The 144,179-nt window shown below is 33.9% G+C and overlaps 1 protein-coding gene across 1 annotated transcript; it reads right to left on the bottom strand.

Moving 5' to 3' along the window:
• Positions 1 to 39,573: 39,573 nt before the first annotated feature.
• On the bottom strand, positions 39,574 to 122,112 carry LOC124368114 (ATP-binding cassette sub-family C member Sur-like). Its single transcript, XM_046825388.1, has 29 exons — positions 121,961 to 122,112; positions 119,892 to 120,270; positions 96,862 to 97,086; positions 95,080 to 95,229; positions 89,903 to 90,058; positions 89,182 to 89,346; positions 87,330 to 87,467; positions 86,692 to 86,854; positions 85,732 to 85,910; positions 81,740 to 81,865; positions 81,077 to 81,299; positions 79,030 to 79,135; positions 76,293 to 76,554; positions 71,814 to 71,951; positions 70,371 to 70,583; positions 63,606 to 63,859; positions 63,404 to 63,514; positions 62,592 to 62,669; positions 61,559 to 61,650; positions 59,499 to 59,710; positions 53,611 to 53,832; positions 51,664 to 51,821; positions 50,935 to 51,130; positions 50,235 to 50,472; positions 49,930 to 50,054; positions 47,893 to 48,080; positions 46,517 to 46,620; positions 45,290 to 45,486; positions 39,574 to 41,306 (listed from the first exon to the last, which is right to left on the bottom strand). The coding sequence occupies exons 1-29, from the start codon at positions 122,110 to 122,112 to the stop codon at positions 41,160 to 41,162; spliced, it is 5,097 nt and encodes a 1,698-aa protein (XP_046681344.1). The 3' UTR covers positions 39,574 to 41,159.
• Between the last annotated feature and the right edge of the window lie 22,067 nt (positions 122,113 to 144,179).

The raw sequence follows: 144,179 nt of genomic DNA, 5'->3' as shown, positions 1-144,179 counted from the left end.
TATGAACGCATGTCTAAAGTTTATTTAATTTAGACGATAGGTCTTCTGACGGTCGACCTCCCCGCATGTTTTATATTAAAATATAGCTTCCAGAGCATCTGTGTGCAAGTTTTCATTGTAGGCGTTTGTTTAGATTGATCTCAGTGATTTTTAAACGTGGCACGTCAACGTGCATTTAATTTAGACGATAGGTCCTCTACGGTCGACATCTTACTATATGGGATTTTGTTTTATTGTACAATAGGTCACCTTTATGCAAATATTCAGTAAGAAAAACTGTGTAGATTTGGAGAACGAGTGCTTTTTAATAATTCGTTTTATACGTTTTAGTATAGTTTTTTAATTATGGGATGCGCCTTTAAACTGAGAACTGCAACAGTTACGCAAATAATACAAAGGGGTGATAATTTCACGGTCTGGGCGACAAAGTGACGCGGTGGTAAACAAACAGGCAGGTACATAAAACGGTGCACATTGTCTACCAAAGGATCTTTATAATATGTCGTTTTCAAATGTTTCACACTTTTCGATTGACTCCAGTAAAAAAATATTGCATTATTAAAACCACACGAAAAATGAGAAATGAAAACCCTTCTTTAACGAAGCAAAGACCTTGAACAAATTAATGTTACATTTAAGAAGAGAATTATTCCAAAAAGAGATTATGAATCAATAATCGCTTCTAAATTACAAAAATATTGACAAATAAAATCAAAATCAAATTAATTTCAGAACTTACAAACATAGTACACTTTATTTACAAGAAATTAGTCCCACATGGGTCACAGAGGCTTGTGCGTGGTGACGAGTCGACTTCTTGTTGCTGTATACAGCTGTATTGTAATAATTAATATAATATAATAATAATTGTGTATATTATTAAAACCATTACTGTATCTCAAATCTCAAATAAAAATAAACAACTTTTATTTGTTGGGCACAGACCTCATAAATTATACCCCAATACTGAATAATGTAATTATTTTAATATCAAATCATTAATAAATTAGGTATGTTATTAGCTACAAAATAAATCATTGAATTGAACAAAATTAATTACTAACGTTAGTTAAAGTTAAATTTAGGTTTTGAGGTTATAAAACATCACCTACATACAAATAGAGCATACTAATGTATCAGTAATGAATTGACAATTCGTATAAAAATACATTTTGCATGGGTCGTTTTTTGGCTGATAGAGTTAGTCAAATGTGTGTTATGTTTTAATGGATATTAATTACATCCTTTTCTCCTTCGGCCTAGACGGATTATGTCTTCTGCGATTCTATCTCCTGGCACGCCGAATTCCGCCTTGTAATTGTACAGTTAGCGCTCCGGCTCGGCTATCGGGTTGGACAACAGACTGTTCTGTAGCCAACGGTTGTCAACGCCTTGCCAGCACTCCAGAGCGGAATCGCGTCGGCCCAGAATAGTCTTTTCCTTTTAAATTTAGCCCACTCTGCCTGTTATGATAAATTACATCGATAAGTTTCGTATTTAACTGTAATTAAAGTCCTGTCTCTACAGCATATTCGATCACAAAATCTTTCCGACATTCCATCAATAAAATTCTATTGAGGAAGTTTCGGTTAATGCATTGTGTAGATACTTGGAACCAGAAACAGATTTTCTTTTTCGAAGAATCAGTTACCAGAAAAGGCTTACAGTAAGCACGATGACCAGCTTCGGACACAATGCGAACAATTCTCTTAGGGGTCTAAAAACTTAAATTTTAGTAAACGTCCCCAAAATTCAATAGCATGAATAGCTAGGAAATAAATAATCCATTAATAATCCAGCCAAGTAAGCACATGAATTAAACAATCCTAGTTCTTGTATTTGTTTTCCTATTATGATATGCATTTAAATAACTCCAAATTTGAGCTCTAAGGATCCAAAATCCAAACAACAAAACAATATCAGTGACTATTACTCTTCCACTTCCAGTTGTCTGTCGGTATTTACAAGTATCACCAATGGTTAACTCCACCACCGACTTGAAAGAGACTCTGATCAGTCGCCCCCTTGCAGCCTTCCTCACTACAAAATACAGACGGGGCACTGGCACTCGGACATCTGTATAAACAAATGAGGAGGAGGCATCATGATGGTCACATTACTCGGCAATGCTTCCAACTGAAACCTCACTGTTAATACCGAACAACATAGTACTATATATATGGTGTAGAGTGATATGATATAAATAGTGGCTAACTCATATGTCATAAAAATTTTATAAATTTAAGTTTATTTTTGTAGTTTTAGATATGTTAACAGAAACAAGATGTTTTGAATCAGCAGCTATAAGTTTAAGTTAGGTAATACATATTAGACTTGGAATTTTGAAACTGTTTTTCAATGAACCACATATTTTTTGAAAAGCCCTTGATGTATATCTCTTGGCCAACCTAGCCTCTGGAAACGTTTGGCCAGGATCAGCCAGCTGTTGATCCGCCAAGACTTTAAAAACCTGAGTAGTTTAAGATAATTTGTATGAGTTCATTAGGTCTCCGAGAGCTATTGATCTCAACTTCTGTCCAGAAACACATGTATCTGGTTCCTTAATTCCAACTTCTAGAAGATATCATCCAGTTTGTGCCAGCTCCTTTCTGCCCACTGAGAACTCCTAGCCTTAGGAAGTTCCCGTCTTCTATGAGGTCTTCATCTCTGCCATCATATTTTGATTTCGGTAAATTTTTCAAAGCACTCAACCTCTGGCAGCTTTCAGTTTCTACAAGTTTTTAGAGTATGAGAACTCTTTAACTTTGGGGCTTGATTTCTGAAAAATCCTAACATTTAAAATATTCCAACCTGTAGAAGTTCCTTCAACCTGGCATAATCAGTTGCCATTAAAAAGTGTAAAGCAATCGTATAGGAGGTACTATTAAATTAATGCATCTTCGATTTAGAATTGCTATTTCTAGAATAGTATAATGTTTTTCCACATGTCTTCCAATTCTTACAGGACTGAACTGTAATAATTTTAAGTACCTGAACCACGCTTTACTTTTCTAGTATCCTATGATAGTCCGGTAAAATAAGGATGCAACCTCGGAATGAAAGATAATAAGCTAAAAATTTGCATACGTCTTTATTTTGATGGTATAAAACTTACCGCAAAAGTCTCATATAATCACGTGTACGCGACTTAAGATATTTAAGGTCAAACTTCACGAAAATCAGTTTTTTGCAAATATATCGTTTCCCTTACGCTAAATGACTTTGAAGGTGGTTAGAGAAATTGTAGAACGAAACATTCTCTTCAACTTTTGTCTGTAGTAATTTTATGTACGTTCAACCCTTTTTGAGATACAGCGCAAAGAGTAGGGGACCGCTTAACTGTATATACGATAATGCGAGGTCAGCCAGTAGAATACAATAAATAAATTGAAATACATTGTTAATTATTCACTTAATATTATTATTATTACTTAATACTATTATTATTGTTATTATTATTATTGAATTATTATTATTTATTATTTAATATACCATATTATTATAGATATTAATTATAACTTATATTATATTCTCTAAATAATACTTATTTTATTTTTACCAAACATACAATATTAAAAGAAATATTTCAAATAAATTTTAATTATATATTTATTTATTAATAATAATCAATAATCAATTATTTGGAGGTGGATAAGACTTTGTTTCAACTACAGATGATCGAATATCTTCTCTAATAATTAATCGCCGCCGCAGCAGTTTCTACTATTCGTAATCGTTCTTCTTCGGGTGAGCTTTTTTTTACTCTCGTACCAAGCTTTAGATAAAATATTTGACTCTGTGTCACGAAAAGATATAATAGTGAATGACCCTACCTTAGTTGCAATTATTATATCAGTCAAATACTTTTCCCTCAATTTAGAAATGATAGTCTTATCAACCGGTACGTACTCGGTAGGAATATCTTTTAACTCTTTTAATGTAATTTGTAAATCATTATTATTTTCTATATAAAAAAAATCTCTTTCATGGCCTGTGTGATGTTATCATCTTTGTGATGCTTTTTATCAGTAGGTATTCGATTTAAAAAATTAGAGTAGCAAATAGCATGATATTTAGCATCGGCTACCAAGTCATGTTCAAAAAGTATACGATTTTTGACTAATTTTCCTAACAAGTCGCCTCTTTCTTCAGCTTTCGTCAAAACGTTATTTTTAAAATCAACAGTACTTACTTTACTGATGGTTCGTTTATACTTTTCTTTTTTTTCTGCGACTTCATCAGCTACTTGACCACAAAACAAGCAAGATGTTTTAAAATCAAATACCTCTTCTCGTTTTTTACGAGCTGGACTTTTTGCAGTTGGAGTTTCATCGTCTTCTGCACGTCGCTTCGATGCAGCAATTGAATTTTTACTTATATACCATATTAGACAATCAACATGCACCTTCACAGAAGTCAAAGTATTTAAATAATTTATATGACCGTCATTTCTGTCAATACTTGCAGTTTTTAATGTTTGTAAGCCAAGCACAACACTCACAGAAGCACTTTCTGATAATAATGTATTACAAATAAAACAACAATCAGCCATTTCAATTAAAATATACACTCAAAATCGTACGTCTGTTAATGCTAAGATGTCGTTTTCAACTAACGGATAAAATATATTTTTATCGGTATAGAAATACTTACACAGAGAAATACCCTACCATTCCCATCATCAAGTAAACTATCTCACCACCACTACTGTACTTATACATAGAAATTCCAAACTCATTCGTTACGGTGTGTATAAAGTAAAAAAACCGCTCATATATAACAATGGAGCATCTGCTACAGCTCGCAGAAACAGCAAATGTCGAACAAGAGGTTTGTATTTCGAGATATGATATTCATAGTAATATAGTAATATGGACGAAACTTATTTCTTTTAACATTGTATGTTTGGTAAAAATAAAATAAGTATTATTTAGAGAATATATAATTTATAATTAATATCTATAAATATGGTATATTAAATAATAAATAATAATAAAAATTGAATAATAATAAGAATAATATTATTAGGTAATAATAATAATATTAAGTGAATAATTAACAATATAACTCATTTATTTATTGTATTCTACTTGGCTGACCTCGCATTATCGTATATACAGGTAAGCGGTCCCCTACTCTTTGCGCTGTATCTCAAAAAGGATTGAACGTACATAAAATTACTTCAGACAAAAGTTGAAGAGAATTTTTCGTTCTACAATTTCTCTAACCACCTTCAAAGTCATTTAGCGTAAGGGAAACGATATATTTGCAAAAAACTGATTTTCGTGAAGTTTGACCTTAAATATCATAAGTCGCGTACACGTGATTATATGAGACTTTTGAGGTAAGTTTTATACCATCAAAATAAAGACGTATGCAAATTTTTACCTTATCTTTCATTCCGAGGTTGCATCCTTATTTTGCCTTATTTTACTGAGTTATAAAAACAATTTTATTTGTACAGTCATTTACTAAAAGTAATAGTAATATCCATATACATACAATTTTATGTGCATAGTCATGGGTGAGAGAAAGCCGCGGGGATCATGGATTTGAGTGGACACAATGATTTTTGCGTATGAGTTGAGTGTTGATATAAAGAGATTTGGTGACCAGTACTGTTCTAAGATGTAAGGTCTAAAAGAAGACCTGCTAAAAACTTGGTGTCTCGAAATAATTTTGCAGTAGCCAACTGGAATTGGAATACCACTATTATAGTGTAGTTTCCATGACCCAGGAGGAGGTGTAAGGGGAAGGATGGAAAGTAGTTGATTCTTAAGCTATTAGAGGCCTCTTCTTCGTTATCTACGCCTGTGATAAAACCAGTGAAATTCATGTCCTTCGTCTCCCGCGAGTTGAGGAAGCGTTATTATAGGAGCAGCTGTCCTTGGGCCCAGATACATATAGAGAAGCTAATTTCAACGCAGAATGAATGAGAAAGACCCGGTTGTTTGGGTAAAATAGTGACTGCTTAATTAGACTTATTTCGGGTAGTTAAAGAACAAAACTTGCAATTTTATTAGAACTAGTCCTTACCCGCGGTTTCACGGCCAATTCCTCTAAATTGCTCTGCATCGCATTTAACATTACATGTGTTTTATTGAATAGTTCCAATAATTTCAGTAACACTAGAACTATTTTATGGACATTGGTAAAAAAACACCAATGTTGATGTTCTTAGCTTTTGTAGTGAAAGCATTAATGATAAGATACGATGGAGTTAAATATGGACGCAGTGTTCTTCATAAATTTAATGTAAATTCAAAAATTGCATTTAGTGTCTTTATATTGCTTTTATATTCTATTCACAGTTACGCACGCAATTTAGTAGGCGTTTTTCATGTAAGATCACTGCTGGTTCGAGTTAATTATACATCCGCTGCCAATATTGTTTTTTTTCCTTTTTGCCACGATCAATAAATTACATCAAAAAGTGCATATTTATGGAAATTTTAATTTACTTTGTTCTTAATATTTTTTGTTCCGTAGTTGATTTTGCCTTGTTTGCCATCAAGGAAATATATACCATAGAAGCCAACTTTTCTCAAAACACAAGGAAGACGGGTTTTATAACAATGTTTTAATTTATAAGAAAAGTTTAAGAGTAAATTTGTTTTTAAATATAATGTTTAAAATTTTCTAAAAGTAAATTTTTTTACAGTTCAAAGTACACTAACAACTACACCATTGACATGTTTGTTTTATATAGCATAGTTCTTCCGGCTGCTTGAAAAGGTTTCGTAACGCTGTTTTTCTCAAATTAGTTTTACTACCTTAACACTGTTATGAGGCAAATCACATCTCAAATGTGTTATAATGGATAAAAACTCATACTTTGTATTTGTTGGTAATTGTCAATTAGAACTCAAATGTGCTTAGTGTTACAACATGAACTGACGACCTTGTTATCACTTGCACTTAGCCAATGTGCTTAGTGATACAACATGAACTGACGACCTTGTTATCACCTGCACTTAGCCTTTATCATTGACCATAACAATGATGGTTCAACATTAATATGACCATAACATATGATAAACATTATGTCCCCAAGATTATTGGTCCAATTGTAATTATTTGTGAAAGTTTGGTTATGAAAATTTAATTTAATTGACTTACTGTTTCAAAAGTATTTTATATCTTTATTTGCAATTTTCATTGTTACTAGAAGAAGGCGATCACGGGGCAAAGTACTTCACATACGTTATTTCCCTATGCGTCCTCTCAGCCAATGCAATATATATTATTACCTTAAGGTTTGCACAAAAGGGAAACAAATATAAACCGTCTCAGTAACTTACGATGGTAATATTAATGTTTCTAACTAAGTTTAATTTTTACATATGTTGAAATGTGATGAAATGGGGATAAATAAATCGGCATTTCTTAATATTATATTCTACTAGCAGAAAAGCCCATTTATTGTAGGCTATATTGATTCTTATGAATTTATTAATAACAATAAGAATATTTATTAATATAGTAGTTATTAATACTCATAGCATCGCATGCATTTATGTAAATAAATATATATTCCGATTAATTATTGTTTTCCAACAGTGAACCCAAGCAAACTTTACATTAGGTTTATTTTTCGTTGGATGAACTCATCTAAACATTACTTTTTCCATACCAAATCTTAAAAATGGTATAGTTCTATAAATTGCATGACACTTATAAACGCTCTAACAGTGCTGCGATAAAGTCGTTGGTGGAGTGCGAAATACGCAAAAGCCCACGTAAATGTTGCTAAACAGTTATAGATGTGTTACGTTAAGTTATGAAATATGGAGTTATGTTTTGTACCTCGCCTTTCATCTCTCGATTTTTTCATTGAAGTGTTACTAAACATGTTGTTAACTACTTGCATTACTGAGTATATTTATTATAAATTTACAATATTACCTAAAAATTCGTAAGTTTTTAAAAATGAAATGAAAAGCAAATTTCGAAAAATAAATATTAATTCAACAAATAAGAAATTTTAATATTTTAAAATTACTTTTGAAATAATGTTTCTTTGCGAGTCACTAAAAATGGTACTCTAAATTAGTCATGTGGTGCAACAGATTTAGATTTGGGGTAACGTTATATTTTATACTTCCACAAGCAATTTTAAGCAAATATATGTTTTAGGTATAAATGCTGCTAAGAGCGTATTTGGTAGTAATAGTAGCATTTATTCCCGATTAAAAACCTCAGGAAATCTTTTTACAAGGCACAAGAAAAGAATCTTCAGGACCTTATATAAGAGAGAATTCAATTTTTATATTTGATTTTAGGTCAACACTCAATCGCTATTTGCAGGATAAAACATGACTTCCTAGTATTTAAGAAGTTACGAGCTTCCTTAAAAGAATTTAATCCAAATTCCTTTTTTGTTTAAAAACATTTGCTTATTAAAAATTATTATAATAAGTGGAAATCCTTTCTGTTTAAGTTTTCATGAGTTATTATATAGTTGAGGACCATAAAATTAAATGAAAAGTTTGTCTTGTGAAATTATTATTTTACTAGCACATATACCTGGCTTTGCCCACAATTTCTATATATAATTTCGTGTATTTGATTGAAAAGCTCCCACGATCTCAGAAGCAATTAAAATATCTGGGAAACAATGTTTATAGTCATATATGTGTATATTGTTAATTATAGACTTAGAAATGTAATTAAACTGAGATTTACCTGAGAAAGAAAACCACAATAGCGTAATAGTGTAATAGTGATGAAACACCCACAAACTGCTTTGGATCACTGTGAAATACTGGTTCACTGACACACATTGGATATATACCCTATACATATATACACAGTGGACATCACTCTGGCGCACTGAACAACACTGAACACTGAACACTGCGTATCGTGGGACTGCAGTTAAATGGATTGTTACATTAATTGTAACATTGTTATTTTCTCTGATAATTTATTGTTACTCGTTAGCTATTTATTTATTTAAATTCCAACGGTCAAAAGACCAATTTACAACGTGTTACAGTTTTACAAGGTTTCTCAAGATGACTAATACTTATACACACACAAAGGGCCAAGCCAAACATGCAACGGAATTTCAAATTTAAAAAAAAAAAACTTAAGGTATGAGAAGGGACAAGCCAAACATGCAACTGGACTTTGAAACTAATTGGTGCTTAAGCCCTAGCTTAAGCACCAAGCCAAACATGCAGGGAACAATACAGCTAACACTATGCAACAATAACAATAAATAAAGCTATATGATTTACAATAAATATAACTATACTAGTAAAGGTAAATAAAATCTACATAATTGTAATAAATATTAACAGTATTAGAGTAACAAAATAGAATCTATAGATTCGTAATAAATTTTAACAACTATAACAAATAAATAACAATAATAAATAACAATAATTTATAATAAATATTGAGGATCATGATAAGTAAATAGAATTAGGAAAAAACTAATGAACATGCACCATATGTTATACTAATAACTACAGTTTTGATTGCCGAATACAGGTTCAATGCAGTGCCTTCCAGTCCAACAACTTCTTTTTGAAGGCCTCCTCACTTGTACAAAACAGATCAATGTCGTCCGGCATGCTGTTGGCCAGCAGCTGGAGGCGAAGAAAAGTGCTGTGGAACAAGTACTGGGTCGAATACTGACGTCTAGCGAAAAGATGGGTGTGGCGCAGGTGTCGAGAAGTGCGGAAGTCCAGCTTGACAAGTAGATCAGGGGCATCAATGTTCGAGTTAATCAGCTTCCTCAGGAACAGTAGGTCATTGATTATTCGTCTTGTGTGAAGTGGCATCAAGTTCAACTGAAGTTGCAGATCATGAAGTGGGGCAGTGCGGTAGTCGAAGCCTAGCAATTTATAGATTGTATTGTTGGCTATTTGAATTATATCATAATGTTAATCACTGATATTTAAAGCTTTGATGGCACAGTTTTAGAAGTAAATAAGTTATTCGGACATTGTAATTTATATGTTAAATATTGATTGTAAATCGTTAATTGGTGGTTTATCTGTATTTTATGCTTGGTGTTACACTATACTATATTATTGTTGTACCGTTGATACTCTAGCTTTAAAGATAATTGAATTACATGTTAGTTTTCATATTGTTATTAGTTTTTTAAGAATGTTATTTGTGGTTTCTGTTTCTCTCTCCGTTATTAGTGGCGATGAATGGCTATAAGCCTCGCGGGGAGTATCACAACACGGTGTTGCGCACACACATATTTAACCTAATTGGATAATTTAAACACACAAGCACTGACATACACTATAACTAACGCACACAAACACCGACACCGTGAACACTGCAAGGGGAGCACACACACAGTACCGCGCGCCGGAGTTCCCGTACCTCCTCAGTCATGTTAAAGCGAGTAGCGCTCAATAGAGTACCGCACTGTCCACTCTAGAAACGTATTGGAATTTGACTGAGGGCACGTTTTATTTGCTTATTTGTTTAGAGATAAGGAGATTTGGGAATTCCGGTAGCCGGCGTTGTCAGATTTCCTGATGACAGGGTTGCCATTCGTCGTTGCTGAGGGAAAAATGAATTGGGATTTATAGGACTCAAATATGCTTTTAATTTTAACTATTACTATTAAGTTTTATTTTTTTAACCCTCCAACTGGCGGTCATTTTTTCCTGTAGTGGCGGCATGTTTTCGAGCCTCGTGCAAGGGTTTTTAAAAAAATTTATTAAAAATATAAATTAAAAGTAATATATATAGAAGTATATATTTTTGTGTTCAGAATTGAACATATAATAATATTAGTATTTAAATTTGGCCTTAAAAAATGTTTACTAAACATTTTTTTCCATGAAATTCAAAATTTACATTTCTTTTTTTTTAATTTGGGGGGACCATACCTAGCAAACCAAGTTATAGTAAGAAAACTATAAAAGTGAGATAGCCATTTTGTGTCAAATTTATTCTAGTTTCAGAAACACATAAGCATTATACAAATTTATGAAACTATAATAACACTATATAACAAAAAGCAGCGATGCGCATAAATTGTGAAAATAGGGTGTATATGTAAGAGTTTGCTAATAAAAGTTGTACTAATACAGTTTTACTTCAATACATGTTATATTGCATATTTTATTACTCAGAATGAAGTAAACTATACAGCAGTAGTAAAATAAATTCCATAACTTTTTTTTGAAGAGTCGAAAAAAGTTTCATTTTGTCGTTACACAAAACTTGCGAAAAATTTTCGAGAAATTTATTTATTCTAAAATATATTTATTTGCACTACTGCAATATTTAACAATTCACCAAACACTAAACACAACACTAAAACACAAATAAACCTACTAAAACTTACTAATAAACACGACTCGTCACATCAACAACTCAGACGGCATCGACAACATGGCGGTCACAATGAATTGCATCATCTTCTTTTACGTTCCAAACTACTACGAACTTGGTACGTTGCAACTACAATACAAAGAGGAATAAAACTATAGTATTCCTTAGGCTTTTTTTCCCGAATCCAATGGTGCATGAATCGAATCGATACGTTGCCATAATATACTGTAAAGAGTGATTATGCAAGGGAATGTTTGTTCATCAAAATTTTGACGAACACAATCCACAATGGGTTGTGTCCAACAAAATTTTGATGAACAACAGTTGGAGGGTTAAATGTACTGTTTTGATCAATGAATTTGCCACACATACCAAGATATCTAAGCTAGTGCCTGCCCTAAACCGCCGAATTTGAGTTTATAGTTTAGTAAATTAAAAGAAAGTTAAAATTTGAATATTTGTATCAATGTATTCTATATACTTTTTCAAGTGGACCTCACCGACAAGTTTTGTTGAACTTGGTGAGGCCAAGACTATGTAAAACAACTGTTTATAAATAAAATAAAAAAATAAAATACAATAAATATCTAATTTTTATATAGTTAACTAAGTTTATAAGTTTTATGCATATTTATGTAGTTATTGAAAATTAAAAATAAAAGACACATTAGTATCAGTAATTTAAACAAATCTCAATACTTGCATTATGACAGTTGTAATATAGCTAATAGGCCTACTATGATGGAATCCTATGATATTTTTGTAATAAAGTATTTCAGTGTTTGAGGTTAAGAGAAATAATATAAATAACAAATGGATATCATAAACATTAAATTTTTCACCCGCTGTTTTGTAGTATATGTTTAAGTCTCAACAAATATTATTTATAAAAGAGGATAATCTTTTACTCAAACCATCTGTTGTCTACGTTTTAAAAATAAATTATGTACCATAATAACATTCTGTAAATGAATTATATTTCGATTAAGTTATATATGAATAGTTCATATTTTGATGAGGAAATTTCGAAGTTATTTTGGTTTATTAAACTGCATATGCAGATAATAGTCTCTCAGAATTTATGTTAAAGGTATCAAATCAAAGATTAGTTATTCTTACTCTTAAAGAAGTTTTTTCAACAAAATCCTTTAGCCAAATTTATGGGTATATGTACATACGAACTTACGTATAGGACTACATACGAACTTTGGACTACAGTTAAAAAGTGACATCTGCGCTTGTATTCCATTTCGGTTAAAAGGGTTAAAATGAAATATCCAATTTCCCGCTCTGCCTTACTCTTCAATACGCATACATTGGTGCTAAAATCACTTCAATGTATATCTAACTACTTTTGAAATAATGTATATTAAGTTTGCCTAGTTGCCACGATTAAGAAAATAGGTCAAAAAAGTGTATATTTTCTGGTCATTTTAATGTATTTTGATCTAGGAATTATTTGTTTCATAGTTGATTTTGTCTCGTTTCCTGATCAAGAAAATATGTATACATAAACGTTCCACATGTATACAAATATATACAATATATATATATATATATACGGTGTATATTATGTCTGGAAACACCCAAATATATCCTTTAATAATTTAAATATAAATTTGAAACCTCTTACAATCGTGATAGAGATTGGGCATCTACTTTTTGGAACAATGTTTTGTTATGTCACACCAACGGGGGGACGTCCTGCCGAGGGTATCGTGAATATTCTTAATGGAAGCCTATACCTTGTGATACATAATTTTAAAGGTAATAGCTTACTGAATTGAATGCCACAAACCGCATCTCAAAGGAATTATTCTATCAGAAAATAGAGCATTTTTAGTATTGAAAATTTACTGATGTTCAACAATGTAATTTTAACATGGTTCTTGCCACAAAATGTGTTACACTAATTTTTTTAGCATTTTTTTAAATGTTAAATTAAATAAAACAAAAATTTCATTTTAAGCTGGTTCTATTAGCACAAATTTGCCAGTTTTTATTACAGTACAATTATGGAAATACTTATGTTATTGATTTCTTATTACAAATAAAAAATAATGTATGCTGTTAGAAAAGTCTTACAACAAACGTTTTACCTGCATTTGGTGTCAAAGCAATTGTTCGAACTGTGTTCCTTCTACGGTTTGACAATGAGCCAATCTTGTGTAAAATGATTCGACAGAGTTGCCTAACATTTCTTCAGTTATCAAAGCAATCTCCTCTATAATCCTGTTTCTTAGGTCTTCCAAATTATGAGGCTTTCTTCTATAAACATTGGATTTTAAATGACCCCATAGGAAATAATCGATTGGTGACAAATCCGGAGATCTTGGAGGCCATTCGATTTCTCCTCTTCGGCCAATCCATTTATGAGGAAACCTTAAATCCAAATACTCTCTTACCTGTCTCCCATAATGGGGTGGAGCACCATCCTGCTGAAACCATACATTATCAAAGTATTCTCCTGATGCAATTTGAATAGCTGGGGATTATTTCATTTTGGAGCATATTGTAGTAAAGTTCGGCATTTAAATTTTCATTGATGAAAAAGGGTCCAACAATTTTGTTACCTAAAATTCCACACCATACGTTCAGTTTTTGTGGTTGCTGTGAATGGGACTCAGTAATCCAATGTGGGTTTTCACTAGCCCAGTAACGGCAATTGTGCCTGTTAACATTGCCATTTGCCGACAGGAATGATATGACCTTTGTCCATTTGTAATTCCCAAGCTTAGACCTGTCTAGTGAAAGCTCCATACTCAACAAACTGAAACCTGTAGACCAGATGATTAATAACACAATAATGTTTCTCATAGGCTAGTGACCTTTGTCTCTTTAAACCTTCCTGCTGACTGGAAAACACCAAGTACAGATTCATAAGTAATCAGAGAAAGTGACTCATAAGTTTTTATTCATTGTAATAAAAACTGGTAAATTTGTACTAATGAAACCAGCTTAAAAATAAATTGTTTATTTTATTTTAATTGACCATTTAAAAAATGCTAAAAAATTAGTGTAACACATTTTGTGGCAAGAACCATGTTAAAATTACATTGTTGAACATCAGTAAATTTTCAATACTAAAAATGCTCTATTTTCTGATAGAATAATTCCTTTGAGATGCGGTTTGTGGCATTCAATTCAGTAAGCTATTACCTTTAAAATTATGTATCACAAGGTATAGGCTTCCATTAAGAATATTCACGATACCCTCGGCAGGACGTCCCCCGTTGGTGTGACATAACAAAACATTGTTCCAAAAAGTAGATGCCCAATCTCTATCACGATTGTAAGAGGTTTCAAATTTATATTTAAATTATTAAAGGATATATTTGGGTGTTTCCAGACATAATATACACCCTGTATATATACATGTATATATATATATGTATATATATATACATGTAACAGTATAGAAATTTAAGTAATATTCATGTAATATTTTTGTCTTTCATATATAATACGGTACATAATATTATCTAAAAACTCAAACTTTTCATTTTCTAACCTCTATATTTTAATACCTTCACTGCAGTTACAGAAGAGAATGAATTAAGAAGTGCTGTTACTACCAAGCATTACTCTATGCTTTCACATTATAAATGTAAACAAATTTCATATAGCGGTTACGTTCCTCCAATCAATCTATATATATATATATATATATATATATATATATATATATATATATATATATATAGATAGATAGATAGATATATTATATATATAGATAGATATATATATATATATATATATATATATATATATCATAGATGTATAAATGTATATATCTATATATATAAAATATACATTTAAAAAAATCATACATAAACACATTTCTGTATGTATATATATATATATAATCTGTATAAGAGGCAATAGCCTAATTTAATTTCAATAAACATTGAATCACAAAAAGTACTTGCTCCGCCGGGACTCGAACCCGAATCTCTCACTTGCCGGGTGAATGTGGTACCATTACACCACAGAGCCCTTACTTTTTACGATTCATTTATTTTTTATTTGGCTGTTTCTTTCACATGTGTTTAAATAACCAAACTAACATACGATTGGGAAACCAAATACCTGTCAAATGACTGGTTTACATTCATTAAATCTGTATAAGAGGCAATAGCCTAATTTAATTTCAATAAACATTGAATCACAAAAAGTACTTGGTCCGCCGGGACTCGAACCCGGATCTCTCACTTGCCGGGTGAATCTGCTACCATTACACCACAGAGCCCTTACTTTTTACGATTCAATCTTATATATATAAAAATGAAACTGTTCGTGTGTAACAGCATCACTCACAAACGGCTGGACGGATTCGCCTAATTTTTTTTTAATTTGTTCGTCTTGATCTGTAGAAGGTTATAGGATACTTTTTATCCCTTTCCCGATTCAGGATTCCGCCCCACTGGTTACAGAAATACCCGTAAGAAATGCATTGCAGCAAACATATGTTATTAAGTGAAAGAGTCTTTTCAAATTTTTAATCAGCTGTTCTTTGTAAACATATATAATGCGACAAAAAATTGTTGTTATTTTTGACAGTAACTAAGTAAACATAAATATTTTTGACGTTTCTATGTAAACAAACATTTTTTGACATTTACAACGTGTCACAAATGTCAAATTTTTGATAAACGTGATTTGATATCTTTTTTACAATTTCCAAGAACAGTGTTATTTTCCATCAGTAAAAGGTTTAAAAAATAGGCAAGTATTTTTGTTTTCTCATGTAAATATTCTTTGAAGAATGTTTTTCTCAACATTTTTTTTTACAGAATTCCTTTGAGCAGTTTTTTTGACGAATTTTATTGGAAAATAACATAATGCCGCCAAGAAAAAAAAAGTGCTTTAAGCCGTCACAAAATTGATTATATTACATTATAATTGCTTTTACTAAGTAATATAAGGACTTTGGTTCTAAGATTGCGTGCAAAGCCGCGGGTAACAGCTAGTTATTTTGTATTTGGCTGTTTCTTTCACATATGTGTTTAAATAACCAAACTAACATATGATCGGAAAAGAAAATACCTGTCAAATGACTTCTTTACATTCATTAAATCTGTATGGTTGGTGTTTTTACGGCAAGTTGGTTAATCAGTGTAAGATACTTCTCGAATGTGTTGTGGAGGTTATGCTTTTGGCTTTCAAAACTTTTATTTGTAATAGGATTTGATATCATATTATTGGATATTACAACCGTCAAGATGTCAATGAAACTTACGAACTGATATACAGCAGGACATTTTGCAACATTGAGTTTTTCAGAACGATAACTTTCATTTGCGTAGTGTAAAACTATTTGACATTCTTACTTCGGCAGTGATCAGCAGTTGAAGTGTTCTATAGTGTTTTAAGATCATCATAGTTAAAATTTCGTCCTGATTAACTGGTTTGGGTGGCTATAATATGTTAATTGTTATTGCTAATCCTTGGTTACTATATTTGATATCGTAGTTAATTTTGTTTGTGTCCTAAACTGTTAAATAACCTTTTGTACTCTGATAATTTAACTATTAACACTAACTTGCTGTGGCTGGTCTGACATTTCGTCGGGTCTGGCCGACAACGTGCTCGCAATGATCACGAATTATGAAATACAAAAAGCAGTGGAATCAATCTTGCCCCTAACTAATGACATGGAAATGGAAACCCAAACGAATGGTAAACGTAAATTTGAACAATTACATTCTGAAATAGAAATATCAAACAGTAGTGACCTAACTTCACAAAACACAGAATTCCTCCCACCTAATCCTAAAAAACCGAATCAACTAAGACTATATAAACAGGAAAATAAAGGGCCTTTTGAAGTAATTGTCCAGGACAAGAACAAAAGTAAATTAAATCCTTTCCAAGTAGGGAAGATAATAAAAACCCACCACAAAGACATTGACTACATAAAAAAATCTGGGCGTAACATTTCAATTTTTTGCAAAACATTTCAATCCGCTAATAACTTGATACAATCACAACAACTCACTCAATTTAATGTATTTGTCCCTTCCATTAGGGTATATACCTATGGTGTAGTTAACATTGAACCGGATATCAGTGAAACTGAGATCCTTACTGAATCTGAATGTATTACTACAATTCTTGAAGTTATGCGCATAAAACGACGCGTCAATCAAGAGCTTCAGACTACTCACTTTGTCAAGATCACCTTTGATTCTGATATCCTGCCAGAGTATATTACACTTAACTACGTTAGAGTAAAATTAGAACCTTACATAATTCCTGTCAAGCAATGCTACCGGTGTTTTGCCTATGATCATGTAGCTAATTCCCCTTGTCGCAATAACAGACTCTGTAGAGACTGTGGTGAACAATACCACTCCACAAGCTGTGAACTTCTGCGCAAGTGTGTCCATTGTTTTGGCACACACAGTAGTAATTCAAAGGTATGCCCTGAATACACAAGACAAAAACATATCAAGGAAAGAATGAGCCTAATGAAAGAGGACTACTTTACAGCTAGCCTCTTTTACCCTATAACATATAAGAGAATTAAGGGCACACTAAGAAGACCCCAAACATTTGCTGAAGCAGCTAGATCTTTCGACTCGACTAATCTCACAGAGTACCCAGATTTACCTGAAACCACACTACGTAGTAACCTGACTTCCATATCTAATAGATTTTCTCCACTTAGCTCAGTCACTGAACCATATTCCATAACTAGCCCACAAACTTCCTCAACTTACAGAAAACCCAGCTCACATAGTTACACCAAACATATTAAAACAGTTCAACCTACCCAAACTGGTACAAGGCCTAATCTATCGACTATACACCAGTCAGAAACTAGGACAATTCACCCAGAGCATAAAAATAACCCACCAGTAGTAACACAAGCTGACAGGGAACATTATAAAACACTCTTAAATGCTAAAGTAAATTAAATAAGAAACAAACTTAAAAATATCAATGTCACGTCCAAAAAACAAATGGATGACTTTCTTGCAACATTCATATGCGCTGATTCTAACAGTAAAAACATTAGCATCCAAAATAAGGGTAATATGATTTCCGATACAAACAGTAATAATATAATACCTAATAAAAAACAAAATGTCACCTAAGCTAAATATTTTCCAGTGGAATTGTAGATCTTTAAGGCCCAATTGGTCAGAGATAACTCATTATTTTAGTAAAAATAATATAAGTATAGGTATAATCCAAGAAACATGGCTTCATGATAATATCAAACTAACAGATAATAACTATGATATTATTAAGGTGGATAGATATGATGGCTATGGTGGAGTGGCCATCATAATACACAAAACATTATCCTTTGAATATATAGCAGATTTTAACAATAATTATATGCAATACATGGCTATTAAAATTAAAAGTTGCAATAAATCAATTTATATACATAACATTTACTGCACAGATGGTAAAGTTAACTCCAATTTCTGGAACAGCAAACTATTTTGTAATGATGAGGGATATGCATTAATATGTGGTGATATGAATGCAAACCACCCATACTGGTTTTGCCAAGAGGCAAACTCTCGCGGAAATGATATTTTTAAAGCGTATTCACACTCCAAATATATTTTGTTGAATAATAATTCATATACAACTACTCCAAATATATATCGCAGACAATCTGTGATTGATTTAACATGTTCCACACCAAACCTTTATGCGCACCTTTTAAACTGGAATATTTCAAATGATCCAATGGGCAGTGACCACTACCCAATTCTTATGCAGTTCGAATTCCTTGATACAGCTCACATGATAAATATTAATCCAGGTCTTAATATGAAAAAAGCAAATTGGGAGATTTATACCAAAACTGTTGAACATAATTTTGAAAAAATTAGATAACATACTTATAGAAATGCAATATGATTTCTTGGTAAAAATAATACGTCAATCAACAGAAACAGCCATCTCAAAAACCAAACTTCAGTCAGGCAGGGCTGGGTTCCAGCCAAAACCCTGGTGGACGGAACAATGTTCTAAAGCAATAGCTCATAGACGTTTAGCTTTTAAAGCTTTTAAATTAAATATGACCCCTACTAACTATCACATATATCAACAAGCGTCATATAGAGCCAAAGAAGTTATTAGTTCTGCAAAAAAAGAAGGTTGGGAGAACTTATTTCAAAAAAATAGGGGGCAAGGCCTCAACATCTTATGCATGGAACATTATTAAAAAGCTAAAAACCCCTTATAACACTGAAGATTAATATGTCCGATAACTATGACCTTACAAATAAATTCATGTAGCATATAATTCCTGATTATGTACCCCATTATACGGAATTGAAAGCACCAACAATATTGAATTATGGTAAGCATGCTTTAGAAACTAATTTTAACATGACAGAACTTTATAAAGCCATAAAATCAAGAAAATCAGATACATCCCCAGGCCTAGATGGCATAACATATTCAATGATTAAAAAATTGCCACCTAAAGCACTAAATTTTTTACTAAATATTTACAATGGCATTTGGAACAATGAGATTATAATGCCGGAAAGCTGGAAACAAATTAGAGTAGTAGCAATTTTAAAACCGGGGAAGGATAAGGAAAAAGAGGACTCATACAGACCTATATCTTTGATATCATGTTTTATTAAGATAATGAACATAATGGTTAAAAATAGACTGACATGGCTTCTTGATAGTCTTAAAATCAACCCTGAAACCCAATATGCATTTAGGAATAAATTGGGTTGTGCCGATTACATGATTAAACTAATACCTAATTTACAAACTGCTCTGACATACAATGAAACTACTATTTTAACATCTTTAGACATTACTAGTGCATATGATAATGTTTATCTGCCTACATTATGGACTAAAATGTATATCAAAGGCATACCAGCTAAGTTTATTATGCATTGTCACAAATGGCTCATTGATAGGCAACTTACTATAGTATTTCCTCACCACCAAATAATTAGAAGCTCATGTAAAGGAATACCGCAAGGCAGTGTAATGAGTCCTTTACTTTTTGCCATATATATATATATATATATATATATATATATATATATATATATATATAGCTGATATTAATCAATGTCTGCCCAGACAAGTACAATCATTGCAATATGCGGACGATGTTGCACTTTATATATCCAGCAAGGACTGTGTCGAAATACAACCTACCATGCAAGATTCACTGGATAATTTAAGTAAGGAACTTCAAAAGTTAAATCTGGAAGTTAATCCCAGTAAAAGTATAGTTACAATATTTACACGGAAAAGATCTTTAAACTTCGGAATCAATTTTTACGTAAACAGACAAATGATCACAGTAGCCGATAAGGTAAAAATTCTAGGTGTTACCTTAGATAATAAACTATCATTTAAACCGCACATTGAACAATTGCATACACAATGTCTGAAAGATATTAATATTTTAAAGATGTTAGCATGTAACAGAAATGGAGCAAATCCCCACTTCATACTTGCGATATACAAAGGCCTAATTAGAGCTAAGCTTGACTATTGTTCTTTTTTATATGGCCATGCCCCAAGGAACATACTCAATAAACTAGAAGTAGTACAAAACCAAGCTCTAAGAATAGCCACAGGAGCTTTTAGGACCTCTCCAGTTATAGGACTCCAAGCGGAATGTGCGGTAATTCCCTTAAACATAAGAAGAATAACACTTGCAGAGAGAATTGTTTACAAAATTATGACTCACCCCAACCATCCAGGATATGAAAACTTATCTCCATATGATAATAGATAATCACCCTTACTGGAGAAAAAAGAAAAAACCATTGTACATTTCAACAATTAACACAGAACAGCACATCAACCCAGTTGAAAACCATTATGTCAAATTTACAGCTGCACATGAATTAATACTACCCTTAGAGCTAATTAACTTTAATGTAAACTGCAATATTCTAGTAAATACTAGAAAAGTAGATAAAAACGTTAATAATGTCTTATTACAAAATGAATGGCAAGAAATGGTAAACATAACCTACAAAGAAAAATTTATTATTTATACCGATGGGTCTAAAACAGATAATGGCACAGGAGCTGCGATTTATATTCCATGTACTGACACCAGACTAAATTTTAAACTTAACAATATTACTTCAAGCTACACAGCTGAAGTATACGCTATCTATAAAGCTGTACAGCACACCCAATCACTGAAGAACACTGAGGTAGTTATATGCTCTGACTGCCAATCCGTTATCAAAGCTATTGAAAATACAAAGTTTGGCATGGTAAAAGATAATGACATAATATTAAACATAATTAAAGAAATACTAGACAATACGACGAATACGTACATTATACAATGGGTCCCAGGACATATGGGAATAAGAGGTAATGAAATTGTTGATAAATTAGCCAAGTCCTCAACCCACAATGTAAATAATGTTAGAGAATTTTACACAACCATGGCAGATTTCAAATCGTATCAGAATACAAGGAATATAAGGACAATGACAAATAGTCTTATACAAGTAACAAAGCACAATGGTACATAAGTGTCAAAAAAGCCTTTTCAAGGGAACCATGGTTTAAGGCAACAAACTATACCAGAAATGAAATTGTGAATATAGTTAGAATTAGGTTAGGCCATGCGAATGTAAACACCTGCTTACATAGAATTAAATGTTATTTCACTCCACTATGCCTAAATTGTACATTAGGTTCAGATGAGACGCTAGAACACATTTTAATGAAATGTCCGAAATATTATTGTGAAAGAGAGAAATGGTTAAAAAAGACCAAAACACTCAGTCAAAATTTTTCTACAGGCTTAAGAGAGATTATGAGCATGGAGGATCACCAAATTTATATAGAAATAAATAAATTTTTATTTTCCATCAATAAAAGACTATAAAAAATATAAACAATACTAACACTTTTGTGTAAAACATATATGTGAAACCAATCCCAGAGTTCTTCTATCCGTGGCCCACTCTTTCGGGTTAGGAGGATACTGCTTGATTGGCCCCTGGCAGAGAAGACAAAATCCATTTTTTACCTTTGTGCTGTTACATTTTTTTTTTTTTTTTTTTTTTGTAAATAATATCTGTGATGTGTGTATATATGTGAATAGATGCTGATTAGGTGTATGTATTATAACAATCAAAACTATGATGAACAAATGGACAATAGTGTACATCGAGGTCTCATGGTTATTTAAACCAGACCGCCTTTTAGGCAAAGAAAAAAAAATCTGTATAAGAGGCAATAGCCTAATTTAATTTCAATAAACATTGAATCACAATAAGTACTTGCTCCACCGGGACTCGAATCCGGATCTTTCACTTGCCGGGTGAATGTATATATACAGGGTGATTCAAAACTAAACGGCAATCTCTCGAGAGCTTATTCTATAGCTAAAAACAAGTAAAAAAGTTCATATAACCATATGCCCGGAAACGCTTCGTTAGCGAGTTACGCCTAGCGAAAGATTTCGTCCGGATTTCAGAACCCTTGGTGAAGTCAGGCCGTATAAAAATGGTAAAGGTAGTTACAAAGATACAAATACGATTGTTTTTTATGTTTTTATATCTGACAAATTTATTAAAATTTGTCCCAGAGCTGTAAATGCAATACTTTCAGAGATATCTTACGTAAAACACAAGAATTGGTGCAAAGAAATAACACATTTTTGTGTTTAACGTAAGATTACTTCCATAAATGTTAAATAAAGGTCATTTTTTTCTTAAACAGATTTGTAGAACATTTAATTCTGAAAAGATTCATGTGAATTACTTAGGAAAAAAATTAATAATAGGTATTGAAATTTAGCTTTATTTAAAAATAAAACAGACGCACAAAAATGCATATTCTTATCTGCATAAAATATTAACTAATGTTTACGTTGTGAGTAACAGCTGATCATTTATTCTAGACTGAACATTAACATAAAATGTATTTACCTTTATAAAACTGTAATAATCACCTATAATAGTTGCTCAAAGTGTCCTCCGTTGTTATATAACAATAGCTTTAATAAGAATATTTTTAGTATTTAGTTATTTTATACATATTGACCATTCTCGATACATGTTAATGTCAATGAGAAATAAATGATTTTTATTTGATTTGATTTGATTTGGCTTTAGATACCCCTACCACTTGTAGGGCTGGAAACATTTTATTTCTGTCTGTCTGAAAAAAAAACATACTAACCTATAGACTTCAAATTGTGCATGGAGGAATACTGAGTTCAATGATGATGCATGCCACTCGTTAACAAATATTTTATAGATAACCATTGCTCTTATGGGTAACCATGAGGGCAATGAAAAAATAGAGGAAAAATGGACAAATTTATTGAAAACCAATTAAGAAGATAACAAAATCATTGCAGTAAAAAAGGTCGAGAAGAGGTTCAATGTTGTAATATTATATAGAGAAATAAGCCAGAGATAGCATTAAATATTGAAGGTTCATTTAGATAATATAGCGAGAATATTTTACTCTCTGTTATATTTATATATGAATGATGTTGTTTGGTTTCAATATTTTGATTTACTTTTTATTGCCATATGAGCTGGTGTGACTGGGAGGAATTTATGCCATGAATATACTGTATATCTATTTTATGAATAAAAATCAATACTTGTATACAAATGATAAAATGTGATCAACAATTAAACTATTTAAACAATTAACATTCTTTCTCTAAAACATAAGTACATTCTTATAGGTATTAAAACTTGTTGCAATGCAAATGTGGTAACTTAAAAATGCAGTTCAGGCACAGATGTGGTGTAATACACGTAAACAGTAGAATGATCAAAGCCGTGTTTCCTGAAATTTCGCAAGAGAACCACTAAAGGCCGTTTTAACTTCTTGTTATTATAATAATTGTCTGAAATATTTTTCTGCAAAACAATTAAATGTGTTAAAATATTCACCAGTTGTAGGTTTGTGTATGATTCATATAAACACATAAAGATTTTTGTTTACACTGAATTAGTTTATATTGATAGTAAAAACTTATTCTTGTAATTTAGTATGAAAAGAAAAATATACAGCTATATAATTTCAAGTAGTGTTATGTGTATTTAAAAAAGTATTTATTATGTTAGGTTTTTAGAAATGTGCACTCACAAACAAGTTTAAAAACTGAAAGTTGCATTTCTTAGAACAGTGTAACAAAGACATATACATAGTTTTTTCCACACATTCCTCAAACACTCTGTAATAAGTTTTAAAATCTTTTAAATCAAAAGATCTTATGCAATTATAAATTTTAAAATATTTTGTAAAAATAATAAAATTATATAGCCTAGAAGAACAAAAGTGCATGGAGTTTTCCTTAAAGGAACCTAAGCAGTTTCTGCCTCAGATACCCTGTATTTGGTTTAAACTCTTTATTTTTGTAGCATTTAAATTAACACAGTTTGTTTGCAATAATAAATAATACCTATTTGAAATTTTAATACACAGTAAAATATGGAGGACCTATTCAGGATAAATCTGTACTATGTTATTCAGCAGTTATCATGAATAGAAACCAATTAAGTTTTTCAATCAACTGGAGGAGATTCGTTTACTCTCAACTGAATAAAAGAAGAGAGTTTTGAAAGGATTATAGGAATCGGTTGTGAAACCTTCATGGGTTTCACTATTCATTTGACGTCATTTCAAATTAATCACAAATTTCAAAATGGAAGCTAAAATTGTTAAAATGTTTAGTAGTTAATTGGTGTAAAATGTTAAGTATTTAATCAGAGTGATAAGTTTATCTCCCATTTAGAGGAACTTAAAAAATATTTTTATTTGAGAGGGAAGAGACAACGATCCTGTACTTAGTCCTAAAAGAATCTTTGTGCCCCTCCCCTAAAAATTCATCCTAACCTTTAACAAACAGAAAGATAAAAAAAAATTTATTGCTTGAATTCTGTGACCTTTATCCATGATTATTTTTATACCAAAAGAACCTTTTCTGTCTATGAACTTTATTACCGACTTAAAAGAAATTATTTTTAAATAAATAATCAAAATAAAGAGGTAGAAATTTTATTTCAAATGAAGTATCACTGATCTCTTTATCAAAAATATTTTTCAAGTAAACTCAATGCCTTACACTGCCACTTGCTTAAAATAAGTATGTGTAAAAGAAATATACAAGTTTTTAAATGTAATATTGGTTTTCACCTAAAGAATAAGAAATAAATTATAATGTCCAAATACATTCCTACAAATGTTTTTAAATAGAATAATAATAATAAAAAAAATCAAATTATATTACTTCTATAATAAAACAAACAAAGATTTCTCACGAAAACAAACAAACTAAAACAGGAACATCAACTGAAATAAACTATTAAAAACACAAGATAAAGTTCAAATAAAAATTTGCTGTAAATCAAAATAATACATGTAACTTGGAAATAAAATAAAAGTTAGTAAATGAAACTTAAAATAAATGTTCTGAGATCAAAATTTCATGATTCAACAATATTGTATTATAGGCCTACTACGAAGTTTGAAATTTGGAAACATTTAGCAAAACAATAAATATTACAAGTTTTTGATAAATACTGAAAATTATTAGAATTATGAATAATACAAAATTAAAATGTTTACAAAAAGTTGAGAAAAGAAATTCGTACGAGTTCTTAATATATCACAAGGAAAGACTTCTCTTCAACTCGACTCAATCCTCCCTCAAACAATTCTCCCCAAGGAGAGGCCTGGTAAGGAGAAGAAGCTCTTCCCCTTTTAATCTCTATATTCGAGGATTACAATCCCTCTTCTTTAGGTGTAACACATTGATGAAGGTGAAGCAATGCTTGTTCAGGTGTACCATGTTGTTTGTGCTCTTGGCATCTATACAGTGACATTACTTGGTTCATTCTGAACTTCATGTTGGGCCTGTTAGGTATCCCTTTATAATTTTTATATTTTTGGGCAGCAGTCCTTTGCCAAAGTTTTTAGTATTTTAATGTCTTAATGCATTTTTACCCCTGTTGGGGCATTTTTAACATACTGTTATACGTACATTTTTTGTAACATATAACAATGGCCAATGTCCGAAATCCTACTATTCTTTTAAATTATCTGTCGTCAATAATAAATTTTAAACAAAGAATGACAATTAAGTTCTACAAGTATCTAGTGGCCATATGTTCCACTGTTCTAGCATTGATTTCCCCTATAACCAGATTCAGCTGTTCTGCTGTTTATTACTGCTTATCAATCTTAGAGCTACACATGGATTCACTTTTACTGCTAAGTTAAAACTATTATTATTTTTTATGTTATTTCACAAATATATTCTTTTTATTTTATATACACATATCACATTTATTTAAAAATTCACAATTGGTACGCGTACTTAATTTTTGTTTTGTTTTACTCTTTTGATCTTGCCTATTCAGATGAAAGATATGACACAGTCGTTGAAGTTTTGTGGCCACTGCTATGCTGCTGTACGAGGAAACCAATCCTTCCAAATCTACCTTGCCCAACACTGCATATTTTCACAAACATTTGTTCAAATGTTGTGCGTTAGGATTTTAATACTCAGTAAAGGAAGTTTGAATTAATAAAGACCATACACGTGGTCGGATTGTTAAAATTGTAGAGCTATTTTTTACGAATTGCACAATTTTAATTCATTTAATTGGGATAACTATAAGGAAGTACAATGTGGCCCTAAATTTCAAGGAGAAATAAAGAACTATACACTTTATTTTATTAAATGTAACTTCAAATTTTAGAATACCTCTAAAGTGTTATTATTTAACACTAGCTGTTTCCCGCGGCTTCGCACGCGTCTCTTAAGCTTTGCCCGTATATTTCTTTGCCTTCAAATAGTGTTTGGCTATTTAATAAACGTAACTGTGTCGTAATTGCAGTTCATAATGTGCAGGCGCTTTGATAACTGTTATATCTTGCAGTACAGCCTGGTGGTGAGTTACATCAATGGGCATTGCATATAAACCTTCTACATAGAAAAATACAAATTTTCATAGTGATCGGTCCAATAGTTTCTGAGTATATAAAGGACAAACACACAAACATTCATTTTTTATATATTACTATAAGTGTAAAGAAATTTAAAATAGTAATTAAATTATATATAAATATATTTTTTTGTCGCATTATATATGTTTACAAAGAACAGCTGATTAAAAATTTGAAAAGACTCTTTCACTTAATAACATATGTTTGCTGCAATGCATTTCTTACGGGTATTTCTGTAACCAGTGGGGCGGAATCCTGAATCGGGAAAGGGATAAAAAGTATCCTATAACCTTCTACAGATCAAGACGAACAAATTAAAAAAAAAAATTAGGCGAATCCGTCCAGCCGTTTGTGAGTGATGCTGTTACACACGAACAGTTTCATTTTTATATATATAGATTTAAAACTGTTGAATTTTATTTTCCAATAAATTGTTTCCTTAACATTTTTTTTCTATTGATTCTTAAAGGCTTTAATGATTTTGCATAAATTTTTACCAATTGGATTGAATTAACTCTCTAATACTGTAAATATCTAAATAGTGATGTCAATATATAACACTAGTCTGTATTTTGATTAGTGATAATAACCAAGATGTCAATATTAGAGCTTGTAGAAGCTGGGTCTGCTCTACTGCTCAAGACTGTTGTCTTTGTTATCTTTAAAAATTTTAATTTATATTTTCCAGAAAATATGTAATTAAAACCTTAGAGAATCAAACAAGGTTTCGATGTAAACTATCTAATACTCTCTGGTGGTATGAAAATGGTGAAATATAGTGCCTAGTATAATATAAAAGAGGGTTTGAGCCATATTTTGACCAATTTATTACCTAATTTAATCAAGCCCCATTACAAGGCACATTGTCCCCGGGGACACCACGCCCAAACAATCCTTCACTGTTGCTGATATTATTAGATATGTAAACAAAGGCTTAATGTATCACCTTGTCACACATTATATTAGAAGTCTTGTTAATTTATTACATGTCAACTGTGACTTCTGTGAAAAATCTTCAATTGTGTTTAACATATTATTTTGTCTAAAAATATTCTTATTAAATAAAGAATTTTGCTGGAATTGCTTTTACTGGTAAAAGTATTAATATTGTTTTCTTGTTTGGATTTTAGATCTTTTAAGCTCAAATTTGGAGTTACTGAAATGTATATCTAACTCAGTAAAATAAGGCAAAATAAGGATGCAACCTCGGAATGAAAGATAATAAGCTAAAAATTTGCATACATCTTTATTTTGATGGTATAAAACTTACCTCAAAAGTCTCATATAATCACGTGTACGCGACTTAAGATATTTAAGGTCAAACTTCACGAAAATCGGTTTTTTGCAAATATATCGTTTCCCTCACGCTAACTGACTTTGAAGGTGGTTAGAGAAATTGTAGAACAAAAAAGTCTCTTCAACTTTTGTCTTAAGTAATTTTATGTACGTTCAACCCTTTTTGAGATACAGCGCAAAGAGTAGGGGACCGCTTACCTGTATATACGATAATGCGAGGTCAGCCAGTAGAATACAATAAATAAATGAGTTATATTGTTAATTATTCACTTAATATTATTATTATTACTTAATACTATTATTATTATTATTCAATTTTTATTATTATTTATTATTTAATATACCATATTTATAGATATTAATTATAAATGATATATTCTCTAAATAATACTCATTTTATTTTTACCAAACATACAATATTAAAAGAAATACTTTTCGTCCATATTACTATATTACTATGAATATTATATCTCGACTTACAAATCTCTTGTTCGAAGTTTGCTGTTTCTGCGAGCTGTAGCAGATGCTCCATTGTTATATATGCGTACACGTGATTATATGAGACTTTTGAGGTAAGTTTTATACCATAAAAATAAAGACGTACGGTATGCAAATTTTTAGCTTATTATCTTTCAATCCGAGATTGCATCCTTATTTTACCGGACTATTAACAATTGGCATTATATTTTGGTAAAAACCGTCTTTAGATGCATACATTGTATAAAATATAAAAGAACATAATACAAACAAAAGTAATTTACAGTGATAAATAATAATAAATATAGATGACATGAACTAAATAAATAATTCTTCCATATGTTGATTTCAAAGTTAGACGTTTCTGGCTAAGTTAGCTGATGTTGAGTCCATGTGGAATTTTACTCTTTAAAACCAATTGGTGTGCTTGTTCTAATGTTCTGAGGAAAATTGGGTTTGAATTTTGATGCACTTACCGAATAGATTTGATACAATCCTTTGTTATTTCGACGAATGCCGTTCTCAAAAAAGGATAGAAATATTATGTATACAAACAAAGAATAGAAGTTAGCATATATTGAATTGTTAGTATCAGCTGAAATGTTCTAATCTAAATTTATAGTGTAATTCAGCTGACACTAAAAACTCATTATATGTTTACTTTTATTATTTGCTTGCATACGTAATACCTTTATCCTTTTTGAGAACGAAATTCGTCGATATATTAAAAGATTGTTTGAAGTCTTTTTCTTTTATTATTGTATGAAGCCCCTGCGCATTTATTTTCTGCATACAGTACATCGAGCCCTTTGGTAAGTTAGACTTCAATCACAAGATCTTTACTGTCTAAAACAAACGGATAACCTAGACGAAAATTCACATTCAGCGATGAAATAATTTCAATATCACTCTCTAAAAATTGTTCTACGAAACTACAAAATTATATTTATAACCTTGTTCACAACTCGAATTGGTTCCCAACGGCTAACAGCCCAAATATCTAATATTTAGTTTTCCACCACAACTTTGAAACCAGGTTGTTGGTATAGTTCGTACTTCAGTCATCATGTTAATGTTGTAATCGTAAATTATATCAATTGTAACTAAGTTTTAACATCGCATTTCACGAATGACTTGGAGTCAGATAATGCGCTGGATCTACTTATATCAATTTAAACAAATCCATAGTTTTATATATTTATGAAGAAATCCATAATAAAATATACAATTTTCGGTACTTTGGGATTATACCGACCACACCCAGACATGAATCGTTATTTCACATTTCGTTTCTACTGATTACTAGATTAGCGTAGAACAATATTTCGTCAATATAAAACAGGAATTGTCTTATCGCAAACCCCTCCCCATCCTCAGACAGAGGTCAAAGTCGAGCGTCTAGTAGATAACGTGATTGCAGAGTCTCGCCGCCCGTTCAGCTGGTGCATCGCTTTGTTGTACTTCCGTGTTTTACCTCTACATTTCTCCAAACACAAAAATTCAACAAAAACAAACATTTACCAAACTAAACTCTTTATTTAAAAAACACTCAAAACTTGTTTTTATTCTTGATCACATTCCGCCACCCAAAATGCGAGTGCCTCCGGCCATCAGCGCGGGCTTCGGCAGCACCTTCGGTGCTGCCCCGCGCTGATGTCGACGAAAGAAAAACATCCCTCGAGATAGTACCTATCAGTAAAATATCAAATTCTAGAGGGGCTAATCAGAAATATAAATTGAATTGTAATGGAAAGGTAATTATGTACCGTGCAAATCACGTGATGCCGCGCGGCCTGCCGTAATCAGGATTCTCGAGAAAGATAAGATAACAGCGACAACAATACCGATCACAATACCTGGAAATGCTTGTAAGTTTTGTAATTTTGTAATTGAAGAGTTGTTTTTTCGTTCTATCATGTTTGTTTCTATAAATTTCTATTTTTGTGTTCTTCATACTGGTGTGGTCGGTATAATCCCAAAGTACCCAATTTTTCAAATAAAATCTTAAAAATCTCATTTGCAGTATTAGGGTGTTTTTGTAGTATTTCATTTAACATTTTATATTTTTTTATAAAATTCATGATATGTTTAAAATCTTTGTTCTTCAAATTTTTTCACTAATTTATCAATATCTATCTATTCACATATCTGTCTATACATTTACAAATCTGAATATTCATTACAAATGAAAGTTTAATAAATTTCCTAGGTTTATTACATTCGAACTAGTATCCATAACTATAACTTATGGAATAATTTATGTATTTCTCATCTGTTAAATCAACCTGTCTATATTGACTGGTCATTTATTTGATGTAAACATGAGTATCGTATTTACAACAGTACAACAGACAGTGGAATATGTTTCTGTTGTACAACAGTACAACAGACAGTGGAATATTTTTAGGACATTTTTCATTTAAATTACGATGTATGGAAGCTGCATCTATAAATTTTCCAGTTAAACGGCTATGATCTCTAACTTATAATCTGTTTTCACTATCGAATCGTTTAGTATCGTAAATATTGAAAATGTTTAATTATTTATATAATTTTCCTATTTTTCAGTAAATATTATAGACTTTTTGTTTTTAAAAATATATTTTTCTCTATGTATTTCTATAATTTATTAAGCTTTCGGAATAATTTTGCTGGAGCATTAGGCAAATTTTCTTAAAATTTTTCTGAAAACATAATATTATTTTAAATTCTTTGTTACATTTGAAACTATATAGAGTAAAACCATCTGAATCTTAGTTATCGTAGATTTTTGAGGGTTGGTTTTACAAGTCAAAATTATTTCTTAAATGCTTTAAAATCCATGTAAATTACATGCAGACCAGGAAATTTCTTTTGATGATTGGTAAACTTTGTGGCCTGACCTGGATGGATAACACATTATTGGCCTACAAACATCGTGTTGTTTACATATATGTAAATATTCTTCTAAATCTCCAGACATAAATATGACTTAAACCTTCGACATAAGTATGTTTTATATTAATTTTCAGATAATTCAGATTTTTCTTCTTTCTTATGGAGATAAAAAAGTCAGTTTTGTTACAAAATATTGGCTGAATATTGTTAGTTGTTTAATCTTTTATATATATCTTAATATCTTATATCTTAATCTTAATATACAGGGTGATTCAAAACTAAACGGCAATCTTTCGGGAGCTTATTCTATAGCTAAAAACAAGTAAAAAAGTTCATATAACCATATGCCCGGAAACGCTTCGTTAGCGAGTTACGCCTAGTAAAAGATTTCGTCCGGATTCCTTTCCTTTAGTCACATCGGAGCGTAAAAAACGCCAAAGGCCTGGTTGGTTGACAAGAGAAGTTCTCTTGGCCAGAGAACGTCTTAAGGACCTGTACATTCTGCAAACGTGACTTTCCTTCTGAATAGCATAGGATATTGTATAAGGTCAATAAGAGAAACTACATGTTACTAATTTCATCTCTGAAAACATCTCAGATCGAAAGCCGCCTGAATAAGAATAAGAATGTTGCCAAAACTGTATGGAACATAGTGTCTGAGAACTCTGAAAAGCAAACAGCTAGAAAAAGACATATTCAGGAGCTACAAGATAATGGAGCTACAGTCTCTGACCCACGTCAAATCGCTGAAATATTTAACAATTTTTTTATGAGTGCCCCACTGGCTAGAACCATAAACGGAAAAAATAGTTTCACCAACAGCTCTTCTAAAATAAACAACTGTCCATCAAGTTTCTTCATAGCCCAAACAACGCTCCTTGAAATGTACAATACTATTTCATCTTTGAAAACCAGTTCAACACCTGTTGAACCACCAAGAACCTGTAATAAAGGAGGGCTGAGACTGAGAGTAAAGAAACCTAATATCAAGGCACTCAGCTGGAGACAACACTAGTACCTCGTCAGAGTTCAGGTCCCTGATACCATCCCAAACCTCCTCATCACTCAGCCAAGTGGTTTAACTCATAAGAGTTCCCAGTCTTTGGCAAGTTTTTATTCCTCAAACTCATGCTTTGGACACCGTCCAAGGGTGAGCCGGAGGAAGGTGGCGGGACAAGACACCGCAGCCCGACAGGCGCCACAGACGGTGGATGGAAAGGTAACTCAGTCTGCGTCGCTGTTGAACTTAGAGTCACTGGCAGGGGATGCTGATGCTGGCAACCATCATCATGAACCACGCTGGATTGCGGATAGAAAGGTAACTCAGTCTGCGTCCCTGCAGAACTTAGAGTCACTGGCAGGGGATGCTGATGCTGGCAACCATCATCATAAACCACGCTGGATTGTGGATGGAAAGGTAACTCAGTCTGCGTCGCAATAGAATTCAGAGTCACTGGCAGGGGATGCTGATGCTGGCAACCATCATCATGAACCACGCTGGATTGCGGATGGAAAAGTAATTCAGTCTGCGTCGCAATAGAATTCAGAGTCACTGGCAGGGGATTCAGGCAACCATCGTCATGACCTACGCTGGATTGTGATGCCGTAAGAACAGCGATCATCCCCTGAGCCTTCTCCAACTCAAGAGTCATACGCTGAATCTCGTCTACAAGGGAAGACTGTGCAGACCTCAAGACCTGCAGTTTATGTACCAGGTCGTCCTTAGATTCCAAAAACAAAGAATCTATCTCCGTGAATGCATTTCTGGTGTCCTTCTTAATGACCAGCTGGGAGATTAGAGGCGAGAGGGGCAGATCAGAATCTCTCACAGAAGTCCGACAAGGAGACGGTGTAAGAGTGACTGTGCGGTTATGAGTGACGGTTAAGAGTGACTAAAGCTCAGTTAATAATTTCTAATTAATATTTTAACAGAAAATTTCAAAGACGTAAGTACAACAAATAAATTTAGATTTAAAAATACAGAGAAATGCATGTTTTTTTACTTGCCTGGATAAGAGGAGTAGGAAGTATTCTGATGGTAGTAAGGACTGAGCATTCAAACCCAATAGCTGTCATACATACATTGAGGTTTAAAGCAAATCACCTCTCACTTTTGTGCACAGTCCACAAGCGCTGCAGATTCATATCTGTCAAATTGGCATTTGCTTGTTTATTTGTAGGTTTTAGGTTACAGTTCCAACATGTCTGCCACAACCATTAAGGACCTAACAGGCACTTCTTAAAATCTTGTTGATGTCCATCGACTATCTTGTTGTCTGTCTGTGGACTAAACAGATGGAAGTGCATCCAAATCAAAATGGGATTTAATCTTACATTTGTAGAAAGCTGCATTAAGAATAAGTTATTTTTAAACTTGACACGAGAGATTTTTGTAAAACTCATTTCACTGAGTTAGGTGTTCCACCATGTATTCATTATGTGTATTATACATCAAATCATTGTAATTAAAAACCAATTTAATTTTTTTCAATAAACCAAAAGATATTTATTGTTTATAATATCATAAGGAAAATATTATAGCAGTACAAACACATGAAATAGTACATTTCATTACTAGTCTTGAAAGTGACATATTTGCAGACAAGATTGCATTATGAAAGGCAAAGCCAAGTTAGTAATTAATTTTCCTGTTAAATCAGCTTTTTCAACATAGGACTGTCAAAAAAATAACAATTTTAGTTCTTTACTCAGAAAAAGAGGTGTTTAGGAAGGGAAAGAATTGTTTACATAGGAAAAGTAATGTTTGGGACAGAAAAAAACAGCTGACAGCTGCCAGGGAAATTATTATTTTCACAGATTTCAAGTGTGTTGTACTTAATGGACAGAGACCATTAACATACAAAGTGATGAAACAAATTTTTATAAAAAAATCAAACTAGGTATTGGTTTTGAATTTTATAAGCATTTACTTTTCAATTTAAAACAAGAACATATCTGAATAAATGTCATATTTATGTAAAACAATATCCACTTGGAAAGGCATTATACAGTGTTAAGAAGTAGTTATTCTTGACTTAAATCTTTAGCCATCATTAGAATATTGCTACTAATGCTACTGTTATATATAAATCATAATAATAATAAATGGCTGTAAGTAATAATTTATGTACTGTAAAATAACTACTTTAGGACTTTTGACGTTATTTGGTGTTTATTTAATCTTATTTTAAATTGTATATTTTCAATATAATTCAACTCTTGATAAATTAGTCCTAGACATTTCAAATACTATACATGATCTCTCTTGGAAAACCCCTATTTATTTTGAGGTCAAAAGGTTAAAGGGTCTGTTGGTCTCTCCGTTTTTCTGTGCGATAGAAAATTCCTAGGGACTTGAAACTTGATGGGGACGGTACACAGATTCCTCTTGGTCCAAGGACGAACCTTATTTCTTGGGTGTTAAAAGAATTACGTTACCCTCTTATAACGTTATGTTGGGTCCATCAATATGCAACTGTATTTTTGTTTTGTAGTTGTATCTGTTTTAAACAATTTTTCACACATTTGGCAGTGGTTTAATGATTCTTATTATAAAAAATCCTATAAAATTTAGTTATGTATCTCTTAAAATAAGACCTACTATATTTAGTACAGATTAAATTGCATTACAGTCTTTTATTTATCAAAGTTACTTTTATCTAATATAGTTAAGAGTACAAACAATAATACAAACAGTAAATTAACCCGTAACAGACTGGACTAGCCATATAGACATAGAGATATGTTCAGACCTCACACAGAATGTACATTTTTAATTTTATTACCTGGGCTGATACAAGTTAATTAAAATCAAAATGTATAAAACTGTAAGGAATTTCATTTTATTTCGAAGATAAACAAGAAAAATACCTCATCAAGATACATTTTTCAGTAGCTCAGATACAAGTTGTACTAGAAATAGAACTAGAAGAAAATAAGTCCCTTGTCAAAGCAATCGCTTCAAACTATACAGAAATCTTAACCAAGATATCTGAGCAAGAATCAACTGCAAGAAAACACCTCAAACATCTTGAAAATATACTTAAGGCAGCAAACGCCCAACTACTTTCTAATCTCCCTCATGAAACCACCCACCATCTGAATACTCAAAAAAACAAGCCCATTTTATAGCACCTCACTTAAGGTTGCAAAGAACAAAATACTACAGCTACAATGCCCTACACTTGAAGAAGAGTTAGCTCAAGAAAACCTTACACCTGAAAAAATACAAGTAAATACAACCGAAAGAGTCAACAGCACTCTGACTAACAGAGCTGATGAAAGAGATACTAGCAAATGCAGGCAAACTTTCATTAAAAATCCTCCACAGAACTCTTTCATAAGGTCACATGGGGAAAGTTATGAAGACTTCCTTTCAAATCATATAAACTCCTACAAAGACCTCATAAACATGAAGACCAGGTGCTACAATATAGAACACAATACTTCACCTTCGTTGGAAAATAACGAAGATAAAAACCAGGATAATGTTTTAGTCAAAGCCAAACAACCCAAAGAAAAACACAAAAGTTACATAAATTACAAAACGGTAACATTTTGGAATCAGGACTACAAGAAAATACTTGTGAACAGAAACACAAACAAGTTGGGTCAAAAATGAAATACACAACAAATACTGGGAAAAACATAAAACTACTACACCAAAACATAAATTGGCTTTCAAGTAAAATAGACAGATTATCCCATTTTCTAAATGATAATGATCCTGACATATTAATATTAACAGAACATGGCCTTACACAAGAAAACCTAAAACAAACACACATTGAAGGCTTTTCACTCATTGGTGGCTTCACTAGGAAAAGGCACTCCAAAGGAGGTGTGGCAGGATATGTAAAGCAGGGCCTTGAAAAACATGTAAAGCTCCTAGGCACAAGTGAAGATAAATTTTGTGAACTAATTTGTGAAACTGCCACTTTTGAGATAAAATTCAGGAAGGACAATATAAAAGTACTTGCTGTGTATAGACCACCAAGTGCAAACCTGGATCATGCCATTAACATACTAACACATGAGTTAGACAAAGTGCTCCAAACAAATGCTCCCATAGTAGTTATGGGAGATATAAATGTTGACAATTTACAACAAAACAACACAAATGACAACCTGAGAAAAGAAAATACAACATCCTACATAGATAGAGCAGACAACAAATCCCGAGCATTCTGGCATGTAATAAACACAGAACGAAAAGCTAGCAATAGTGCAGATAAACAGATACACCTTCATACAAATGGTAAAGTAACGGAATTCGTCAGCCACTGGAAGTAGCAAACTGTTTCAACAACTTCTTCTCTACAATCGCACAAAGAACACTCCAAGATAGCCATAATAATACAAACCACATCACACAGCAGGACTTGCCATCACCAACAATAAATCGTTTTAAATTTCAGCCTGTAAATCAGAAAGATATAGAAAAAATCATAGACTCCCTAAAACCAAAGACATCAGCTGGTATAGACGAGATTTCATCAAAATTAGCTAAGACTTGCAAAGCTGAACTATGTGGCCCCCTAGCAGATATCATTAATAAATTATTCAAACAAGGAATTTTCCCCAACAATTTAGAAATAGCCAAAATCTATCCCAAGTACAAGAATGGACCTCAAACAGACACTGGCAGTTATCGGCCAATTTTCTTGATCTTTACTTTTACTAAAATTATAGAAAAAGCAGCACTTGAAAGACTACTAAAGCACCTTGAAAACAACGATCTGCTAACACATCAGCAACATGGGTTTGTAAAGGGAAGATCCACAGCCAGTGCTCTAATGCAACTGATAGAATATATCATCGACCAGCTAAATGAGGGCCGCAATGTAACCAGCCTTTTTTTGGACTTCAGTAAGGCCTTTGATTGCAAAAATCACGGCCATCTGCTTAAAAAATTAAAAAGCTTGGGCATTGAAGGAACTGCAGCTCTCGGGTTCGAGAGCTACCTGAATGACAGGAAGCAGCTAGTTGAAATACATTACTCCAAAAATAACATAGCTCAAAAAGCCCAGTCAAGTCTTGCTCAGGTCCAGAGAGGAGTGCCGCAAGGATTGGTTCTGGGTCCAATACTGTTTCTCCTACTTACTAACGATCTTCCCAGCCAACTAGAGTAAACTTGCCATACAGTGATGTATGCAGATGATACAGTCATCACTTTAGCAAACAGAATACCAGAACAACTTGTAAGATATACAAATACAGCATTAAACATGACAAAGCAATACTGCGCTTCTAATGACCTGGTCTTGAATGAGAAAAAAACTGTACAAATAAACTTTTCTTTAAAAAAACAAATCACTTAACCTGCCATTAACAGACATAACAGCAAAAAGTCAAACAAAGCATCTAGGCATCATAATAGACTCACAATTAACATGGAAACCCCACATTGACCAACTGTGTAAAAAGCTAAGCTCAGGCACCTACGTTATTCATAGGATAAACCAGGTGAGTGGCCAGAGCATGGCTAAGGTAGCTTACTTCGCTTTACTTGAATCACACTTGAGATATGGATTAGCTATTTGGGGAGGATCTGGCAACACCTATAAGGAAAAGGTTTTAATACACCAAAAAAGAGCTCTAAGATGCTTGGCCAGACTTCACTTCCAGGAAAGTTGTCGACAAACATTTAAACAACTCAAGATCCTCACTGTAGTAACATTCGAGAAGTAATAATCCATGCAGTGAACACTAAACAAATTAGACACCAAGACCTACATCAACACAGCACCCCTAATGCATAAAATTTTAATCTACCATCCCACAAACTCAGCCTATACAGAAAAAACCATCTTACATAGGAGCACTCTACTACAATCACCTACCAGAAGACTTAAAAAGAGAACCACCACACCGCTTCAAGAGAAGTCTGACTGAATGGCTATCTACAAAACCATTCTACAATGAAAAAGAATTTTTAGACTCACTTATTTAATGTAAACTTTTAAGTAACTTTGACGCCATGTACTGATCTCTATGATTATGTCAATAAAGAATATTGTCTATTGTCTATTGTCTACTCGATAAATTTACTGAACATATTGAAACAAGAAAACTGTCTTACTTAGATACATATTTTAGCAGTTCCAGATGATATAAGTCATATTATCCCTAGGAGTTATGTCATTACTATTATATAAGGTGTGAGTACACCACACCATGTATCATGTAAAAGTCATCATTGAGTTTGCATGCAAAAGTTTCAGTAGTTAGGCTACATGTGTTACTTTGTCAGAGGTTAAAATTACTTGTATTTTTTCCTTGCCCTTATGATTACTTAACACCTATGTAAAAATGTTAATTTTGTGTAAATTCCACCATTTTGTGGAAATGCACCATCATTGACCTCGATGTTGCCTCTATAGAAGAAAATTTTCAAACAAAACATCCATTTGTCAAGGTCCATAGGTCAGTTCATTCTGAAGATATCGTGCGAACAGATAGACAAAGAGAAATTAAATCTTTCTATGAAATAAATTATTTATTTATCACAGCAGCAAAGAAAACAGCAAAATGTTTAGCACAGTGCTTGACAGCCTTGGATGGTACTTCAATTACCTATTAAATTGTGTATCGAATTAACCTAATTTTTTTAATGTCTTACAAAGGAAAAAGTAAATAAAATGCAATTGCTAGGTTCACACGTGGTAAAATAATTTATTAGCAATAATATCATTGTTGTACATTTTTTTTAATGCTAGGTTTTGAATATTCTCAGAGATAACATCACAAAATTATTGTACATATTTACAGTGAACATTACCAAAGTGCTTAAATAAGAAAATACAAATACAAATAAGTAAATAAATAAACAACTTACATCACAGAATAAAACAGAGTTAAGGTACACCAGTTAAAAAAGTAAAGTAACAGCAAAGTAAAGTAATGTTAAGGTACACCAGTTAGCATTAGTTTAAGAATAAGGAATGCTCTTGTTAATAAAATTACAAAATTTGTTGTAAAAAATTTTCATTTCCTTTACTAGATTTTATATTAGTGAAAATAAATACAACCGTTTTTAATACATGATTTTATGCAGTTGTTACTTCCTTACAAGTTCTCAGGACTATGGCCCTAGGAGTTTGTCAGTATTTAAACATTTTTTGTACCATCTCTTATTATAGGCTGTAGGGACTATATCCACACTATATAACATATAAATGTAACAATTGAAAATATCTAGATTTAGTTTTTACTAGTTTTAACTGGAGTCTGTTCACAAGGCAGGTATTTTTTGTTCTCAACAGTTGGTATCATTTTGGGAATGGTAAAAGGTCTGTGATTATCACATTCTTGTAACCCATTTTCCAAACTGAGATATTTGTTGCAATTGTTTGTATAAGCTAAAAATTCAAAAAAATATAATGTCTCAGGAAAAATACACTGATGTCTCCTAATTGTATTTATAGTATAGCAATAATTAATATCAATACTATTACAAAGTATAAAAAAATTGAACTGTATTTCCATTTAGATTGATATTTAATTTTTTTATTTAAAATAACAAAAAACTGTGCCAAACCAAAACAAACTTAAAATATTATTTCCTGTTTGCATTGTTATTTAATTTCTAAAACTAAGAACTCAAAAGGTTACATTTCTATCAACACATCAGTTTATGTGCATTATTAATACATAAATTATATAAATAAAATGGTGTTTTTATTTTTGAATAATGAACAATTACACAAATAATCTGACATAACTCAGTCTACGAGGTACATCTGTTTTCTTTTAGTAGATAAAATAATAGTGTAATATGTCACAACAAACAAATGATCTCAATTTCAGTAGAGAAATGTGTTGCCTGTATCCGTTGCTGGCGTCTCTAAAGCGTTAAATCGATTTATTCTGTTTCTATTTATTTGTTATCAGCAAATCTTAATAGAAACTATTAAAATACATTTGTCAAAATAAGATATCACTGTCGTCCCATTTTAAATGGCTGTTACACATGTTTTTCAAAGTACAGATATAATACACAATCACTCCAAAGTGTATTAAAGGGACATACTAGTATTTTAAATTGTTGCAGCATTGTGTCCTTATAAAAGGCTTAAAAAAGTTTTATATAAACAGTGTATTATAAAGTCTAACTTAACAGCTGTTTCATGAAAAATTAATGTCTACAAATCACAATGTGGTTATAAAATAGTACACCTTATTCTTAATAAAAAAATCTTTCAAGAGGATGACTAGAAATATTATTTACAAGTATGTCACGTTGAATCCTGTCCTGCTCGCAACATGGAGGAAAAAATGCCCAACTTTTGTGCAAGAAGTTGTGATGGGCTTCCATCTTCCACCACCCGACCAGAATCCAGGACCAACACACGATCACAGCTGAGCAGACTGGATAGTCTGTGCTGCAACACAATATAACCTGTTGTCAATCAGTTTGGGTCTTTCACCACCCAGCCAGAGTCCTGTACCTCTATCACAGATGTGCAGACTGGATAGTCTGTGCTATAACAAAATATAAACTGTTGTCAATAAGAGTGGGACATTCACCACATGGCTAGAGCACCAACACACAATCACAGCTGAGCAGACTGGATAGTCTGTGCTGCAATACGATATAACCTGTTGTCAATAAGTGTGGGACTTTCACCACCCGACCAGAGTCCAGCAGCAACACACAATCACAGCTGAGCAGACTGGATAGTCTGTGCTGCAATACGACATAACCTGTTGTCAATAAGTGTGGGACTTTCACCACCCAACCATAGTCCAACACTAACACACAATCACAGCTGATCAGACTGGATAGTCTGTGCTGCAATACAATATAACTTGTTGTCAATAAGTGTGGGACTTTCACCACGCGTCCAGAGTCCAGCAGCAAGACACAATCACAGCTGAGCAGACTGGATAGTCTGTGCTGCAATACGATATTACCTGTTGTCAATTAGTGTGGGACTTTCACCACCCGACCAGAGTCCAGCACCAACATACGATCACAACTGAGCAGACTGGATAGTCTATGCTGTTAAGTACCAATGAAAAACAGAAAACCATAGCATCTTTTTCAAGCTAGGCGGGTGAGTAGCTACTTAGTAGTTTTCAATGGATCATGCAAAATTGCTCAGTTAACGATTTTAAGAAAAAGTATCTTTGAACACAAACATTTTTGTAATCACACACCTACTGACAGAATTGCTTCTGAAGCTAAAAACATAGAATTTAGAATACATTTGACGATACATGCAAAACTAACTAAGTGTAACCAAAAATACTACCATAACAGCCTATTTTATTCATAAAAACAATGGGGCTTGCACTGACTAATTTTGGCCTTTTGGAAATATAAGCACTTTGGATGTATAAATCCACACCCACTTATTGAGTTTCGGTACTGGTAAGTTTACGAGCACACTCTGTATGTGTGTTTACACATGACTTTTTTTACTTTTTATTAAGATCTACCATGCATTGAGGTAGAAATAGGGCTGGAACCCGAAAAATGGCTGTATTTTTGTTTTCTAACTTCACAATGTCCCAGAAAGACGAAATTTTACACACACAAATAAAAATGAAAGCATTTTCATAAAGAACAAGCACCCAAAGGGATTTAAAAAGGGTTGCAACCCATAGAAAAACCATATTTTCTATTTCAACTTCTTGATAGAGTGGAATAATGTAATTTACAATACACATGCCTTAAGGCCTCAACAGATAATGTAAAAATGTTTCATGAAGATCATCATGCATAGGGGTTGAGGTTACAACCCCTAGAAGAACTATATTATATTTTTAACATTCCCTCTATTCTATAAAGTTAAAATTTGATACACCTGTGTATATAAACTAAACAAACTATGGGTATCTTAGAGCGGAAGTAGATGACGATGACAGGAAGTAGTCGCTTTTTAACCGAAAAAGACTTTCCAACCTATGTATTTAGATATTTTCTTGGTCAGGACAACAATCCAAATGACACTACAGTGTTGGGAATACCTTAGACCGGAAGTGAATGACAGTGGCAGGAAATACACTTTTTGACCTAAATAAACTTTTCAGACCAACATGTTTTTTTTTTATCGGGGCAATAATTTAAATGATACCACACAATGAAAATACCTTATACAGGATGTGGATGACAGTGACAGGAAGTAGACACTTTTTGACCAAAGAAAAAACATTTTAGATCAACATAGGTATCTGTATATTTTCTTAATCAGGGCAACAATGCAAACACTACTCCAGTACCAGAAACACATTAGACCGGAAGTAGATTACAGTGCCAGGATATAGTCGCTCTTTGACCAAAGCAGGCCTTTCAGACCAATGTGTATGTATATTTTCTTGATTGGGGTAACAATACAAACTCTACTAAAGCAATAGAAATACAATAGACCTGAATTATAGTCTATTTAAATGGCCAGATGTAGACACTTTTTGTCTGTAGTAGAATTTTCAGACCATTTTATGTATACATATTTTCTTTATCAACAATGTAAACACTACTATAGTGCCAGAAATAATATAGAGAGGAAGAGAATAAAAAGGCAGAAGGTGATTTTTAGCAAACTACCCTAGTGTGTGAAATATAATTGATCCGAATGGTTAATTAATCACAAGCTAAACCTAAAGTAAGAGCCAGTGCCAATTTTGTTTAACTTTTGAAAATTTCAACAATAAACCCAATGAAATAATATATAACTTAAATATGTGTACTTACGATTAAAAACTATTATTATAGGACTCTATCATATTACATCATAAGTGCACTCACCAAAATTACTATGGACTTAGTATTTCTCTACTTGGATCTGAAATAGTTCAAGTCTAACTGAAATTGTTGAAGGTATTCATACAAATATTATGTAATTTTATATGAAATGTTTGTATTTCATAAACTGGTTCTCATAAACCCACTTTCACTCCGACTTTAGGGTCCCAATATATTGTCCTTCAAACTAAAAGTGCAATTATTCTGTAAAGGATCGGGAAACTGGAATATCCTCCAGTGATCATCATTATTTTCAGGATTGTTTATTTGTACCGTTAGTTAGTTAGATTTTATATAATGTAACATTTCACAACCTAGTCAGCCAGTACAATTTAAGATTATTTTTTTTATTCAATGTTCCGGAACTAAATTATCAGCGGAGTAACTACCTAATTGGCACGTGTATGAATATTTTATCGTAACCCTTAATAGCATCCCAACTACGTGACCGATTTGACCTCACGCGCTATGTCCGTAAGTAAAATTTTTATTTTCGTATTATTAAATTAGCCCTTTGATGCCAAACATATAAAAATGAATGTAACGTAAAGTAAAGTTGTAAATAGTAAAGTAACTTACCCTTGAAGATCTGTTATTTGCTTGATTGAAATAGATACAAGTTGTGGCGTCGTCCTTCTGACGAGCACATTGTTGTAATAAGTTTTTTGTGTCATTAAATGGCTAATACCATCACGAATTTGTTTTAGGCGAGCTCACGTATCTCACGTATTATTTGAGTAGATGGCTACCACTTTCATAACTTCTACTCCTCTTCTAGTAATTACCGACTAGAAATAACCCTTCTTAGACTACAGCTTCAATGTCTCGTGCCAAGACACCGATGCGCGGGTTTTGAGTCTACATATTGCGAAGGGAAGTAAAATCTTAAAGTTTTATAAAGGAAAATATCATAGGCATAATTCCATAGAACATTGGATATTTTAGGCCCACCTATCAGATATACATTTTTAGTTCTAGTACTCTAATTGGCAGCAACGTGGCAAGGCATACGTTTAATTTACCAACTAAAAGTGGTGCTTGTAAGTTTCACTGATTAAATTGAACTTATAAGTAAACTTTGCAATTCGAGTATTTATTACTACGACCTCAGAAGTCACCACCCCCTGTGTTATCGTCATTCGGTACATATTACACCATTTTAAAAGAATATGCCTAGGACATATCTGTTTTTCAAGAGGAATTCCATGCAAAGTCGCAGGTAAATGTTAGTATACACTTGTGTATATTTAATTTCAATAAAGATTGAAGTACAGAAAACACTTGCTTTGCCAGGACTTGAACCCCAGTCTCTTACTTGCTGGGTTAGTGTGCTACCATTACAACACAGAGCCAATATTTATATACATCCCTAAACAAAATTTTTAATTAATTTTGACATAGTAAACAAATAATTACCATTAGGCCCTTGGCAGTTATTTACACATGTTAATTACACTAAAAATTATCATCAGTTTCCAATTTTTATTAACTTCTGTTATTTAACTTTGATCCAGAACATCGTGTAGTTCTTTTATAAAACTTACAGAGCTTATAGTTAATTTTAAAACTTTACTACAGTGCTTGCCGTTAATACAGAAGCAGGATATTAATACATACAGCAATAGTGATGACCGTCCTATTAGCAAACGCTTGAGCTGCCACTTGTAGCAGCTTCTGCTCAGTGACTGAGTCCAGTGAACTAGTGGCCTCATCCATGACAAGGAGAGCAGCGCGGTGTAATATCGCACGAGCAAGGCACAGCAGCTGCCGTTGTCCACAACTCAGGTTTTCCCCTCCCTCTCGCACCTGTCCATCTGTAGTAAAACATAAATACATACAGTCATAGTAACAAAGTGCATTATCAATTAGGCTACACATAGGAGCTGACATTTTTCACGTATAATTTTTCCTTCCTTCCTCGCATGCAGCACCGTCTGTGGTAAAACACAAATTAAACTAGCTAAAATTATGAGTATACTGTTAGCAAACTCCTGTGCTGCACATATATGAAGCAAGTTTTTCTTCTCAGTGACAGAATCCAGTAGAGTGGTAGTCTCTGGAATATTATCAAAATGTTCTTACACAGTGTCTGAAAATTATGCTGCATGATTATAATCTCAAAATATTTCAGCCTCACTACTGAGAGCCATATTAATCTGTCAACATGTGTTAAATAAAACTGGCAGGATCAGTAATGTGTGTCGACAAGTGGGTTAAGCTTTATCATGATTGGCTGGAGTTTACCCAATCACTGATCAATATGTCTTCAGCGATCAAATGGCTTCTTTATTATAGGCTGCTAAATTTTTTATAATATAATACTATCCTTTTTGTAGACGTTATTTTTTTCCTAATTGCTTCTAAGATTTCTCTTATTATCCTTGGTTAATAGCTGTTTTAATAGTATGATTTTGTAACTACATCCTGCTATGGCTGATTCTTTCATATCCTGATGTACTGTGAGCCAAATGTTGTCATGAATTCAGGTAGATATTATATGCTTTGTTTCCCCAATGTAGACTCAGCCACAACTACATGGAATTTCATATATTCCATACATACACAGCAAAACCATGTCCTACAACGGTAAACTTTTGATGCTGATACATTTACCCATAAGGCCAATGTGAAAATATTTGCTAAGGCTCAGCCAAATCCCATGTGTGACATGTAACATAGTATACTCAGTGTTCCTCATATTGTAATAAAGATTCATTCACAATTTTAAGTCTAAAGGTCAGATAATTTTGAGATATTGTGCAGACAGTTAGACAGACAAAAATTAAATTTTTCCACCCCCATGAGTAATAAACTTATACCTCAACCAATAAGATGAGTACTTACCTAAACCTCCGAGTTGTGTAGCTACCACTTCTTTCATCTGAGCTATTTCTAGACACTCCCAAAGGTCTGTGTCAGAAAATTCACCTCTCAGATCTAAGTTCTCTCTGCAAAAAACAAAAAAAGTTATAATCACCTTAAATCCAAATTCATAAAAATTGGTGTAGATTATATTACAAGGCGTTGACAATTCTTTGAAAGGATAAAAGGATTTCAAAGATGGGCCATAGTTATTTTTTACAAAATAGAACACTAAATTTTGAGAAAATGTAAAAAATCTTTTTTTATCTAAGAGTTAAATCTAGGATCCTTCACTTAGTTGTAAAAGGATATTCACACCTCCCTTACTTGTATTTGTCCCTCAGGTCTGTGTATTCTGTAATAACTAATTAGATTCATAGACGCCTGTTCTCTAAAGTTATTTTGGCTCAAGAGGTAAGCTCCTAGGAACTATTTCCTGGTTTTCCAAACTGGATGATCAGTCAGCCCTATGTACTTTGGCAATTCTCTGCCTTTCCACAGAGTCTGCCTTCCTCAGATGATTCCAAAGAGGGCAATGTTTTGTTAGCAATTAAAAAAAAATGTTTAAACAAGTTCAAATTATTACAAAAATGGTGAACAAATCTGTATATATGATGACAACTTGTCAAAGTAAAAATTGACTCAAAATCAAGATGTCATTCTAACTCACCCCTCTGATGGTGCACTGTACTGTGCAGTGGAATCACATGTGCTTCTCATGATTGTTCTAAACTTTTAATTTTAATTTTTACGAGTTCTTAGTTATATGTTTATAATACATTTTTTATTTGATCAACCTTATATCACTTTAACACTTGAAGGATTCCAGCTCACAAAACCTAGTGTTCTATTTATGTAGCAAATAAAAATGGCAAATACCTGAAATACTGTTATCTTTAAAATTATCTATTGTCGAAAACTAATGTAAAACTATTTGGTTTAACACCTTCATTGTTGCTGTACACTAATAAAACTGACTACTCTTAATCTGACTCTGCGCCATAAGGCATCTGTTACAGTGTGTTAAATGTCTATGTGTTAAACCACTATTGGCAGGTCAGCTGGAAAAGTAATTTTACATTGAATACAATAATTTTATCAAATGAACTAACAAGGTTGTTAGGGTCCAAACTTAGCATATTTTGAGCCTCCTCTGCATTATGTGAAAATACTATGGGAAAGCTTTTAGTTCCTTGTACGGGACGGAAACAATCATTTCAGAAACATCATGTTCTCACTGTAAAAGTAGGTAAATATGTTAAAAATATAATCCTTTATTACCAAATTAAAAAAAAAATTTAAAATCCAATCACAATAATCCAATAACTCAATTTTTTAACTCACTGACCACAGCTTACCTAATGGTGCCACTGAACATAATGACATCCTGAGGAATCACAGACAGTCTTGACCTCATGATCTTCAGCGGAATCGTTGTGATGTCAACATCATCGATCAGTATCTTGCCCTCGCTCACAGACACCATGTTGAACAGAGACATCACCAGGGAGGACTTGCCACTACCTGTGCGACCGCAGATCCCGATCTGGAATGATCACATTGTTTGATCACTCTATAAGAAATCCATTGATTTCAATTTTGCAATCAATCATAACTCCTAAGGTATATAAAAATTACTTTTTAATTAACGATTTTGATTTTCAGTATTGTTTAACTCAAAATAACAAGAACAAATCTAGCAATCTTCAAAAGCCATCTAATCATTTTAAATTCAAATAAAAGCTTAGACAATCTTGCTGCTGAAGAAAATCAATCACAAAAATAAATGAATGATCAATCACTATAGAATAATTTAAGCAAACTATTTAGCAATAAATGACAAGAACACTAAGCAAATTGTGTTTTCATTAAATGAAAACATTTATAAAGATAATAAGCCAGAAAATTATTAAGAATGTATCTTGATAGCAAATTGAGTTGGGACCAAAATAGCTAGAATAGTTTATCTCTCATGCAACTTAAAACACTGTTTAACTGAGAACATGCTGATAACCTATTACTATGCTTTATTCCATTCCCATTTGACCTATGGCATTACTCTACCAGATTATAGTAGTAGTGCAATAAAAGCACTTAGATAGCAGAAAAGTCTTTACAGGTTATACAGAATGTTTCATATAGAAAAACTTGTGTTCCTATTTTTTTTTATCTACATATAAGGGGCTGTAACTAAATTATGTAATGCTAAAATCAATCTTTTCAGACCCCCCCCGCCCTTGTAATGGCTTGTAACGATAACATTAACAGTGTGTAAAGTTGCTGAAAACCTCCCTCCCCCACTGAGGTGTTACTTAATTTAGGGACAGCCCCTAATGACGGTTCTAAATAAATAGCTCTACATATATAATACTGCTACTTTGTAAGTGTTAAAGAACAAATAGTTAAATTTTCATCTAGGCATGAAATTCATAATAACTTCTGTATTTTATGAAAAAAAAACTGTTATAATTTATATCAGTTAAATTAGAAAATAACCAAATGCAGCTACATATTTAATCAAAGTAAAATATTTTAATAAGTTGCTAAAGAAAGCAAGGTCTGTATCACAAAAATAAAATTTAAACACGTTTAAAAATAATTGTTTGAATTAAATGTATTTTATTGTGTTGATGAGTTTTTAGCCTGGCATACTACAAATTTAATTTTTTAGATTTTATTTATTATATTAATTGATTATATTTGGGGTGATTGCTAAGATTTTATTTGAGTTTATAAGTAATTTGTCAGTTTATTATTGTTAAGGGTATTTAGTGTTGTAATGTATACCTATTTGTATTTATATGTTCCTGTACCTGTACATATAGATTTGTATGGTTAGTGGCATAGCTACCTTGCAGAAGTTGGTGGTGTCACCCCATCGAAAGTAAAAAGCAATAAATTTTATATGATAAAGGTCATGGATAATTTATTATTTATAATATCACCAACCAAAAACAACACACTTCAAAAAAAAAAAGAGAAATGTTGTAACTGAAATGTCAAAGATCGCAAGTATGTGACAGGGAATCATCGTCAGGCTCTTTTGCGGGAATCCCAGAACTATACATAGAGCTGAGCTAGTGCTAGTGGAGGAATCCCCAAAAAAATAAATTTCTGTGCTAGCGATTTATTTTATTTATTTATTTTTTTTGTACATTGTTCTTAAAGTTGAGAGACCGGGTGACCTTTTTTGGGGTGACACCCGGTGCGGCCCACCCCCGCCACCCCCCCTTTGCTACACCACTGCGTACGGTTTAGGTTTAGTTTTTTACAATTCTGATAAGGTCAATTGCACTGTTGTATGTGACTAAAGAGTAATAAATATCTTGACTCTTGTTTTATTTCCTATTGTAAAGGAAGCAATAAAATAAGATTTAATTTTCTTCAACAGATACCTTCTGTCCAGCAGGAATGTGTAAATCAAGATTGACTATAACTGGCTCTCGGTTTGTATCATATTGGAGAGTGACTTTCTGAAACTTGATGTCTCCATTTTTTGGCCAGAGAGGAGGCACATAACCTGAAAAATTATAAATAAAATAGTAATTAATATTAACAATATAATTAATATTATATCTAAAGAATAATGCTCTGATTATAGATATAACTTATAACCATTCATAGTACACAAATTGCTGAAAGATACTTAAGGAGTTCGTTGTTCCTAATATTAAAGTAAAGTCCAAACTTTAAAACTCACCGCAAAGTCGGTAGTCCTCACTGGGTGCACTGGCGTACTGAGTGACTCTCTCAACAGAACCCATATACATTTCCATGTCAGCTAGGAACTTAACCACCCAGTTGAGGTATATAGGAACCAGTAGAGTGTAATTGATCGCCAAACCAACCAGTGAGGGGCTGACCAGTTCTGGCCATAATGCTGCAGACACCAGCGACACCACCATAGCGACAAAGACTATCAGGCCACCCAAGTAGTCCTGTGGGCAACAACTTTCATTTTAGACATTTATTAAATTTTAAAATTGTTAGAAAGAGGAAAAACACAATATATACAGCGTTATATTGTTATATGATATAGAATCCATGGAGCAAATATGTTACACCACAAAGTTCACTACTGGAGCCTGTTTTGTTTTCTTGTTAAAATAATAAAATATTCAATACTGCTTTTTAACTGTTTTTAATTATTATTAAGTCAGACTAGTTAATGGTTTAGTATAATTGTGAGTACTTTAAAAAAATTTTATGGATATTTGTTTCATGCCATCAGCTAAAACATTTTTGACAAAAAATATTTGTTTTCTAAAACATGAAACTACAACTTTTGGTTGTACACTCAAAAGACTAAAAGAATTTGGTAAAGTAAAAAGTTCTTTTAATGCTTGAGATAATTTTTAAATTATACTTTCTTTAAAGAAAAAATTATGGAAAATGCTAACCAGAGCAATACCAAGCCAGCGGTTGCAGGAGTTAATAATCAAGAAGGCGTTGGTATGAGTGTCCAGCTTGTGGAAGAGTGCTGTGGTGAAACGTTGCTGCTGCCCAAATGCTCGTATTGTCTCCAGTCCGGAGAGTGTCTCAGAGAAGTGGGACAGGATGGGGGATCTGGACATACTGTCTAGCCGCTGGAGCTCTCTGAAAAATAAGAAATCAATCATTATGGAACTATAGAGGTATTGTGTTGAAAAATAATTTTAAAACACTTAATTTAATTACATTTACGCCAATTATTTGGATTTATCCAACTTGATACTTGATGTTACATGTTAAGATTAGTTTAGTTTATTTGAATTGTACTTATTTTACCACAACCTTTTGTAATCATTCAGCAAAGCTGGCATTACATCCATATCTGACTTCTAAATAAATCTTCTTTAGAACTGTAAATAACTTAACACTATGGATTGGTTCCAATGTTTTGTAAACATCCAAATTTTCATACATCTATATATTTTGTGCATAATTTAATTTATACTGTGAAGTGTAAACATCACATTTCAGGATAAGTATTAAGTAAATGAGTTCTTTTATAAAAAATCAGAGATCTCATACTGGAGCCTTGAGGCATACTCAAACGTGAAGCAAATCTTTGAAAAAACTCTGAAGGAACTCAAATACAGAATAATCTGCCAAAGACATAATTTTAAGATCAATAATGCAACACTAACCTGGTAGAACACCTGTAGAATTTCTGCACCATGTAGTAGACCAGGCAAATAGGTGCTGCTAGTGCTATGAACCAAGGAGTCACTATACAGTTGACAAGGACTGCTGAGAAACATAACAGCAGGAACTGAAGCAGTCTTTGAAGTGATGTTGCTATTTTCTGGAGACGATAAAAGAGAAACTGTTAAGTATTCAAGAAATCTAAATACTACTTTTATATTCTTTTCAACCAAGAACTCAGGCAGTAAATAAATCTTTTTTTTTTATATACGATACAATGAGGATTTACATCAACATGTTATAAGTTCTTAGATTACTTTATAGTTGAAAGTTCAACTCATTGGTGAACTCCACAGAAATTATGAGAAATTATGTTGAACGGTTAATGAAAAAGAGAAAAAGTAAAAAGAGTGGCTTTTAGAAAAGTTTGAGATACCACCAGTCTCTACAATACAAATCAAGATAAGTTTATCTTTAGAGAAATCAAGAAATCAAGAAATCAAGAATCTTTATTGTTGTCCCACTTAAAAGTATTAACAATGTCAGAGCTGGTATGAGTTAGGCCACATCAATTGTCACATTTCTTATAACTAATTAAAATTCCTTAAAACCAGTTTAAAATTCAACATTTACAACTAATTAAAATTCCTTAAAACTAGTTTAAAATTCAACATTCAATGTTATTAAAATCACTTAAATAAACTTCCTCAACTGAATAAAAGGCTTTCACTTTTAGCCACTTAATTAACATATTCTTAAAGTTCTTAGTGCTCATTGTTTTGGCGTTGAGAGGTAACTTATTAAATAGTTTTGTACCAATGTAGATATAGCTATGTTGGGATTTGCTCAGCCTAGTATATTTCACATCAATTAAGTTTACAGATCTGGTATTATAAGAATGTACAGAGTTTCTTAGGCTAAACGAAGTCAGATTTTCTTTGATAAAAACCAGGCTTTGCAAAATGTAAATACTTGGCAGCGTTAGTATACCTAGCTCTATAAAAAAAGGTTTACAAGAATCTGTTTCACTTATGTTCACAAGGCATCGAATAGCTTTTTTTTGACATTTAAATACTTCCTTTGCACCACCAGAGTTGCCCCAAAGAATAGTGCCATACAAAAGGTGAGAGTGAAAAAGTGAAAAGTAGGCATTGATAAGTATACTAGGACTTGTACATAACTTGAGTTTCTTTAAACAAAAGATAGTTAATTTCTTTAAACAAGAGATAAGTTAATCACTTTTAATTATTTCAAAAATGACTTCACACACTTCCTGTTTGTTTAGATCTTGCCTTTTAATAAATAGTTTGTAAAAGTGGATTTAGAAGCCTAGTAAATAAAGAATAAACAGTCTCAAGGTCTGACAACATTTCCATTAACCAAAGTAAGGTTTAAAAAAATAAATTACAGTTAGCCCACACCACCCTGTGATGAAAGTGGTATGGCCTTACGTTCATACAGGGTTTTGTTTATTACTTATTTCTCCAAATTTGACTATAATTTCAAAATCATATCTTCATTACACAGGGATCCTCCCTTAGTTTTGAGAATGCTTATAACTTGTGCCTACCATTCACAGTCACATGGGTTAGTAGACCAACAACATAGAGCAATGAAAATAGCATCATAGTTCCATTTTCAGATCAAAACTCATCATTAGACTGTCTTCTATTAGCATTTTTGGATATGGATATGGTCTTGAAGGATAAATTGCAATTCTTAGTTTTTCGTTCTCTTCCATTCCAATATAGCATATTAGTCTATATGTTTGGGAATCCATTTCGATCTCATCAATGACCCTGAACTAAACAAGATGAACTATACTACACTTTCGGTAGTTTTTCTTTATTTAGAATTTTATGGATATCTTGCCAAACTTTAAACTTAAATATTTGCTTTGGTTTAAAAAATATTTTAAGTTTGCAACTGTGGAGTGAAATAAAACGTACCTTATCGATGATCCCAAGGTCTGTAGAGAACCTGTTCATGATCCTGCCAAGGGGTGTGGTCTCGAAGAACCTGACTGGACAGTTGAGAAGGGTTCTGAGCATGGTGTCATGGAGTCTCCGCCTGGCCTTGGCACCACAGTACTGGCCTAGACCATTGGTGATGAGGGATAGGACGATGGAAGCTACAGATAGCACCCCATACACTGTCAGGTAATAGAGAGCCTACATCAGAAGAGGGAATACTGTTAGTTGAAACACACAATAACTGTTGCATATACAAATGAGAGAATATGTATTTAATAACTGCATCTTCTTCTAAAACAAATATTTAGTAAAAAGGCATAAACAAAGATAAATTTCATCCTAAATTACATACAGATATTGTAATTTATTCTAATTACAAATAATTCCTCAGGAATGTTCACCTGTGGATGGTTAATACCTTCCAAAGAACCTACACTAGGTACAGAGAGAAAACTGACGTGCTACTTATATCTGGAAAACCCTATGAATGTCATGGAGCAACAGATGTTGAAATATTGGAATAGAAGGGTGGATCGATAAGACTAAAATCTCCTGTTTAGGATGACTGTTGGAGTAGGTGGAGCTCCTTAGTGTTAAAGCCTGTTACTACCCTGGACATTAAAAAATGCTATTCATTGCCTGCTTTGACTGGAGAGGCTGGAACAGAGCTGGCCTTACCTTCTTCCAAAGTAACATGACTAAGATATAGTCCGCTGTCCTTCCTCATGAGATCTCAATAAGAGATGGCCCCTACCCCCCCTTGCCCACCCTGAATATCCTGTAACTCTGAAAGCAAGTGCAAAGATCCTTCTAAGACTAAGTGTGATAAAAATATTCTCAGCTTCTCGCCCTAAGTGAACAAAAAAATTACAAATAATGGAGAAGATTCTCTAGGAGGTAAATTTAGCTTAGAGGGGTTGAAGTAATGCATTAAATGAAATGAAAAATGTCTTTATTGAATACAACGTAAAACATATTCAATTGGCGAGGTAATTGGTATATGCATGCTCCCTATAGCTCTTAAGGGAGCATGCAATTAAGGGAAGTTTTCCCAATTAAGATTATATTGGAGTGTCTACTGCTAGAACTTGCAGATATATAATGTCACATGCACGCCCTACTTATTCAGGATATTCAAGAAATACATCACAGGACTAGTGGTTATTTCTATTTGGCACATGCTGACAATAGAACTTGCAACTACAAAGCATAAATTTTCTTCCCAAAAAGATGAAAAATCGTCAATAGAGTCTTTATCTCCCTATCCTGTGAGTTTTATCCGAATTCTTTGAATAAAAATTCGATTCACACATCATAATTTTATTCGGATCATCCTTAAATTCTTGATCAAAAGCCACTTCAATACACATTTTCTATTCTTGTTTAGATTCACTGCAACACAACACACCAGTGTAGGAACATTTTGATAATACACTAACCAACAGACTCTAGAATTCAGTTACTCCAAGCACAAAACAACCTCAGCAATAAATTGCTCAGCAAAGATAATAACTAATCAAACGTTCTCTCCAAGCAAACCACTTCTTAACTGAAGGAGCTAGTGGCAACATGATCAAAGTTCTCAAAGTGATATGCCTGAAGATAGACATAATTTTTCTTGATTTAAATCTCATTTTGACTTGACCAGTTTTTGCAGTTTTGTAAATTAATTAGACCTAATGTCTAATTGTATTTTGTTTCCACATTATCAGAGTGTTCTAGAACATCATTGCATAGGACTTACATTGTAATGCAATATGGGTGCCCCATAAGCATTAAGTGTATTTTAGACAAAATTAAAAATTACATTGTTAAAGAGAATTTAATGAAGAGTGGGTTATACAATATTTTTTATTTACAGACTTAATAGTGAAATTGTAATCAAAAGAGCTAGATATTTTTATGCCAAACTTGTTCATTTAGTCATGGCCAATGCTTATACAAACAAAGAAAAACAAATATTTCTGGGAAAACCAATTTTGACTCAATATTTTTAGGTTATTTTAAATAGATATTTTAAATTAACTTAAATTTGCTTAGACCACTAACATTCTATGTACCTACCATACTTCTATCCAGTTTTAGCTAATTAGCCTGCTGCTAATGAATAAATAACAAGTAATTGGTTTCCTGTTACTCATCTAGAATGTAAAATACAAGTAGTACAACAGAAAAGTTTTGGTAAACTGATTAACTACAACACACTACTATGCATGGGTATTTAACCTTATAAGTGCTGACTACATTCACCTGCAGTGCTTTATGTTTTAGGAGTTTTGCAAGCGTATGTTGAAATTAAATAATAAAAAATCATTTTTAAAAAATCAAAATAATTAATATAGTGCAATATATTAAATATCTTTTTTCAGCGAAAACTGCAGAATAAGAAAATGATAATTACAATAACTTATTGTTACATGTTAAAAAGTGACTAACTGGTTTTTTAGAAAACTATTTTTGTTTTACTTTTTCACATTTAGCACAACATAACACTTTATTAAACTTGCTTAAATAAAAAAAATAAATAAACATTTATTATAAATAAAAATATATACAACTTACACATTTTGTTTTTAGAAAAAAGCATATTTGCCTTCGCTGAAAAGCCTTAAAAATCTGTTATATTCTATTAATTCAATTTCTTACTATACATTCAAATAATTACTTCAACAGATGAGTTTTATAGCAACCCCAAAGAGTCGTTTTTATTTACAAATTTCTAATTTGTAAAAGTTGATTTTTTTATTGGTGCGGTTTTTAAAACTAAATAAAAAAATGAAAAACAACCTGCATTGACATAAAAATGCATTTATTTGAACTACAGTGTCATGACATTAACGTTTAAAAATGATTTCTGGCATATGGGCTCCATTTCGTTCGCGTAGAAAGCCCAATCGAGAAGTCCAATTTTCGAATACTCTTTCCAGCAGCTGTGGTTGAATTCCGCCAATAACTCAACGAATGTTAGCTTCCAAGTCATTTTAAGTTTGTTTGTGGCTTGTCAGCGTATAATTGAGACTTAACATATCCCCACAGAAAGTAGTCTGTTGGCGTGATATCACACGACCGTGGGGGCCAGTTGACACTACCTCTAAATGAGATGATACGTTCACCAAATGTTTCTGCCAAGAGGCCAATTGTGTCGTTTGCCGTGTGGCACGTCGCGTCGTCTTCAAGTTCGTTTAGCTGAGGAAAGAAAAAGTCCCGTAACATTGCCCGATAGCGTTGACCATTTACCGTAACAGTCTGGCCAGCATTGTCTTTAAAAAAATAAGGGCCAATAACACCACCTGCCCAAATGGCGCAACAAACGGTAAGTTTTTGTGGATGAAGGGGCATACCAACAAATTCTTTTGGGTTTTCATCACTCCAAATCCGACAATTCTGTTTGCTGACAAAGCCGCATAACCAGAAATGAGCCTCATCACTGAAAAAAATCTTGCCTGCAAAAGCTGGGTCACGTGTTATCTTATGTTGAGCCCATTTAACGAAATCAAGACGCTTGCGATAGCCTAATCGTTTCAGTTCTTGCACCAACTGAATCTTGTATGGATATAGGCCTAGATCCTTCCGTAAAATATTCCATAGAGTTGAGTAGCAGATCGCTAATTGCTGCGCACGATGACGAATCAACACACTTGGATCCTCTTCAACACTATGAGTAACAGCATCAACAGCCTCTTCGGTCCTTACTGTGCGACGTCTCTGCCGATGCTTGTCAACAAGAGTGTGGGTATTACGAAAACGATTAACCAAAGCTCGAATACCTGACTCTGATGGACGATTATGAGGTCCGTAAATCGGACGAAGAGCTCGGTAAGTTGCCCGAACTGAACTGCGGTTTTCAAAATAAATTTGCACTATTCGCAAACGCTCTTCTTTTGTAAGTCTGTTCATGGTTACTATACAATAATACGCACTAGACACTACAAATATTGAAATGACATAAGATAATAAACAAAGATCAGCTGTTTTATTCAAATTTAATTGTTGTGTTTAATAGTGGTGCCAACTTAAAAACCACACCAATAAAAAAATCACCCTTTATTAGGATTAAAAAAAACCTTAAAATCCTCAATTATCTCTTTAGTTATCAACAATAACAAAATAACTTGTATAATGGTGACTCCCGTACGCAAGGAATATTCCAGCTGATGATATGTGTAATTAAAATCACAATGTAGTCTAGCGACAGTATTTGTGACAAAATAAGACGGCATGTGGACAAATTAATAGGGCCGTTTTTCTAGTTTATTACTATATAAAATACATTGAAAAATATCATAAATTACCGTATGTTATGTGGTAAACATTGACCTAACCTCCTATAGTGTGTGTTAGCACTACCAGGCGAGGTCAACACTTTTAGGGTTAAATAGTGTAACAGGGTGATTAGCATTTAGTGTTTTAAAACATTTTGGGTTATCCTACATAATATTTGGAATAAAACTGTGGGTTTCAATTTAAAAAAATTCAAACTCCTCTTTAAATAAAGAAAATTTTAAAAAGCATTTTACAGAATTAGATGTGATTTAAAAATATTTAAAAATGTGCATGTATAAAGTGTGGCAAATTTTAATTAGAATACACTGTTTTCTGTTCATCTTTGAATAACAGCTGTTAGGCATGTGAACCTTAATTAATCACATGGTTGTAAAATTGTCTTTTGTTAAATTCCGTGGATTCAGTTTTTTTAGTCCTCCTCTGTAGACTAATGGTTATAGTCTCGGCTCTCTAACCGAGAGATCACAGATACAAATCCAGGGGAGGTCCAATCATGTCTTTGACAATAAAAAAAAAACCAGTGCACTTCGAAGCCGGCATAGCTGATGCTGAGGCTTAAATGAGAAAAAAAAAAAAAAAAAATCAGTTATTTAAACATTAAACTTTGTCAGTCAATGAAGGACATTCTTTCAGTGTAATAAACCAATTTTAAAAGAATTTATTGAGGAGGGATTTAGTTAGTTTCACTCATGCTTTGGATAGTTAAAATACTCTTAAATTTAGAAGTGATTTTGTAAAACTTATAAATTTTGCACTATGTCATTTTAAACTGCAATAAAATGTAACCATGGTAATGAGAAACAGTTCATTTTGATTAAAATTAATCATGCTTCCTTGTCCGCTGTGAGTACAGACTTATGTTTATTACAATAATTTGGGTGTTATTGTGTTATAAATGGTTTTTTTAACTCTTAAAAGCTATTACTATGATCATGATTCTATAATAAATGCCTCGTAAACCATACAATAAACATAAATCAAGTGGGATTATTTAAAAGAGTAAAAACAAAAAATGCAAAACAGGTGTTTTGGGTCTGATACACTTATATAAGAAAATCATTGACTCCGTCAACTTCCACCAGAGCCGGCCACCATTAATTTAAGGTGGGCCCTCCCACTGGCTTTACCACAGACCAGTGACTCTCATAAGTGTACACCAGACCACAAAAAATCACCAACGTCAGGGGCGGAAATCAAACCCGTGACTCTAAGGCCAACTCCCACGTCAGAGAGTAATGCCTTAGACCACACAGCCATCCTGACATGATGTCTGAAATGTGCAGATAGCTAAATTAGGATACCCGCAAATGTTGTTCGTGTCAACTGGATTGCATGCCAGTTCTATGGTTAAAAATCTAAAACAGTTTTGAGTAGTTTTTTAAAATTAAAATTGAAAAAGCTATTTTGAATAATTACTTTTCACTAATTTTGTAAAAACCCAAAAAACTCCTTATTTGGAGAGGAGATTGAATTTTTTTTATTTAAAAACTGTTTTTTTTTTATTTCATGTACTTTAAAATTGCTCAATATTTTTAAACACTAAATGTCCATCACCCTGTATATAAACCTGGTTGCTAAACCTTGGACACTTGACTGCGCCTGTCCTCTGTCCACAAGGAGAGCCAGTAGTCTGTGACAACTCGCAGCCCCTGCCAGGACACTGTAGTCGCCAGGTAACCCAGCCCCAGCATCACCCCACAAGCTCTCAGGTACCTCAAGTAGATCACTCTCTCTATCTCCCCGTACTCCCTCTCCTCCTGAGACTGTGATGTACCCCATTCTGCACTCTCCACTGGTAAACATGAGAAGTTAAATATTATTTAATATTAACATCATTTTATGGTAGCGCAAACAATTTTAAACAAATACATAAGCTGGGGTTTTTTTAAAGAGTAAAACAAAAAATGCAAAACCGGTGTCATACCAGAGATACATTAAAAGCCTAAGGTTAAATTTTCAAGAGGACTGTTTTGACATTATTTTAACACTTATGAAATGAAATGACATTTTAATTTTAGACTTGTATGAGCAATTTTAATATTAGATGGAAAGATTTTTTTGTGTGTTGAAAAATTGTACACAATTCTGTAAAGTTTGCTTTTACATCTTTCCGAAGATGTGTGATAAAAGAGAGGTTACAATTTGAACATTTCTAGTTGGGAAGTGATCCTACTTTGGGGGACAACACATGAACACTTTTAATATGCCAAAAAAATAGGCATTATTAACTTAGAAACAGCCCCAAGTTTAAGTTTTCTACTTGTAACCATTGGAAAATTAGCAGGGGGAGACTTTATATGAGGGCTATTCAGAAAGTGAGGAACATTTTGCAATTTTTAAAAATCAAGTACAAGAAATATGTATACATGTGAAAGAGGGACTAAAATTGTACTTTTCTACATAACCACCGTACAAATTCAGGCACTAATCATAGCAGTGGACAAGCTTTGAAATACCTGTGTCATAGAATTCTGCTGCCTGTGATCTCAGCCACTCAGTGACATGTACCTGGAGCTCCTCATCGTTGTCTAAATGCTGTGTTGATAGCCAGTCTTCATTTTCGAGAATAATGAAAATCACTTGAAGCAAGTTCAGAACGGTGGGGGGATGAAGAAAAACTTCCCACTTGAAGGAGTTCAAGAGTTCTTGCATACTATTTGCCGAGTGAGGTTGAGCATCGTAATGCAAAAGCAAAATTTTGGATGACAATTTTGCTTGGTGCTTGTTTTGGACAGCTCTCTTAAGGTTTTGCAGTACTGCTCAGAGTTTACTGCTGCACCACTCTCAAGAAAATCAATAAGAAGAACACCTTCCCTGTTCTAGAACACTGTTGCCATGATCTTCCTTGCCGAAAAAGTTTGCAGACGTTTCCTTGGTTTGTTAGGGGACCTTGTGTTTCCCCCACTCCTTCCATGCACAATAATTTTGTCTCACAATTCACATGTTTCACCCAGATTTCGTCTCCGGTGCTACGATTCAATCCAGTAGTTCATCAACATGACTGTGGTAGCCTCAAAAAATGTCAAAGCTGCCCCCACTCATTGTTATTTATGGTGATCTGTAAGCATTTTTGGCATCCATCTTGCAAAACATTTGTGGGAGCCTAACTATTGTGAAAAATTTCAAACAATGAAGTCCATGAAACTTGTGGGAAACATAGAGAAAGCTTAATTATAGTGTATCTTTTCGTCAACTTTGGTGACAAGATCGTCAGTCACAATGCTCAGAGGTCTACTCTTCTCTTGATCATGAATGTTTGTTCTGTTGCTCCCATACACTTCACACGTTCTCAATGAATTTCTATTGCTTTTAAGTTTTATGCCAACAAAACCAATCACAGACCGCTTTTAAAAATTGGCAGGATTTTTGATTGTAGCACACATTTCAAATTTTAATATAACAAAAACAGGCAGCAAGGTGATGTTCCCCCCATCACAGATGGATGCTGATTGAGGTGCTGAGCTTGTACACACCAATATATATGCGATTAGTACGTGCCTGGCAGCATCAGGTAGAAACATTCCTTACTTTCTGAATAGTCCTCATACTTAAGATAATATTTGCTTATTGTGACTGTTTCACCGTACAGTACTAGCATGATAACAAGCAAATTAAACTGCACACCAACTAAAAGACTTACTTGCATCATCATCGTCAGCAAAGTCGTCACTACAATCTGACGTTGTAGATGCAAGACGATGTAGTTGTGGGCGATCTGTCTCTGATACTGACCTGGACAGCAGAGTAGAAGAAATCAGTTAAGTGGTTACTGAAGTCCAATATAGTTAAAATTGTTTAAATTTATTGGTTTAAATGTAGCTTTTGAACAACACAGGTATGTAATGTACTTTCTGTAAACTTTTTGTTGTGTTGATGATATTGTTAATACAAATAAATTATCAACCTAACAATGTGAATGATCTCTTTTAAGACTTAATCATTCAACATACAAGGGCTATTTTTTTACAACCTCCGATCTCACGCCATGACAGCCAGACACATGGCAGGTCTGCAGTATGGATAGTAGTCGATCACACATCTTCCCCAATACAAAATTTAACACTGTCGAGTTCAAGTACGTAGTTGATCCTCCTGCCAAATTTGAATTGATGAGTTTTATTTTATTTTATTTGTTTCCTGCAAGTATTATTGAGAAAACAGTGATGGGTGTTGTACGTGAGTGTACAAAGCCAAAGATGTTGACTGACACCAACAATCGCTTCAGCTTTGACATTTCTGGCTTCAGACAAACATGACTACAGATTCCAGGAGTCAAGTCTGAGACAGCGTCAGATACCAGACACTGCAATAAAATGAAGATGAACTGGAGATGAACTCAAAAATTCAATTGAATCAACCCTTCCTACCATAGCTACATTATGTGAAATGTTAGTTGGTATCAATAAACGTGCAACTTAAATGTATGTTACATTCAAAGTAAGGAATAATAAGTAACAATTATCTTATACGTTTGATTTATGGATTGTGGATGATTGAAGGAAGAGAGGAAAGATTGAGAATGATTAGAGAAAAGAGTACTAGGCTATGGAACAATTAATCATACTAGAAGCTTTATTAAATAATGTACTTGTATATCATAATTGGTAATTTAATATGAACACTAAATCAATTAATTATTACACCTACTGTTGACTGTCGATTATCATAATTACCTGACAGAAGAAGTGGATATCAGTCGACGCAAGACACTATGTTCTCTGACAGTAGGGTCTGGTAGTGATGAGAGGTTTCTGAAAAAATAATGCGATAAATATTAAACACTGACAAAACTGTAGTACCTACTGTCTTTCGTATATGAAAGTTCATAATAATATGAATTCTTACCTAGCAATTCAACGCCATATTACAAAAAGCAATTAATTTTATCTTAGTATCTTCAGCAATTCTTACATTACTGATTGAAAAATGGAAGTGATCTACAATCTGTTCTGAAGGGTGAAACAATAAAATTTTGAAGCTAAAACGTCATTAATACCTATAAACAAATAAGTAAGTAGTTCCAATACAATTTGAATCTTACCTGACAAAATTTGTTATCCTTGGATTAAGATATTATGTTCCAAAATATGTAAAAGATTGGCTGGAACAAGATTTTGTTCAATCAAGGATATCATTTATACTATAGTACATAATTCAAATGAGTGGAAAAACAGTCATTGCAATATGGCTGACAAATGGTTCCTTCCAAAGATGGTAATAAATGAAAATAGCCTCAATGCACCAATGCAGCCATCTTTTGACTTTGCACAGATTTAACAAAATAGAGGTAGTACAAAAGATGAGGACACCAAATCTGGAGATGGAACTCTGTCTGTCACTGAATCTAACTGAGCTTATTTATAAAGACTTCTTAGTCTTCCAAAATATTAATAACAAAGAACTCAAAAAACGATTATCCTTTTGATCACTAAAAATTCAATGAGTTATTTGTGCTCAAAGGATTGATGATAAAAGAAGCGTTTACCTTTGAGTTGACATTGAAAATATCTGTCTCAGCAGGCCACTGCCAGAGATACTTGCATTTCTCTCACCACAGCCAGTACTCGTTGTCTGTTCAAATGAAAAGGTCTTTGGCCTGCAACAATTATATTATTGGTTGTTATTTTTACTTCTATTATATTGAGCAAGTACTGACCAGCTGGATGGATGAAACATTGAAACTCTACCTGATAGTGGGTGAGGAGGCTTGTCGTGTGACAGGGTAAAGAGGTGGTGTCGCACCTGACTGCAGCGAGGTGGTCCGTCCAACTTGGCGATGGCGCAGTGGAGGTAGAGATGCGGTGGATGCTGCTCTTAGCCTCCGCTCCACTACTTCACCTCCCTCACACTCGTCAGTGGGCAATGGTAGGTCATGGGTGAAGTAGCGTGATCCAGAGAACTTGCTCAGCCTCCTTTTGAATGGAACAAATATCGACGGAGTCTGGAATATATTTGTTACTTTCCATTACTCTACTTGCGTAGTCAGTCAGAAACTTAAAAGAGTCCTAAGAAAACGATTGTGCCATTTCAACGTTAAACAGTGAGAAATGGCAGCAACTCTAAAAGCCATATTTTGATCCTTTATTAAACTGTCAGTGAACTTCTTTTTCGAATTATCTTGAATAAGGCTCTTAAATGGCAAATTCAAATTGAAGAATTTTGGGATTGTCACTTACAAAACAAGTTTTGGAGGGTTGTTTAGTTGTTCATTATTTTATTTGAGTAAATATTTTTGTAATTCCTTTAACACCTCCACTGCTTCTCTGTACTGAATAATATCCAGAACTCAACCATCCAGTACAAACTATAGCGTATGCTGCAGTAAAGATGTTAAAAAATAAAATAGAAATATATAAGTGTCTTTCTAGTTGAAATATTCAGAAATCAACCATCCAGTACAAACTATAGCGTATGCTGCAGTAAAGATGTTAAAAAATAAAATAGAAATATATAAGTGTCTTTCTAGTTGAAATACCCAGAACTCAACCATCCAGTAAAAACTATAGCGTATGCTGCAGTAAATATGCTAAAAAATAAAATAGAAATATATCAGTGTCTTTCTAGTTGAAATATCCAGAACTCAACCATCCAGTACAAACTATAGTGTATGCTGCAGTAAATATGCTAAAAAATAAAATAGAAATATATAAGTGTCCTTCTAGTTGAAATATTCAGAAATCAACCATCCAGTACAAACTATAGCGTATGCTGCAGTAAATATGCTAAAAAATAAAATAGAAATATATCAGTGTCTTTCTAGTTGAAATATTCAGAAATCAACAATCCAGTACAAACTATAGTGTATGCTGCAGTAAATATGCTAAAAAATAAAATAGAAATATATCAGTGTCTTTCTAGTTGAAATATTCAGAAATCAACCATCCAGTACAAACTATAGCGTATGCTGCAGTAAATATGCTAAAAAATAAAATAGAAATATATCAGTGTCTTTCTAGTTGAAATATTCAGAAACCAACCATCCAGTACAAACTATAGTGTATGCTGCAGTAAAGATGTTAAAAAATAAAATAGAAATATATAAGTGTCTTTCTAGTTGAAATACCCAGAACTCAGCCATCCAGTACAAACTATAACGTATGCTGCAGTAAATATGCTAAAAAATAAAATAGAAATATATCAGTGTCTTTCTAGTTGAAATATCCAGAACTCAACCATCCAGTACAAACTATAGTGTATGCTGCAGTAAATATGCTAAAAAATAAAATAGAAATATATAAGTGTCTTTCTAGTTGAAATATCCAGAAATCAACCATCCAGTACAAACTATAGTGTATGCTGCAGTAAATATGCTAAAAAATAAAATAGAAATATATAAGTGTCTTTCTAGTTGAAATATCCAGAAATCAACCATCCAGTACAAACTATAGCGTATGCTGCAGTAAATATGCTAAAAAATAAAATAGAAATATATCAGTGTCTTTCTAGTTGAAATATCCAGAACTCAACCATCCAGTACAAACTATAGTGTATGCTGCAGTAAATATGCTAAAAAATAAAATAGAAATATATAAGTGTCTTTCTAGTTGAAATATCCAGAAATCAACCATCCAGTACAAACTATAGCGTATGCTGCAGTAAATATGCTAAAAAATAAAATAGAAATATATCAGTGTCTTTCTAGTTGAAATATCCAGAACTCAACCATCCAGTACAAACTATAGTGTATGCTGCAGTAAATATGCTAAAAAATAAAATAGAAATATATAAGTGTCTTTCTAGTTGAAATATCCAGAAATCAACCATCCAGTACAAACTATAGCGTATGCTGCAGTAAATATGCTAAAAAATAAAATAGAAATATATCAGTGTCTTTCTAGTTGAAATATCCAGAACTCAACCATCCAGTACAAACTATAGCGTATGCTGCAGTAAATATGCTAAAAAATAAAATAGAAATATATCAGTGTCTTTCTAGTTGAAATATCCAGAACTCAACCATCCAGTACAAACTATAGCGTATGCTGCAGTAAATATGCTAAAAAATAAAATAGAAATATATCAGTGTCTTTCTAGTTGAAATATCCAGAACTCAACCATCCAGTACAAACTATAGTGTATGTTGCAGTAAATATGCTAAAAAATAAAATAGAAATATATAAGTGTCTTTCTAGTTGAAATATATGTCACAAAAGTTGAATATGAAAAGCTAAATAAACAAACTGGTCATAACATTTTTAATAAAAGAGCAATAAGAATGTTCAAAATAATGAGATTTTCCAATACATGCATACAAATTAATAGCTTTTAACATAATTCATTATTACAAAGATCTCAGATTCTAATAAATATTTTACTTAAAAAAATTAGAAAATTTCTACCAAAAACTGCTATACAAAAATATTTAGTATTTAAGGTTGGAATAGGAATAAGAATACGTGTATTGCCATAAAGCTTACACAAGTCATGTATAAAATATGAAAACTAGCATAAGTCCAAATAAAGGAAATTTGGTACCCAAAACATGAAGTTGCCAAAACAGTTATGCCACAATTTAAATACAAGAATAGTGTATTGGTTACTTACTTCAAAGGCATATGTTTATTGTTACCATAGGTGGAGTGAAAAATTAATTAAAAAAGACTAGTTTATTCTTTTGTCTAATGGAATTTGTATATACAAGTATATGCATTTTACTCCGTAGATGCTCACTAAGAAATTGTTTCGGTCTCTAACTGTACACGTCCATCAAACTGTTTTTTTCAGTTCTAACAGAAATGCTAAATCTCAGGAAATGCATATCCCAAATCTCATGCAAAGTTATACCACCTCATAGTGGCTCTTCTGGAATGGTTGTGCTCTCTGATTCCATATATATATATATATAAGTACTATAAGTATAGTATATATATATAAATTACTTATATGTCAAAAAACATTTAAATAAATAGGAAATTTTGTAGAGATATATATGTTATCACAGGGAAGAAAGAGATATCATCTCTAAATTCAGGAACCTGTCTTACTAATATTTCAAGTTTAATTTTAAAATGATCCACTAGAAAACCACTCAAATCTTACATTAAAATTTCAGTTTTGTAAAATCTTTTTTACAGATTCTTTTCTATTTAAATTAAAGATGATTCTTCATGCTTTTTTTGCTGAAGCAATATCCTATCTAAATTTTGTTTATGTTGTTCTTTAAACACTTATACCTAAGATATGTAGGATTTAATTAAAGCGTAATAAATGACTTACAGTGTGTCAATGCTACATTGTTTAGCCATACGTTTTAATGCATATGAAGAAGTTTAGCTTAAAACATGATCTACATGCTTGTTCCATGTTAAATGTTGATCTATTATCACACCAAAAGACTATCTTATTTGGACTTAATGAATAACGTCTTCATCATGAATACAAATACTAGGATTAATTTTCACTTTTGCCTGGCTTGTTGAAAAAGCTATAAAATTCTACTTTTTGAAATTTAGAAGATTTATACTATTTAAAACTTTAAATTAGTGATAGGCTAATATAAAATGAAATTTCAATACTTTCTTGAGTTTTGCCGGAGATTATAACATTGATATTATCAGCATAAAGACATGTTATATGCGATAACACACCAGGTAGACCCAGTAGCGTAGCCAGAAATTTTGTTCGGGGGGTCCGAAAATTTGGGCCCGAAACCGGGGGATCCGGGGGACGTTTTGTGTGTTATTTGCCAATGAGTTCACTGATAAAAGGTAAATACCAAAAATATGGAGCTTTAGTAACTACGCCTTAAAGAAAGTGGAAAGATGTAATAGGCAAATTCAACTCTCACAGCAACTCTAGTACCACAAATTTTCTTGTATACCTACAGAAACTTTACGAAGTTCGATTCTGGCCGAATAGAAGGCACCAAATTGATGTTGGATTCACTGGATAAGAAAGAAAAAGAACAAAACAGAGTTTCACTCAAGCGTATAGTTGACACAACTATATTCTGTGGAGAAAATGAAATATCCCTTCGGGGATATTGGGCCACTGATGGCTGAAACCCCTTTAGAAAAGGAGGGCAATTTTCAAGTGTTGCTCGGGTACAGATCAAACTAACGGTCGGAAACCTTACCTCAATCAGAAAGAAAAAGAATAAAACAGAGCTTCACTCAAGCGTATAATTGACACAACTATATTCTGTGGAGAAAATGAAATACCCCTGCGGGGACATTGGGCCACTGATGGCCGAAAACCCTTTAGAAAAGCAGGGCAATTTTCGAGTGTTGCTCGGGTACAGATCAAACTAACGGTCAGAAAATGCACCGGAAAAGCTCTACTGATTAGAAGTTCGGCTACTTTGGATTTCACTGATTGAGGTATTTATGAATGAGTTATAATGACGACTTTTTGTATCATTACACTGTAGACAAGTATATAATTATCGGAAAAAAATTTTAAAAATCACTTTCGGTCGGAAATAAAATACACCTGAAAAACTTTAATGATTAGAACTTCAACTACTTCGGACTTCAGTTATTGAGGTAAACGTGGTATTTTTGATTGAGTTAGGACGACGATTTTTGTTATCATTAAACTGTACTCGACTACCTATATAATTATCGAGAAAAAAATCACTTTCGATCGGTAAATACAGAAGAAAAGCTCTCTACAGATTCAAGTTTTGACGATTTTGGATTTCACTGGTTGAGAGTGGTTGAGGTAAAGTGGTATTTATAATTATGTTAGGACATTGATTTTAGGTATTAATTCAACGCCGACTAATAAATATATAATTATCGAGAAAAAAAAAACAAAAATAATCACTTCCGATCGGAATATACTAAGGAAAATGAAATAATACCTCAGTCAGTGAAATCCAAAGTAGTCGGAACTTCTTATCAGTAGAGTTTTTTCCTGTGTATTATCCGACCGGAAGTGATTTTTTCAACTTTTCTTCGATAATTATATAGGTATTAGTCGGCGTTCAATTGATACCTAAAATCAATGTTCTAACATAATTCTAAGTACCACTTTTATCTCAACGACTCAACCACTGAAATCCAAAATCGTCAAAATCTGAATCAGTAGAGCTTTTCCTCGGTATTTTCCGACCGGAAGTGATTTTATTGTTTTGTTTCTCGATAATTATATATGTATTAGTCGATGTTGAATTAATACCTAAAATAAACGTCCTAACATAATTGTAAGTACCACTTTTACCTCAACCACTCAACCAGTGAAATCTTAAATCGTCAAAACTTGAATCTGTAGACAGCTTTTCTTCGGTATTTACCGACCAGAAGTAATTTTTTTCTCGATAATTATATAGGTAAATTGTACAGTTTAATGATAACTAAAATCGTCATCCTAACTCAGTCGAAAACACCACATTTACCTCAATGAGTGAAATCCAAATTAGTTCAAGTTCTAATCAGTTGAGTTTTTCAAGTGTATTTTCTGACCGAAAGTGATTTTTTATGTTTTTTTTCCGATAATTATATACACGTCTACAGTTTAATGACACCTAAAATCAACGTCGTAACTTAATTCTAAGCAGTCATTTTACGCCCTCAAGACGAATTTGAACGAAGTGGTCGCTAATTTAAACTGTTCGCCGTGTTACGGTTCAGGTTACTTTGCGACGTCACGTGACCGCGCCCTATAGAAATACCGTGATTACACTACACTATCCGAAAGGCCGAGCCCAAAAGTATCGTTTGATACTTTATGATTTAAACGAAAGGACAATTATATTTTTAACAACGGTCACCTTAATCAAATAAATCAATCAATTTAATGTTTGTAGACAAGAGTAATGATAACTCTCCTCTCTTTTTTTCTCCTGCTCCATGCTTTATTTTTTAATATGTTTTAAAATTTCGGGGGGGGGGGTCCTTCGCTACGTCACTGGGTAGACCCTTTAGGTAGCACAAACACAAACATTTGATATTGCTCAGTGATACAAGAAATCAGCACCACTACGTTTTGAGATCTGCAATCTGATCTTTTCCTCAGGTGGATCATTACCTAACACATAATTTATCCACCTGAAGTAGAGATTAGATTGCACAAAATATATTGTTACCTGTATTACTGAACAATAGCAAATGTACAGAAAAATCCTCTTTCCTTTACATTTGTACTACCTCATAGCTGGTTATCAAGAAACTTTTCTCTCTGACTTCTGGACTAGTATTACACTCTAAATCTGGTGAAGTTTGAGTTGATAAATGTAAAAAAACGGTTCACTTGACTTAGGATTAAATTTAGACATTAAATGATTCAGAAGTGGAAGTGATAGGGATGAACTTATTTTAGGAATATGTTTAATACATTCTAAAAGGAATTCACCAAGGACACCCAAATTATATTAAAGAAAAATATGTAAGAAACAGCTTGTAACTAAGAGTAGTGTAAATATTTGGAAATTCAGTGAAATTATGTCAAAGATGCTGAGATGTGAGGCAAATTTCTTTCCTTATGGTATTTTTTATTATGTACAAACTTACAATATGGTCAGCTCGCCATGTACCATCTGCCAGGTTTCGCTGTTTCAGTTGCAAACCGATGCGTGAGACAAGTTTGACGAGCTGCCATCGTTCCCTTGCAGTGCGACCACGCTGTGTCTCATCTAGAGCATGTATAAACACGCTCACATTTGTACGTACTACCTCAGTAGGTGACCCACATGCCTTCACTCGCCCCTTTTCCATTAATATTACCTACAGACAGAGTTGATGAAATCACTGAGTATAAAGATATTACTTCTTAAACAATCTTAGCAAGAAAAAATACGCTGTACAATATCTGTAAGAGAGTCAAGAGACACCAAATATTATTATCATACATCTATAGCGCAACAATAATTTTGTAAGAATATGTACTACTAGTACTTGACTAAATGCTAACATACACACACAGCTTGTATTGCTATTAGCAATGCAGCTCTTCACGTAATTCCTGAGCAACCTGACAAATTGCGTTTGAGTGGTCTCTTGTAGGTAAAGGTCTATGTCTTCAGAGGTAATGATTGATAACAGCTCCAATCTCCAGAATTTTGAATGTAGATAGTGATTCAAAGTTAAAAGTTACAATCATAATTGTTAGTTCCAGGAGTATAATCTATAACTCAAGTTGTATTGGTCAACTATAAACCAATTTAAATCCACCAACAACCTTCTAAATTTTATAGTGAGAACATAATGAGTAAATGAGGAATGAAACAGTGGTGTATCTTGCTCGAAAATGGTTGAATTGTTCAAAACTGGATTAGATTACTCTGGGATGGATTTAGCATAAAGGTTAGGGGAGTGTTACTAACGGGGGCCTGAAGAGCATGGAATGCTTCCTGTAGAATAGCGAGATCCAAGACTCTCTTCCGAAAAATATAAAAAATACATCCCTTAAAACACATCTCTATACATTCTGGAGTCTAAAATTTACTTTTGTAAGGAACAAAATATTAAAAATATATATTTCGAAAATATTAGGAGAGGAATCATAACCTCTGTGTCTACTCTTAAATCCGCCACTAGCCACCTGACATATTGACATATTGCTTAGTAGAAAAAAGAGAACAGCTGTGAATTTCAAAAAATGTGTCACAAATATTTAGCAATCACGGTTTTGTGCCAGATGAGTCCTAAAACTGTAGCTGAAGCCGAAGGCAACAGCATTCTGACAATAACGGGATTGAAAATCTAATTGAACAATATGACAAAATTAATGTATCTGAAGACTACATAGAAAAGTATCTTTAAACAATGTGGCTTTCAAATGTATAACATAACATTTATTCATTAGAATAGTCTTTTTTTTATTTCAAGACTAATTATTTTCTGCTCAGCCCTTGTATCTACTGTGTTGTCCTCATGTAGCTTCAAATTTGGCACTCCCCCTTAAAATGACATTACAGGAAATTTCCACTGCCTCTTATTTCTTCAAATAGTAACCTGATGAGCGTGAGATGTCAGCTGGATATTGTGAGTGACCATGATCACGGTGCACTTCTGTCTGGATACCATCTTCTTGATGCCTTCCTCAAACACATGCAGGGCCACTTGGTGGTCCAAGGCTGATAATGGATCGTCCTGCAGGACAAAGTAGCCAAATGATGCGATTAGCACACATTAATTACCTTTAGTAAAAACCTCATACTATTGGCTGATCCTACTAATTAAATAATAAGAAAAACTAGTAGTAAATTTAATTCATAACAGGGTTAAACTTTTCAGTAAGGTGTTTTCTAGTTCCCTAGAGGTAAACATGAACTTTCTATAATGTAAACAAAAATTATAAAAACACAACAGATGTGTTGAGTAAAATGAGCAGCAAGGAGAGGAATGGTGTATGTATGATGGGAAATATGGACAGGGGAAGTGTGTGATACTATTTGTTGACAACAATATTTCCAAGTTGTTGACACTATTTTGGTAATCAATTGTCGCACACACACACAGTAAAGGTTACTTGAGTGAGATTTACTGTCAAATTAAAAAAAAATATGATTCAAGTACAATTTCTTGAGCTAACAATTTTTTAATCATCTAAATCAAACAATATAAATTAAAATGTAACTACTTTATTTGGGATGTCAGTTTTTGGTTCTGTTGGAGACTACACACAAAGGTACTTTAACGCATAGTTATTATATTAAAGTTTTGTTTTATTTTACTTAAACCTCTGATTGTTTGTCAGCCTCTTTTACTTGTGTATATACTGTATGCAGAAAATAAATGCGCAGAGGCTTCTTTAAACAATAGAATAAAAAGACTTCACATAAATCCTTTAATATTTCGACTGCATTGTCGTTGTCAAAAAGGATACAAAAAGTGTTTACTTTTAATTCAGAGATTATATACACTTTTGGAATTTATATATATATATATATATATATATATATATATATATATATATATATATATATATTGGTATATATAAAATTATTTATAACTGAATGCAATATAACTTCAATTCATAGGTTACATATTAGTTTCCATTTCTAAACTGATACGAATAACTTTACAAATTCAAATACAAATACAAACTAATACATTTCAAACTGTAACACTCCACATGTATGTAAATCTACAATTATAGTAAAATTATAATTAAAAAATATGTAAATGATAGTAGTTAAATATTTTTATAATCAACTGAAAATGGTGATCATTTGGTGCACCAGTCAGTCAACAGTATCATCCATACTGTTTAGTAAAACCTATTTTGACTTTAAAGCGATATTTTTTATGAACAGTTTCTACTCAATTCAAAAGGTGAGTCGTAGTAGCAGGTGGAACTCTATTAATTGTTCAGCTCCTTTACTACATAAACAGTGCTGCCAATTCATTTTTATAATTCAGCTGTATTAAAGGCAACTGGATGAAATAAATCTGAATGTAAAACATTAGAACTAATCTAATTTTTATTATTTCCATGGTAACAAAAATTAATTATTCATTTTAAATTCAAAGTTTTAACGTTAACACACCACAAACATTAGCTCAGTTTAAAGAGAATTTTACAACTATCTGTCACCCCAATTTGCAATTTACATTACTTACCAGAGAACAAATTCTATGTTGGTGAATCTGCCCTGTTTGACTGCTGTGCCATACCAGCAGTGTCCAAATTCAACATAGACCAATTACTGTATCCACTGCTGTGCCCAACCTAACCAGATACCAGCAGAGTCCAAATTCGAAGTAAATCAGTTACCGTATCCACTGCTGTGCCCAAGGTGACCAGATACTAGCAGAGTCCAAATTCGAGATAGACCAATTACCGTATCCACTGCTGTGCCCAAGCTGACCAGTTACTAGCAGAGTCCAAATTCGACGTAGATCAATTACCGTATCCACTGCTGTGCCCAAGCTGACCAGATACCAGCAGAATCCAAATTCGGTGTAGACCAATTACCGTATCCACTGCTGTGCCCAAGCTGACCAGACACCAGCAGAGTCCAAATTCGACGTAGAACCGTATCCACTGCTGTGCCCAAGCTGACCAGATACCAGCAGAGTCCAAATTCGAGGTAGACCAATTACCGTATCCACTGCTGTGCCCAAGCTGACCAGACACCAGCAGAGTCCAAATTCGACGTAGAACCGTATCCACTGCTGTGCCCAAGCTGACCAGATACCAGCAGAGTCCAAATTCGACGTAGAAACTGTATCCACTGCTGTGCCCAAGCTGACCAGATACCAGCAAAGTCTAAATTCGATGTAGACCAATTACAGTATCGACTGCTGTGCCCAAGCTGACCACATACCAGCAGAGTCCAAATTCGAGGTAGACCAATTACCGTATCCACTGCTGTGCCCAAGCTGACCAGACACCAGCAGAGTCCAAATTCGACGTAGAACCATATCCACTGCTGTGCCCAAGCTGACCAGATACCAGCAGAGTCCAAATTCGATGTAGACCAATTACTGTATCGACTGCTGTGCCCAAGCTGATCAGATACCAGCAGAGTCCAAATTCGAGGTAAACCAATTACTGTATCCACTGCTGTGCCCAAACTGATTAGATACCAGCAGAGTTCAAATTTGACGTGGAGCAATTACCGTGGGACATTTTAAATTGTTTGTGGAGTAGTCTTAGTCTTATAAGTAAAATAAGACTGAGGGGTGGCGGTGGGTTGATGTCAAGGAACTATGTTCAATTTTAATTTGAATTGTACTTTAATAAAGGAATTCTGTACTTTACTTAGTTATTGTTACTTTTTTTATACATGGTTGTATTGCCAAGGGCATGAAATACTGTGATGGGCTAAGAACATCAAATCTCCTTGACACTCAAACTAGCTGATTATACTTATAAATATTTTATGCCCTCTGAGGCCTGGCAATTTTTTAATCCACAGGAAGATTAATGGTTTTAATTATAAATTACTGTATTAAGAAATTGTAGAAAAAAGTAATAACACATTTAATAACCATTTTAAAACACTATATTAAAGTTAAACATGCAATAACATCTAAATTGGATAGAATATCTGGTTGTGTGTCAATATCTAAAATAAGCATAAACAGGAGGGATGGAATTAAATAAAATTAATTTTATATTTAAGTTTTGAATTACATGGATTTTGGTTAATGGGCAATAATAGATGAAAATTTAAAGTTACACCTTTCTACCTTCTTTGAAAAGGGGGTAGAAAGGTGTAACTTTAAATTTTCAAACTGCTATCCCTATCTTGTGACATGTAATTTTAAAGGTCTATTCAATGGAAACACAACGACATGAACAAAACATCTCTTTGACAATCTTAGCAAATTGTGGGCAAATAACCTCTCAAAATTTTATGCTATCTAGAAATCTCTTAACAAAGCTATGCATGCCAGAAACATTAGATACTAAGTAAAAATATAAACTGGGTCCCTCAAAGTCTTACTAAAAGATACCACGCATGCATTGTGTTGATATGCGCAAAACATTGGCTTTGTTCTTACAGATCATTATTGTTGCTAGGATTGTTTCAAAAAAAGGGGGGGTATTTTTACCCTCCAAAATGTTAAAAAAGTATTTTAATGGGTATGGTGAAGATTTTACATTGATATCTTGATGCGTTTGGAATACATCCAAGGACTTAATTTACACCCTGTATAACGAATATGTATATATTAAGTCCTAATGCATCTGGATTTATTCCAATTGCATACATATAGAGGGAAAGAGACAACAGTCTCCACATTTAGTCCTGAAAGGACCTTTGCGGCTCCCTTACTTAAGGTTCAGGCCCTCAGAATCTAAGACTTATAGAAGCTTATAAAATTTGAGGGCTCATGATTTCTAATACTCTTAGGGTTGAGAAGGTACGCCCAGAGGAAATTTTCCCCTGATTTTGCATATGGCAGGACAATTTACCCACATAATCGTATTTTCCAATGATTCTTCTGCTTCTCCGCAGACTCAGTGCATTCATCAGTTTGCTCAGACCCACCTTCATAAGATATTTCCTTAGAGAGCCATATCCTGTCAACATCTCTAATGCCAGCTGTATATCCTCCTTACTTTGTTCATGGAGTGTTGACCATTCTTTGGCATAAGGAGAGATAAACATTTTAGATTGCCTAAGTTCAGGGTCCTTTCTCCAGTTTAAGGATCTAATCCTCCTTTTCCAATTTTTTACTAGAGATTTGCTGTAGGAGAAAGCTACTCCATAGCCTGGCTCTGGCCCTACCGGAAAGGTTTCTGTGCCTATCTTGGCAAGGGTATATACTTTTTCACTTTCTTGAATGCCTCCGTAGTCCGGCAGAAACCAAGTGTAACTTTGTTCCTCTTTATCATTTCCACTAGTACATTCCAACATTTCCATACTGCTTTTGAGTCGAGTGCCTTCATCCCACATGGTCCAGTCTGTAACTAACACATACAGAACTATATTTAAAAATAACTATATCTTCTGCTAATTAAATCTTCACACTCACCAGTATAATGACAGAGGCACGGGAGTAGAGTGCACGAGCAATGGTGACTCGCTGCCTCTGGCCGCCAGACAGGTTGATGCCACGCTCACCAATGTCCGTCATGTCACGACCAGGCAGTATGTCTATGTCAGGCTGTAAAGCAGTGGCGCTGACCACACGGGAGTAGCGGCGACCACTGTACGGCCGGCCAAATAGAATGTTGTCACGGACGCTGCCATTCAGCAACCATGGCTTCTGCGATACATAGGCGATACTGGTACCTCTGAAAAAGAAGGTCAGTTTAGCAAATGCAGTTTGCATCCTTGTTATATCTCAAATACCAAATGATGAGTAAACTATCTCATAAAAAATAGTGTATTAAAGTAACATAACAAATCTCTGACATTTGCAGTTGATAAGACAAAATCTTAATATGTTCACGACAACATGGCCATGCTGCCTTTACAGTTAGGCAGCGTGGACCACTAGTGGCCCGTGGCCAATATTAGTTAAATCCCAAATGAGCCAACAGTGGCACACGAACAAATTAATATTTATACATCTTTTTAATGTTGGGATTTTAGTAAAAATGTTTAAAGAACTATAAAGTCCTTTAAACAATTTTTAAGGTTCTTGATTTTTTTACCTCAGAAAAATCACAACATATTTTAAGATGTAGTCATGGCATACATAATGTGCACAAGATGACTGGAAAGTAAAACATGATGCATGAATGCATCAGGAGCAATTGAAGGAATGTCATAGAAATACACAGGAAACAGATTTGAAAGGAAGAAATACGGGTTGGGTAGGAAACAGTGTGGTCCATGATAGCCACAAGTAATAATTCAACCAACCCGTTGTAGTCCATTTAAGGCCCATGATAAGAAGGCCAAAACTGCTGGAAATATTCTTTTCTTCTATATACATACAACAGAACTTCTATATACTTCCCCATCAGGTACACACGATCTTTCACAACTTTTTGTTGTGTACCTTATCAAGTCCATTGTCTTGAACGTGTTAATGAATTTACTAGAAAGAACGGTTTGGAGTGTTCTAAAGATGATGTATGCTTGAGTGTATGAGAATGTATGAATTTGTAGACGATTGTTTAATTATATGAAAAGATAATAAAGGCCAACATTTTGTTGATTAGTTAAAATGCAAGTTCAATGTAAAGGATCCTGGGGAAATTAAAACATTTCTTGGTTAAGTACACAACGATGTGGTGAGTTTAAATTTTAAAAAAATTATTGGAAATATGTTTAACGAATTCACCATGACTGATTGTGAAGGTGAATATCCTCCAATGGAAGTGAACTTTCAAGTGAGAGAAGAGGAACCTATAATCAATCTACCTTATCGTGAACTAATTGGCTGTCTCAATTATTTAGCCATGACATTTATTCTGCAACAGCATTTTTAGATACCTGGACTAGCCAAAAAACTACTTGGATTGCAGCAAAACACGTTCTTCGGTATGTTAAGCACACCAAACATATGTCTCTAAATTTCAGGAAAATGGAGATGAAATTGTGTAGCAGCCTTTAAAAATGCAGATTGGGGAGGTGATAAAACCAACAGAAGTTTGACTGGACTGGCAGGATACAACTTCAGAAATTTTGTCTCTAAGGCTTCGAAGAAGCAACAAGTTGTAGCCTTTGTCTATAGCAGAGGCAGAATATCTAGCATCTGCAACTGAATTACGTTAACAGTCTGATGACATCTGATTTTTTTATAAAGCTACTGGTGCAACTTTTTATTTAGATAACCAATGTTCAATTATCAACAACTATAAGAACACAAAGAGATCATACCATATTGACATCAGACCTCACTTTATCAATGACATTGTACCAAAAGATTTGATTAAACTTGAGTTTGTGCCGTCAAACAAAAACGTGACAGACAGACATATTTACTAAATATATTTGTCTAATGAAAAGCTTATGTATTTCCTACCAAAATTATACTTCTTTTAGGAACAATTTTAATTTGCTCTCTAGCAATGGGTTTAACCCTTGTTATAGCTGAAAAGTGTTTCACTACAATATACTATTGTGTCTTTTTGTAGAAAAGTATGTTGCAAGAGTATTTCATTGTTACATATTAATTTTACTGTAAGGTCATTATTTTGTTAAATTACCACTACTACATACCAATGGATAGTAAATTAAATTAATGTTGTGATTTATTTACTTTTTGTATATAGAAAGCCGCTTTTATAATTATATTAATAAGTCTTGTAAGTTACTGTTAATTTATTTTATTCTTAAATTGACCATATGTTATCTAAATACCTTGAAATATTCAGTACCTGTTTCCAGTTATAATAATTTACCTTTTAGATATACTTCAATTGGTAGAATAAAAAATAGTCAATAAAAAATGCTTTGTAACTCCAAACTAAAATATAACTCAATAAATAAAACTGTAAATATAAATTAAAATGTTAAAAAATGTATACTTTTTAATAGGGCTGAACCATAAAAATTGATTTTCTGAGCTAAAGAATAAGGCCAATTTGAATCAAATATAATGATATTTTAAAATGTTACAATTTTTAAGTAAAACACTTCAAAAAGGCTGATTTGAGCTGAACAGTTATGGGTGTAATACATGATAAAAACCTGTACATTTTTGGGAAATTTTGTTTTATATTCACGATCACCCAAAGGGTTAAAAGTCACATATAACCTTAAAATTTACATTGCCTACTGTGTAAAATGATAAAATATCAATCACAGTTTCATACTTTGTCCACTTGACAACTCCGCGGATGCAGGGCATCTCCCCCAACATGGCTGACAACAGGGAACTTTTCCCACTCCCTGTGTTTCCAACCACCATAGTCAGTTTTCCTGAAACAGCAGTGGTTTTGTAGAATACATATTATAGAATACATAAAACTTTCTATATTTTTCAATTTTAAATGAGTAAAACGCTATAATAAAGTTACTCATAAACTAAATTTTTATTCCTTCAGTGCCTTTTTGTTTCCCCTGTGGACATGGACGTAGCAAGAAATTTACTTTCTGGAGGATAATTTCAAAGTTTAATAGTATATTTATATTATAAAGAAAGATAATATAAAAAAAAAAACAAAAATAAAATATATATGTATGCAAGTGAGACTTAAGATATTGTTGAAATTTTATTGGTTTTTAGTTGTATATAGCTAAAAATAGAAAGGTAAAACAGTATTTCAAACCAATTTAAATGTTAGTATTGCTCAAGTTACATTAATAACGTGTTGATGACACAAGAAAAGTCAATGAACTACTCGTAAGTCAATTTTGACAACCATAAAAACTTGTGGCCATTTAAAGCTTTTTGTTTATTTAGGATTTATGTTTATATGTTTGTCAAAAAGCAGACTTAAAAACAAATTTTGAGTAATCAGAATTGGAAACTAATGCAGTATAATTTGAGCTTTCTGTATTAGTTATTTTTAATCCATCCACTCAAAACAACATGGCCATATTTAAATGTTTTTATTGCTACATAATTTTTAAGAATGAAAGCATTAATTGCTTATCAAATATTTTAACATATTTTTAAAGTTTAACAAACCTAAAAATTATATATTGACTTTGAACTAGTGTTTATGTAGTGTTACCGGTATAGATAATTCATAATACTGTTACAAATCTGTGATTGTTTCAATTTATTTTGTTAATTAAAATGGTTATCAAATTGAATGTTCCTGAAATTAACTCCCAGACTGTTTGGTATTTCATTATTCTATAATAATGAATTTTTGGATGCTTTCTTTATCAGAATAACAGCTACTTCCTTCTCAATTTACAATTCAAAACCATAGGGGGGGGGAGGAATGATTCTAATTGAAAAACACCCCATGACAGTTAGTATTGGATGAATCTGAAAAAATCTAAATTAGATAGGCTTAACAGAAAGTTAAACATTTAACAACTGAATTTCAAACAACTTTGTTTGATGTTACACAAATATTTTATTAGTTTTTAGTGCTTTTTAGGGGAGAGGGATGTTCTATCCCTTTCATTCCCCTAGTATTTATGCCACTGCTTTTTCAATAAGACGAATACTCTTTCTACCTTGTGAGATCATCAGATGGTACCAGAAAGTTGGTACAGTACAAATTGAACAGTTGAAAAGTGTTATGGATATAAACAGGATTTGAGCCAATTCCCAGCATAATATGGCTTCATTCTGTATTATACATTTATCAATCAATAGTCTCCAATTATCTTATATTATAAAGCTACAGATTTACTGAGTACATGTTCATAAGTGTTAAGTGCAAACTCTAGAATTTTCATAATTAAACCATAATCTATAGTTAAAAACTTTTTAGAGAAAAAGGTTCTTTGGATTTCTTATAGGAAAATAATAAATATGGTAGCTTTCATGGGAATAGTACCTGAGGCCAATAGCAAAAAGCACCAGCATAGCAATTTTTTGCTATTGGCCTCTAGTCAGTCATAGGTGGTTTGTAGACAAATGAAGACGTATTGTGACCTTTATTATGCAGTTCAGTTTTAATGATTAGTGTTTTGTAAAGTATTTTTTTAAGTGCATGTTTTAGAGTTAGTGAAGTTGGCACACAAAATAGTGGTTGTGATTCCTGACTTAGGTGTGCCAAAACGTTTTGGTATGATTTGTTTATTGTATAATTAATTGTTACCTAGTTTGTAATTATGTATTAGGTAATAATCAAGCGCACTGAGGTAAGCCCATGAAGAAACTGTAATTAAATTGTAGTGATATAGTTATAATAATAAAATTACTGATCTTATACACTGATAAACTGGATCACCCACCTGTAGGTATTTGCAAGTTAGGCACAATGAGTGAAGGATCATCACTGCCTGTCCAACTGAAGGTAGCAGCATCAATGGTGACAGCAGGTACAAACATGTCTCCTCCCATCCCCAGCCTCGACCCCACTTCTCCTTCCTCTTCATCGTCATCACAATCATCCTCCGGTTCTTCCAGCTCTGTGATGTTACCTAGGCCGAACACACTATCCGCTCTGCTAGGCCTCTGAACAGCACACAGGATAGAATTATCTTCTTTCTTAATTAAACTTTGAATGAACTCTCAAGGTGTTGTTAGAAAATAATTTCACTCTCATTGATAAAGTAAACAAAAAATACAATTTGGTTAGCATCGTGTGACCTAGTTGTGTTATTTCCCTCTTTTTATACTTTAGCTCTGTCTTCCAAGCACATTCAGTCCACAATCAGCATTGATAATGAGTTTCTAAGCCCTATAGAAGACAAATCTAACAATGAGTAAATCTTATATAGTTGCAGTACATTTTCTGGCAATTATATTTTGAATCTTGTATTGAACTAATTTAAATGTAATTTTATAATATCGATCGGTATTTCATCATAATTAAAATTATTACTAGTTTTTTCTTTTTTATTGTGTGTTATTACAGTCAAAATTAAAATATAAGAATACAATGTATGTCTCACATTGGTTTCAACGATGTCAGGTTCCGGTTTGATTTCAGGTTTTATGACAACTTCTGGCTCATTGACTGGAATCACGTTGTGTGTCTCAGGCAAATTCAGGAAATCTTCCAATCTTCTTGTGCTTACCTGGAAAATCATTTTTTAAATCTGAGTAATAGAATTCAGCAAACATTAATTGGTCTAGTTTTATTAAATTACTCAAACTACCATGAACTTGATCACATTTAGCCAATAATGGCAAAATTACAATGGCATAGTCTAGGAACAAATAAATGGTAATGGTTCAAGCATAAGAAGAATAATTCTTTCAGAGAGCTTTGGTAAATTCAACCCATCTTTGAACAGCTACCATTTCCAGATCATTTGTCTGTTTGAGCTTGAGTTTTAAGCTTTGTACTCGAGTTATAAAGAACTTTAGTTTGATGTGTATACCAACCTATGCTTTCATTTAAGATGTTCTTCTAACTCCTTGTGAGCTGTTCCCCTGAGGAAGTACCGGGTTATTGAATATGTGTTACATTAGATTTTTATGTCCTGTAACTTTGTTGCAGGTTTTGTAGCTGTATGTTTGTGCAAGTCTTTGTTTAATATTTAACTGTCCCAGGACTTTTTGGACCCCTTGTGTAATACTTTTCTGATAATTAACATGTACTGGTTGGCAGCACTAACTGCATACTGATTGATACAAGGTTATATTATCTCCTATATTTGTGTAAATTGATAGTTTAACAGCCAATTTTTGGGATTATTGTCTTTCATATCAGTGGTACTAATTTACAAAACCAAACATGACACAGCCAGCAACCATGTAGTAACACAAGTGTGCCACACATGTGTATAAAACTGTACCTGTACAAAGTTTCAGAACTTCAGTTTCAGTTTTCAGACCTTCATCATACATCAGACCAAAATAATTTTAAAAAGAGTTGAGGGAAGTCAGTCACATCAGTGTCACGTCACAGGTCAGTTTTAATGATACCAACAGGCATATATTTGGGCTGCTTTTCTGTGGTGAGAAATCATGTAGGGCAAATATGAGTCAGCTTGACTAATTTAAAGGGAACTATTTTCTAGTGTGGGAGTAAGTGTGTTAAGCATACTGGCCCTAATCAGGGCCGTCCGAAGGGGGGGGGGGGCGAACGGGGCGGTCACGGAAACTTCCTTGGCCTTATCCAGTTTACTAGGAGAGTTTGATCCGGTTATGATGGAACATTTAAGATGTATTGAAGAGAGTGAATATCGAGTTCAAATGTTAAGTGTCAATATTCAAAATGAGTTGATAAACTGTCTGGCAAAGGAGGTGAAAAACAATATAATCGAGAAAATAAAGCTGCCACGGGTACTTCTCAGTTATTGTTGGATTGTACGCCAGACGTAAGTCATAAGGAACAAACATCTCTCACCATTCGCTATGTTCACGAAGAAGAGGAGATCGATGGTGAAATTGTTATTGAAGAAAGTTTTATAGGCTACACGATTACTGAGGAGTCAACACGGGAAGCATTGACTCAATTGTTAACAGAAGAGGTAGAGTTATGTGGTTTGGAGATGAGTAACTGCCGCGGGCAAGGGTACGACAATGGCGCAAACATGGCAGGAGCTAAAAAAAAAGGGTCCAATCACGAATATTACCTCAGAATATCCTTTAGCTGTATTTACACCCTGCGGATGCCACAGTGCCTCAACTTGGTTGTTGCAGATGGAGCCAGATCATCCGTCAAGTCTACTCTACTTTTTGGAATCCTTCAAAGGATTTACACTATTTTCGCATCATCTCCAAAAACGTTTTTTGCGTTGTCAGTGACCATGTTAAAGGTTTAACTTTGAAAAAGGTTTGTGAAACAAGATGGGAGGCTCGAATAAGTTCTGTATCTGCCGTTCGATACCAGTACAAACACGTCCTTGGCGCTCTTGTAGAACTGAGTGAAACTGTCAATGACCTTACAAAATCTCATCTGAAGCTAAGTCCCTCCAAATTCACATGGAAGACTTTTCATTTCTGGTTTGCCTTATTGTTTGGCACGATGTTTTGTTTGAGGTAAACTTGATAAGTAAAACCTTACAAGTTAAAAGCACTGATATTGCTTTAACAATCAAATCTGTTGCAAAAAAACTTTACAGTTCATAGATGATTTTCGTTAAAGACGGTTTAAATGACTCAGTTTCAAAAGCCAAAGAGATTTGTAGTGAAATTGACGTGGGACCATTGTTTAAAGAAAAACACCAAAGAACAAAAAATAAGCTTTTTGATTATGAAAGTAAAAGTGACTACAAAGCAACCCCAGAAGAAGAATTTAAAAGAAACGTTTTCTACCCACTATTGGACATTATGCAGGCTTCCCTAAAAGAAAGGTTGATTCAGTTTTTCAAACTACAAACTTGTAAATGGGGGTTCTTATACGACCTTAAACACAACTCCCTCACGCAGAAGATTGAAGGAATGTTGTGAAAATTTACAGAAAACGCCTATCGTTTGGGCAAACCTCTGACATAAGCGGAAAAGAACTTTATCAGGAACTCCTTCATGTCAAAACTATTGTGAATGAAGTAAGCCTAGCTAAGGCAACCCCATTACAAGTTTTAAAAGTGATTAAGAAGACAAGACAGAAAGGACCCTATACACAAACTTTCCTACAAATTCCTTCTAACTATTCCCATATCTGTTGCCAGTTGTGAAAGAAGCTTTAGTAGCTTAATTAATAAAAACCTACTTGCGTTCTTCAATGTCCTCAGGAGAGACTGTCATCCCTTGCCCATGCTGTCTATTGAAAATGAAGAATGTTAAAGGCTGAAGTTAGAAGACGTTATCAAAAAGTTTGCTAGTGCAAAGGCCAGGAAGATTTCTTTTTAAAAATAAAAACTATCTCTGTCAAAGGTTAAATAATAGTTATGACATTAAGATTGAAATAGTTATGCATTGCGTTTTTTATATCTGTTACTACTATTAATAGCCCTAAAGTTCCACAAAAGTATTGTATGCCAAAGAGCACAAAGTAATAATTTATTTATATCTATGTATATAGGTCTATTCAATATTCTATTATCTATTCTAAAACGTGTTTCTAAATGTAACATATATAATATATTTGGTATTTTGTTACACACAGAAAACTGGAGTATTTATTTACATATAACAATTTCCAAAAAATTCCTTATCACTTGGTATGGCTGTACTGACGAAATGTAATTTTTATGTGGGGGCCCCCAAGGCATGATTTGCCCCGGGCGCATTAAATACTGGGGACGGCCCTGGCCCTAATGGAATTACATTATCATAATGTGCACAAATTTGCTGTTATCTCACAACAAGTAAACCATATTGATGCATATAGCTTTGATTACAGACAGTATAATAGTGTTCTGGAATTTGTATAAAAAATTAATATGGTACATCTCTGAGGTCCTAAATGTCAATAAAACCCCTGTGAAGATACAAGCCCTTGAAGGCTATTTTAGACCTCCTTAAGAGTCAGCTTCCTCTGAAATAATTTTCTATATACACCACTGATGAAGAGCTATTAATCTAGTAACACAGAGTTCATTAAAGTGGGCAGTGGCATAACTAAAACAGCTTTGTGGGGGGATGAGCACACCACACCGGGGGATATGCAATAAATCTTAATAAATATATATTTAAATTAAATAGCCCTAATTCAAAGTAAAACATTTTACTGAGTATTTCAAAACAGTTGGATTGCCTTAAAATTCTTTACTTTTTGGGAGTGAGTCCTATTCCCCATCCCCCCTTGATTACACCAATGGTACTTTGAGATTCTGTATCTTACACCTTAATCAGTGTTCTGTGACACAGCCATATTTTCATATGTGGATCAAGAGCAATATGATCAGTATGGGGTCTATCCATCCAACTTGAGGGAACTTGGATGAATTACAATGAACCAGTATTGCAGGTACCTTCAAACTCCCCCACTGTTCACCTCTTGCCACATTTTTCCCTCCACTCCTAATGCAAAATCACAAATGCCACTCACCAAAGCTGAGATTATGATGGGGACTGTGATGGGAAAGATGAACAGAGGCACTGTCAGCTGATTGAAGAGAGCCAGTCCGGTGAAAACATTTGCTGGAGAAAGGTCAGAACCTTCCAAAATATAGAAAGCTGCCAAGGTGACCAGTGTGATCAGTGCTGAAGAAGCGTGAGTGAGGAATGCTGTAAAAATTTAAAATATGAACCAATTTATTGAAGGACAGTATTGTGTACAAACTATAACTAGGGTTATTATTACTATATTAATGTTTAGAAATACGCAAAAGTCTTGGTTAAATGATATATTCCTGGAATGATAAATTAAAGCTATACAGGATGCCACATTCACCATTCAGTAGAGCATCCATAATCCATTTAAATGGCAATTTCAACAATACTACACATACTAAAAACTTATTTTGTTTATTATTTCAACTTAACTTACATTGCTTTTCACTGCAGTTTGTATGTATCCCTCAATTCTTACAAACAAGCTTATTTTTGCTAACTTTGTATCCCAATAACAGCATCATAGATGAAAATAAATACATGAATAAGTATTTTAAGTACAAAAAGTAGTACAATATAAATCTATGTAACCCCTTTCACACAGGGTTAGAAGACAGTTCACTTAAATTAATTATAGCTATAATGCTAATTGACATAAAACCCAGTAAAAAAGTAAAAGCATAATTTCCTCAATATCCAGGATTACTGGAAAATTGACTGTGAGCATTCATTTGTCACATACTTAATTTTATGTTGAGTTAGAATTGTTCCTAGATACTGTACATCGTTCAAAGAAAATTGCTTCTAACATTTAAGCATGTCAATTTAAATGCCAATATATTTAGTTGTGCCCAATAATGATGTAAAATTCTTCTTTTCAAAATTTCTCAGATCGAGCTAGATTCTTTTTAAACTCTACCGAAAAAAATCAAGATGTATTAAGAAAGTGACTTACTCATCAGTCCCCAATAAAGAGAGTCCTTATCCAGATATTTCAGTTCTGTCCTGCGTGTGCGCAGGATTCTGTTGGCAAACTCTGTCTCCCACCCGCAGAGTTTGATCAGTCGAACACCCTGCAGTACTTCATTTGTTTGTCGAAGTCTTTCATCACTCCATTCCTGTGAATATTTTCCTCTCAGATAACGAAACATTTTTGTGTTATCATATGGAAATGCAATTTTGAACTTCTCATTAGTTGTAGTAAAATCAAAACAGGATAATTTGTATGTTGTAGGAATGGCAGTAGGCTTAATAAGGTGATTTATCCAAGTATTTAATATTCTAAGGGATACAAATATTTTTCATTTTAAACTCTGTGGAATCTCTGACTTATGGAGTAAGTTTTAGCCACAAAATGACATTCTTTAATTAGTTTTAAGTATTTACAGGAAGTTCCTTCTGTAATATAACATTATATTTGTTTTACTACTATTATTTGTCAACACATAGAAGGAATTTGAGGACCTCAATGATGGCATTACTCCAAATAGATTTCTCCTCATATGATACAGTTTTCACATTTCAATATTTCTAAATTAGTTATGAACAAGATTCACCCAGACCTAATCTCTTACAACAAGCAAAACGACTTACAGAAATGTGCTTTGAGTTAGAAGACATCTGCTTGCCGATGAGGAATTGCAACGGAGTCAGCAACAAGATACAACAAGCAGCTCCAATCAGAGCACTGACTCCCAGCTTGCAGTACAACAGGTACATCAGAACTGCTATCTGGACAAGCCATGACAGTGATTTAACACAGTTTTATTTTACACTGTCCTCTGATTTTTAAACTTAACCTCTAATTTTGAAAGAATCTTGAGAGTTATCACACCAATAATGTTGTCTGAATCAATTGCAAAATTAATCTTTTTAGAACTAAATGCTTGATGCCACAGCCTGCTAAGAAGGACCAGGGCATATTTTTTTTATGAAGATAAATATATTAATTTGGATTTTTTATAAAGTAAATGGAATACTCTAAATATATTGCTAACAAAGTACAATAAATAATTCATTTCATTGTAACAATGGGCAAATATAATTATATTTTATAAATCAATCAATCAAATTCTTTATTTACATAAACATTGATTATTTTAATGGCGTTATAAAATAGTGAGGCATTAAAATTCCTCTAAAGTTTAAAAATACTTTTGTAGAAGCCAGGTTTTAAGTGATGTATTGAAGTTTTCTTCCCACGTAGATAGGTTTCTTTTCAAACAGGGTAAGGTGGTGTGTAGGTAAGGCATAGTAATAGGTGTTTCTAGTGCAATAGCTGTGATTGTCACCTAGGTGGTAAGGTGTCTGACCTATTGCGAAGAAGGTGGTCTCTTAGATGTAAAGTGAGACAATTGTCAAGATCCTGAGTTCTTAAAGGCTTGATGGCATGAGTCTAGGTAGGGAAGTTAGTCCTGCTAGTATTCGAACTGTCTTTTTTGTAGGACTTGAATGTGTTCCATGTTTCTTGCTGAAGAGTTGCCTAATAAGCCATACCTCAGATGAGATTTGAAAAGAGATAAGTATGCTGTCCTGGCAGTATCTTTGTTACAAGAGCTTTTTACTCTTTTAATGGCATAGATACTAGAGTTAAGCTTACTTCAGAGGTCATCAATGTGTGAGTTCCAAGAGATGGTCATCAATAAATTGTAATCCTGAGGCATTTTGCTTCATTATCTTGAGTTATTTCAGGTAAGCCATATTAGTCATTGGTTCTTTACTCTTTCCATATTAGTTGCTGTGTTTTACTCTCATTAAGAACTAGGTTGTTATGTTAGCAGTAGTGTTTTGTCATATTTAAGACTATGAGAGAGTTAATGTTGAGGGATACTGAGTCATTTTTGTAATAAGAAGGACTGTGTCATCTGCATATAACATAGCTTGGACCCAGTCATGAAGGTAGCTTGGAAGATAGAATAAAAGGGGAAGATTGAAATGGAAATACTCGTTATTCAAACCTTCATCTATGGTGAAAAAATGTAATGATGTCTGTGTATTCGTGTGTGTGTGTGTGTGTGTGTGTGTGTGTGTGTGTGTGTGTGTGTGTGTGTGTGTGTTTAACTCAACCACGTAAATGCTTCGGGACTGATTGTACTGAAGTTTTGCGGGGACATTCTTAGAGTCCCCAGTTAATATATACCTACCCTTATTCCTACTTCTAAAATCACTGATGCTATTCAATAAAAAATATAATGGAGTGTTGAATAAAAATTCGAGTGATTTCACGGGTACTTATAAAAACTGTTTCACTCTCTCTATGACTTCAGGGTCCCAAAAAAACTATTCTTTAAACTTAAATCTAAATTGGATCAGGAGATTGGAATATCTTCTAGTGACTATCACTTATCTTTTGAGAGTTTAGAATGTCATTAAAAAAGAATATTACAAAATTGTGCGTGAAGCCATGGATAACTGCTTGTCAAAAACCATGAAGAGGTTAACCCACCTTCAGAGGAATGGCCCAGACGTAGTGACCAATCCAGTAACAGGACATGATGTTGAAAGTGTCCTCAGACATTAAGTTTGTTAGGTTGCCTGAACTGCCTTCTTGAGTGGAATCTTCCTCCTTAACTGACATCCTCAGTCGCAAGGCTTTACTGTACACAAGCGCCTATAAAAACATAAATACTCTTATAAGCACTATTTTTTCAGAATTAACTTTGCAATAAAAATAAAAGCTTACAATAATGTATTAATACGTAAATCCACTAAACACAATTTTTTACTACTCCAACTAGCTTGTATGCAAAATTGAACTTAGTTAACTTCTGTATCTAACCTCATTGAATAAACAATATTTAGATGGCGGCTGCTCACATTTTTGCATAATTTCTGTTCCATACAATATACAAAATATATTAAAAAATAATAGAAACTGCAAGTTTTAAATATTTTTCAGGGTTCAAGATCACAGCCAGCAAAATTGTTGAAAGAAATAGCTTTATAGCAACTAACGAAGAGCTTAAACTAATAGGACTTTAGAATTCTCAAGAAATTTACAACAGTTTTGTTCATAAATGTTAATTGTAAGATTTTAAGATGGAGTTTATACAAAGTTGTTTTTTTTTTCAATTAATGATTGTAATCAAACCTGGCACAACTGTGTTTAATATACTTTATCAATTTGATTAAAAGTTTCAGTTCTGAAAACCTCAAGAAATACTAACCTGCAAGGCAGTTTTGAGTCGGATGCCCTCGACATTTATGACGTGGGTGGTAGCCTGGGAAAGACTGCCCTGAGCGACTGAACTGAGGAGAACCAGTCCTGCCACCACACAGCCATTACTGAGCAGTTCTGCCACCTTCACAGCCTCAAACTCTGGCTGGACATTAGCAATGGTCACAGTACCCTTACATTACTAATCATAGCACCTGCATGGTTAACATTACTTTAATGGACAATCAAAGATTGGAATCAAATTATGATTATACGATAGGCTGAGCTCTGATTCAAAATTTTTTTCTATTCAGCACCTCAACTCAATTCCTAGTAATATTAATACTGTACTTTCCCAATATCCGTTAAGATTTGTCACTTTTTTGTTTAAATGAATAAATTTAACCTCTGGTCCACTATTTTTTTTTTTCCCCATTCCTGAGGGAAAGAAGGACAATTTGTCCCCTCACTTAGTCCTAAAAAACCTTTGCGCCTCCTTACTTTAATGTTGTCCCCTCAAAAACCGATGGCTTTTCAAAAACCAATCAGATTTAAGGGCTCCTGTTCTCTAATGTCCCCCCCCCACTTTTTGGGGCTGAGGAGATATGCTCCCAAGTATCTTTTCCTAGTCTTCTATGATGGCAAGGGACAATCCCAGCCAAGATGTTGGGGCTTCCCGCGGACTCTTCCTCTTCCTCCACGTCCTACATTCGCTGCATCCGACAAAGGCCGTACCTCAAAAGGTGCTTCCTCAGAGGGCCCAGTCCTGTCAACATTCCTAATATATCCAGTCTTATATCCACCTTATTCTGGTCTAAGGAGAGCTGTCCACGCCTTTTGCATAATGAGAGATAAACATTTTGGATATTCTTAAACCCGAGACTCTACTCAATTCTTGTGTCTTGTCCTCTTTTTCCAATCTTTGACCAGAGCTTAATGTTGGAGAAGGCTAGCCCACACCTGGCTCCGGCCCAACCAATGTGGGAATCTGGCCTTCTTTGTTGGCGAGGAGATGAGACCTCTTTTTCATTCCCATGAATGCCTTCATGACTCGGCACCCAACCGGTGTTACACTGTTATTTGTTGTCACTCGGATAGAGCATTCCTGCAATTCCCATACCGCTTTCGAATCAATCGAACAGGTATCCAGTGCCTTCAGTGCAGCCTGACTATCAGAAAGTAATAGGTATGATAATCCTTTTGTCCTTAACTGTGTGAGTCTTCTGGAACATGAATCTATGGCCATGACCTCCGCCTGAAAAACCTAGGCATGTTCTTCCCTAGGGTCACACACATGTCGACTCCCAGTTTCCATGTATCCTTAACCTGCCCTAGAGTCTAGGAGTAACCATCAGTGAAAAACTTCCAGGACTCCTATTATTTAGGGTAGGCCTCGCATTTAATCCATTCCTCTCTACTTACGATAGAGACCGGTATATGGTTTTTACAAAGGAGTATTTCTTAACCATAGTATCAAGATTACTTTTGGTTAGACATTTCAGCCTCAGGAAAATTTTCCAATATCTTTCATGTGGCCTTCAAGGAGGTAGGCATTTATTACCTTGTTCCTAAAGCTTCATTGCGCCATCGCAGCTGTTCTCCATCACCTCCTGGCCAAGAGAGTGTACCCCAGGACCGCTTCCATAGCTAGTTTTGGGCAGGAGCTTATTGCTCCCGTGATGCTTAAGCAAGCTAACCTTTTGACGACCACTGTAGGCCTTTTTGCAGTTGTTGTTTTGTGTCAACCCCTTCGGCCACCACACTAAGGCAGCATATGTGACCATTGGTTTTACTATGGTTTCGTAAATCCAGTATTTCATTTTGGGTTTGAATCCCCATTTAAATCCAAAGAGTCTCTTAGCAGTCCCCAAGGGCCATTATTTTGCTTTGATGTCCTGTTTCTAATATGGGAGTTCTAAATTGAGCTTTCTCATCCAGATTAAACCCTATACTTTCACTTCCTTTGTTTGGTTAATGCTGAATCCCCTCCAGGACCGGTTTTGCTAGCCTTCTGCTCCTGCTCCTCCAGTCTTTCCTCTCCCCCTCTCCTCTTCCGCGTTCCTCTCCTCCTTCCTGCTCGCTCGCTCTTCTCTCCATCTATCTGCTTTCTTCACTGTCCCTGTCACTCCTTTCTCTCCCCCAAGCCTCTTCACTCACATACTCACCAGGTTCTCATCTCCGGCTACCCATATTGCTCGTCTCTAGTTCGGAGCTCTCCTCTCTTTCTCTCTAGCCATCGCATCTCCCTCTCTCTCAGTCTCCTTTCCCGTCTCCCGCTCGTCGCTTCATGTCCCGTCGACTCACCATCTATCCATCTCTCTCCCCTATTACGTACACGTCTCCTTGCCATTCTCCTGTCGAGCTCGTTCGCTCTACTCTCTCTCTTCCACGTCTCTCCCTCTCGAATCTCTCCAACGATATCTCTTCTTCCCTCTCTCTCGTCTCCTCCTTGCTACTCTCTCTGTTCTTCGCCGTCTTATATCCGCGATTATCTCTTCTCCTTTCTAGTCGTCTCACCTTCTCATCCCTCGTTCTTAGTTCTGTGCTTCCCATTCGTCCAATTCGCATCGTTCCCTCTCGCTCTTCTCCCCTATGGCTCGCTCTCACTCCATCCCGCTACTTCTGCTTACTCGTCCTCCGTCTTATTCCTCCTCTCTCAGCTTCTCTTCTCTTCTTCTTCGTCAACTTTGCCCTATTTGCTCTCTCCGGCTAGTCCTTTCCTTTGTTCCCTCCCTACCTTCATCCATCTCCGTCTCTTTCTTCTGTCAATTCTGGGTCTTTGCGTCACGTTCCTCTCAGTCTCTCCCTCACACTTACACGCCTGCCTGCATGTCACTCTAATCCGTCTCTATCTCTATAGTCCCAACCTCTCATCTTGTCGTCTCTCCCTCTCACCCCCGTGGTCCGCGTCTGCACTTCCCCTGTCTTCTACTCTCGGTCTCCCCCTTTCACTCTCCTCTCCCTTTCTTCTCTCTCCTCAACTCCCGTCCAGTATCTTCCCCGCCTCCCACACTGGAATTTTCCTTTTCCTGGTAAAGGTAATCATATTAGTTTTAGATGGGGTTGAATTCCGCAGACCTCCCCATGACACCAGTTACTTTATGAATGTTCAGTTCTGTTTGTATTAAGAGGCGTTCCATCCAGCCCCAGCTATGTTTTTTCCTTTAATCATAAGCACTAGATCGTCCGCATAACATAGTAGCCTTATTCCCCTCTTCTTTGCATTGCTTAGGAGAAATCAACCACTACCATCGCCCACAGGAGAGGAGACAGACGCCCCCTGGGGGCAGTGATCGCAGCCGATTCGTCCCCGTACTTGGCTTTCCACCTGTCTCTTTATAGGAGGGCTAATAACCATTTGACTACGACTGGGGAAGGTCCAAAACGTTCCATCGCAGTCTCCATGAATTGATATGCTACACGGTCCGAAAGCCCTTCAATGTCCATATAGACGCTGACTAGGGCTTCCTTTTTTTCCCGAAGGGTATTCTCCACCTTCAACTAAACTGTGGAGAGCATTGGTGTTTGATTTTCCTTCTATGTAGGCGTGTTGTGTGGGACTAAGCGGTGTTCCAGTAAATATTACGTCCCTTATGTGTATATTTATTATTTTTTCCGAAATTTTTCCACCATGAAGGAGGTTAGCATATGGGTCTGTACGAAACTGGGTTTTGTTTGGACCCTGTCATATTTTATTTTCGCAAGAACACCACTAGTGCTATCCTCCAGTTCTTTGGTATGTATCCTAAGCGAAAACTGCTTTCTAAATAGAATGCTAAGAGTTATTTAATAAATATCCCCCCCTCTAGGAAGAAGGGCTGGAGAAAAACTCCATGTGCCCCAGGAGATTTAAAAGGCTTAAACCGATTCTTATCCCCATTTAATTCTTTCGTATGTGAATATCTGTTAGTTTAGACAACTGTCTGGCTTTTGCCACCTCCCGACTGGATCCTCCCCCAAATAGAGAATAAGTGGTCCCAATACGAGTTAGGTGACCCCCTGGGAAGTGTGTCTCCAGAAGTTGTTTCTAAGGTCTCCTCCTGTTCATTGTTAGGGGTTTCTCCATTATCGTTTACTATAGTGCCCATAGGATAAGTATCTCCTTTGGAGAGTTATTTTTTGAAGCCTGGATAATGCCCTCGGGAAGACTGTTAATGTTTTACAAAAATTCCTCCAGGTTCTCTTTTTAATTAATCGTTCTACAAGTTCTTTTTAATGTTCATTTTGGCCTGTAGATAAGGGAGGCCAATCGACTGTCCTTTTTGGCCCATTTTAATAAATTTCCTTCCACGTTTTGTTTCTTAATGTTTCCCCAACCGCCTCCCATCCACCACGGCACACCCTCGTCACCCCAGTTTTGCCTGTGAGGGCAGTTTTTTCCACTCGTAGGCCTTTATTATGCTTTGCTCTACTATTTGTGCAGACCCTTTTCTAATTCAAATTCATTATTCTGGAATGGGTCCAATTTCTATCCAACTCTTCTGCTAGGACTCCCTTTATCCCTCTCCCAGTTTGGTAGACTTAGGAAACCCTGTGGGTCACGTAATCTTTCCCCTATCTCCTCTATGTCGTAACCTAATTGGCAGTGGTCGGATAGTGAGGCCTCTCCTTGGAAACGTGCCACCTTACAAAGTTTAATGTTTTTTGAGTCCTGTACATAGGGTTATGTCTAGACTTCTTTCCTCTGGTCCACTTAGTTAAAGCCCTATCCACCGCTTTTTAAATTGTCAATAGAGTTAGGAACATGAAAGAAAACACATCAAAATTACATTTATATGCTTAACAGTAGAAAAAAGAATTCATGCAATTCTTTTTCTTTTAAAATTTTTCTAAATTCCTAACAAAATTTTTAACGAAAAGCAAGTTGACATTCTTCTAAATTTTCTTTTGATATCATTCAAACACAGGTCAAATCAAGAATCAGGGGTTTATCAGAATGGAGCACCTATTTAGAAGATCGCACCTTTAAGTTAATTTGGAATTGCTTTGGCACCTAGGTTTTTGATTTTTAATGACTTGTGTTTTATTTACATATCTTCCTTAGTCAAAGGACATATTTAGATTGAACCTTTGTTCTCATTAGCCTAAGAGCTAGTGATTCAAATGTATATTTACATATCTGCAGACATTTGATATTAACCATTTATACAGCCATTACAAACAAAATTGTCATAAAGTAGGACCTACATGTGTTAGTGTGTGACGGGTGGAGACATACTGTATGACTACGGATATTCCCAGAGGTGGGACCAAACCCCACACAGTCTCCCAGTAGCTTGAGCAGCCCTCCCAGAGCAAAGTTCGTCCAGTAGCAGCGAAGATACACCCACCACAGACTCACTGACTTGCCCTCTGCCTGTGCCTGAGAAAAGGTTAGCATCGGTTAAAAATACTTACTAATTAACATTAGCATTATAGTACTTATAATGATTAGTCTCCTTTTATCATGACTTTGGTTCTAAGGATGTACCAAAACATTTCAGTCAGAACAGGACCGTACACAGCTTTGGCGGGCCCTGGAAAAGATTGGCTGAAGCCTGTCATGTTCCACCACCACAACCCCAACACACCGCTTCACTCCCCCCCCCTCCCCCCCAAATGTTATCTCAAGAACAAACTGACTCACAGATATTAAATTTTGCATGAATTTTCATTTCTATATAAGCACCTTAGAACTCAATGAATGTGTACATCATTCCATGGGGTTTGGCTGAATGTTAGTGAACATTTTAACATTTGTTTTTATAAGTAACCATGATGGTTATGAGAAAATCTTACAATAAATAATTTGTAAACAAACTGAGTACAATCATATGTTATTTTAATATGTTGCATAGTAACATCTAGCAACAGCTAAACTTGAAGTTTTGCATATAACCTCAGCAAAGCCTTTTTTGAGACATATGGTGAAGTATACTACTATCTTGTTTCTGTAAGAATAAAATAATTGAAAAAGAATGATGAATTAAAGCGTAATATGCAAGAAAATAACACAATATTTATAAGTAACGTAAAATAAACCAGCATAAACCGAAACCAAAGATCAAGAAAAGAGTTGAACACAATGTGTCACAAATTTGTGGCAGGTACAGCCCAACAAAATGTAAATTTTCTAGCTAATTTGATTGATCATGATCAACCTATCAATATCATTATTTAACTATTCTTAACCCTTTGCGGTCTCATCACCATTTCAATTATCCTCTCAGGAGTGACAGCCAGCATTGCTGGCCAAACAGCTGGTGAAGAAATGGCCAATTGTCCTGACCACCAGATCTGGAAGAATATTTTGATTTGAAAACTTACAGAGCTGGTGAAGAAACAGTGCTGGCCAAAAGACTACAAAGGGTTAAGATTTACAAATAATTTATAAGACAACTATTATATCCTTCGTTTCCTACTCTGGACATTCTGAGAACTAACTTGTGATTTTAATCTCTCATTGTTATCAAGTTAAAAACACCTATAAACTGAGTAAACCCAATTGTATACTGGAATTGAAGTATCGGGTTGGGTTGAATAAACAATTTATAATTTTTTCTTTTAAAATCAATAATTTTGTTTTCATTTAAGTGCTTAAAATTAAAATGCTTGAAATATATGGTATGATTTAAAACACAATTAATTACCTAGTAAAATTAAATGCTCGTCAGAGAATTTTATTATTGTCCTCATTTAATTTGAAAGGGAAACTTGCTCCCTACTCCCCTCCTTCCTCCTGAATACACTGATGGGCGATGGTCTGAGGTGAAAATACAATTCTAATCGACAAATATCAACATAGGTGAGAAATATACCTAATTCTTTTTAGACGAGAAATATATAAAATAAACATTACTGGTTCAAGACCAGTGCCTTGGGGTATCCCCAACTATATATGAAACTACTGGAAGACTTTCATTAACTTTTGCCATCTGTTAGAAAGAAACCCTGTTGAGAGACATATGGTCCAAATTAGGATTTACCCACCTTCTCTCTCTGGTAAATGTTGTTGAATAGCTGGAACTGCGTGGCTGCTGTCTCTCTCTCCGGTAGTTGTCCAAGATCCTCCATCTCCAGCGGACGACGGTATCCTAGTCGCAGGAGTGGGGTAAGCCAGTAGAAGGTGATGCGCGAGTACCAACACGCCTCGTGATGGCGGTAGCTTTCGTTTTGGATGACACTTCCAGATCGGGTCTCCCGCCATACCTTCAACTACGCACAGATTGTGATAACACTAACGTAACATTGCTCATAGATACATAGAATGTTAAATAACTATATTTTCCTGTTGTCCTAGTAGGATACAACTAGATGACAAGGAATCCTCTGAACAAAGATATTCTACTGAGGTTAACAACTAGGAGAGGTCCATAGTATTCACTAGTGGTGCACTATATTCTGCCAATTGAACATGGTCCTAGGTCTGGCCATTGGATTGCTCTATGTCGAACAATGTTCCAGTGAGACATTTGTCCTTCATCTCATTTGTGCTCTCAAAGGTCAAATGGAGAGTGGAACATGTACAGCAGTTCAAAACCAATGGATTACAGGAACATGAATGTACAAAAATAACTGAGTCTATTTTCATAATAACGTGCATAATGCTATGTGGAGACATTTTTTCAAACGATCGGCAGAAACACTTAATATAGGCTGAATTTGCAGGTTAAACAGTTAAACTAAATTAAACAGTTATTGTCCTTAATTCGACCCAGAAAAAAACATCCACACATTAAAATATTGTATAAAAATCCCCTAGGTCTATTTTATGTATTAAGTTTAGCTTCACTCTGTTTCATTAGCAATAAAAATGAAAACGAAAATTGTGTTTTGTTATATGTTTATAATCTGATCAACATACTACATCGCTAATATAGGTGAGCTAAAGAGATATTTTCAACTGGAAAAATCCTTTCTTTGTCATACTGTACTGTTATATTACTGTAAAATACTAGACAGCTCCTGTACTCAATGAATAAGTCATAAAATCGTCAAATAAATGTTAGCTTCTTTTTAAATAGCATAACACCAGTTAGTTAAAGGGGTTATTCCAAAATCCTATTGGACTACTAAAACATGTGATATCATTAATAATTACAGTATATTTTGTTTATTAACTAAAACATTTTTTTATATGAAGTATTTATGATTTCAATTTAGAATAAACGTTTGAAATTATATAACTTTTATTAAACACAAACACAGCCACAGGAAACACAAACAGAAGAGACTACGCAATAAGAAAGTTAATTATTTTCTGGTGGCTGGGCGCCTGGGAAAATGGGATGCAACCGCAACCCACAACTGCTTTGTACATTTAGACTACTCCAGTAATGAAGGCGCCCACACAACCCGCCTGTGTTACGTCGTTACATGAGATTATTTGGTATGCCTACAAACGCTCTCAACATTCCCTTCAAACATGTGAGTTTACATTAGACATTTATAATTAGAGTATTAAAAGTAAGTTTGCTTATGAAGTATATGATGCAATTAAAAACGTTCTAAAGTGTTATACAATATTAAAAGTAGATAAAGTAACTTTTCCATTGCATTTTAGCTCAAAAGAATAACCGAATAACGATCATTATTATTAACAAAATAAAACTTCATTTTTAGTAATTCAGTAAATTAGCGATTTTTAAGTTGGATATAGCGGAATAAATGTGGACGATATTACTACAGAATAATAATTAGTGTAAAATTGATCAAGTATAGGAAAAACTGCATATGTTTAATGTGTGAGTGTGAGAGACAAATAGACTAAGTCTAGAGCACATCACCATTCTAGGAGAGGAGGAAGAGTAATGAATTACCACCCCAGTGGGAGGTGAACTAAGAGAATGCTCCCCAAGAATATTAAAATATAAAAATTATTTCAGTGTCAGGAATGTTTTGGTGTTAAATTAATAAGTAATATGACAATACTTAGGTAGGTTCCTTGAGAGATGTGAAAGGTTTCGTTTCTAAACAAACAAACAAAAATACACATATAATCGCCACCCAACAAAAATATAAAGAGTCTGAACCAGATCAACCATGTTGTCAGAATGAGAGTACCGAACGCATGTATATACTGTAGATGTCTGTCCAGGTAAATAAAACTGAACCCACTAACTAATTCTGCCCAGAGGAATACGACTGAACCAACTACCAGGCTCTATACAGAGTGGTAGGTCCGAACCCATTAACGTAGTTCTGCGCAGAGTGACAAGAAAAACCCCCATTAACCTACTTGACTGTTCAGAGAGATACGACTGAACCAACTAATTAACACAGAGTGATAAAACGGAACCCACTAACTTAGTTCTGTGCAGAGTGATAAGAACAAACCCATTAACGTAGTTGTCTGATCAGAGAGGTACGACTGAACTAACTGGATGTAGCCTATACAGAGTGGGTAGGACGAAACCCACTAACTTGGTTCTGTGTAGAGTGATAAGAACAAAGCTGTTACCCTAGTTGTCTGCCCAAAGAGATACGATTGAACTAACTAACTGGTTCTACACAGAGTGAGTAGGACGGAACCCACTAACTTAATTTTGTGCAGAGTGATAAGAAACAAACCCATTACCCTAGTTGTCTGCCCGGACAGATACGACTGAACCAACTAACAAATTCTACACAAAGTGAACTAACTCATAGCCTAGTTATATTCAGAAAGATAGGCCGAATATAAAAAAAATTTCTACTGAAAAGGATAAGACCGACTTAGTAATCTAGTTCTATCCAGAAAGTTAAGACCGAATCTACTAACCTTGTTGTCTACCAAAAGTAGATAAGATCTATATCACTAGCCTAGCTCTGTCCAGAAGTATAGGACCGAACCCACTAGCGTTGTTGTCTACCAAAAGGGATAAGACATTGAGGTGGACCAAAAAAGATGAAACCAAAGACACTAACCTAGTTCTATCCGCAAGAACAAGGCCAACCCTTGGGTTTCCTGACAAAGAAAGCTAGACACACTAACGTCGCGTCGCGTCGTCACATTCTTAGTGAATCAAATCCAAGAATCTTTCAGGATTAACAAAGCATAAATTACAAAGTTTCTTATGAAATTCGCCAGTATGAATAGTTGAATTAGAGGGTACGGCAGTGCTGGGACTTCACAAGTTACGGTGGATGAAGCAAAAGAATCGAATCCTTTTCTCCGCAGTTCGAGGTGCAATGCCCCCATGTCCTTGGAGAACCTGCCAAGCGCCTATGCAGTATGCAGTGCGAAGCGTACTGGTATCATAACGCCTGTACGTGTACAAGGTCATGCCCCCCGCACCACGCTGGGGCCGTATATAACACGGGTGTATGTAGGTTAGGTACTTGTTATGTTTATGGCGCAGCAATTGCGTTAGATTGGGCGAGATATGAGCTGGTGTGAGGTCAATGTCACCTTCTCGTATATTTTTACTCTCGGTAGCAAAGCGGAGGTGGTTTTAAGGTACAAAAGTAGTTTCTTTTCATTTTTAACATTAAATTCTAATGTTTGTTAACAAAACCCGACATTTTTTTCCCCAATAAACCCTCTCAGTACACCACAAAAAATCCTTTTCCCTGCAGGTCCCAGCCCATAAAACCTCATTTTTTTGCATCAATGCTTATTTTCATGCATTATATTGTTCAATAAGCTGCCACAGTCCGTGCAAAAATTAGTAAATATTGGAAATTCAAAATTAAAATAAAAGGAATGCTGGTTGAAAAAGAATATTATACTGTAAATGACTTTTTAGAAAACAATCTCCAAGTTAAGTTTAATATTAAGTCAATTATTATCATGTTGACAGTATAATGTTCTTGATGTAATGTATGATTTGACCTTTGTCATGCAAGCACATATGTTTACGACAATAAAGTATTTTGATTGATTGATAAACTTTTACATCAAAGGTGACTGTATAAAAGCGAAAGCTTGTCAAAATCTGCTAATATTGTTTTTATCATAATTTTATGGTTAATATTTGTTATTATAGCAGGCAGACATAGTTAAATACAAAAAGAGGAATATGCGCGGGATGTTACTTAAAAACCGGGAGTAGACCTCAAATTCAACGAAAATCTTTGAAGTTTATTGTGTTTTTAAGGTATGTATGGGACCTTTTTTCATACTTCGCATTAGTCAGGTGGGGTTTCCCTACGCTAACAGTGCGTACTATAATCTAGAGTACTGTTTAACTAATCTATATCACTAATAATTTAACCTAACATTATTGTACTATACATATTTTTACAATGTGTCTCTCAAACAAGATACAGTAGATGAATATACGGTACTTTGGGATTATACCGACCACACCAGTATGAAGAACACAAAAATAGAAATTTATAGAAACAAACATGATAGAACGAAAAAACAACTCTTCAATTACAAAATTACAAACTTACAAGCATTTCCAGGTATTGTGATCGGTATTGTTGTCGCTGTTATCTTATCTTTCTCGAGAATCCTGATTACGGCAGGCCGCGCGGCATCACGTGATTTGCACGGTACATCATTGCCTTTCCATTACAATTCAATTTATATTTCTGATTAGCCCCTCTAGAATTTGATATTTTACTGATAGGTACTATCTCGAGGGATGTTTTTCTTTCGGTGCTGCCCCGCGCTGATGGCCGGAGGCACTCGCATTTTGGGTGGCGGAATGTGATCAAGAATAAAAAACAAGTTTTGAGTGTTTTTTTTAATAAAAAGTTTAGTTTGGTAAATGTTTGTTTATGTTGAATTGTTGTGTTTGGAGAAATGTAGAGGTAAAACACGGAAGTACAACAAAGCGATGCACCAGCTGAACGGGCGGCGAGACTCTGCAATCACGTTATCTACTAGACGCTCGACTTTGACCTCTGTCTGAGGATGGGGAGGTGTTTGCGATAAGACAATTCCTGTTTTATATTGACGAAATATTGTTCTACGCTACGCTAATCTAGTAATCAGTAGAAACGAAATGTGAAATAACGATTCATGTCTGGGTGTGGTCGGTATAATCCCAAAGTACCGAATATACTAATAATCTACTGGGAGTGTGACTGACAAAGAATAAGTCATACTGTCATTCCCAATTATGACAGTTGGATATATCGTCTACATAGTGAATAGAACTAAAATTATGTTAAATTGCAAATAATAAGAATTTTAATTTGTTTCCTTAAATTGCACGTTTAGCTTGTTTTGGGTGTAATATTTTCAACTGTATATCTGTGTCCGAGTTCTCTATGGGCACTTGATTCTTCAAAAATTAAATTAGGGGGCGTTGGTCAGTCAGAGGATCATCATAAGAATAAGTAAGAAACCTTGCCGCCCTCCTCTCTCTCTAAACCTATGATAGTGGCGTAGCAAATATTCCAAAAGCAGTTGTCACTGGTGATAATCTGTTAAACATTTACGTATAACCCAAGTTGCTCAGCAGCTGACAGCTTCTGAAGTCCTCTCTCAGGTAATTACAAAAAGTAGAGCCCACACAAGACATGGACAATTAGTGAGTTTCAAAGTTTGATCTTAGCGTAGCTAACACCCAGTTACCACTTGGTCGCTTGATTGAAAGTCTCTAAATTATATGAGGTATCAATAAGAATAGACAATTCGTGAGGATGGAAGTTTGGACTAGGCGTAGCTAACACTCAGTCATGAGTTTGTTACTTGATTACAAATTTATAAATTATATGATCTGTCAATGAGAATGGAGAATTAGTGAGGATCAACGTTTGGTCTAAGCGTAGCTAACACCTAGTCATGAGTTTCACGCTTGATTTCAAGTCTATAAATTATATGAGACGTCAATAAGAGGATAATTAGTGAGGATCGACGTTTGGTCTAAGCGTAGCTAACACCCACTCATGAGTGTCTCGCTTGATTGCAAGTACATAATTTATATGATCTATCAATGAGAATGGATAATTAGTGAGGATCGACGTTTGGTCTAAGCGTAGCTAACACCCAATCATGAGTTTTTTGCTTGTTTGCAAGTTTGTAAATTACATGATCAATCAATGAGAATGGAGAATTAGTGAGGACCAATGTTTGGTCTATGCGTAGCTAACACCCAGTCATGAGTTTCTCGCTTGTTTGCAAGTTTGTAAATTATATGATCAATCAATGAGAATGGATAATTAGTGAGGATCAACCAATTTTAATCTCTTTTACTTGTATACGTTAACCACAACAAATATGATCGCTCGTTACAGAATCATTACATTCTTCATTTTTCTAGTGATAGTCGGGGTGGCAGGAGAGGGTTCAATGCTTTCTAGAAACTACTGAATAGGACCCTAACCGCCTATTCCACATGGATAAAACAGAGTGACATTCCAGTCTGTACGGGTTATCTGGACATATTGAACGATGAACGGGTCCAAGATAACCAGAAAGTAGTCTGGACCGTAACCTGGACTGAGATCACGTGAAGAACGACGTTTTGTAACGTGAGCAGCACCAAGCCTATTAATCATGGACACACTAAAATAAAAGGGAATACTGTAAATAAGCACAATCGGACTTATATCAGTTGTAAGTTTGTGGATTCGATAAATAGTTGATAAATATGGCACAGACATACTTATACTTACGTAATAAACGTTATGCCTAGTCTTTTTCACAAGGTTAAATACTAGTAAAAAAGTTAGGTTAACCATGTTTTCGAAGCGCAATCAGCACAAGCCTATTAGTCACCTTCCCTTCTCCAGTCCACAAAAAAAGCACTGGTACAGTCGAAACCAAAAGTAGTACTTTCATGGGCAAGGGCTACTTTACAGAACTATAGAAAAACCGCAGGAGGGCTAGACTGTTTGTTGAAAGTGGGGGGGCTGTGCTTCTTGTAAATGGTACGACTTCTAATTATCGTTCAACGTCCAGTTTCAAACACGATTTCTTAAAGAATTACATTTAATTCTTTTAAAACGAAAAAATTTAAACAAACGATATTTTTAAAACATTTGCCATCGTTTAGTGATACAAATAAATGGGTGTCACAACGCTCTGGTATGATTTGTCTATTTTAACCTTGATTGCAGTTGTGTGAGTTAGGTTAGTTATTAACCTGAGGAAGAGGTTAGATTGCAGATTTCGAAATGTAGTTATTGATTTTTTCACTGAGCGAAGGCATGCGTCAGAAAAATCTCGTTTCTTTCACAATCCTTCCATCACCAAAAACTAACTTCAAACAGAATATTTTGTGGATTGTAGTTTAAGCCACGTTGCACCATCTAATATGGAATATAAACTGTAACATTTTATTCAACACCTACCATGACACTGCATCGGACCTCAGAAGTACAGAAATACTTTCTTCGACCTCAGTACACCACATCTGTATGAATGTTTTATCTCATGTGTAACTAATACAGTCAAAGCTTATGTATTCTACTTTGTCAACATATATTGGACCATGTCTACACCCGCACCTAGTCCAGTTATACATGATTTGCTTAATATCTTGGTACAGGCGCCTTAGGATATGCCATCCCTCTTTGTATTTCAAAATGCGTAACCTTAAGGCAGTTAGCAAATTGGAAAATTAAAATAAATATAACAATTTTTATATCGATAGATGAAACAGGGCCTCATGAATATTTACCGAATAACATGCATTTAAATAATTTAAATCAATATCTACTAAAACGCACCTATTTTCTACAAGAAAGATAATTATTGCACAAAAAGTAGGAGATTTATTTAAAATATATGGAACTTTAATACAAGAGAATTCCATCATATATCTTATCCAGTTTAAAAAAAAAAGAACTTAATAACTAAAATTGTAAATATTTATTTTAAATTTAATTTGGCACCTCAATGGGCTACAGTATAGTAAAAAATATTTAAGAGGAAAGAGCCAACATGGGCGCTTATGGGCTGAACATAATAAGTTAAAGTTTAAATAATTGTAGTTTGTTTATCTTTAAAGCTTGTGATTAATTCATAAAACTTTAGTCGGGAAAGTATTGGAATTTAACAAAAATAGAGTGTGGGTGTGATTCAATAAATCTGAAATTAACAATATTGCACAATAGAGAGGAAAAAATAAAATCACGAGAGTGAAAAAATTACAAAAATAACAAATTGAAAATAGTTAATACATGACATTATTTAAATAGTAGGGTTTATATATAGAGGTTTAAATGTAATAACATTAAAAAAAATAGAAAAATAAATCACTTATTTTCGGAGGGGAGGGAGAAGAATAACGTAGAGGTTTTTAGACAGTATACAATTACTCACGTATGTAAAAATACATTAGCAACATCACACCTCAGAGCACGTAACTATCCTATGTACTGTTTTTAATCCGGCCACAAACCGGGGATGGCTTTCACTTTATATGATGGATATAAGAAGTAAATGCTGCAAGAGTCGTATAATAACTAACAGATTTGTCAAAAATGCATTCTTCTGGTGAGGTATACGCTGAACATAATATGGGGGAGAGCGAGTCCTGTTCAAAGAAATTATTGAAAATAATTTAAAATGTATAAGTCCTTTTATTTAAATAAAAACAAACTATGTACAACTTTTTACTCGCCGATCTTTATGTTTTGATATTGTGGCTGCAGTATAGTGATATACGATCGTTAATTCTCCGGTTATATGCATAACGTAAACAGTAATTCTGAAGTTTTGTATCTTCTTGGCAACTACCATAGTCATGTCATTGATCACAGAGTTGCAGTAGTTACGTTACTCGTATTACATTAACTACCATAAGAAGTTGTACTACTAAAAAGGCTATGATGGAGTAGTTCTTTGTTTAAAGTGTGTTATTGCCAAAGGGAGGTTTGAAAGGACATACAAGAATGTCGGACATTTGCCATCGTTATAGGGTAAACAAGGTTTAACACGACGTTTCGTTGATTGGAATCTATCCTCTTCGTCAGGGTTTATATTTGACTTTCTTTCCCTCTTTCTGTTCTTTATTTTGTATGTACCTTCCCCACCTGACGAAAACGATAGATTAAAATCCTCTAAACGTTGTGTTATACCTTTTGCAACCTATAACGATGGCGGAATAGTTCTGTATATACATCACAAACGGAATCAGGAGTAAGAACATTATTGTTTTATATAAGTAAGTAAAAAGTCACCTTGTGTATAGTACCAATTTTTGATCTTCCATTTAAAATTCTTACAAACCACCAACAAATTACACCGTCATGAAATTGAATATGAGGAGAAGGGTAAAAGTATAAAACGCACAACAAATACAAATTAAAAAAAATTGCATGAGTACATTCCTGTGTTAAAATGGACACTTCAATCCAGCGATAATAATTCAGTAAATTAATTAACTCAAAGACAAACTGTCACGGCCAAGCCGGGCTTGATAAATGATGTCATGACAAGTGGTTCAAGCGGCAGTAAATCAAGTGGCCAGGGTCCAGTGTGACGTCACCAGCTACTGGAGTCAAGTGGACGTCAACAAACAGCTGATTATAACCTTTTTGTTTACCAGGTTGATTACATCACAGGCTCTTTCTTTGACTGGTGTAATGTATTTCTTATTGCATTTTTCGTAACTTTAGAGACCAGTGAGGCGTAGCCCGGAGGTATGTTCGAAATAGGAATAGGCCTATGTGTTAACCAGGAACCATAAGAATGTCAATATAAAATTTCAGCACAATCCGACCAGTAGTATTACGTGATTGAGTAAAACACACACACACGCGCGAAAGCACAGACTGACACCATGTAATTTATTTGCTTAATTACAAGGGTTTATTAATATAAGATCTAAGTAACTGATATTACAAAGTTGAGTTGACCATTGACCCATTTATTTCTAAGACACGTCAGGAATGTCGTAATCATTTCGTATTTGAAGTCTATTTTCATGAAATAAGATGCAGAATTTAAAAAATTTAAGAATATTTGATTAAAATAAAAAATGTAAAAACTAGCAGTTTGAAGACTACAGCATATTACCAAAAAAACGAACCAAAAGTGAGGGGAGATAGGCCGGCTGCGTGTATGACAGTGTGTGCGCGTAGGGGCGCGAGGATCGTCTAACCTCTGGGGCCCTAGAGTCTCCGGTCAAACTATTAACACCGATTATAATAAATCGGTGAAATTGTCACGGTTGTTCCCGTGAAATGGTTGCTTACAATATTGAAATATTTTTGTATAGATGATCTAAAACTGTAACAGTTTTACTAATTAGGGTAGGTTCATATAGCTATTTGTAAGAGTGTGGAAGGCCGTGCCCAAACAAGGAATCGAACCTGGTTCTTTGGTAATAAGCTGAGACGCTAATTGAACAGTTACCAGGGACAACAACGTTACAGTACTTATATCTAAATTTTCCAGGTCTTATAGCATCGAGACATTATAACTCAATAGTATTCTTGAAATATTTTGGTTTTACTTAAAGAGCAGATAGCTTCATTCAACAAATGTTAAAGCAAACCTGCCTATATTACATATCCACCTACACAAATGAGGCGAAGGGTGAAAACTGTAAGGTGATTGGCATACGCCTAGCTAATCACCGACCAAAAGATCTACACGGCTGCCAGGTTTTTGACAATTTGATTGCCTCCTATCAAAGCGGGGCGGCACTGAAGGAAGCATCAATTTCAAACCGTTCGGAAACTTAAAATATTTTATATTCTTATTAAAAAAATCACAAATTTAAATTTCTTCGATTGCCATACTATTTTAGATCTTTTTTTAGCCATAGACAAGAGTTTAAGACTTGGGAGCATGTGAAGAAATTTGACAAGTATTATTACTTTGAATGGTACCATTTGTTAGCAAAGCATTACTTCGAATACACATATTTTTCTCTGAGGAGTACGCTTCCATAATAAACAAGGGGTTTGTCTCCTATAGGTGCAGGTCCACTGTAATCGGAAACTGGACTGCAAAACGGGATGGACCGGAAGGAACTACAGTGGCGACCACGGCCCCTGTAATCGGCATATCTCCTGTCGCTCCACCCGACAAAATATCCAACATCTGAGGCCTTGTCTGATATTTCCTGCATGGAAATTAATGAGCAAACAACACGTTATATGTTTTATAGCTATCTCAAATCACATCACGGGTAATGCTTACATACAGGTATAGCACAATATGAACTAAGCTTCGTATTAGTATACCTGTTGTACGAGTATTTACATTTACTACGCTTTACAGTAATCGGCAATATTGCGTAATCAAAGAATATATGAACGATCAATAATCGAGAGCGTATGATTCGACTAGTAAAAAATTGAACACTTTACTACGGAATGGAGAGCTGACAAATCGGCCGTTTTTTATCGAATTGAGGTACTATTCAATAGTTAGTATTCATAAGTCCCATAATTTTCTAAACACCCTAGGATACGATTCTGAACATAATTTACAATCATATTTTCACAATATCTCTCCGTATGTATGTTTCTAAAGAACGCATAACTATAGTACCAGACATTTCATTGCAAACTTGGCCTTTTGTGTGTAATAATTTCATTAGTAGTGTTATAGCAAAAAACTATGTTTTATACTCTTGCCAAGTTTAAATAACATATCTCAGGTATAAGTGCATTTATACAGCAGTTTATTTGCCTCTCCCCAGGCTTCAATTATATATCTCTTACTATATTAAACTGCTTAGGTTAAACATGGCAATTTTAAATGCATATTCTGATTAATTATAGAAATAAAAATAATATTTTCAGTGGTTTAACAGTATTATCATAAAATAAAGTGCCTAATTTTATAATATAAAAGAAACAGACGTACAGTAAACATAGTCTGTAAAAATGATATAAAGTTGGTATTTAATTTATCATTACCTCGTCTCATATAGCTGGAAAATTAATTTATACGATTTAAATATATGTTTAGAGTGTCAAATAAATCTGGAACCGGCCTCCCAGCTGTCAAACAGATAATAATTTAGCACTCGAGTTAATCAATATTATACTACAAAATCCACATTTTCAAACGGGTTTCTGGTTCTCGTCACATCTGAGGGGCATCCCTCAGAGGAAGTCTTCAAAATCTTAAATGAAAGAATTCGTCAAGTTGTACATAAAATTAAAGGTCATTAGTAGTAGAGCACAATTTCGCAAGCTGGACTTCAAAAGGTTCACCCTAGCTCACATGGCAGCAGTTAAAGATTTTTGAAAATGCTCCCACTCTCTAAAATCATACAACTGTTTTTACTGTTGAGGACTTTGCTGGAGGAAGACTGAAGAGGTTGGATTCCTGTCAGGAAAATAAATGCTAAATAAATTAGTAACTTTTTCATATGATCTTACGCTTTCTTCACAACCAGTCATCATTAGAAGACTTATTCTGTTCCGTTCACTAAGCGATGATTTTCAGTTAACACTGTTCATTACTTCCAACCAACAAAAAGTTTATCTGGCTGGTGACTCTAGTCTATTCACATGCTGCTTTGCCGATGTTCGTATTTGTATTTTGTGTTATGTGCTCTCTTAGCATAAAACTGACAATATGAGAAGCTTCGGTAACGATCAGCCAATTATTGTTTATTAACTACTACAATTTAATATTTTTATTTATATCAGAAACTGTAAGAAGAAACATGATTTTTGTTATTAACAAAAAAAAGATTAGTTGTAGATTTTATATTAGATGCTAAATTGAAGTATTTTGTACTACCTAATCAATCAGAGCAATTCCAACTTATTGGTCAACTCAAACGGCCCTCTTAGTTAATCAACTCTGCCTTACCCGATCTGACAGCATAAGGGATCTCTAAATCCCTTTGGTGGCCAACCTGAACCCTTGTTATTCAAAAGGTGTACAACAAAGTTGCGATAACTCTTGACCTGATTTATCACACTAGATTAAATTAGATTGAAAGGGGACGTGAAGGACTCTTAGTTACCAACGTGTCAACTTAAGCTTATTGCGAACCCGCTAGTAGGGGTTGCCTACTCTTTTACCAACAGCATGTTAGAATGTCCGTCCATTGCTGTCGTCAACAATTCATCACCTGGCTTTGAGGTTTCAAATGGGGTTCTTCTCCTAACTTTGAACCTGTCTCCCATACAAAATAAAGTGTTTAGCAGTATCCTCTGCATGATTACATGGTATAAACTTAGGATCTTCGGTAGTAATAAGATAAATTGGTTCATCATCACCTGGATGTCTCAAATTCGCCCAACTGATATGCGACGAATACTGGAGTATTCAGTAGTTGCCTGATCACCTTACCAAGTCGAGCAGTGTTCAGAATTCATGACATCCAGAAGCATCTTTCACAGGTAGTTGAGGTCAAACTGGGTTGTCATTATTTGGAATTTGATGATATCAAAAGTAGTAAAGAAGTTGCTTTACATCGCACAGTTGTTAGTTCGAAGAACTGTCTTGGATTTTATTTTTCTATTCAATATGCTGAATCGATCGATCTTCTTGTACCTTGAGAAACCCGCTACCCTCAACTATTCTTTGAACACCAATGTTTCAGAAGTTATCCATATAAATATATCACTGTTCCACTTCTGTTGAGAAATAGCTGTGTGCGAAGCTCGAAGTATTTGGGATCAGTATTGATGTATTCAATAGAAAGGTCCCAGTTCTGGGAAATTAATCTCTCCTCTTTCACACTTGCACTTTACACAATAGCTCAAACCAACTACTGGCAATAATCCTGCTAGTCTTTAATTGGGCTGCCATTTTGTTTATGGTGTGTTGTTTACATTTCTGTGTTATTTGTTTCAAACTAACTGTTATTTTTTAATTGTTTCTTTTTTTGAAAATTACTGATTCTTGTTGTTTGGTGTTTTACTATTGTAATGTTAGGTTTGCACATTGTTTATCATTGTTACTGTTCCCACCTGTGTCACTTATTTTAAACTAATTAACTGTTATTGTTTAAAGTTTTTGTTATTTTGATACTGCTCGATTGTTGACGGTTAATTTGTTACAAAAAATATTTTTATTATTAACTCTATCTCATTTCTAATTTTCTGGTTTTTGTCATAATTGTAAATTATGCAATGTATATGTTTAATTTACTTACACCTGAAAAATAAATTTAAAAAAATGATGTATAGCTGTACATAAATAAGTGTCTAACAGGAGATGTAATAATAATACTGCTCTGTAATCTATTTCAATACTGCTTCCAAACTACATCTAATTAAAGATGGACAAACTTGCACCAGTTTTTCCGTCAAATGAATGCAATATATGTTATGATTCTATATCCATAAAAATACGTTACTATAATGATTTAAATTATGCCTCACAGCACAAAAAATATTACATAGAAATATACAGCCATGTACAAATACAAATATGTAGGACCCTATTAGCAAGATTAATCATCCTACTCTATAAGAAAACAGTGGTTTAGCCCTACTAAACTCATAGTAGGGTAACCTTTGATTTATACACGCCTAAATGTGATCCCGCTAAACGAACAGCTTTAGTTTGTGAACTAAGCAGATACAGTGGTGATATCTGCTCCAAGTAAATTAATCGACTGTATCTTGCAATCCTGGGTAGCTAAGTGGTTAGCATCTTATCGTAATTCTCCGGGGACCCGGGTTCGAATCCCGATGAGGGTATAGCATTTTTGCACGCTTACAATCATCAGAGCCTAACCTGAAGTCATACAATGAATAATTCCGAGCTCGAGCCTCATATCATTAACAATACTGCAGCTGACAACAACAGACAATGACCGTAATGAAATTCGTTCTTTAGGGTTGGCATGGCCATAAATCTATTTTTATTAAAATATTTGCATTGTGGCACTAATGGTATACATTCTTCAAGCACGTATTTAGGGATCGATGTGGCTCCTCGTGAAATAAAACGTGTACTGCTACTGAGCTTTTATAATGTTACAATGAATTAATTATTTTGTAAGGTCATCCGTGCAAATACGAATGTCAGCTGTTGACGTTCACTTGACAACAGTAGCTGATGACGTCACTCCGGACACTGGTCACTTGTTTTACTGCTACTTCAACCACTTGTTACATCATCATTTATCTGGCCCAGCGTAGGCCTTGACAGTTCGTTTGTGGGTTAATTAGTTTGAAGACAGCAAAACCCTAGATCAATAAGGCGTTCATTAAGTTGTCTTGAAAATTAATTCTTATCTACTTCTACTTTACAAGTACGTTTCCCATTGAGTTTATTTCTTCACTCAATAGTTTTCTCGATATATTATAATTTCTATGTCAGAAAAGCGTATTAAAATAAGACTTCATATTACTTTATAGAACATATATTGTAACGACGTATTAACAACATGTATTAGAATCTATCCTCTTCGTCAGGTGGGGGGTGCTATTATATACAAAAATAAAAAACAAACAGAAGAGAAAGAAAAGGGTTCATACATTCCTGTAAGCTGTTTGAAGTCCAGTCATGGAGGAGTATGTTCCGAGCACAAGATACGAGTACGAGAATTCAAGAGTACAATCACACGTCACACCAGCATAGGTGAAGTGGTATACGAACAAATATTCAATCTAGGACCAAAACATAGAATCTTGACTTTACTCCTTCCCCCTCCTGACCATCGCCTACCTGTCTTATTGTTTCAGATGACATAACGCGGTGCTGAATAAAGAGCCGAAATCGATTTTCTTGTTAGTATCCCACTTTTGCCGGTGCTGGTGTGACGTGTGATTATGATCTTAAATTCTCATACTCATGACTTGTGCTCGGGACTTGAATCCTGTGCAGTGACAATGCCTGGGCGGGACTTAAAGCAGCTTTTGGGTATGTCTGAAACCTTTCGATTCCCTTCTTTTTGTTCTTTATATGTTTATTCATTCATACTCCCTCCTTCACATGACGAAGAGGATATATTCGAATCCTCGAAGTATTGTCATTTATTTTTGTAACATATGACAATGGCAAATGTCCGAAATCCTGTTATCCTTCCAAACCTTTCTATCGTCAATAACAACTTTTAAACAAGAATAGGCAATCAACAAGCTCAGTCAATCAAAAAATCAGTAACAAATAAAGCTCAGCCAAAATAGACCAAAGGGGACATTATTGCGAAGTTAATCATTCTCTTTATACTGATAAAGCCATGATAGAGGGGTTTTCATTGTAGATTACAAAGAACAACATGGAAAGCAGACAATGGGAAGTATGGCGGTGCTTTCCTAATGGTCCTTTGATACAGCTCTATATTAATCATAGATTTCCTTTTGGTAAACCCTTCTGATGAAATGACAAAGTAACATTTGGAATTTTATGAACTTGTTTTCCTTCAGGTATTTGTATACTGGATACTACACAATTTAGTGGATAGAACTATACACATTACATGTAGATCCTTCGACACACAAGTTGTAAGGTTTCTATAGTTGTTTTATTTTATTGATTAACATCGATTTCAATGTGGCAATAATTTTTTAGACTGGTTGTATAATTGTATTTTGTGCAGTATAAATAATTACACTTATACATTTTTATTTGTCATCTATGTCTACCTGTAAGACTCATAATCTGTTGGTATAAAAGATACTCCAAGACTTTGCTTGAGTATAAAATGTTCGTAATTAATTTATTCTTCCACTACCACTAATTTTTCCTCATCGTTTTTTATCCTTACGTTGCCTACAACCAAGGATGTTTATTTACTATCAAAGAAATCTATACAGATACAGAACATTTTAAACAAACAATGGACAAATTCTATAAAATTGTAACATTATTGTATAAATTATTGTAACAAAGTTATTTTTCTCGGCAACAGCCGCTTGACATTTCGCCGCTTGGTTTATCATCAAACCGTTATTCGGGCGGATATGAACCATCAGTCTCATCTCCGAAAAGCGAGCTCGGAAAATAGATTTACTGAAATATTCGCTGCTTGGTTTTTTTTTTGTCTGCGAATAATATATTTATTACATTTTACTACACATGTCAGTCTTTATCGTTTTTTTTTTTTTTTTTTTTAATTTTATTCTCTATATCATAAATTTTGTAAGTTGAAATTATTCATCTTTTTATACTAGTATTGTGCACTCTATTAGTGCCGTGTTACAACATTTCCGGAAAGGATGGGCGTTATAGACTGATAATTTAAATAATTGTTTTCGTCTATAATGGTTCTCTGTTGCTTTTCATGAAGACAGGTCAGAAGACAAAGCACTTTTTATCGAAAACATAATATTTGGACCTTATTAATAATGGAAGGAATTCTCGATAAAGGCTTTTAAAGACGTTCCTTATTGGAATAGGATTTATTTTTGATTTGTAAAATCCACAAATAATTTCGTTTTCAAGAGACTTTTGGGCTTATGTATTGCACGGTTATGCCTATCCAAATGGTAATGCAAATTTTTTATTATACATATGTTTCCTCCCTCCCATCCCGAAAATATTGTCTCCTTCAGCTTTTCGTTTTAACCTAAACAAACCCAAAGATTTAGTGGATATTTTTGGAACATACATAGTTATGCGTTATGGTCAAACTTTTCATTTGATAACACGCATTCTCTCTTAGATTTTAGTCCTCGCAAGTTATTGCTAATTGGGTCGCTCTGCGTCTTATTTCATTGATTATCTGTCGGAGCATCAACCAAAAGCACATTTTATGCATCAACCGAAATTGCAATTATTCAAATAGGCTATTGCTAATAATCCAGATTTTAATTTCTGCACTCTTATTTTGTGATGTTACAAGTACTTTCACCAATATTTGTGTTAATGTCACACAATATATTGTGATTATTGGTAAAATTGTTGGAATATTTACGTTTTCGCCTCCAAGATCAGGGTTTTACACACTTTGAGGTTGTTGCCGATTTTGCGGGCATTGTGAGATGGTAACGTGACTAAGAGGAAAGCAAACTATAATATTGGTGAAATTGAATATTGCTGAGTTTACTTCTTTGGCATTGGATTTTGTTTGTTTGAAAATCGCATGTTTTATTATTAAGAATTAAATACATTTAGGTACGTATTATATGGTCTTTTCTGGATAACTAGGATTTTACATTGGATGAGGCCAGTAAACAATACTCAATACAATAACATCCAATCGATTTTTGAAAAGTTGGCGGTGGTTTTTGGATGATTCATAGTTCCAGTCACATTTAATTAAGACACCAAGCAAAACAACTGTGTGAGAACGATAAAAACAAGCAATGACTAACAACTACCCATTGGCACCACAAGGTTTTGATCAAATCGAACCGCACGACAGTGTCTTCACGAAACTGTTACTCATCTGACCTTGAGCGCTGTTCTCCGAAACAAAATCTTCATATCTTCTCGGAACTTCTTCTGCTTCGCGTAATCGGTTTAACGGATTGAAATTGATTAGGGTCAACGGAAATAACATTTGATGGATTGAGGTGAAAGGATAACCTCGCGTAAACTGCACATTTGTCAACATCAAAATGGTTACGCAAACTACTTTCCTCGAATATCATTTCTGTTAAATGCCAACTCAGTTTTAAAAACAAATTAAATTAATTATCATGCCATTTATACTTGAGAAAACTACAAATGACGTGATTTAAAATATGCCCTACTTTTTTACCCCCACAATCTAACTATATATTACGCACTAAATACGACAGTTTTCTTTAACACCATTTTACAAGACTATTCGTAAAAAGACAATTTCCCTTTGTGGTATGTTTGTAAGTATACTTGTATACTTGTTGAATTTAGGGAATGCGGTATGCTTGATTAGTAAAGCGTAAATAAAGTTTACATTTTTCGTAATCTATAAATACAAGGTTTTCGGTTCGTTTAATGTCTCACAGTGGCGTATTTAGACCTTGGTTTGGGAGGGGGGTGAATATGACTGAAGAGCACACCAAACTGGGGGTGTGGAATATATATGAATTTTAACAAATCTAACAGATCTAATTCAACGTAAAACAATTTACTGCTGATTTCCATATAAATTAGATCGCTACAAGGATCCATTTGTTATTTTTAGAGCTTTTTATTAAGCCAATGGGTCTCAGACAGATTTTGTCAATTCAATCACGTTTAGGTGGATGTTTGGTATAGTCACGTAACAATGCCAATAAACTGTTTAGAATGTAACCTAGGCCCCAGAATGATTATGTGATGACAGGCCGTGACTAAAAATCACACATCACGTGAACGCCGAACCTGTATTTATTTGATGGATTGGCCGTTGATAATCGTCTTTGGACTTTAAATAGAACGTACAGAAAAGATAACTCGTGCTCAAATGAACTTTATTGCCTCAAATGGATGATGGTAAATAAATGACAAAGGGTGACAAATAATTGAAAGAACTGAATTGAGTCTCAACTAGCCTGCTGCGGTACTTCATCTTGTGTTTCAGTAGTATGTCTGTTGTCTCCAGATCTTTCATTTTTAGTCCTTCTGACTAGATGCTGGATTCATGCACAATCTTCTTGTTTCCAAGTTTTACTTTGGTGTGTTTGCATTGTTTAGTTTTCGCATGCTCCATCTCGTATTTTAAGATTTTACAACTGAAGAAGAGAGCAGATATCAGTTCTCGAAACGTTGTACTCTTGTTGCAAAATACAACGATGCACGTGTCGTTATCCTGTTATCATTTCAATCTGAATTATTGAATTGTTCAGGTCACATGTGTATAGAGGTTTTATTAGATACAGCATAACCCGTTGCTCTTTTTCTTACTAATTTATTACTTGACAACCCGACCCAACTGTTACTCAGCATTAACTGTACAAACATTGAATTACTAAACAATTTTAGATTGTTGAAATCCGATTTGTCATAAAATCAGTTTTCTAATTTCCCGATTTTCGTTGATCGTTCTTCAATTGAGTGATTTTCTAAGATCCGGTTAGCTCTCAATGGAAGAACGAGCGTTTTTACTATTGACATTAGTTAGGTATTACACCTAAAGGAGCGCTAATCGCGATATCTAGCCTTTTTATTAGCTGGCGTCATCAGCTGTGATGGATGAGTAAGTAGGATTAAGTTTTATTAAGGATCCGACAGGTCCTTGTTGAAATTGTGTCGTTGTCCTTCCGTCTGTGCAATAAATCTAGATAGAAAAGTCCTAGATAAACGCTGCGTAGTAAATTGAGGTTAGTAACTTGGGCTAAAGTCTTCTCTTGGTCCAAGAAAGAACTCTGCCGATTTTTTAGTTAAAAGGTCAAAGGTCAGTCCGTTTGTATATCTGTCTGTCCGTCTGTACACTGCCTATTACATAGCTTCCTTCAGTAGGGTCCTTCGATACTACATTATATCGGTTTATTCTTAACGGTTATTGCTATCAAACTTTTGTTAGCATTGTTTATTCATACTGGAATATTTATTCCACGTGTTTGTGTTAGGCAAATTATTTTTCGCAGCTCTCTCACCTAACAGTATATTGGACGGTAGTGAACGATATTGCATTCGGAACAAAATGCATATAAACAAGTCAGCAAACTTATTGGAATTTAATACAAGCGATACATCATTTGTGAATTTGAAATAGGCACTGTGAGGTATGTTTTGGAAATTAGGACCATAAATTTCCTGTGCAATAGGAAATGCAGGATTGCGTTGTGTAAAAATTTCGCACCGAATTTCAGCATTAACTTTCCAATCTATACTTTTTATTCTTTACTCTATAATTTTTTTGTTCTTGAAAGACCAATAAATGGAAGTATCAAAATTATTTTCTCATGAAGTCCCAATCTGGAAACTAAGTTTGTGCCTCATAATATATATGTAAAAAGTGTATGTTCTTTATAATGTAAGAGGATTACAATCTATTTATAATTGGAACTTGGTTCAATCCATTTACTGTTCATGGATACATCCTTCCGCAATATATCTTGAGGACTATCTGACCTTTGATTGAAATTTTGCATGATGCTTGTTCATATCTATAAAGGAACATCGAGTTCAATGATGGTGCCTATCACTCCATGTGATTTGGTTGAGTGTTAATGAACAGTTTTACCTTGCCTTTGAGTATCCATGATAGCAAAGAGAAAATCGCAGAGTAAAAAACTGAATACAATCATAATATGAGTATGGAATGTCAACTAATGACATTAAGACTGAGCTGTAGACTCGAAACAGCATCCAACCTCAACAGGGCATGTTAGTAAAACTTGATGTAGCGTACTTCTACCTTGTCCTAATTTCACTTACATGTACATTCTCTGAATGTAATTAAATGGTTTTATGAAGGAACATTCTTCTACCAACTCGAATAGCAGCTGTGAGACAGGCGATGGAAATAAACAATGACGCACTCCTATTGAAACATGAAGGTTAATTATCACTCAGTTCAGTTGTATTCAAACCGCGCTTGGTGCATTAGTACTGTCATGCCTTCGCGAAACAGTTGCTCATTTGACCTTCGACGGTGATCCCTGAGATAAGCCTCTTTATCTAATCGGGACTTGACTAGTCTCATGTAACTGGCTTAACATACCCAAACTGACTAGGGAACTACGGAAATAGTTATCTATGGATTATGGTTAAGAGATAACCCTCCATAAATGCAACTTCCATAGTACTAATGGATTTATTTGGCTGCATCACTTTTTAAGTAATAGCCATTTCTTACATACTCATGCATTCCACGTAATTTCAAAGGAGAAAGAAGTCAATTTACCATTTCATATACTATTAGGTACACTTCATTATTTGTGTACAGCGATTATAAAAATACGCATGTTTTCTTTGTTGCTTATGCTTAGCCAAGCCATAACTCGAACACTTATTACAAAAACGTTTTACAGTTCATCTATTCTCATATTTGGAATCTAATGTTTTAGGATAAAAGGCCAAGAAGATATGCTGTTAGTTTGGTTTACTTATTAGAATGCAACGTATGTATTATGGCCAAAGGCCAAATCTAGCCTAATTCCAGTCTTTCACGTCCAACAACAGCCTGTATATTATAAGAACTGATGCTTCTGATTCTCTCAATAACCATTTCGTACTGTATCAACTCTCCCCATATTCTGATTGATAAGATCCTCGCACAGGCCAGTGGCCCATGAGAACGGACAGAATAAGGCTTAAAAGGGGATCGGCCTCTCCTTAAAAAAAATCTTTCACACCTAACAATCCTCCACATTTAAAAAACTGAGATGTGTCTGATAATCTCAATAACAACTTCGTACTCTAAAAAGATATTAATTAACTGTAATGGGAATGAATTTAAAACAGATGGTAGAAAGATGGCCTAAAATCTACTGAACATTAGGATGTTGCGAGTGTTCAGGCACAATTTTTTCTAAACTTCAAAAACTCATAATTTCTTACAGATAATACTTAAAAACACATAAAAAGTAATAAAATCATTTATTTTATTATATTTGTAATTTTATAGTTGCAAAATAGTGTGCCCTACTGGGCACAAAGCCCAGATGTAATGTAATTTATACTATAAATAAAGTCCACATTTGACATTCGGTTTATTTTGGGTATGGTACATTAATATTCAATTGTTTTTATGTGTTTTATTAGTATAGTTTAATTTTTATAACTTACCAGTAAAAATAGTAAAAGTTAAAACTTTATGTAGAAAAATACCAACTAGCAACTTAAAATCGATAGCAGCCATTTAAAATCGATAACTTATGTTTCTATGCAAAATAAAAATGCATGCTAGCTTTTAATCAAAAATTAAAAATACTTTTGATTTTTCACATACTGACAAACAGAGACACAACTGTAACAATTTCCTTGTGTGATCTAAAAGCCCAAATGTTTAAAACTAAAAAACTGTGACCATATTTGGACTTGATCCCATATGGGCACGGATATGATTCGTTTTATAATTACTTCTTCTGTAAAACTTCAAGTTGTTCAAAAATGCATGTATAAAAAACAACTCACAAGCGTGTACTAACATAAAAAAAGGATCTAACACATGATACAAATTTAAAAATCGCACATTTGACGCACAACGTGGAGACTCACAAAATCAGCTGCTACAGCTGATTGAAAAATAGTCCATTAATAATAACATACAGTGTTCCCAACTTACAAGAAGTTTTGGCCCCATCTGAAGTTTATTTTACATGCGCACCGGCAAATGTTAAAGTTGATTTAGTCAAATGGACCATACTCCCTGAAGAGGAAGACTAGATGTTTGAATTACTCTTACCTCAAAGACAAGCGAGACGACGTCAACCACAACTAGGGCGTAGCAAAGGGAACTAGCGGCTGCGGCAGTGATAGGAGCGACATGTTGGATTCCGAGGTGGGCGTCCAAAGCACTGAAGAGGGAAGCGGCGCGGGCGAGCCCACAGGCCAACCAGAAGACAAGGGTCACCAGAAGGTACCTAGGATCCCGGTCAGCTTCTGCCCTCCAGTAGAGCAGTTGGGCGGCTGCCCAAGCTAGCAGAGCAGCGCAGGAAGACAACAGCCCCTGAGACCCTAGGAGGGCTGCCGATATCTCTGTCAGGTGGGTCAGCAGGAGCAGAAGAGACAGCAGCGCCCGCAGCGAATGACAGACGAACTTCCGAGTACCACTTTGGTCATCTCTATAAAGATTTGGGAAGTTGGAAATTGATGGACTTTAAACATTATTCAGCAATTCTGACCATACTGACTGCAATACAAGAGCATTTCATAACTCTCTGAGAGTCCTTTTAGCATTATTTATTGTTCAAGAAAATCAAATTTTCCCTGTATGTCTATGTGTAGTTTTAAATTTAAAATGCACAAATCAAACTATTTAGGTTACACCATCTTAAAATTGTTTTCTAATTGGAATCTGTAAAAATAAAATACATTTGCACTGGTTTCAAAACAACGGCCAATTCAAAATGTTCACGTAAAATGCTATAACAATAATTAAAAATGTAAAAAATGTCAGTAAACACGAGATTATTCCCCAAAATTTGGTAGATCATATTTTGGAATGCTGAAGAATAACCTCAAGGAAATAATTTGCAGTGCTGATCTGGTAAATTTCACTGTACAACTTAGGATTATTGCAATAACAAAAGTGCACTTATCTTAGTTGCTTTATCTGAATCTAAGTAATGGCATAGACATTTTAATAATGCCATTTTTAAGTATTTCAATCATTTTTTCTAGGAATTTGACATTCATAAGTTTTGGTTGCTAATAAAACTGCGTATTTCTTGGTAGTCGAATAAAGTGCATGTCATTCCATGGAGTTTGGCTGAGAGTTAGCGAATATTTTTTTACATTGCTCTTATACCCATGATGGCAAGGAGAATATAGTAGAAGAAATCAATTTCTAAACAAATTCAATACGTTCATAAAAAGTCCAAACATGTAACATCTTAACACAGGTAGCCAACTATCTCAACACATAAAACATTACTTGGTGTGTATTATTTTAACATTGATATAAAAAGCAATTTAATGACATTTCATATGTAGTTTACATTTTGCAAGAAACTTCAAAACAACACGAATAAGTTCTATAATGCATTATTTTTTATTTATCTTCTTTTTTATGATTGTCCGCCTATTTGTTTGTCCGCAGGTCAAAAATTGAGCTATATATTTGAAATTTTGCATGCAACCTCAGAGAAGCAGTTACAGCACGTAATTCGGCGTACAGCTATCTTGTTGAATAAATAACCTCTCCATTTTACTCAGTAAAGTTGTCAAGAAATCTTTAACATAAAATTTACAAAAGTTCACAAAACAAAAATTAAGTACAACGGAAAAACCTAAAATTATAAAGGTTGAAACCCTTTTAGTTACAACCAAATGAAAAATAACCGAAAAATGTATGCTTCTGTTTTGATAACTGACATTTGATACAGATTTATTGTTATGGGACTGTACGTAAATTTTCTGACATATACGTAATTGAATTATAAAAATATAAAGTAGTTATCTTTATTGACAGGCAACTGTTTATAATTCTTGACACTGATGTCTGCTTTTAGCTTTTGTGAAATTTTACAACAAAATTTTAAAATAACCAACATTTTGAAAGCAGTAGGCTACATATATTATTTCCATGTTTTACAATAAATTAGAAAATATTAAAACAGATATGTGAGCAAAACTGAAGTCATGTAATAGAAACAGTTTATTAGTTATGAACTTTTGAAAGGTTCGTTTGAAGATGTGAAAAAGGTATATCTTGTACCAAAGAGCAATTTTACAAACCATTCATTACCAGATGATTAAGCGGGACATTCTGTAAACTAATATTGGTGAGTTGCCAATGACAGCCAATGTTACCTTCTCTTGGAGCACCTCAGGTAGAGGAGGATGAGCACGGTGATGTAGGCGTGGCAGGAGGACACGGCAGTGTTAACCAGCTCCAGGTGACAAAGGCTGTCCAGGGCCTCGGTGGAGTTGCTGGGGACTGGTGACTGGCAGAACACGCTCATGGTTCATGTCTTCTACATGGCATCATTGGGAGGCTAAACTTCACCAAGACGCTAGCGTTGGTCTTCTTCAGGCAGGAATATTCTAAACAAACATTGGTTGCTTATGTTTCCGATATGGCGGGAGTAAATTTGTGCTTCAAGAGTCTCTAACCAGTCAGAGTTCCTTCTCAAATTACACACAAATTGAGCCAAGGGTCATTTTTTCAATCCAACATTTTTGTTACCCCTTATCTTTTCCGTAGAGACCTAAATCTATGCCTATTGTCTTATCTGAAATTGTTTTATCAAATCAATCTCAATGAAAAATTATTACATAACTAGCAGTATCTTTATTGCTTGCTAAGAAGATTATAGTGTAATTTCCACTATTTTTGTGTAATTAACTCAAAACTTCTATCATTATATTTACAAACTCATGGTGTGTTTTCACTGAAATAGCGCCATGAGGTTAATGGATCTCAGATAATACCAACCGTATTGTTAACGCACGTTTCTCAAGTTTCGTTTTAGTTTGAATTGTTACTACATTGATAATGTGAAAAGTAACACGGTAAATGCAAGTTAGTTTATATATCCTGATTTATACCAAAGCTTATATAAACTTGTAGTGATATGAGCTTCATTTTAATTTGTTCCTAAAGTCTTCCGTATGGTTTTCTCCCTGTAGGCGAAAAGGGATCTGATATAAAAAAATGTGTGTAATAGAGAATATAGGTAACGATTATCTTTGTTTTCGAAGGACAAGAAGGTGAGATATTGCACTTAGTCCTAAAAGAACTTATGGGCTGCTTCCGGAATGCAGGATATTCTCGATGGGTAAGGGCATTAATCTCAGTTATGTCTCCCTGGAAGAAGGGGAGGCCTGCTCTGTACTAGCCTCTCCAGTCAAAGCGTGCAGGAGGTGGCGCACCCTTATATCTAGGGTACCAACTGCTTTTAACACTTAGGGAATCCCACCAACTCTAACAGTCATCTCCCGTATTAAACTAGACCTATCAATCTACCCTTGTACCTCGACATTTGTGGTTAGTGAGCCGTTCCTCTAGATCCATAAGGTTTTCCAAATGTAAGTGACACATCGTGTTTTGTAGTACCCAGTGTAGGTCTAACTGAAAAGTTTTAAGCTAACCAGTAGTGAACCCACATGGAATATAGGTAACGAATTAGTTATGTAATTAAAAGGTATTTAAGAGCGAATGGAATAATTATGGGTTCAACGTAAATATTCACATTTTCACTAAGGAAGAATTATTTATATTGCAATCAAACTGAATATATATTTAATGTGGGTTTTGCATATATTTTTTTGATTTTTCAGAATTCGAGTACATATTCTGCTAGCTTTTGCTAATAGGGCACTTTTACTCAAAAGTGTGTCGCTTAGAGCAAATAGCACTGCTGTTTGATTTAAAGAGATTTACTAATCATAGTTGCTCAAAGCTGAATATTCAAACAGGTCCGGATCCGGCCAGGTCGGTAGAAGCGGGGTTCACCTAGGCCTATTGTAACAACAATCGAAACTGCTCATCGGTGCACTTCACTATATCGATTGTTGATAGTTGTTCATAAAAGTACCCTACTTAAAATTCTGACCATCTGCGCAAATGGTACATACTCGGCGTGCCTTTAATGTAGGTTAATTCTCTGTAGCTTGATGCTTTAGAAAGGATTTCCAAATAATCACTGGATTTTTACAAGGAGTATGCAGTCAAATTAGAGGTTCTAAAAATCAACTTTTGATTTCATATCCTAACTTATCGCCCTGAAAAGCCGCGATGTTATAATGCTTCGGTTCTGTGTACATTATAGAATTGATCAAGGACCAAAGAGCAGCAGAGTAAGAAATTTAGAAGATTGAAAACCACAAAATGTTTATCCAAGGACAGAAGCTTGGAACTCATAAGTATCTGAAACCAGAATGAGTGTTTTGTAAAATTGGTATGCTGCAGCAGAACATGCCAATCTGCAGAAAATCGAAACCGGTTTTGAAAGCGTGTGTCTTGTGATGGAACAGGAAGACAGGAGTAGTCATCCAAGTCGTCATTTACTAGATATCTCTTGCCTCGTAAAGATTGCTTCATTTATTTTGGTTTCGTTCATAGCACACATAAAGTCCCTTTACAGAAATAAAGACATCCTAACATGTGTGTGTGTGTGTGTGTGTGTGTGTGTGTGTGTGTGTGTGTGTGTGTGTGTGTGTGTGTGTGTGTGTGTGTGTGTGTGTGTGTGTGTGTGTGTGTGTGTGTGTGTGTGTGTGTGTGTGTGTGTGTGTGTGTTCAAATTCAAAACTAGATTTTCCATACAACTCGATATTGTAATTAATTACAATACAAAGTATGGTATTGCCCTTCAGCTGCAATTTTAATCGCTGCTCTTTTCTTTGATAAGAGGAACTTATAAAAAGGAGAAACCATAAATAGAACTTCCCTTTTACATACTCCTCCTCTATCAAGAGAGGCCAGACAACTCGACTCATTTCATCAAAAACTGTTTGTAGTAGACACATTAAGAATCCATAATTTTGATCGGGCATTCCCCATCATTCAGTGCTACAAGACCTACAGTGATAAAGCCCATAATATCCTTTATCACAACGCCTTCAACATCAAAACAGTTATTTTTATTGTACAAACGTGATTTTCCGCATAAAATGCCACAAGGTACTAAAACTTACCACATTTCTATAATTCTTTTGGTTGCAGAAACATTATTTCCAGAACTGTGTTTATGAGAATAAAGTCTTGTTTTGACCATAAGGCAAAGTTGTATTCGAAAACAGGATTTTTTTCTGGACAGTTGCCGTCGTTCAGTGATACAAAAATCAGTCAGTAACATTACGTTTCGAGATCTACAAATTGATCACTTCCTCAGGCACTAGTTCTATATGGTCGGTCGGTGAGTGCAGAACTTCTGCGACCTCTATTTTGTAGTTCAGTTTTAATATAATTAGCTTTCTGTATTTATTAAGCGCGTGTTTTAGAGTTAATGTGCATGGAGTTAACACACAACATGGTTGTTGTGATTTTTAACTTATGCGTGCCACTACGCTCTGGTATGATTCGTTTATTTTACCCAGGATTGTAGTTATGTGTCATGTTAGTTATTCATCTGAGGAATGAACGATGGCAAAAGTCCGGAAAAATACTGTTTTGTCACAATTCTTCCTTTATCATAAATGAATTTCAAACGAAGACCCTGTATATTTCATAATGGCCGTTGAAAATCTCTTAAAATTGTCCTGTACGACAACTATTGGTTATTAAGATTTGTCATGCATAACAATTCCAAGAACGTTTGAAAAGGAAATATAGCTAATGAAATCAATAATTAATTCGTTAATCAAATTTAAGCTTCTCCAAATGATACTTGCAGAAAAAGAGTTAAATCAAAACTATAAGCACGCCCACAACTCTAAACACAACACATTTTCTAGCTAAACATTTTGTGCTTTACTTAAGCAGTGGGAAATTTGCGCGTATAAATATGTTGCATTGAGCAATTATAATGTGGGAGGAACTATCTCGCTGACCGTGGTCACTTTGCACTGAATACGCAATACATAACCGAACCCAAGTGTGCTTCGCACCGATGGCAATGAACATTTTCGCGAACAATTTTGTTCGAAAATCACGAGCGAACATTGTTTTTGAAATGGGAAGGTCAGCCAAATTGGCTGAACCATGAATCACTGTAAAACTGTGGATGCCTAGGAGGGAAAAGATGCTTAAAACTCTTTGATACTATGATCTCTTTTCAGCCGAAACGTGTTCGTCACGTCGGCGTCGCGTCGAATCAAAGGTGGACTTAATGTTTGCACTTGACTTGCGTTATTAGCTACATCATTTGATGAATGGGCCATCTATGCCCAATAAGCTTGAATAGCCGTGATTATTCAATAACCAGCTTTCAATTGATTATAAACCGTCATCAAGATCAAAGTTATCAGCAACAGTGGAATTGGTGAATACTCGTATACTCTACCGCATTCTAGTTCTTCAGCACTAATTTACATATTTGTAAACGCAAGTTCTCTAAATTTCCGATTTGATTAATCCCAAATTATTTACCAAATTTGTGCTGTCCAAAAGCTAGAACCGATTTACTGTGACAAGACATGGCTCTCATTAAGTGCTGCCGTTTATTCAGTTTTTGTATTGTTGACTAGTCGCTGAGAATCTCAATGTGGGCCATGTTTTTACAGTCAATCTGTTCTAAATCAGTTAGTTATTATTACGTTTATATAATTTTATTTTCATTATATTTGTGATAAAATCCTCTAATAACTGTTATTCTTTAGAAACATTGCTGGTTTTTAAGATATTCAAGGTTAAAAAGTTTTAATGGCCGCCATTTTGAAAATACTAAATATAATGTCTTTATATATTTTTCAATAAATTGTATTATTATTATAAACATTTGAGCCAAATTTGGTATAATTTAATTTATTAGTTCTTAAGATATTATTTTGTATAATAAACACGAACAGAGCTACGGGGCTAGAGAGTTACGGGACACCCTGTATGTTTGAGTTCTTAAAACCGTTACACGAAGCTTAAAACTGGCCAACCTCTATGAAAAATGACCGCCTTGTTAGGTAATTTTAAACAGTGGACGGTTATTTCGACATGCCTCTCCTCAAAATGCTGAGACACGCGGCAGACCCAGCTGATATTGTGCTGCAAAATAGTTCTCAGATTGCAGAACACTACAATAGTGAATGTAGGAGGACAAAGCCTAACTTCAAAGAACTCTCTTCACAAAGAGATTCGGAACCTAACAAAAACCTCTAGCCCTTCGTGCCATCTGTTGTGATGGGCAAATTCGTTAAATACTCAAGAAAAAATATCTTCGAAATAAAAAAATGTTCATAAACCGCCACATGGAAATAATCAGTGAATGTTCGATTTTGGAAGATAACATTTAGACATATTATAAGCTTCGATGTATTAAAGAAGGGTAGTAGTTACAAAAAATATCTCCTTTTGATTTAGTTTTTATTCACGAAACTTTAGATAACCGGATTGCATAGAATCGCATATATTGCATTTCCGTTTCCTTCTTTGGTTTTCACGGACCACAGTTTAAAAATATATTGGATTATGGAAGAAGATTAGATAAACATTCAACAATATAGGTTATGATTTTCCCTGTTGCAATGCAATAAAACAAAATATATAGAAAACGCATCATATCACTACAATCTTACTTATCGAGTTACTTTGAAAAATGCAGGAACCAAAAACTCAATCAAACAGTGCTATTAGAATTTAATTTCTATTTTATTCTTATTAACAGAGAACAAATTAATAGAAATAATTTTAAATGGTACATTAAAATACTGTAATACCAAACACAATTTTTTTATGATTAATTACACAATACACAAACGTGCTGCAAAATGACGGCCTCATTTTCGAACATCTATTATAAAAAGGTGCGTACAGTTGGCCCAACCTGATTAATTTTGCTTAAAACTAGTAATGTATTATACTGAATAAAATCGATTTTTTGGTACTTATTTCTGTTTTATTTTAGACTTTGATTATGTCAATTTTCTCAGAATTAAATTCTCTACAATTAATGTTTGTTGATTTTATGTATTTATTACCAATTTAACAAAGTTATTGTACATCAAACTTAAAAAAACATTGTTTCGTGCCCCAATTTTTTTGCATTTAACCCTGAATCCCTCAAAAACTACTACAGGTACAGTTCTGAAACCTATTTTATTAGCTTTATCAGGTAAAAGTACATAAGAATCCACGATATTTCTTACTTAATTAACCTTTCCAAAAGTTCAGTATGGCTTTATTTTACTCTTTACCCAGGAATTCAGGCGAAATCTTTCGCTAGCTGTAACTCGCTAACGAAGCGTTTTCGGACCTATGTTTATATAACATTTTTTCATTATTTTTACTAGTACAATGTGCTGTAGAAGTGGGGGGAGAACTTCATGAATCACCCCGTATATAATACAAAATATTTTATAAGTATGTTTTTTTATTTGTATAAAATAAGAATATACATTTATTCTGTATTATGTCACTGTTAATTTGAGTTGTTATAGTAAAGTGAAATCCTTCTCACGTAATAAATAAGAATTATTTATTTTATTTATATCTGTCACTTTTATTGTATTAGAAATATATAATAGTAAAGTGATTTAGTAAGGTTTATTCGGTCAGGAAATTACTCTATGAAGAATTTAATCTCATTTGTGATATAGCTTTACAGGAGAGAATAAATATAAACTATTCTTAATCTCACCATAAGTAGACATATAAGTATACTTGAAGAGCATCTTGACAAAACCCTAAGAAAGATTGCTGAAGATTGGTCCAACATTTTATAGAATTTTTACATTAAATATGTAAAAGATATTGGAGGGAATAACGTTTTTAATTTATACAAACAATGTCTTTAAATGATATTTACTTATAAAATGCAATAAGAAATCAATTTCGAAATTGACCGCCGCCGTGCGGTCTGAGACATTAGGTCTGAGTTAAAGATAGAGCAGGTTCAAATCTTATCTGTGACAGTAACACTTGTTATCAGTAACATCGACCTTGTACTATATCGGACTCTCCATTTTCTGTTTGATAAGATCCTCGCACAGGCCAGTAGCATATTGGGATATATATATTTAAGAAAAAGAAGGGGCCGGCTTCCTTTCAAGCCTTAGTCTGCCTATCCACTGGCATGTGCGAGGATCTTATCAAACAGAATAAGGGGGAGAGTCGATACAGTACAAGGTCGATGGTACTAATAAAAAGTGCAACTGTCACAGACAGGACTAGAACCTACGCTATCTCTAACTCAGACCCAAGTCCAGCGTCTTAGACCGCTCGACCATCGGCTCTCACTGCTGTTGTTTCTTCATTTGGGTCATGTAAAGACAGTATTGCCAACCTTTTGAAACGTTCGATCTTAGACGATTGGTTTCCTGTGCCATTTCTGTATACCCCTGGGGAATACGCTGAAAAAGACAAATAAAAACTTCTTTTCTTATAACCTTACTTTTTACAAGGTGTAAGTAAGAAACACCACATGTCCAGTAACAGGCTTCTCTGAAGTTGCTTCCAAATTGTCAAATCTATAGGTCATTTTATTCTTGAAATGTCCTGTGGACTGATAGACAGACAGACAACAACTGTACAGAATCGAAATTTTTCATTCCCTCGGCATACAAAAGAGACTCTTTGTTAATGATGCTCAACTAAATTCCATGATTGGACATGTACCATCATAAAGTTCTTGTCTAGATGGAAATGAATGTTCATACAAAATATAACATCTGTAAATGAAATTTTTCTCGAGATATCTTGCCACATGATACATTCACATGTTTGTCCACAGGTTATGTTTCATAGCAGTCTTCATAAAATCAAATCACTGGTTGAATTCGTAGCAGTTGAAATCAAATTTCGTCACTGACTTAACATTGACTTCCACTCTATTATATTTTTTTTTTACTCTATGAGTAAAAATGTAACACGTTATCTCATATGGTTATACTTAGATTGTTCTGCTATTTTTTTGTTCCTATCATGTTTACACATACGACCAAAGTAACAATATACGCTAAGGTCCAGATAAATTCTATGGAGTGACATGCACCACGATCATGGAAATTAATGTTGCCTATATAGAAATGAAGCTTCATTCAAAATTTTTAGTCTATAGGTCAGTTCGTTTTCAAGATACCATATGGACAGACAGACAGATACACGTGCAGAAATGAATTGTTCAAACCCAACTTTGCTAACGCTCAGCCAATCACATACACCGGTTGATATACAGGCCACGTGGTGACACTAGTGCCATGACTCTGGCAGTGTTTTAGACACGTAGTGTGATCCCCACACATCACATAATTGGCTACTAATTCGGAAGTTGGTCCTCAAGCCTGTCATTGCACATCAACACCCATCCATCGCTCTCTTTCTCTCTCACGATGTCTTTTTGATGGCTCCATGGACGCCATCTTGTTTATGGCCGTTACCCATTATCTACTAGTGATTCAAAGCGAACTGTTATCAGCTTATCGCTTATTTTTACGGTGTTTTAATGGCAGTTCAGCGTTGCTTTATGTTCCAACCTGAAGTGGAAAGATATGCGAGTTACGCCGATGCTAGCAAAATGGAATACTACAAAAAAGAAAGCTTAAGAAAGCCGTTCTTTCCGCCTCAGTAACTGGCGGAAAGAACGGGTAATCACAACGGTACTACTTCATTGTGTTATCTCAACCAAGACTAGAAGTCAAGAGACCTTGAACTGTGCAGTCTCCGGCTTTTCAAACATAAATTTGTTGCTCGTCATTTAAGCAGGGTAATTTATATTTCTGTACGTCTCGCATTCCCCCCCCCCCCCATAACTAGCAATTACAAATGTTTTACTGTCAACTAAAACTCCTGCAAAACTACTCGTAGTATGCATTTTAAGGTCAACATGATTAGAGGATCAATCAATGAACTTAGTTTTATCTGGATATTCTAACTAGTAAATAAAGGTTATATTAAATAACGGCTATCGCAGATTCTTCTATCAAAATGTTTGTATATCTAATTTAAGCTAAAATATAAATAGTAATAGTTATAACTTTTACCTATCCCCAAATCCGTTATATTCCATAAACCGTATAATGCATTACATTCATTACAGCACTAATGACAGCGTCAGTCAATTTCAGTCTTTAATATTATGGGTCAATTACATTCATCCAATTTCGGTTTGTTTAAACAAAAGTCAACTCTTGACGTCATAAAGTGATTCCCTTATCTTCAGTGAATAACATTTTGCAGATTCTAAGGGTTTTTTCGGGTCTTTTTCGTTTAAGGGCCAGCACCTTACAAACATACTATACCTGACTGACAGTGCATTTAATCGTTTTTTTGGTGTTATTAGTTCGTAGGGCAGTAGTCCAGGTACTACTTCTAGTATAAACTCGTCTTATCTTATCAGTGATAAACGCGCGCCGCTTATCTTTTGCCTGTAATGTAACCTGTGTTAGTTCTGTCTGAGTTTTAGCGTGGTGAGTTGATCTGGGCTTGGACTTTGCAAGCTCGAGTTAATTTTTTTTCTAAAAGAGCAAGCAGCGCAAAGCGCTGCGCAGCGGCCAAGCATCGCGTGATCTGAGTTTTGAATAGGCAAGCTAGGGTCTTTTGTGCTGGCCCTTAAACGAAAAAGACCCTTTTTTACAAATATTTTTTAAAATATAAGTAAAGCTTATGACACTGTGGCCTACTGAACACATGGTGTCAGAGGTCATGCTCTCCAACACAGTGTTTTAAGTGGTACAAACAATTTTGGTTTTTTTTTTTTTTTTAATTCATACTTCTTTGAAATAAGTACCCAGAGTAAAGCAAAAGACTATTTTACAACTCTATGTAAAATTACAAGCATTTAAAGAAGGGAATTTAGGCAATTTTGTAATTATACTCAAATAAAAACGCCTGAAGATATAAAAAAGAAACCAACGTATATTAGATCAAAATTTTACAACAATCTCCCTATTGAAATTAAGTCAGAGGCTACATTCAATAAATTTAAAATTAAATTTAAAAAGTTTCTCATCAAAAAGGCTACATATTCCTTTAATGAATTCCTGTGATGATTCTGGAGGTAGAGTACCCCATAATTAATAGTTGTATGCCAAAAGCTATTCACTTGTAACTGTTTCAATTGTGATGGTTTAGTTTTAATGTTAACTGTTTTAATTTTAATGTTAACTGTTAATTTTAACTGTTATCATTATAACCTTTTAACAACTGTAATAATTGTATTTTAAACTTTTTCTATTTCCTGTTGATAAATCTCGTGTTTTCTGTTATGTATTCTTGTTCTTTTCTCTCTCTCTAATTTGGTACGAATATGAATTAAATCGTGACGCTATTCTTGTATGTGTGTATATGCCAAGTGAATAAAGCTGTTTTGAATTGAATTGGAGATAAAGATACGAACATTTTACAGTAATGTGTACCTGTTCAGGGAGTAAAGTGTTTTTTATATAAAATGTGATTATGTTCAATGAAAAATATTAAAAACAGGTTATTTTCTTAAATTTCATTTAATTAAAAATATCATTTACCTAAATAAAATATGACTGAAATATAAATGAATAAAAAACATATCAGTCCTTTCTTTAGTCCCAGTTTGTATTTGGGACTAATTAATGTGTAGTGATCAAAATATTTTCATTCTTTTTCAGTGTTCAGGGAAGTTATTTTAAAAAGAGCTAGAAGTTCAAAACAAAATATTTTTTAAAATCCGTTAATCCACCACTTTCAGTGCGTCCATATACAGAATTCATCAGGTTGAGCTGTTTCAAACTATTTTCCATTTAACTGGGAGTTCCTCAAGGTTAAAGTCTAGTCCCATTGTTGTTCCTGGAGTATGTTAATTATCTAAATAGGCACACGACCCAACAAAGACCCTATTGTGCAGTACGCTAACGAGACAAACATGGACAAGATAAAACACAGACGCTGTTTACAGTGCAAAACGTCGGGCTGACCTAAGTATTACCAATTAAACGGCACAGCATGTCATTAGGGAATTTCGTTGACTGGTCTCCACTGAGTCATATAGGTCTGGATTGTCTTTCTATGAGTGTATTCGAGTAGATTCCCCAAATTTCATTAAATGTTAGGTTGAAATATATTCAAATCAATTCGCAATTCATTCCCATGACACAACTTCTCGTTAAACACCAACACAAACTGATCTCAAACCTCAAACAAAACGGACGGCCATTGTTGCCATCCATGGGAGGGTTACTCATTTTATGTCGGAATCATTTGATTATCGAATGCAGATATCGTATTAAAAACAGTTCTTCCAAATTGAGTGCTCTATTTTAACTGTAATACTTAATTTTTATGGAATTGTTACATTTGTATATGTTTAAACTCTTAGGCCTACGTATTGGTTGTTATTGTAGATTTTTGCGCCAAAGTTTGCCTTAGAGAGTTTTCAACTACAAAAGATGGCGATTAGGATCATTTGAGGTATCAAGGGTTGTTATCGGAATGTTTTCCTGGGTAATATTTCCGTCTCTGTTTATTTATGCTGCATCGGTTTTCACCTACAAAAATATAGCACCATTCCCGACAATGATCATAATCACTAAACAAGGCGCGAAATATATTATTCCGCAATAATCGGGGTTTTTAATTATTATTATTATTGTTTACTATTTAAACGAATTTTAAATTATCTGCAAGTCTTGCAAGTGTTAAAAATAGACTAAAACGTAATGTGATGAATAAATGTTACCCGATTGAAGTATATTTTAGTGATCTGCAAGAGTACTAATGTTCAAATAAATAGCATTCATTACAGTACTAATGCGGTAATGAGTGTATATGCTACTATTACACAACGCATCGATCAGCTGATCAATTCCAATGTTCAAAATGTAAACCTGGATTAAATTTTACAACTTTATCTCTGATCGATTGGTTTGACTCGGCATAAAATACCTACCTTGTTAATATAACCACAACTAATGAAAATGGAGTTTTTATTTAGTATATTATGTACTTTCTCTATTGTTACTCGCATTATTACTGCAACTTGCGGTAACTAATTTGGTAAATCTATTAATTAAACTAAAATGCAACATTAATGATATTATTTGCCCCGATAAACTTATCCTAATAAATTAACTGTTCTTATGTTATTGCTGTTAAAACTATACAGAGTGTTTCGTAAGTGATTCTAAAAACTTCAGGTGTACTTCCTCCAGTAACAAGAGTGTAAAACTTACTACACCTGGGGTCTATTCACGGGGTTTTCTGCTCATTCGTTTTTCGGGACCACTTTAAAATTAATATACTAATGTATCATCATTATCCAAGCTACATCATTATGATTTACATGGATGTTTTTCTTATAAGACCTAACTAGATAGATTACAGTGCGCCTGTATGTCTCCACATCTTACTCTTTCTTCCTGTCCTCTCATTTGCCTCTAATCAGCTTTCTCCACGCTTTAATCTAATCCAGCCTTTTAATCAGATGATGAATGAATAATAAAAAGGAGACCAAGATAATTTTAGGAGTAAATAAACACTATCGTTAGTTTTATTTGTTGTATATAATCACTAATAACGGTACGAGATCAGTTCAAAAGACTCGAAGTTTGTATTACAAATTTAAGCGTTTAGATGCATATACTACAACTGTAAATTGCGCCTACAGAAAGTTTTAATGTATAAAATTAAGTTTTTTAAAAGGGTTGGGTTAGATTTAAGAACTATTTCACTAGGTATATAAAACAAGAATTTTATCGCCCACACAGAGTAATGAGCTATAAAATTTACGTATTTATATAACACAAATATTGTTGTTTTAATAAAACGTCCTAAGTGTAAGTTATAAAAATACTAATAATTATCTAAAACTGTAATTTCCAAAATTGTACTACTGTCAACAGAAACTGAACGGTACGATTTTATAACTTTGATTGTGTTTTAGATTAAATAATCCAAAATCGGTTAACTTGCATCGGGATTTTTTATGTTTTCCATATTAGGAAATTTTTGAAGGTGCATTAAGATGTATGGTATAGAAAAATATTAACTTAATTTGCCAATAGACAATGAAACTGTATTTTTACATAATATTATTTGTATTGTTTCGTAGTCAATCAGCCGCTGAGTAAGCGAGTGAGGAAGCCCGATAATCGCGTAGCAGTCCCACCAACTAACTATGCGATACTGATCTGTATCAATAAGAGCAGATGGTTTGTATTTGCACATCTGGATTGCATTAGAACTGTTTTTGTGCAATAAGAAGGCAATCATTTGAACTGAAAAAAGGTCGTCCAAATCGCACATTTCTTTTACAACTTCCTCTATTACTTAACGCTGACTCAAAAATGATTTGCTCTTTTCTCTTTCAGCACTCAAACCTGAGCCATTCCTTTATTAAATTCACGACTTGTTGCAAAGTTTTAGAGTTCTAATTTACTTAATTCAGTTGCGTGATTTCATTAAATTGTCATCAATTAGTATGATTACATCAGCTTACCTAATTAAGTAGCTACCTAATCCTGCATTTTATGAGTGTAAAAACAAGAAATAAAACGACAAGAACGTTTGAAATACAGATTTTTAAACTTTTTTTATAAATAAATTTTTTTACTAAATTTTGTTAAATTAGGCCTATTAATTACCCAGGTAGAAGAGAGATCAGTTCCTTTATACGACAGCGTTAAAAATAATATCGTGGTTATATTATTTTTTATACGTTTTATAGACACCAACAATTAAAATACAAACTGTCAAGGGGTGGATTTAAAAGAGGAAATGAATAAGCAGTGATATAACTCATCCGACTAACAAAATCGGATAAGTGGATAAACCATTTGACTCCACGGTCTCTGCAGCACGGATGGTAATCTCCTACCGTTTTCCTGAGACACGCTTAAGACCATTTCTCAGACCTCTATGTTACTAAGTAGGTATCTACACTACTGTTGAATCAGAGGCAGGCTCAGAAACTGATAGTTATATAATGTCGCGATTATGAGTACAATTTGATTAGTTTTATTTAACAGAGTGAAATCTTGAACGTCATCATGGGATAATATATGAATCTACTTATCGAAAATCGTCAGCTAAATATTTTTTCACCTGCTACGGGAACAAAATCTAAATGGAAACATTGGCAGAGCGGGTGGCCGAGCAATCTAAAGCAGAATTAGGATCCAGTTAGAGTTTGGCGCAGGTTCAAATCCTGTCTGTGACCATTGCCTTCCACTGTACCGACTCTCCTCTTTGTCCTTTTTGATAAGATCCTCGCATAGGTCAATGGCCTATGAGGACTGGCAGATTAGGGTTAAATAGGGGATCGGCCTCTCCTTAAAAATTGGATGACAATAGCAAGGAAGGATTGATAGGGACGGCACTGGTCAAACTTCTGGTTCACCCAATCCCATATTTGGTTGGTTAGAGTTGATAGACTTACTACCCTGCAAGATCCCGCAGCTTTGGTACATATGTGTTCAACCAAAAAAGCCAACTCGAAGAATTCGAAGAGAATTTGAGACTCGAGACCCAAGCTTATTACGAACTCTGCTCTCAGAGACGGGCAAATCAACCAACAGATGAAAAGACGATAATATTCGTCTCGATAGATCCGTCTAAAAATCGTACCGTTGTCAGTCCGTTCGTCTGTTTTCTGTGTGCTAAATTTGCATGGAAAAGTTCTATAGCCATAACACTTAGTACAAAGGTTTCTCTCGGTCCAAAGAAGAACTGTATTGATTCTGGAGTCAAAAGGCCCAAGGGGAGTCCGTTTATGTATATAATAACTCTTTCGATGCGTTCTGTTTGGTATTATGGTACTCCATTGTTAGTTTATTGTACCTTTAAGATAAAACTAGCTTCAATTACTGGTAATAATCATATTTGCAGCTTTTGCAGCGTGTAAACTTAAACTACTCAAGGCACCCCTCTTATAATTTGGGTGTCAATGAATTTAGTCGTCGCTTCTATTACAGATCATTCTGGATTACGCCGTTTTCCTTTTGTTTCGATCTTGTGATCCTGTGCATTAACCAGCATTATGTTCTAAGCGATGCGGTGGTTACGCTCTTTGGACTGTGGCACTGAAGAAGGGCCTGTAGTCCGATAAGGTCTGCAAATGATGCACCGACTCATTGATCACAGGCATCAGGCTGTGTCATTAATTCGCAGGTGGCAAGTAGAGTTCGTGTGTTAAGAAGTGGTTTGAACGCTGGGAAAGTGGGCATGAATTGAGATATTCAACCCATTACACATGTGTGATGATTCTCGTATTATGAAGAAGGAGTTCGTGACATAAACAAGATGTTACATGCCCCAGAGCAGCTGGACACAATGGAGTGTAGAGTATACGGAAGATGTCAAATAAAACTTTGTATATACTGAGCGAAAGTTCCTTAGGAGTCATGTTACTATTGAATAATTTCTTGTAAAATTTTAAGTTAGATGAGATATTTGGAAAAAAGTATTTTGATCCACGAGCACATTCTAGATGTTCGGTGTGTTTCAAAATTATATTTAAGGTAGGCCTATAATTTTTCTAGTATAGATGCATCATGTTTTCTAGAAGAAAAGTTATATTTAGATTTAAGAACGTAATACACCTCGCTCAGCTGTTTCTCTGTACTTTTTCAAAACTAGTTTTTATGTCAGTTTTGTACTTGTATGTGTTTAAATCAACATTCATGGAAAATAATGAGTTTAAATTGCCAACTCACGTGTATATGCTTTAACATAAGCCAATGTTTCCCTATAAATAAATTAGCAGAGATTTGTACTTTTAGAACCCTAGTAATAAAAAATGTGGAATTTTCAAAATCATTTTAAGATTCAAAAAGAAAATACTTCCAATTCAGAAAGTGCTCTTATTGATTAAAATGAGTAACACCGATACAAAACCATTTTAAATTGGTAACCCCAAAATCCGTGGTTTAATAACTCAATCAGCATTGTATTATATTACTTCGTTCCAACTTTTAGAACAGTTTAAGGTAAGGCAATCAATTTTTTTGTGGGAAAATAATTTTATTTCAAATTTATAGCAAATTATTTTCCTATCAATTTACTTTCCTGAGGATGAAAGAAATGTTTTAATTGAGGAATCCACAAGAAATTGCAGTTGCATTTAAAGTAATAAGTTGAGGCAATTTTTAAATACAAATAAAAACGATTGAAGATAAAAATGTGATATATTAACAGTATATACATGGTTTATAGCTTCATCATACTAGCTAAATCTAGAATTAATTGACACACTCCCCATTTTACTAATGAAATGAAATGAAAAATTCTTTATTTATACAGACAAAGTTAAGACCGCATGGCCCTTTCTTACACTTAACCTGCGACAACGTCAAATTTAAAACATTAAATAAATATTACCATAAGAATAAAACAAAAATGATAATGATAATAAAATAAAAAAATAATTACATTTAAACGATCTGGTGAAATTAATATAATATTTTAACGTGTTATAATTAAAATTTAACACATTAATAAATTAACTACTTCTGTTATTCTTAAAACATATAAAATAAAATTATACTTTTAATGTACAAATAAATTAAAGTATTTATTACTAATGAATCCTAACTTTTATCACACACAATCTCACATTCATCCCTCTGCCAGTGTCACGCCCACAGCATCTCAACTAACAAGTACTTTACTAATAAGTAAAGAGTTAATGTTATGATATGTTATTAATATTATTTCAAATGTCTTAACATATAATTATTTTATAAATTACCTACTATCTATTTTATAATGATCGTTATAAATAACCGTGTAGACTATATTATAAATATTCGGTAGCATGTCACTTGCAAAGGTTCAGAAAATAAAAACTGCTAAAACAATTAAATATATATATATCCATCGTACCTGTTACTAGTGTTACTGGTAATTAATAATAAACAATCTACTTTTCTGCACGAAAACGATTTGCTTACAAATAACCCACAACACCAAAGGAGTAAACACTTTGTCAACACCCGTATACATGTATCCAACCAACAAGCGCACTAGCCCCGAACTAAAATATGTACATTTGTAATGTTGTTACACTTGTGATGTTTACATATTATTGTATCATAATAACGTTGTGGTCTGATGTATTCAACTACACGACTTGTCGTAAAATACTCAATAATGGGCTAGCACATCGAGCGGTGACCCACTAGTCTGATGGACTAGGTGACAGATACTTTGTATAGCCTTAATTATGGAAATAAAAATTTTCCACAATGTTTTAATGGTTTTTGTTTAAATGCAACTGACCAAATCGTCAACCTAGGATGATCATGCGTCACCTCGTCCAGGCGACGCTCAATAAGGTATCAGTGGAAAATCTAGGGGCGTACTTAAATTCCATTACAGGGGTTGATAACAGTAAGTACCTATATAATCACTACTATATATAGTATAAAGCACTAGTTTCTGTAATTACGAAGGAAAACAACGCGCTGACTTGGTTGCCAACACTAATCGGAGTATATTTTGGATTTACAAGTGGTTATTCTTACACTTAAAAAAGTGTGTGGAAACACCCCCATAATCTTCTTTGTGGATACGTCCCTGGGCCAAGTTGTATATAATTTTTAAATGTCCTAATAAGATTGGCATGATTAAAGAAATACATTTGTAAATCCGAGAGTAAATTACGGCTGCTTTGTATTAATATTATGGAATTTATTTAATATATTTAAGGTGTAAAAAAAGAAATTTATGATTTAAGAATTCAAAATAACATATCAGTTTGGCGGAAAGTTGTTTAATATTTTTATTGCTGTTGGATGAGAAATTCTGAAGGTAAATATATACTTTAAAATTAAACCCAACTTTTTATCCCAAGTAATTCATGGTACTTACACCGTCTGTACGTTTAGTGATGTTAACTTTAATAATTGTTAATTTTTGTATGCAACTTGAACATAAAATCAAAAGGCCTGTTTAAATTCAAAAATGGTAAATGGCCATCATTTTATCAGAATTATAAGAATTTTATCTTTGCACGTCATTATACCCAGATCACAACTTTTAAAACGATATACGGCTTGACATATTCTTAACGATTTTCATGAGACATTTCCATTATGAGGCGGAATGTCATAAACGGAACAAAATATTATTTTAGCGTTTTACGGTGTTTTATTTTGATGTGCAGAATTTCAAATTTATCCATTAATTATTACCACTGCTTAAGCCATTCCTCTTGGTATACTTATACACTACAATGTTTGAGAAAATCTGGTCGAAACTATAAAACAGCTAGAGTATGAAAATACTACAGGCTATACTACAGGTATGAAAATAGTACGCATTGGCAAAACAATTCAAATTTGTATAGAAAATTTAATTTCGTTCATGGTAAAAATTGCTAGACAATTTCAGGTTAACAACTGTCGTAGTGTGTTCAATAATTTAAAGTAAGATACGATACAATAATTACGTGTGAATATTTACAAAGTAAATATTTATTTATAAACAACACATTATAACCTAGTTTCATTCTTTTTCGAATTAAATGCAAGTTTTCTTAGCACAATTAACTGTAAACAAATTTAATCAGTGACGAATAATAAGCAAGTAGAAGTCCAAAATAATGATACTAACGCAGAATAATATTTTAAATGTAGGTCAGTGTTATTAATTTTAATTTCAACTACAACAAAACAGCTGATTGTAACTCGGTTTATTTCGTCAAAACACGTGATGTCAACAGGTGTCCCACTTACCACTGTCGACGACAGCGCTACCTGTAGCCAACTGAATGAAATAGCGTAACAAACGATACTGGTGTGCGTTGTTATTCTTCTTCTCTCCGCGTCCGAACAGCCTCCCCCTCTCGTGCTGAGAACTCCCCTCCACCCGCGCGGAATTCCCCGATGTCCGCTTCCTTTTCGGTTCCGAGCCGCTCTCTGTTAAATCACAATACATTAACTAACGCCAACGCTCGGCCTTGCCCAACCGAAATGTTCTTACGTGCTCACGCATCGATTCCTCGAACATCGGTTCCGAGAAAGACATTGAGTAACAAACAATGCACCTGATCAGAAAACTGATCTGCCTATTGAGAAGGCAACTGGTCTTTTCAGAAGAGAGAGGCCATGAATCACAGTGCTCTGATGTGAAGTACATCTTAGTCAGATAGATGGTTTCTTAAAAACTCCTGTTGAATTTTTTGTCCCTATCGGCCATTTTCATGTGTGCAATGGTACAAAAAGTGATATCCCTATTGTAAAAAGGATGGCCCATTATTTTTTAATTGATAAAACAAATTAACAATAGTATTATATGTACTATCTACAAAAATACTGAAATTTAAATTTGATTCTTTTAGTCTAGGAGCCGAAAGTCATTTTGAATTCTACAATGAACACAACCTAGTGTTTCTTGAAACTGATAGTGACATCAGCTGCACTAGTTTTAGTGGAGGTCGTAATTGAGAGGGTACCAAAAGAGTTAACAATACAACTTTTTTTTATTTGATCTCTGTTTTTCGTAGGTACACATTAAATGCATAAATACATGTTAAATCTGTATCAGCTAACCATAGCAAAACACCCTTAAAAAGGTGACTTTCATTCTTTTTATCTAGTTATCTGAGAATAATATAACTGATATTTACGTGTCTGAAAAATTATCGTTTTATTTTTTAACCCTGTTGATACTCTTCCATGTCAATCCCACTAAAATTATCTGATGATCAATTTCTTTCTTAGAAAAAATTCCTCCATCATTTTCAATAAAACCCAGATTGTGTGCTTATATTGTGCAATTTGGCTCTCAGTTTATACACTATATAGAAGAATAAGAAAACAACTTGTCTTTTCTCTGATTTAAAATGCGTAAAAGTTAAAAAGTATGAATCATAACATAACCTTTTCTCTTTCACTGGGAGTAAGTTCAAAAATAATAAAAAGTGTCTACATATAAGCAGAAATCTAAAATTTATAATGTAAACCCACTAGAAAAGGCTAGAGAGAGCCTATACTTGTTTTAATTGACGTAGAACACAGTGGTTATTAATGTCTATTTTCAATTTTGCGACTTGCTCATTTTGCCTTCTTTAAATTTGACACTACACAATTAAATTGTAATATTACAAATACACTTAATTGTGGAATTTACACATCAAATAAAATTACATCTAATTTAAATATAATTTAAAACAAATAATTATTAAAACAAAATTAAGAAAGTTAAATAGCTTATCACATTAGTTTATATGGTGTAACAATTTGAAAAGTGTTATAATTATATCTATTACGGTCTAGAAAAAATGTAAGATTCAGCCAAAAACTAAGTAATTGAATTAGAGCTTTATCTTGAGATTTATGAAGGAAGACAATCATAATGTTTTAGTGTTAGTAATAATTTGTATTGTTTCAATATAAAGGTGTAAAAACTTCAGTGATGTAACTAATGAGCGAGGTTTATCAGGGGGATAGAAGCCCCTCACCAAATAGCCCTAATAATTTAAAAACTATACATATAACATCAAGTCAACTTGTTTGAAATACAGCAGTTAAATATTTTACTTTGAGTTACTATCTTATTTACATTTATTTATATATTTATCTATATCCCACAGTGTCATGTACTCTTCAATCAGTTTCATCCCCCCAAAAGCCAAGTCCTAATTGCACCCCTGAAATACTTAACAATCTGCATAGTTCATCTGGGCGTTACATATGACGAAATTGGGAGAAGGGTAACAACTTTAAGAGCAATCTGTAGACCAGCTGTGACTCATAAGAAGTATGTTCAACCTTGAAAATAGCATGTAAACATGTTTTTATAATTAGGGATCTTGAAAATATTGCTTTAGCATAAGTTGTATCATGTAGGCTACATATTACATAAGATACCTGTTTGATAATACTAAATTTCAACTAGCCTATTTCAAATGTAATGTGCCAGTAAAGAATTTGACTTGTCTAATGTCGAAGTTACAACCTAATTTCTCATGAGCATCTTTTTAATAAGTATGTTTTGTAGGTAATTGCACATAATTATTTAAATAAATTCTCTAACAACAACAAATCGTTTAAAGACAACAACAAAAACTAAAAGAAAGATTGACATAAATCTTAATTTTTAAATAATCTTCTCCCAAAACTATCAATAAAAATGTAGTTATTAAAATATTTTAACATTGTATACCATAAATAGAGTGACATAAATAGGTAACAGTGGCTTAACTAAGGGGATATGGCTTAACCCCCCCCCCAAAAAAAAAATTTTTAATTTGAAAAAAATACACATATAACATTAGTATACCAGTTAAATAATTGATTTTGAATTAGGCCTATCTCATTTATTTAAATTTAGATTTAATCAGTTTTATTCCATACCCTTACCTGTGGTGTAGTTTCAATCAGATTTGTCCACTCCCAAAGCCAAGTCCTGGTTATGCCACTGATGTGTAACATTTAGCAATATATTGTGATAAAAATTAACCACCAAAAGAAATTTTACATTCTGTTTTTTGTTTTTACTGCAAATTGTTGAAGACTATCAGTCCTCAGTACTTGACGAGATCTTGAGAAAATGTATTTTAGCTAATTCTTACAGGCAAATAATCCATAAAACTAAATGATAATAAATTGTACTCTAATTCAGCCTATGCTCCATGTTGAAAAGGTTATTTTGGTAGAAAAAAGGAATGTCTAGTTAAGTCTTAATCATAGAAATAACGTTCTTAAGCAATTTTCTTATGGGAAAAATTTTAAACTCACTATGAATAACTAAAGACAGATTTTGTAACAACCTATAATCACTGACAATATATCTGTATAAATAATATAAATTATATATATATAATTTATAATATATATTATGATATAGGTAAACGTAACTTTTGCCATAAAACCATTTCAACTATTTGTAAACCAATAATCTGCTTAAGGTAATTCTTTAGTTGCCTTATTTGGCGTAGATACAAAATTTATCAGACCAATGGAAACACTGCTATAATTTATAAAATTTGATTTTATACTATACCGTATGTTCCAAATGTATCTCTCACCTCAACTATGATTGAGAAAATTTTCAAAGTTCCTTTAGGGATTTCTTTTATTATTTGAATTCATTTTTGTGGATTTCAAAATTATATAATTTTCTCTGAAATCGAGGGAAATTTACTTACTTTTTTACATAATCATTAAGTGACCATTTTTTATCCTCAGCATTTATATTAATTTCACATGAGTTAAAGTTTACATGCAAAAATATGAAATAAAGATGTGAAGTGTCAGGAACTGCAACGGCTTGACTAATAGGGTGGGGGCGATCAAGGGAATAGTGCTCTTGCCAAAAAACCAAACTAATTTGTTTAAATTTTGATTTATTCCATAACCTTCCAGTATCATATGCTCTTCAATCAGATTTATCCATCCCCCCTCCAAACTAAGTTCTAGTTATGCCACTGAGTATACATCACATCTGATAGAATGTAGGATAACCATTAACTTAAAAATCAACAAACCAATTATGATGATTGAACTGGTTGTCCATAATTTTGTAATT

The sequence above is a fragment of the Homalodisca vitripennis genome, chromosome 8 (assembly GCF_021130785.1).
Source record: "Homalodisca vitripennis isolate AUS2020 chromosome 8, UT_GWSS_2.1, whole genome shotgun sequence".
NCBI classification, from domain to species: domain Eukaryota; kingdom Metazoa; phylum Arthropoda; class Insecta; order Hemiptera; family Cicadellidae; genus Homalodisca; species Homalodisca vitripennis.
This window is presented reverse-complemented; position numbering and strand designations above follow the sequence as displayed.

Coding starts and splice junctions, on each gene's coding strand:
- LOC124368114 (XM_046825388.1), bottom strand. CDS start 122,112: ATGAGCGTGTTCTGCCAGTCACCAGTCCCCAGCAACTCCACCGAGGCC. Junction 76,555..79,029: donor GGAGTTGTCAAGTGGACAAA/GTATGAAACTGT, acceptor CTTCTTTTTCAG/AGGTACCAGTATCGCCTATG. Junction 63,515..63,605: donor GCCTCCTCACCCACTATCAG/GTAGAGTTTCAA, acceptor TAATTGTTGCAG/GCCAAAGACCTTTTCATTTG.